Source organism: Vigna unguiculata, chromosome 8 (genome assembly GCF_004118075.2).
Source record: "Vigna unguiculata cultivar IT97K-499-35 chromosome 8, ASM411807v1, whole genome shotgun sequence".
Classification (NCBI taxonomy): domain Eukaryota; kingdom Viridiplantae; phylum Streptophyta; class Magnoliopsida; order Fabales; family Fabaceae; genus Vigna; species Vigna unguiculata.
This window is the reverse complement of record NC_040286.1, coordinates 26,871,613-27,015,791: the sequence shown is the minus strand read 5'-3', so window position 1 is coordinate 27,015,791 and position 144,179 is coordinate 26,871,613. Positions and strand designations below refer to the sequence as shown.

At 31.4% G+C, this 144,179-nt stretch overlaps 6 protein-coding genes, 1 long non-coding RNA gene and 6 other non-coding genes across 14 annotated transcripts; 6 read left to right on the top strand and 7 right to left on the bottom strand.

The window, feature by feature from the left end:
- The first annotated feature begins 12,252 nt into the window (after positions 1-12,252).
- Positions 12,253-13,128, top strand: LOC114195049 (RING-H2 finger protein ATL17-like). Its single transcript, XM_028085445.1, has one exon. It carries the CDS (start codon positions 12,253-12,255, stop codon positions 13,126-13,128), a length of 876 nt encoding a protein of 291 aa, XP_027941246.1.
- A 13,433-nt stretch (positions 13,129-26,561) lies between these two features.
- Positions 26,562-27,187, bottom strand: LOC114195048. Its single transcript, XM_028085444.1, has 3 exons — positions 27,143-27,187; positions 26,975-27,073; positions 26,562-26,879 (listed from the first exon to the last, which is right to left on the bottom strand). The coding sequence occupies exons 1-3, from the start codon at positions 27,185-27,187 to the stop codon at positions 26,562-26,564; spliced, it is 462 nt and encodes a 153-aa protein (XP_027941245.1).
- A 6,098-nt stretch (positions 27,188-33,285) lies between these two features.
- On the bottom strand, positions 33,286-35,841 carry LOC114195443. The gene is made up of 3 exons (XR_003606497.1): positions 35,047-35,841; positions 34,317-34,630; positions 33,286-33,647 (listed from the first exon to the last, which is right to left on the bottom strand). It is a non-coding gene; the product is annotated as an uncharacterized LOC114195443 (long non-coding RNA).
- A 684-nt stretch (positions 35,842-36,525) lies between these two features.
- On the bottom strand, positions 36,526-36,597 carry TRNAK-UUU. The gene has a single exon. It is a non-coding gene; the product is annotated as a tRNA-Lys (tRNA).
- Positions 36,598-57,127: 20,530 nt separating this feature from the next.
- Positions 57,128-57,201, top strand: TRNAT-AGU. Its single transcript has one exon. It is a non-coding gene; the product is annotated as a tRNA-Thr (tRNA).
- A 12,195-nt stretch (positions 57,202-69,396) lies between these two features.
- On the bottom strand, positions 69,397-69,468 carry TRNAK-UUU. The gene has a single exon. It is a non-coding gene; the product is annotated as a tRNA-Lys (tRNA).
- Positions 69,469-79,179: 9,711 nt separating this feature from the next.
- LOC114195643 (J protein JJJ2) lies at positions 79,180-80,702 on the top strand. Its single transcript, XM_028086180.1, has one exon. The coding sequence runs from the start codon at positions 79,283-79,285 to the stop codon at positions 80,294-80,296; it is 1,014 nt and encodes a 337-aa protein (XP_027941981.1). The 5' UTR covers positions 79,180-79,282; the 3' UTR covers positions 80,297-80,702.
- A 9,415-nt stretch (positions 80,703-90,117) lies between these two features.
- On the bottom strand, positions 90,118-90,189 carry TRNAK-UUU. Its single transcript has one exon. It is a non-coding gene; the product is annotated as a tRNA-Lys (tRNA).
- Positions 90,190-95,251: 5,062 nt separating this feature from the next.
- Positions 95,252-95,323, bottom strand: TRNAK-UUU. The gene has a single exon. It is a non-coding gene; the product is annotated as a tRNA-Lys (tRNA).
- Positions 95,324-97,088: 1,765 nt separating this feature from the next.
- On the bottom strand, positions 97,089-97,160 carry TRNAK-UUU. Its single transcript has one exon. It is a non-coding gene; the product is annotated as a tRNA-Lys (tRNA).
- A 5,718-nt stretch (positions 97,161-102,878) lies between these two features.
- On the top strand, positions 102,879-104,160 carry LOC114195607 (transcription factor bHLH30-like). Its single transcript, XM_028086134.1, has 2 exons — positions 102,879-103,294; positions 103,598-104,160. The coding sequence occupies exons 1-2, from the start codon at positions 103,064-103,066 to the stop codon at positions 104,066-104,068; spliced, it is 702 nt and encodes a 233-aa protein (XP_027941935.1). The 5' UTR covers positions 102,879-103,063; the 3' UTR covers positions 104,069-104,160.
- A 6,509-nt stretch (positions 104,161-110,669) lies between these two features.
- LOC114193553 (beta carbonic anhydrase 5, chloroplastic-like) lies at positions 110,670-113,211 on the top strand. Of its 2 annotated transcripts, none has more exons than XM_028083395.1 (10): positions 110,670-110,870; positions 110,971-111,098; positions 111,236-111,291; positions 111,457-111,609; positions 111,700-111,748; positions 111,828-111,941; positions 112,060-112,113; positions 112,302-112,384; positions 112,478-112,583; positions 112,740-113,211. In XM_028083395.1, the coding sequence occupies exons 1-10, from the start codon at positions 110,855-110,857 to the stop codon at positions 112,941-112,943; spliced, it is 963 nt and encodes a 320-aa protein (XP_027939196.1). In that variant the 5' UTR covers positions 110,670-110,854; the 3' UTR covers positions 112,944-113,211. The 2 variants fall into 2 exon arrangements, with proteins under 2 accessions (XP_027939196.1, XP_027939197.1); XM_028083396.1 differs by having other exon boundaries at positions 110,684-110,870; positions 110,949-111,098.
- Positions 113,212-119,092: 5,881 nt separating this feature from the next.
- LOC114193240 (AP-4 complex subunit mu-like) lies at positions 119,093-125,790 on the top strand. The gene is made up of 13 exons (XM_028082961.1): positions 119,093-119,233; positions 120,117-120,211; positions 120,787-120,990; positions 121,433-121,549; positions 121,657-121,785; positions 122,543-122,669; positions 122,759-122,862; positions 122,968-123,072; positions 123,202-123,296; positions 124,513-124,600; positions 124,741-124,801; positions 124,897-124,970; positions 125,486-125,790. The coding sequence occupies exons 1-13, from the start codon at positions 119,176-119,178 to the stop codon at positions 125,582-125,584; spliced, it is 1,356 nt and encodes a 451-aa protein (XP_027938762.1). The 5' UTR covers positions 119,093-119,175; the 3' UTR covers positions 125,585-125,790.
- The last annotated feature ends 18,389 nt before the right edge of the window (positions 125,791-144,179 follow it).

Below are 144,179 nucleotides of genomic sequence, written 5' to 3'. Positions count from 1 at the left end.
GACATAAGAAAGGACTGCTTGTGAGGTTTTATTATATGTCTGGATTAGAGTATTTTTATATGAATTTTATTGAGAAATTGAAATATTTTACAAGAAATGAAATATTAGAAATTAGTATTAGTAATTTAATAGTTTAAGGGAAGAGAATTCAAAATTCACATTAAAAAGAGTATAAAAAGAGTAGAAGTTTGAAAATTCTTATATTATTTTCTCTTATATACATATGCTTTCGGTTAAATCATTCCAGAGGTCTCTATTTTTGTAGTGAAATCTTAAGTAAATTTCCTCATTTTTATTGACTCAATTGAATTTCTATTTTGGAAAATTCGTTGCAATCAGGTCCCCATTTATATATCTTTTGGTATTCTAATTTATTTTATCTACCTTACAGAAGGAATCCAAATTCATAAACAATCGTAATATTTCCTGGATAGGATTGAATAAGGTGGCCAGCAAAATTATGTTATAAGTGGAAAAATTATGTTGGCAAAACACCTTGCCCACTTTATACAACATATATGTACTTTGACAAATTTGATGAATCAAGTGGAAAGCAAATAACCTATTAAGTGCTCCTCAATACAAATTGGATTATCACTTTTAATTATATTAGTAATAATATTTTCTAAGAGCTCTTCAACATGTTTAGTTGTTCAACATGCTTAGTTGCCACACTTACAAACTCTAACAAGATGTCAAGATCATACCTGCGAGTATAAGTTCAAATAATATCATCAAGTACAAGCCAAAGATAACTTGTCGAAATCAATCTCTGAACATTTCATTGATGTCAAAACGAACTAAAAGGTACAAACAAGATCGTAACCAATAAAATACAAATTAATGGCAAGCTCAAACCTGTCATCTTACACATAGTTCACTAAAGCATGATAGAAGTATTTTCTCCTCAAGTTCTTCTTATATGAATATTTCTTTAGCTCAAACATATCATCTTACACATAATTATTTTGTATGTTCTATGATTTATCATGTCATCTAGTTGGTATTTCAACTTTAAAGTTGTATCTACTCATACATTCTAACAACAAAATTAAGTAGTAATACTAAATAACTAAACATTATTAGTTAGATAATAATATAGTTCCATCTTTAACATCAAATATAATACCCTCACTACAGTGTGTAATAGGTGAAATTTTCGAAAACATTCATTATATTGCTCAAAGAATTGCACTACTACAAAAAATAAGGTGTTGAAAATTTGGATGATGCTTTTAATAAACACCAAGCTTCATTATATGTTTTCCATTGATTGCCTCCAAAGCAACAAGAGCCTGATCTTTGGTTTCATACTTCAAAAATGCATAACCCACCACAAAAATACAACTATAAATAACACTTTATAGCTAAGAAACGTCAAATCCCTAAATAAAATGATTAATTAAGGTACAGAAATCAGTACCTTTACTTGTTTGTTGTGAACCTCTTAAAAACCTATAATTAATCTTGTATGGTTCTGTACTGAAAAGGCAGTGAGTATGTTAAAATGATGTCACAACTACCATATTCAAATTAGTTCAGCTTTTAAAAACATATTAGAAGGAGAGGGTGATGAAGAAAAATAATAATAAATAAAAAAAACTCAAAAAAATCATCATGTTCAGTATAATAAAAACCTAAAAAATAGCTCTCATTCTTGTTTCTCCAGCTAGAGAGTGATTAACCTCACTTTGTGCGCCTTCCATCACCTCCTTTTTTTCTTATCCCCCATTTCAGTTCAAAATGCACAACATAACATGTAAGTTTTAAAATGGTTGAAATGCCAAGAAGGGGGGCGAGGTTGAATTGGCTAGTTAAAAAATATGATGTCTTTTGAAGGTTTAAAACTGTTTTAATTTGAATCAATTCGATCACCAAGTTTGGATGCAAACACCTCTGGACAATACACTTTTAACTGATCAAAAATATAGTTAGTCAATTGATTTTACTAGACAGATGTTGTACTAGTATAATCAATCGATTGAATTCGAAAATAGTCGACTGAAATACTGGGAAAAATACAGAAATGCAGATTTGTGATTTAAAGCAAGAACAATGTAAAAGATTAATCAAAACAGGTTCCAATGAGTTATACAAACATGCTCAATGTTGCAGATGCCACCAAAATAGTCAAGAATATCAAAAATATGGTTTAAATCCAAATTCTTTAAACTTTGAATGATAATGCAAGAGAGAAGGGTTAGAGAAAATATTGATGCAAAATATTTTTATACTGGTTCACTCAAACCTGAGCTGCATCCTATTTGTCAAGGCAACTTGAGCTTGACTTTGCACTATTTCAAAAGACTTATAAAGTTTACACTCTTACACTTTTAAAATAAGTGTTACGAAATTCAACAGGTTGATTTTCAAATCAATCGGTTGATTTCACTTAACTTAAGTGAAATCAGTCGATTAAAAAATAAATCAAATGATTGAATAAGTCACAGTTTAAGACTACTACAACTAACCTTTTAACCTATTGAAAATTTATTCAACAAATTAAAAAACACATTTTAACCTATTGAAAAATATTTCAATAGATTAAAAGACACAATATAGATCAATTACATCAAATTAATGCTTCAAGGTCTATAATGTGAATTACAAACATCAAGCATTCTTTTCTAATGATTGATCCATGTGGAGGGCACACGTTCAAGGTTTATTCAACATGAATACCATCAAATCTCCATAACTTCATCAATGTAGGCATGATTCCAAAGCAATTGCTTCAAGTTAGTTCAACAAAGCTTCATCAAATCTTCATGAAACGCACCATCTAGGCTTCACATGTCAACACAACATGCACTAAAGTAAATCATCACCTTGGGATCAGGGAAAAGCTAAGCCTCTTAGAGAAAGGTTCCAACTAGATCATCGCCATCTTAATGTACTCCTCGCCACGAGTGTCAAGATTCGTAGCCCTATCAACGGTAAATGCGAGCTCTAACAAAAAATGAAAACCTAAGTTGTAGCTAGATGGTGAGAACTCATAAAAGGGTTAACTAACGAAAATAATGATATACTTACCTAACCTCAACCATGATGAGAAGGTGATGAAGAGTTGTCTAGGCAATGAAGAGTTGCCTAGACGAAATGATGTGATTCCACCAAGCATACATGATCCTTCAAGCCCAACATCCAGTGGAAGCCCATTGAGAGGCCCAACAATAAGGTCTATGATGAGAAAGATTCAAATGAGTATTCCTCTAAATTACCATCAAGACCAAAGCTTCCACACATTATTCACATGAACTAAGGAAATCACCAAGATATGAAGGATTACATGTAATTGTAGTAGAATAGAATTTATTTTGGGCCAATGTTTAGGCCTTGCTTTTCAATAATACATAAGACATGAAAGGAACATAGGATGGGGTTTCAAATTGGGCTCGGTCCATTTCTCTTCATGCATGGCCGAGACTACCAAAAATAAGGCAAGGCAAGAATGCTCCTTTGCTTCATGGTTTGACTAAGGTTGGTCATCACATCCAAAGGCCAATAACACTTCTTGTTCTTCAAGCCAAGATCCAAGGGGCGTGACATTGCCTTCTTCTCCAAGCTTTCACCAACGGCCAAGATCAAAGCCCACTCCATCCAATGGCTTTTCTTTCTCATGTGTAAATGGCTTCATATAAAAGCCAAAAAAAATTTACTCATTTGTAACACTCTTGAATTTTTGTGCAATAGAAGCCAATGAGTTGAGAACACTCCTCACTATTGCCACTTGAGAGTCATCTTTTAAAGAGCTTACTCTCTTTGCCTCTAGCCTCTTTCCTAAGCTATTCTAAATCACTCACTCTTTCACCTTGAGAACACTCCTCACTATTGCCACTTGAGAGTCATCTTTTAGAGAGCTTACTCTCTTTGCCTCTAGCCTCCTTCCTAAGCTATTCTAAATCACTCACTCTTTCACCTATCCATTGCAAGCAAGAGCCTACAAACTTGCCTCTCACTCTTCCATGCTTCCTCCATCATTTTTGCTGCACTTGGAGCTCACATGTCTCGGCCAAGCTCCATCATGAAGGGAGCCAACGATAGAGAGACGGGGATGATCAAAATAGTACGTAGGTTCGAAGGCAACCACAATGAAGAGGGCGACAAAGAGAAGTAGATGATGTCGAGCTTTTGCGTTTTCGACACTTGCGTTTTCAGCAATGGTACTAGGGAGGAATTTTTTTCGCATTTTCAGCATTATTTTCGGTGTTTTCACTAGAGGGAGAAGTTTAGTTTTCAAGTTTTCATAAACACAAAGGTGTGAAATTTTTGGTCTAAAATTAATTCCTTTTCATTTATATTAGGCACACAATGGCGGTTCAAAATATGTTAGTTAAAATTGTCATATTTTACATGCAAAATATGGCAGTTCAAAAAATGATAGTTGAAACCATCATATTTTGCATGTAAAATGTGGTGGTTCAAAAATGGTCGCATTATCATGTAAAAAGTGACGATTTTAAATAATTGTCACATTAAAATTGTCACAACTTACATGATTTTTTATAGTACTGAAGTTCAAACTCAATACATTTATATATATATATATATATATATATATATATATATATATGTGTGTGTGTGTGTGTGTGTGTGTTGGTTGTTTCAATCTCGTTCTATTTTTGCTAAACTATTTCAATAATTCTCATCAAACATATTTTTTAGGAAAGCTTTATTGCAAGGAAATGACATATTAGAGTTACTTAAGACTTTGCACAAGTCCACGATAATACAAAACCTATTTATATATTACAACTAACTCAATATACTTGCTGAAGAAAAGCACCTAACAATGTCCCATTGACAACTATCCATATTGCCACAAGGCCATTATGACTCAAGAGATATAATGACAGCATTTAGGATGACTCAAAATCACTTAAAGTATAATTATACTATGATTATGAGCTCAAAAGATACAAATATGAAGTACAACAGCTTGATCATTGTACATGTCAGAGTTCATCAAACAATTATGATGATAGTAAAATGTATGTTACTTTAATGTAAATGATGTTTGTCATCAACTTGATTTATTTTGGAATGTTTGGTTATGATTCATAAGTATTGTGTAATATAAAATTTCATGTTGTTTCATCCAATTATAAATTTATTTATTTATATAATTAAATAAATAATTATATTGCAAATTTTCAGATGTTATAATAAAGTTTTAGAGGTAAGAGAAATATTCACCCTTGCTTTTTGATACAATTATTGCATATAACTTCCTTTTTGAACTACTTTAATCTAGATCTCAATCTTCTTCCTTTCGACGCTTTTTAATGTTTTGATTCGAGCTTATATGTCTCATGCTTCAATCGAATTCCTTCCAACGATTTCACCAACGTTCTTTATTGGAGCTCTCCTTTTAATTCTACGAGTCTTGACGACCTCTCTTCTCCATTTTTTTTACATATGAGCCTACCTATTTACTAATGTTTCTCTATGCCTGCAACAATATCATAATTAGAATACGTACTTGATGAAAATTAGAATGCTCAATTGAGAAATTTTATATTTATAGAAATTTGAAAGTCCAATATTAAAAAAATTCTCAATAAAATTTTGGAAGATAAATTTTAAACATAGTTATAATCATCTTTTTTTCTAAAAACACTACTAAAATTTTGAATTTTAGCGTCAGTTTAATACATTATTTAGTGGCAGTTTTAACCGCCATTATTCTCTTTCTTGTTAGTTAATTAACTGACAGAAAATTTGGCGCCACAAAAGCATTTTAGCGTCAATTTATTATAACCGCTGGAATAACCGCACTAAAATTATGAGAGTCGGTATAATCGCCTCTAAATTAAATTTAATTTGTTTTTTACATGTACTACTTAGTGGCAGTTATAACTGCCAGGAAATTCAAGAATATAAATAATGGTTAAATTATACATTTGGTCTCCATTTTCATAGCAAAATATCAATTTGGTACCTTAATTTTTTTTATCTCAATTTGATCCCTATTTTGGGAAATTTGATGCAATCAAGTCCTTTTTGTTGTTAGTGATGTAATAACGACGTTAAATGGGTGCCATGTATTAGTTCCTGGATTTTTTAAATTTTTTTTGAATTCTTTTTTTTAGGTTTTCTTATTTTTTATTTATTTTTTAAAAATTTTAAAAAAATAAAAATTTGCCACGTGTCAAGTTGATATCGTACCACGTGGCAGTGATAGTATCACGTGTCACTATTATGTTAGGTGTCATTTCGCTATTCTCAATTTGGTCCCTGTATTTTAATTTTTGTCTCAATTTAGTCCAATTTTTTGTAAAAATTGTGCAATTTTGTCCCTATCCAAATTTAAACTAAGTTTAATTTCTATATAAATGTCCATAAATATTTCTATCAAAATTGATATATCAAGTAAATATTTTTAGCAAGATTAAGTTTATTTTAATTTATATTTTACATTAAACTTTATTTAAAATTGTTTAAAAGTAGTTAATAGAAAATAATGCTAATAACAAAAACAAATTGATAAATTATATTGATATTTTATTACATCAAACTTTAATATTGGTTTTTATTTGAATTTATATTTTAAATAATTGCATATTTTTAAAATGCGTAAAATTTAATAATTTCTATACAAATGTTTTAGTTGGTGTAAAAATAACAATTATATAAATTTAAGAAAAATTAACTAGTTTATGTAACAATAAAAAACAAATAAATTTAAAATTTGAAAACAATTGTAAGTAAAATTGAATGTGAAACAAATTTAAATAAAATTAGTTTTGTTGAAAATATATAATAAAAATATCAATTTGAATAAAAAAATCAAATTTAATAAAAATATTTGTATAACATTTATATAAAAGTTAATTTTTGTTTCAATTTGGAGGGGACAAAATTGCAAAATTTTTACAAAAATAGAAACTAAATTGAGACAAGAGTTAAAATACAGGAACCAATTTGAGAATGAGAAAATGACACTTGACATAATAGTGACACGTGCCATTGTCACTGTCACGTGACAAGATGTCAGCTTGTTGCAAATTTTTTTTATTTTTTTTAAAAAATAAATAAAAATTCAAAAAAATTCAAAAATCTAGAAACTGACCCGTGGCAACCCATTTAACATCGTTACTACTCCACCAACGAAAAAGATTTGATTGCATCAAATTTCCCAAAATATGAACCAAATTTAGATAAAAAAAATAGAGAAACCAAATTGATATTTTACTACGAAAATGGAGACCAAAAGTATAATTTAACTTATAAATAATTTAGTGACGATTATTACCACCTCTAAATTAATTTTAATTTTTTTTTATTTAATACTTAGTGGCAGTTGTAACCATCCATAAATTCAAGAATTTAAAAAATTTAGTGACAGTTATAACTGCATGTAAAATTATGATTTTTTTAAATAAAAAATTGAAAATTCTGAAATTTATTTACCAAAATCTGTTATTGTCTTCCATAAATTCAGCACAAAATGTTATCCACCTTAATTTTAGGCTTTATCCATTGTTATTGGAAAAAAACTTTCAAGTGATTTCATAGGTACAAGCTAATTCTAAATAATTAAATTCAGACGGTGAATAATTTCTTAAGTGGGTTTTTCTTCGTAAATGAAAAAAATTAAATATCAAACGATTTCTTACATTTCTTTTATGGAAAAAAGTGAACATTGCTAATCTTAATTCATTTAATCATAATAACAAATTGTTCAAGCATCTATGCTGGTGTATGGATCTTTAAGCAGATCTAAAGAAGAAATTTTAACTAAAGAAAAAAACTTAAAACTGCATCAATATGGAATGGAGTTTAGGAACACACGAAACAATGGTTCCATGTCGAAATGATGGATCACCAAACTGCCACCCATGAGCATAGTACATCTCATTCCATGCCTATACTATCTCATCTATATTTATCTGAACACTTCCCCAATTTAACAGTGCCAAGGCAGCCATCTCTTGAAATTTATAAGCAGTAATTCGAAAAAGTTCTTGGGCATCACTACTTGCTACCGTATCCTCCATCGCTTCCCCATTGATTGTTGTTCCATCATAAGAAGGTTCTTGATTGGAATGACCTCAGTAATATAAAGCCTAAACGATGCCTTTTCATCTGTAGTAGTGATAGTAACCAAATCACCTTCTTTATCCTTTCGCTTCACAAGAACACCCTTCAAACCTGGAAAACGCTTCCTAGCTATATCCCTCACCAACTTATATCTTCTCCTTCTGATCGTGACAGGTTCTTCTTTTTCCATAGGTACTCAACCTCCTCCCACATCAAGATGCCTTTCTTCGTGCTATCCTCTGCCTTATTATAAACATGTCATTGTGGATATTGTTTGAACTCGTCTAGAATCTTCGCATTGACTGAGTATGGGTATAGGTATGGAGAATCCCGAATTTTTCAATTGGGTATGGGGATGAGTATGTGGATGTACACATCCCGCCATAATACATGTTCGTGTCATATCTCCCTCCTTGTTTAAATTATTAAAATATTCACAATTAATTAAGTAACCATATATATATATATATATATATATATATATATATATATATATATATATATATATATATATATATATACTTTTTATTTCTTCTAATTATTTGGTTTGTCATGAAACATATTCACATCTTCAATATATTTTTTCATCTTATCATAACTTTTATATAATTATGTTAAAATGATGTATGTCAATTAAAAATTTTTATGTCTTATATTTGAATATTTCTATTATTTTTTTAATATTTTTATTTATTATATATTTTCCTTTCACATGAGTATGTTTGATACTCTGAATTTAAGTGTTAAATAGCATAAACCTTTCATTTACTAGGTAATATTAAAAAAAATCATTACTTATTATTATTAATTTTTGTATCATTTAAATAACTCTTTTGTTTCGCTAAAATAATTTTCGTTATTTCTCAACCATTGAGTATATATATTGATATTTAAAAAGTTTTCTTAGATCTCTAAGGTATTTTTCATCTTATCATACCCTTAATTATACATTTGTTTTTCTTTCTACGATTTCTTTCAATAGTCTTTCAAATTGTTTCTCAGACATGCATTTATTAATTTTTTAATATTTTTACTTGTTGTTTATGTTCATCATGTAGAATACTATTTCGATATATTTGGTTAAATTACTTTTTTTGTCTCTCTATTTGTTAAGTAATATCAGTTTGGTCCTCAAATTTTTCGTTGTCTCAATTTGGTCCTCATTTTCGTAAGAATGATTCAATTTAGTCCTTATTGTTAGTTTGACCAGACGGTGTTAAAGTCAATGCCACATGTCAATTTATGTTTTTTTTTAATTTTTTGAACTTTTTTTTGAATTTTTTTTTGAATTTTTTGAATCTTTTTTAAAATTTTTTACATGTGTTACTTCACAATTGTGCCACGTGTCAAAATGACTCAATTTGGTCCCTATATTTATTTTTAGTTTCAATTTAGTCCCAATTTTTGTAAAAAAGAAGTAATATTGTCTCTCCTTAAATTGACATTCAATTTACTTTCTTATAAATCTTATGGTGATATTCTTACTAAAATTAACGTTTTTGTTAAATATTTCTATAAATATTTTAAATTAACTTTAAATTCTATACAAATCATTGAATTTTGGTTTTGTTTTGAACTTGAAATTTAGTTCCTAAACTTATGTGTGATAAATTATTTGATTTTTAATCTTCACTAAGTTTGTGTAATATGATACACTTGATGCCTTTATATATGATGGCAAAATTGTTAATTTTTGAAATTAAGTTTGGGGTTTAACTTTGTTTAATAATAAAACTAAAAAAAGCCTTTTTTAAAAATATTTCTACAAATATTTAATAAAAATGTCAATTTTATTAAGAATATCATCTAAGATTTATAATAAAATTAAATTGAGTGTCAATTTAAGGAGGGAAAATATTGCTTCATTTTTACAAAATTTGGGACTAAATTGAAATTAAAAACAAATACAAGAACCAAATTGAGTCATTTTGATACGTGGCACAATTATGAAGTGACATGTATAAAAAATTAGGCGTTGACTTTAACACCATCTGGTCAAAATTAACGGCAATGACCAAATTGAATCATTTTTAAGAAAAATGAGGACTAAATTGAAACAACGAAAAAACTTAATGATCAAACTGATATTACTTAAATAGAGGGATCAAAAGAGTAATTTAATTGATATATTTTATCTAATTTATTTTCTAACTCATTATCAATCATACTATATTTTTTTCACTATAATTGTATAAATAACTTTTATTTAGTATAATATAAAAATTTAATGTAATTGTCATGAATATTTTTTATCACCATCCAACATATATTAGAGTTCAAAAAATACAAGATCTATATCAAAATTTTATTGTTATGTTTATTATTTGTTCTTTGCGTCATTTTGATTAAGTGATGTATTATCATTTTTATTAGTGCATAAAAAAGAGATTCATTAGAATTTAAAAAATTAAAGTAAATATATTTTAATTTGAATATTTGTTTTCCTTTTATATTTTTTTAAAAAATATTTTTAAATTTTATCAACTAAGTTTCATTAATGTTTGTAGTTTGCAAATTTAATAAATGTTTTGGTTCTCATAAAATTTTATTTGGTATTGTAATATAAAATGTAAATAATTATAATTTATTTCAAAGTATTTGATATCGAAGAAACAACCATCCTCCTAATATTGAATATTTGATAATACTATATTTCCTTTACAGTAATTTTTTATTATTTATAAAATATAATTAAAATTAATTTTTAAGTAGTAAAAAAAAATGTACGGGTATGAGTACGAGATTATACTCGTTACCTGGTGAAGATGATGATGGGACAAAAATTTGATACCTTAAGTTTAGATATGAAAATGAAAATGATTTTTTTCTATAAAAATGAAATGGAATAACGAAACTCGTTTCTGTCTCCCCCATTTCGCATCCCTACTTAAAATGTGAGAAGATGAGAAATGAGCTCCTCTGATGTCAAAAGAGGAAGAAACTCGCGGAAAGAAAATAATATCAAATGAAATAGAAAAAGGTATAAATTAAAGATTCATTTTCCGGTCAGTTTTGAACTGCATTTTAAGTATAATATAAATTTACAATTTTATTAAGACAGGTTCGTTTTAAACAACCGTCAGAAAATATTTGTCATTATAAAATAATATTTTTGTAGTGAAAAGACTCTTGCATAGTCATTGTCTCCTTCTTATCCTTTTGGAAACTTATTCAAATAAAATCTGTATGTAGTCTTAATATTTATGTTAAAAAAACTCTTTTTTTACACTTTTCTGCATTAAATATCTTAAATAATTTTGAGTTAACCTTCAACTTTATGCATTTTATCTTCTTGTAAACATGTACCATAGTGTCATCTTGTGCGACTTCAAAGGAGTTTTCAACTCTCTGATGTAAATGCCAATATCTTGAACAATTTTGAGAGAATTTTCAATTTTATTCATTTTATCTTCTTATAAACTTGTGAGAATGTCATCGTATGTATTATCAAAAGGGTCTCAATTTTTTTTTTATAGAGGAAAATGCTAACTTAGTTTTTTTTTTTTTTTTTACTTTTACAAAGTTTTTATTTTTGATTTGTTTTGTTTTAATTTTACTTTAGCATATTTCTTTTTAATTAGATTCAATGTTATAAGTCTTAGCTTATGGGAGTAAAATAAATTTTATTAATTAATGGAAATTAGGTGAAAAAGGTGGAAACTAATAAATTATTTGTAACACAATTTACCTGAAATAAAGTGCATTCCAACAAAAGAGTATTTTAGTTCTATTTGAATTTTTCAAAAGTAAGTGCACAGTTAACTAGTAAAAATAGAATTAGTATAATCATAAACTTTACCAAGGAAAAATAAATAAATAAATAAAATCTGAATAAATAACCTATAATTAAACAGATATGAGGACATAATAGAAAAAAAATATAAACATTAAAAATAATCTTATTTAAATAATTACTCTCCAAAACCTAAGTACAAAAAATAATATTAAAAATAGCTTTTAATAATTATTAAATAGCACACTATATATTTTAAAAAAATTTAAATATAATATTTATAGCTTGTAAATAAATAAAACTAGAAAACATAAAGAAAAAAAAATTACATAATCTTAAAGTGGAAGTATATTTCTATTTATGGAACTATATTTATTACATAATATAAGTGGTGGTGTGTTGTTGTCTCTTGCATACATGCATGTATAAATACACTTTGCTGAGAATTCCACCATCACATCAGACACACATCACACATGGGTGCTGCAACTTCCTCCTCCCCATTCCACACTCTCACCAGATTCTTCTGCATCTTCACCACCACCCTTACTCTTCTCACTCCTTTCATCCACGGCGACGACACCGTCGCCACATCATCACGGCCCAACGTCTCCACAACCGAGCCCTTCAAGTATAGCACGGGAGTCATCATCGGCGCGTTGGTCACCACCTCCTCCATCACCTTGCTCTTCTTCCTCTACATTAAGCATTGCGCCGATGCCAGAACCTTCGCCGCGACCGCCGCCAACTCTCAGCCCTCGCATGTGAGAAAAAACTCCGGCGTCGACCATGCCCTTCTGGATTCGTTACCGGTTTTTCAGTTTGGGTCGCTGAAGGGGCAGGGCGTTATCGACTGCGCCGTTTGTCTCGCCGTGTTCGAGGACTCCGAGGCTCTGAGGTTGTTGCCCAAGTGCAGGCATGCGTTCCACGTGGAGTGCGTGGACGCGTGGCTCCACGCGCATTCCACGTGCCCGCTCTGTCGCTATAAGGTTGAACCCGACGAGGTCGTTGTTCTCGTGGAGGAAGACGCGAAGAAGGCGAAATCTGCGGAGGGAGAATCGAGCCAAAACGACGCCGCGTTGCGAGGGGAGAACGAGAACGCTGGAACGGCGTCGTTGGACACAGCGGAACGCGGCTTGGGGCGCCGTTTTGTTGGGGTCCAGCAGCGGTTGAGCGATTTTGAGGCGCGTGATGCGTTGCGTTTGACTTCGGAAACGGCCACGTGGGAGGCACGTGGAGAGAGAGGAAGAAGGAGTCATAGTTGTGGTAATTCTGTTGGTGAGGTCATGGAAAATGATATGATGAATTTGAGAGGAAGGAGGAGTTTTCATGGTTTGCTACAATTTTGTTAGATAAATTTTAGTCATTGAATGGTTTAATATTAATTAGTTGTTTCATTACACAATTATTAGTGATATTTAATATTAATTAGTTGTTTCATTACACAGTTATTAGTGATAAAAGAGAGTATATATATTATATACGCATGGTGGAGATCCTATTTATTAATTGCAGAGAAATTAATCATGCAAAATATAGATATATGATCTTTTATTTTACCCTTCCTTTTCATTTATATTTCATAATAGATAGGTGGGAATTGACTAACAATGAGAAACAAAGTAAGTATAGTTTAAAAAAGAAGGACAGATAAAATAAGGAGTATTAATTATTTATTTCTTAACAAAAAATTTGCTCAAACTCTAAAACATAAACTTATACACAATCGAAATGCATGATGTATGTTAAATACTTTTAAATATATTTTGATTATTATAACCTCATGTAAATAATACCACTTTTAATTATATTTCAAAACTAAATAAATAAATATAAATTATTCATATATGGTAAAAGTAGTTACACATATATCAATACCCGAACAAATCACGTATCTTTTTCATCTACACAAACACAATATAAACCAAACACCTTATTTTATACAAGAAAAATGATATTTTGACAATTTTTTTTTAACAAATTTGACGATCTTTCATTCTTTCCGGAAAAGGGTGAACTATTTTAAGAGAAATAAAAAAAAATTAAAACAACAATATCTTACTATAAACAACGAATTTTGTCCAACTTTGTTAGTTTTTTTTATTAAAGTATAATTTGTTTATATAATCACCATGCCTTTCTCATGTGATGTGACACTTTTTTTATTGATAATAATAATATTAATTATAGAATATTCATTACAAGAAAATTATCTTTTATCTAAAAAAAATTATCTATTATCTAGAAAAAATTATCTACGAAATGTTTTTCATAGATAACTTTGTTTTATTTATGAAAAAAATTTCATAAATAACATTAATGTTCGTAGATAAAAAAGAAGTTATATACGAAAATTTCATCAGTAAACATAACAATTTTTTGGTAGAAATATTCATACAAAATTACCTAACAAAATTTAATGTAGAAAATAAATATCACATATAAAAAATCATTGTTCTGTAGCTCCGGTTACTGTGACAAAACCTCCTTCTTTCAAAAGTTCATGTTCGAAGACGCTAACCACTACGACGTCACGGAATTTCTCTTTGTCACCGCCAGAGTCTTTGTTCCTGAGGCCTTTCTCCTCCATTAGCCGTCGTGTATAGCAAGTCCATTCATTCCATTCTTGAGAAATTCTAAACTATTTTCGCTCTTCTCTTTTCTCCTAACCCTATATTATTCTCTATTTTATATTGAAGGAGAGAAATAGGGTTTTTGATTCATAATGAAAGGGCATGAAAGAGCCGGAGAAGGAAGGAGTTGGAGCAAAAGAAGGAGGGCAAGGTGTTCTTTTAGGGTGTCGCTCTCTTGAAGAACTAGAGGATTGTCGTCGTTCTTTTAAAATTATTGAGAGCATGGATGCTCTTGTGATGGTTCAAAGCAATCTCTAATAGAGGAAGGAGTTCGACATTGACGCACTTTCGGAGGAAGATCTTGGGGAGGAGTTGGTAGGCGATTTCTTTTTTATCAAACTCCTTCACACCTTTATCAAACTATAAAGACTACACTAATGAAAACAACTGCTTATAATTATGTATACCTGTGTTATAGTATTAAGAGTTTCGTTTACTCCCATCTGATCGCTCTTTTATGCCTCTTTTCTTTCTCGCGTAACCTATCAACAAGGTTTCACTTATTGATTAGACATTACACTTGAAAACGTTGTAAGTCGTGAACTATTTTGGATTTTTTGGAGCTTTCCTAACTCGTACATAAGTTATTGAACTGATCCAAACTTCCAATATAAAAAATGTACCGTCTAAAGTGTTAAGAGGATTCTTCTATTTTTCGGGGAATTCGCTATTGCCGTGTTCAGTTGTCATTTCAAGGAGTTGAGCTCGAAGGAATCGTACAGGGTGCTGCCACAATCCCAAACGTTTCCCTTCGAAACTTGGTTAAGCTTTTCTTCTCTTGATTTCTTCTCCATGTGCTATAAAACAATATTAGATTTTTCTTAATTTTGGCGAGTGTTGGAACTATATGTATATAGAAGAATGGAGATATGGATGAGTAAATGGAGAAGCGGATCGGAGAAACTGACGTTTGACCACTTTTATGTGATGTTTGGTGAAGGATGAAACGCGTTAGTATAAAAATAGGCATGCAGTACCTATGCCTATTTTGTCTTTGTTCCATATATATATATATATATATATATATATATGTTGTGCTTTAAGTGTTGTAATTAGAAGGGATTATTATTTGTTTGCTTACTTGGTCCAGTAAAATGATGTGCCATTTCACCTTTTGGTTTGCTTGCATCCAAAGCTACTGTGCTTAGCCTACATGTTTTATCAGTATAATTCTCTGTCTATAGCTGTACACATTCAATTGTTATTCATTTAACCATTCATTTTAGTCTCAGTTAGTTCTTGTGATTTGGTTCTATTTCCTACACATCCTCCTTTGAAAATCCATTAAATTATCTTCCATTCTCCTTTTCACCTTATGTGTTTTATGCACATAAATAAACATATATATATATATATATATATATATATATATATATATATATATATATATATATATATATATATATATATATATACACCAATAAAAGCTTAGTTTGCTAGGTGGTGGTGTAATTTATTAGCACTATTTTCTGTTGTGTTAGTTTTTATTTTTCAGATGCATAGTGAAACTTGTATACTTTTCAAAGGTGAGATCTGGAAGTAGTAGAACCTAGAGCATGGAACTCAAGGACTTGGCATCATCTTATTTCTTTTGCAAGTAATGACTATAGTATACTGAATTACTGATGGTTAGTATAAATTTCAATTTTTATTACAATCATGATCTCTTTTCTATATATCCTTGGTCTTGTGGCAGATATACACTCCCTCTTCTGGCACTGCAGTCATCAACAACTACACCAAATTAGACAACTTAAGGCCTACAGTTCTAGCAACATAGTAGTAGTAAAGGTACAGTCCATCCTCATTTCTTTGACCATGTCCTTAAAGGGTTGTTTCAAAGAAGCAATTTAATGTCATTAGTAGGGATGGCAACGGGGCGGCGCAGGACGGGTTTCCCTATCTCATACCCATCTCCGTAAAAAAAATTCATCCCTATCCCTATACCCAAATCCAACGGGTATCAAACTTTTGTTCCATCCCCATCCCCACCGGGTAACGGGTATAATCTTGTACCCATACCCGTACCTATTTTCTTACTACTTTATATTAATTTTAATTAATTTTTATAAAATAATAAAAAATCACGGTAAAGGAAACATAAAATTATCAAATATTCAATATTATGAGGATGATTATTTCTTCGATGTCAAATACTTTGAAATAAGTTATAATTGTTTACATTTTAGATTAGAATACCAAATAAAATTTCATGAGAAACAAAACATTTATTAAATTTGCAAACATAGTGAAACCTAATTGATAAAATTTAAAAATATTTTTAAAAAAATATAAAAGGAAAAAAAATATTCAAATTAAAATATATTTTAAATGTTTGTTTACTTCAATTTTTTAAATTATAATGAATCTCTTTTTTATACACTAATAAAAGTTATAATACATCACTTGATCAAAATGACGCAAAGAACAAATAATAACTATAATAATAAAATTTTAACATAGATCTTGTATCTTTTGAACTCCAATATATGTTGAATGATGATAAAAAAAATATTCATGACAATTACATTAAATTTTTATATTGTAGTAAATAAAAATTATTTATACAAACAGTGAAAAAATTAAAATATGATTGTAATGAGTTAGAAAATAAAAAATAAATAGATAAAATTTATAGAAGTAGTATTCTACATGATGAAAATAAACAAAAAATAAACGTAACACACACCAGAAGCTCGTCAACGACATTCTATAAACATCACCACCACCGTCAACGCTCTGGTCCCTCCCCCTCCTTTAAACGCCTTCACGACCTATGAACTAGCTGTTGTCACTGCCGCTTATGAACTTAGTTGTTGTTGTCGCGACCTCTTCCTCTTCCTCTTTCTTTCCTCTCTCCCATTCGAAGACAAGCAACAAGTTGTGAACGACGTCACACCTGACTTCGAAAGCAACACAGCGGGAACTACAAATGGAAGATGAACAACAAAGGAGAAGTCTCGACACAACCACCGTGAGTACACAAATCTGCATCACGAACACAAGCCAGTCCACCTCGCCAGAAAAAGAGTGACTACGCAGATCTGCATCGCGAACGCAAACCAGTCCACCTTGCCGGAAAAAGACAGTACTTTTATGAAAGGAAAGCTCAGTACCTTCCAATGAGCATGAAGGGTGAGTGAATTCAAAGAAAAAAGGAAAGTTGCAGAAGAAAAGGAAATAGATTGCAGGAAGGAGGAGAGGAAAGGGGCGATAACTACTAGCTGATAGCTACTAGTAACTAGCTACTAGTTACAAGCTGATAACTACAAGTTGATTGCTACTACCTACTATTTTATTGTTACTAGCTCATAACTACTATCTACTATCTACTAAATACTACCTGATAGCTACTAGCACTATTTACTAGCTACTAGTTATTAGCTATTTGTTGATAACTGCTAGCTACTAACTACTAGCTGATAACTATGAGCTATTATATGCTAGCTACCAGCTACTAGCTTCTAATTGGTAGCTACTAGGTGATAGTTACTAGCTGATAGCTGCTAGCTACTAGCTACTACATACTAGTTAGTAGCTACTAACTGATAGCTACTAGTTACTAGCTGATAGCTACTAGCTACTAGCTGCTAGCTACTAGCTGATAGCTACTAGCTATTAGATGATAGCTACTATGAGCTATTAAATGATAGCTATTACTAGTACTAGCTGATAGCTACTAACTACTAAATGATAACATTAGCTACTTGCTGATAGCTACTAGCTACTAGTTGATAGCTATTAGCTACTACATGATAGCTACTAGCTACTAACATATAGCTACTAACTGATAGCTACTAGCTACTAGATGATAGCTACTAGCTACTAGCTGATAGCTTCTAGCTACTAGCTAGTAGCTACTAGCTGACAACTACTAGCTACTAGCTGATAGCTACTAGCTGACAACTATTAGCTACTAGTTACTACTTGATAGCTACTAGCTACTAGCTGATAGCTATTAGCTACTAGCTACTAGCCGATAATTACTAGCCGATAGCTACTATATACTAGGTACTAGCTACTCGCTACTAGCTAGTAACTACTAGTTGAAATTTACTAGCTACTAGCTAATACTAGCTGATAACTACTAGCTGCTAGCTACTAGCTATTAGATTATAGCTACTACGAGCTATTAAATGATAGCTACTACTAACTACTAGCTGATAGCTACTACTAACTACTAGCTGATAGCTACTAATTACTAAATGATAACTATTAGCTACTTGCTGATAGCTATGAGCTACTAGCTGATAGCTACTAGCTACTACATGATAGCTACTAGGATAGCTATTAGCTTCTAGATGATAGCTACTAGTTGATAGCTTCTAGTTACTAGGTATAGTTGATAACAGTTAGCTACTAGTTACTAGATACTAGCTGATAGCTACTAGCTACTAGACACTAGATACTAGCTACTAGCTGACAACCACTAGCTGCTAGCTGATAGCTACTAGCTACTAGTTACTACCTAATAGCTACTAGCTGATAGCTACTAGCTACTAGCTCTTAGCTAGTAGCTACTAACCAATAGCTACTAGCCGATAACTACTAGCTGATAGCTACTAACTGATAGCTACTCGCTACTAGGTACTAGCTACTCGTTACTAGCTAGTAGATACTAGTTAATAGCTACTAGCTATTAGTTAATACTAGTTGATAGCTACTAGCTATTAGTTAATACTAGTTGATAGCTACTAGCTATTAGTTAATACTAGTTGATAGCTACTAGCTGTTTGCTATAAGCTGATAGCTACTAGCTGTTAGTTGATAGTTATTAGCATATAGGTATTAGCTAATAGCTATTAGTTTCTAGTAATTCGCTACTAGCTATTAGTTGATAGCTATTAGCATATAGGTATTAGCTGATAGGTACTAGTTGATATTCACTAGGTTCTTGCTACTAGCTGTTAGTTACTAGCTACTAGCGGTTAGTTACTAGCTTATAGCTATTAGCTACTAGCTGATAGTTACTAGTTACTAGCTACTAGCTGATAGTTACTAGCTAAAAGCTACTGGTTACTAGCTACTAGTTGATAGGTACTAGCTACGATTTGATAGCTACGATATGATAACTACTAACTACGATATGATAGCTACTAGCTACTAGTTGATAGCTACTAGCTGATGGTTATTAACTTATAGCTACTAGCTGATAGCTACTAGCTACTAGCTACTTGCTACTAGCTACAAGCTACTAACTACTAGCTGATAGGTACCAGCTACTAGCTATTAACTACTACCTGATAGCTACTAGTTACTAGCTATTACCTGATAGCTACTAGCTAATAGTTACTAGTTGATAGCTACTAACTACTAATTACTAGCTACTAACTGATTGCTACTAGCTACTTGCTACTATCTACTAGTTATTAGGTGATACCTACTAGCTACTAGCTGATTGCTACAATCTACTAGCTACTTGCTACTAGCTATTTGCTACTAGCTACTAGCTCATGCTACTAACTAGCTTTAGCTACTGGCTACTAACTACTAGCTACTAGTTACAAGCTACTATTTTTATTTCTAGTTATTAGCGCTAGCTACTAGCACTAACTACTAGCTATTAGTTCCTCCTTCTAACCACTAGCTCTAGCTACTACTAACTACTAGCTACTAACTCTATCTACTTGCTACTTGCTATTTGTTAGCAGCTACTATCTACTAGCTCTAGTTGCTAGCTATTAGCTATAGCTACTAGCTCTAGCCACTACTTCTAACTATTAGCCACTAGCTACTAGCTTTAGCTACAACCTACTAGCTACTAGCTACAAGCTTCTAGCTCTAACTACTGGCCGCTGACTCTTGCTACTAGCTACAAACTTCTAGATCTAGCTACTAGCCACTAGCCACTAACCACTTGCTACCAACTACTAGCTACTAGCAACTACCTACTAACTACTAACTACTAATTACTAGCTACTAGCTATTAGCTACTAGCTTTAGGTACTAGCTTTGGCTTCTAGCTACAAGCTCTAATTACTTGCTACTAGCTACTACCTCTAGCATTTAGCTACTAGATACTAGCTACAAGCTCTTGGTACTAGCTACCAGTTTCTAGCTCTGGTTACTGCCTACTAGCTACATATGAACATCAAGTATTACAAATAAATATCCTAACCGGATATTACTAATTTAAATAAAATAAAATACAAATAAATACAAACTCACATTTATTATTATTGTCTTTCCCAAAACCGCAAGAAATTTTAAACATTTATTAAACTCATTCAATTAAACCACAATGTTCCAATAATCCATACTAGTTCATATTCCAGTAAAAATACGGTTTGCAAAAATCTGAAAATAAAATGATGGTAAACTTCCATAAAAGGCTTTCCCACGCTAGCCCCTCTCTGGCTCTATGCCTCACCAGCATCACTTGGAACATCATCTGCTTTCGTGTGACAAGTCACACGATCATCACCAAACACACAGAGAAAGGGTGAGCTCATAACAATACAAATATACAATTAATAAAAATATAGATTCACCCCAAACTACTTTATTTAATCTAAATTGCTTAATCTTAACAATTGATACCCAAGGATTTTAGATCATCGTCTCATTATACAAATGAAACTACTAATCCATTTACCAATACAATTACTTGACCATGGACCCAGGATATATCATGCTTCCACGAACCTGCCCGCTCGTGGTCCAACCTCTACGAACCTCCCCACTCGTTGTCCAACTCTACGGAACTCTCCTCTCGTAGTCCAACACACGTGATCCAACAACTACGAACCTCCCTGCTCGAAGCAACCCTCAAGTGTGAGCACATAACATATGAACATCCCCGCTCGTATCCTCACATGAAAGCTTCATAATATGAACCTCTCTGCTTATATTATCACGTGTTCATCACCAGCCATGAACCTACTCGCTCATGACACTGTCCAGCCATATATATATATATATATATATATATATATATATATATATATATATATTTCTTGAATTCAAGTTGCTATTTTTGGGAGTTTATGTATGGATGCATCATTATGTATAATGCAATATATATATATATATATATATATATATATATATATATATATATATATATATATATATATATATATATATATATATATATTTGGATTCCAATAATAATATTTTCCTTAACCATTAACGCAAACAATATTCATATACTAAATTATTCGTATAGATATAATATAATAATATTAAAACTCAATTACTTATATACATATAAACTCAAAATCATAATGTATTAATGCCTTAAACTCAATTTCTTATAATATAGCTATTCAAGACCAAGACGTGAGAAAATAGCACCAACCTAGCAACGTTAAAACAATTTTTGTTCTTTCTAAAACTCCCTTAACAGATAATTATGATGCACCTTATGTAAGCTATATAGTAAAACACTACCCCCCACTAAGTATTCTATTAACCTCTCATATAACCTTGATACATAACATAGCAGTAAAAATAATACATTAAAGCTGCAATGCCAAAAACACAAACTATTGTAATTGGTTAAAATCATTTGGTTCTTTTTCATGATTAATAATCTTACTATTTGAAACCCAAAGTTAAAAAGTATACAACCCTCGTAGTCCAAATATATACCACATGTAATCCTTCAACCCTTGAAAATATTCATACATCCAGATCATCGAAGACACGTTCCAACCTCTACAATACTTTCCTACCATTTAACTGAATAATTGAATTGATAAATTCAAGCCGACCATCGGTTATTATTATTTCAGTCTATGTATCAACAACTCTTTTAACGAGTTTCTCAATATAACCTAATCACTATATAAGAATATGACTGCGCGATTAAAGAAATTTGATTTCCAAAACTTCACCATAAAACTATGAAAACAGTATAAACTGTACTAAGGATAAACATAAAGATAGGATAGCTCCTCCTTACCTGGTTTCCTTGCTTCCAATTGCCAAAACTTGTAATCCTTGTTGGTAGCAACGTCCCCCTTCTTGACTCTTTCTAATGCTCCAACATCAATAGTCTTCCAAATTCTCTCTTAGCTGGCAATTCTAAAGTGATTTTCCAGCCCCTCTCAGTCCTACGGCTAGGGTTTCTACTTCTTCACATTCATGCCAATAAGAGATTTGGCAAAAAGATACTTATTTTGCTTAAGTCAAAGGTTGAACATATAACCTTACAGTTACCAAGCTAATGCACAACCAATCAACCAATTCATATTTCATGATAAATCCTATACTTATAGTATTATATTATCACTCCTCATGGCCCCGCATATTATTAAAATAATAAAATAATTAAATTCACACATTATTGGCATCCATAGGACTCAAATCCAAGTCTCCTCATAATAACCAAGTACTCTCAGCCACTTAAGCTAGTATTATTCCTTGTTTTCTCTTTCCACATTAATTAACTTAGGGATTCCCACCCTCGCATTTATTAAATAAATATTTATTTATTTAATTTTCCCGGGTCTTACAATCTCCACTGGATAACAAGTATAATCTCGTACCCATACATGTATATGTTTTCTTACTACTTCAATATTAATTTTAATTAATTTTTATAAAATAATAAAAATTATTGTAAAGGAAATATAATATTATTACATATTTAATATTAGGAGGATAATTGTTTCTTCGATATCAAATACTTTGAAATAAATTATAATTGTTTACAATTTAGATTAGAATAACTAATAAAATTTCATGAGAACCAAAACATTTATTAAATTTGCAAACTACAAACATTAATGAAACCTAGTTGATAAAATTTTTAAAAAATATTAAAAATATAAAAGGAAAACAAATATTCAAATTAAAATATATTTTAAATGATTTTTTACTCCAATTTTTAAAAATTCTAATGAATCTCTCTTTTATACACTAATAAAAATTATAACACATCACTTGATCAAAATGATGCAAAGAACAAATAATAAACATAATAATAAAATTTTGGCATAGATCTTGTATATTTTGAACTCCAATATATGTTGGATGGTGATAAAATAATATTCATGGCAATTACATTAGATTTTTATATTATAGTAAATAAAAGTTATTTATACAATTATAGTGAAAAAATTACAGTATGATTGATAATGAGTTAGAAAACAAAAAATAATTAGATAAAATATATCGAAATAGTATTCTACATGATGAAAATAAACAACAAATAAAAATATTAAAAAATTAACAAATGTGTGTCTTAGAAATAATTTGAGAGACTATTGAAAGAAATTGCATAAAGAAAAACAAATGCATAATGTATAATTAAGGGTATGATAAGATGAAAAATACCTTAGATATCTAAGAAAACTTTTCAAATATCAACATATATACTCAATGGTTGAGAAATAACAAAAATTGTTTTAGCTAAACAAAAGAGTTCTACAAATGAAACAAAAATTAATAATAATACGTAAAAAAAATTATATTACCTTGTAAATGAAAGGTTTATGCTATTAAACAATTAAATTGAGAGTATTAAACATTCTCATGTGAAACAAAAATATACAATAAATAAAATTATTAAAAAATAATAGAAAAATTCAAATGTGAGACATAAAATTTTTTTAATTGACATACATCATTTTAACATAATTACATAAAGATTATGACAAGATGAAAAATATATTGGAGATGCAAATGAGTTTCATGACAAACCAAATAATTAGAAGAAATAAAGAATAAAAAGTATATATATATATATATATATATATATATATATATATATATATATATATATATATATATATATATATATAGTCTCCACCATAGTTTATTCTGGAAAACTATGGAAAACCATAAAAATTAAATAAAGTCTACGAAAACCAAATTTATGGTCTGGGAGTCGATTACAACGCCTGCCCAAAGACGATATCTTTAATTAAATTTGCAAACGAGATGTGTTTATTTTATAATTTTTTTCCCAAAAATAAGAAAATATTGAACAAAATTTTTTTTTGAGTAAAAAGGACTCGACAAGGATTAACCTTGGGTCTATGTATTCTCATTAAAAAATGAGAAATCAGGACTACATAGTTCTTAATAAAAAAATTGATTAAATTATTTAATTTTTGAAAGTTATCTTTTGAAATTTTTGAAAATAAGTGTCATGCAATGCATGTGGCCGGGTTGACACCAAAAATATTTTTATATTTTGTATTTTTAAAAAAGAAGTGTAGTGCGACGCAAACGGTTAATTAGACACCAAAACCATTTTTATAATCTTTGCATTTTCATAAAAAGATGTGTCATGCAACGCGAGCAGTCGATTAGACACTAAAAACATTTTTATTATTTTTTGTATTTTTAGAAAAAAAATGTGACATGCGATGCGAGTAGTCGATTAGACACTAAAAATATTTTTATAATTTTTGTATTTTTAGAAGAAAGATGTGTCATGCGACGCGAGTGATCGATTAAACACTAAAACATTTCTATGATTTTATATTTTGAAAAGAAGTGTCATGCAACGCGAGCGGTCGATTATACACCAAAACTATTTTTATAATTCTTATATTTTAAAAATGAGTGTCGTGCAACGTGAATGGTCGGTGAGACACTAAAAAAATAAAGAAAATAATTTTAAATTTTTATTTCTTCTTATTTTTATCATTTCTGAAAACAATTTCAATTTTTATTTCAATTTAAAATATTTTTATTTTTTTAGGAAATGATGTGATTGAAATCTGAGATTTAATTAAAAAATGGTAAAATTAGAAATAGAAATGGGAGTGCATAAGTGAGTATGTGGGTGCAATGAGAAAAATTATACACATGAAAATGAGGTGCATAAAGAGAACCACGTGGTGCATAAAGTACATGCATCCTAGCCTAAAAAAGGAAATTAAATAAGTGGGGTGTGTGCTTAGTGAAAACGCAAGTACATGAGGTAAAATAAAACTAAATACAAAAGGATTATGGTTATTACATTGGGGAGTGCATGAAATAAATAAATAGAACCCAAATTAAAAGTAGAGGTGCACAAATTAAATTGAGGGGTGCATCATGAAACAATAGAATTAGTAACCCAATGGAAGTATAAAAATCAATTATGGGGTGCAAACAAATAATAATGGCTAATTGGTAGCAAAACTTTGGCCCTCCTACACCATTCTATCACATGTGCTAATAAGAAATAAAAATATGAGTAGAAAGTAATTAAACTTTAAAACACTAAAAAGCTCAGGTACGCATGGTTCCAAATTATCCATACAATGCTTAAAAGAAACACGGGTCCCACCTCCACCATTTTTGTATGAATTGGAATATATTACCTTATACTTTTTACGAACATGTATATGATTTTTAAGAAATCAACATCCTAACAAACAAAACCAACCCATAATTCCAGACTCGGTTTGCATGCGAGTCTCACACTCTATGTTTAACACAAACATAATTCTATGTACATATTCCATTCCAAATCAAACCCATGGACTAAGCCAAAATATATACCCCTACTAATAAAATTTCTAGAAGATAGGTTCAAATATTTTCCAAGTTTAAATGTATACCCCTACCGATAACATGCCTTCTCCTTGGAAAATCTCAACTAAAACAACCACTCTCAAGTTTAGCCCTAATGCAAAACACCACATGCATTTGAAGCTAATGTAAAGATAATTTTTCTTCTAAGATAACCATGATCCACACACACTACAGAAAGCAACGCCTCTAGTATTCCCAAACCACATTTGTAACTTACTACCAGATATGAAACATCAACATACAAAGCCCAAAACTAAAATCTAAATTCAAAAACCTAATAAAATGTCCTAGTGATTTCACCATTCAACACCGAGACAAAAAAGAAGAAGAAAAGAGCAAGCTAACATAAAGAAGAATCAAAGCATAAAAAATATAAAGAAGTGAGGAACCTTGTTAGTGTAGGCAACAAAATGAGCCAAGATAGAGACAATGCAGAGGTTAATGTCATAGGAAGGTCGGAAACTGATAGGAAAAGAAAAAAGAATCTTGAATTGGAGGTCAGGATCAATCCTCCTTAAGAGAGAGAAAAAATATTTTGAAAATTATCTTCTGTCTTATTCATATAGGCATTACAATGCTTATATAAGGTGAACCATAATAGAATTGTAACAGAAAGCAAATAACAACTTTCACTCAATGAATGACAGTTGTCTACTAATAGATTTGGTGAATATTTAGTGTTCGTAGTCCTCCCAATTAGAGGGTCGTTTGGTGATGCGTTTAGGCCTAACTCCTTCATCATTCCGAGGCCCATTCTTTGTCAGATTGGGTTCCTCCTCAGCATTAATAACAACTTTAGTTATTAGGCCGTGGTTCCTATCATTCGCCACCGCTTGGAAAGACACCTTGTCCTCAAGGTGATAGTGAGCTGATAACAAATCCCATGACTCCCAAGTGGTATCTTCTGGTGGGAGACCATGCCATTGAACAAGAACTAGATGCCGAGGGGGTACAACAGAATCATCCCATTTGGAATCCAAAATGGAAAGTGGCTGAATGAGCAACCGATCATCCGAGAAATGGGAGGAAGCTCCTGTGGAGGAGGAAGTGGGCCTCGATGTGGTTTGAGCAGAGAGCAATGAAATACTGGGTGAATCTTGGCAGAATCTGGTAAGGCCAAACGATAAGCAACAGGACCAATGGCTTCAACAATTTCAAAAGGACCGTAGTAGCGTTTCCCAAGCTTCTGATATTGAGAATCGGAAACGGACAATTGTCAATATGGACGAAGTTTGACGTACACTCATTCACCAACTTTGTAAGAGACAACACGACGATGAATGTCAGCAAAATGTTTCATAGATCATTGTGCTTTGGTAAGTTGACGGTTCAAATAAGCGATCAGATCTTCGCGAGATGATAATAAGGAGTCAACAGCTTCAACGGAAGAGGAGCCCGAGAGGTAATGAACGATGGTTGGAGGAGGTTTTCCATATGTGGCCTGATAGGGAGAAATACCAATAGCGGAATGGGTGGCAGTGTTATAGCACCACTCGGCAAGGCTAAGAAACTTGGTCCATTGAGATGGATTATTATGAACAAAAGCACGAAGATATTGCTCAAGAATACGGTTCAAGACCTCAGTTTGATCGTCACTTTGAGGATGGTACGTGGTACTCATTTGAAGTTTGGTGCCATTAAGTCGGAATAGTTGTTGCCAAAAATGACTGATAAAAATGGGGTCTCGATCAGAGATCAAACTTTTAGGAAAGCCATGAAGTTTGCAAACCGTGTTTAGAAAAAGTTGGACAACTTTGCTTGCTGTAAAGTGTGCTGGAAGAGTGCCAAAATGAGCCCCTTTTATGAATCGATCAACCACTACGAGAATCACAGAAAAACCCGAAGAAGAGGGAAGACCGGTGATAAAATCAAGGGCAAGATCCTCCCATGGAGCAGAGGGTGGTGATATAGGTTGAAGTAAACTAGGGGTTTTCTGAGCAATATATTTGGTTTGTAAGCATGTAGAACATTCAGAAATGAAACGTTGAACATCCTTTCGCATTCCCAGCCAAATAAAATTTGCGGACAGGCGGCTAAGAGTTTTTGCGACACCCATATGACCGCCGAGAGGAGATGCATGGAACTCAGCCAAGAGGAGGGGAATGAAAGAGCAACTTTTTGGTACCCAAATACGTCCCTTGTGAAGTATTAAACTATTAACAGTCTTGTAGTCCTGATAAGAATCCGGGGACATAGAGATTTGTTGGCACAAGGTGTTAAATTCCTCCAAAGTAGCCAATTTCTTCTTCAGATCATCAAGGAATTGAAATTGTGGAATAGAGAGGATCCAATGGGCGGAAGCCATATCAGGATTGTGAATACGTGAAAGAGCATCAGCGACAAAGTTGTGTTTTCCGACCTTGTATTTAATTGTGTATTCATATCCGAGAAGTTTAGCCAAATAGACGTGTTGCTCCGGGGTTTGGATAGCTTGGTTCATCAAATCCTTTAAACTGCGATGATCAGTGAGGATGAAAAAAGGGTGACTCAAAAGGTATTGGCGCCAACGCTTGACTGTAGTGGTGATAGCGTGAAGTTCCCGAATATAAGTGGAGGAGTGCAGAAGCTTAGGACAAAATTGTTTCCTGAAATAAGCGATGGGGTGGTCATGTTAAGACAAAACAACACCCATGCCAGAACCAGAGGCATCTGTTTCAACAAAAAATGGAAATGTGAAATCTGGGAGGGCGAGGACAAGAGCTCTGGTCATAGCACGTTTAAGAGCCTCAAAGGCCACCTGCGCATCAGTCCCTGCGAAGTAAAGAGGTCAAAGGAAAAACAAGTTTAGCATAATCCTTAATGAAACGACGATAAAACCCCGTTAGGCCGAGAAATCCACGTAGGGACTTCTGAGAAGATGGTGTGGGCCATGCAAGCATGGCATCGATTTTGGAAGGAACCGGCTCCCCGCACCGGAGATAATATGACCCAGGTATTCGATTTTGGATTCTCCAAAAACACATTTCGAATATTTGAGAAAAAATTGGCCCTGTTGGAGTAAACAAAAGACCATCTCAAGATGACGAATGTGTTCCTCAAAAGTCTTGCTGAAAATAAGGATATCATCGAAGAAAACGATGACGAAGCAATTTAAGTAAGGGCTGAGTAACTCATTCATCGTTGCTTGAAAAGTGGAGGGGGCGTTGCAAAGCCCACTCCACGCATGAAATTGGATGTTCCCCATTTTGATGGGACAAATGCTGTGTCTTGGATTTTTCAATGAAAGCACCAAATTGATAGGAACAGAAAAAAGAATCCTGAATTGGAGGTCAGGATCAATCCTCCTTAAGAAAGAGAAAAAATATTCTGAAAATTATCTTCTGTCTTATTCATATGAGCATTACAATGCTTATATAAGGTAAACCATAACAGAATTGTAACAGAAAGCAAATAACAACTTTCACTCAATGAATGACAGCTGTCTACTAATAGATTTGGTGAATATTTAGTGTTCGTAGTCCTCCCAATTAGAGGGTCGTTTGGTGATGCGTTTAGGCCTAACTCCTTCATCATTTCGAGGCCCATTCTTTGTCAGATTGGGTTCCTCCTCAGCATTAATAACAACTTTAGTTATTGGGTCGTGGTTCCTATCAGAAACAAAGACCCCAACGCTTCAACAAATGTCGCCCGCAATTGCACTGATACGTGATGAAGAGACCATTGACACACTGATGACCTTAGATTCGTTCTAGTGGCTTTCCGATAAGTTTGATAGTGGAGAAGATAGGCCCTTTGTATGAGTAGTTGGAACCAGAAAAAGAGAGTCCGTGTTTTTTTTCAGTGTAGTGATCCACCCCTCCTTTTCTATCACTCCACCAAAACCTCAATTTTTTTTAAAAAAGTAACCAACTGGAAGATCACTGTTCCCACCTCTCCACTAACTTTATCCATCAACGGTTCCAAAAGAAAAAAGGTTGTATAAAAAAGTTCCGGGATGTAGGAGGACTAAAATGTGATGCGAAAAACTTTTGGCCTTTTTGTCTAATGTGGAACTAAGGTGTGTAGAAACTAAAACTTGGGGTAGAAAAAGAACTAGGCTATCAATTCATTCTAAAGAAAAATAAAATAAAATAAAATAAACACAAAAAAGAAACACACACATAAATTATATTTTTTCCCAAACTTTTATACATTTTATTTTCCCCATATTTTTTATTTATTTATGCACCTCAAATTTTCTAACAATTTACTTACCCGGACATAATATATGTGACTATACGGAAACCAACCCGACTCACCACAGGTTCAACCCGGGTGAGCCGGGTTCTTGGTATGGCCCACGGGTTCTGACCCACTTTGACGGTTCTACCTATACCCATACCCAGTCAATGCGAGGATTCCTCGTCAAAACGGGGATAGGTTCAAGCAATATCCACGGGGGCAGATTTATTTGCCATCTTTAGTAGGGATGGCAATGGGGCCGGGCGGGACAAGTTTCGTTATCCGATACCCATCCCCATCGAAAAAATTCATCCTCATTCTCATATCCAAACCTAACGGGTACCAAACTTTTGCCCCATCCCCAGAGGCGGAACAAGGTTGTGACATAGGGGAGCCAGGGCTCCCCCAACCATTTCTATTTTTTGCTTTTTTTGTTATTTAAAAAATAATATTTATATATTATTATTTTATTTATATTAATTGATTTTTATTTTACTTTATTTTATATATTTTAAAAAAATATACTTATATATTGTTATTTTATTTATATATTATTAATATTATTATCTTATTTATATTAATTTAGTTTGGATTTTTTTTAAATTTAAAAATCATATTTTTTTTTTCTATTATAATTTTTTATTTGGTTTTTCTTTTCCATGTTTCCATCTCTTTCTCTCATTTTATTTTCATCTCAATTTTCACCATTATTTCTTTATTATTTTCAAAATCAAATTGCACTACGACAAGATTGAAAAGTTAATGAATATTTTGAATAAAAAATGATGTAAGAAATTACTTTTTTTTAATTAAAAAAAATAATTTATATATAACAAATATAATTTGGCCCCCCTAAAATTTTTGGTCAAGTTTCGCCACTACCCATCCCCATTCCCATCCCCATCCCCATAGGTAACGAGTATATACTCGTTTTAATTAAAAAAATAATTTATATATAACAAATATAATTTGGCCCCCCTAAAAATTTTGGTCAAGTTCCGCCACTGCCCATCCCCATCCCCATCCCCATAGGTAACGAGTATATACTCGGTACCCATACTTATATCTGTTTTCTTACTGTTTTAATATTAATTAATTAATTTTTATAAAATAAAATAAAAATTACAGCAAAGTAAACATATTATATATATAATATTTAAATAATAAATTAGATATATAAATAAATATAAAATAATAAATTTTTATACTTTTTTAATAACATATTAATTAAAAACAATTATCAATAATACTGTGATCACTCATTATCAATACAATTATTTTAATATTAATTTTTTTATAAAGTAATTATATATATATATATATATATATATATATATATATATAATATACTGTTAATAATATCAAACTATAATTATCAATAATATATTGTTAATATTCCTAATAATAATACTATTAATATTACTAATAATAATACTATTAAATTTAATAATAATAATAATAATAATAATATTATTATTATTAAAATTTTATAATTTAAATTTGTTTTCTATATTCATAAAAAACTTATAAAAATTTGAAAGATAATATTTTCTGTTGATTTTTACCATTTGATTTGATTTTCGATTTCTATGCTATACTCATTTTATTTTATATATATATATATATATATATATATATATATATATATATATATATGTTGTTTAAGACTTAATAAAAAATAAAACGTATATAATTATTTTCTTAGAATACTTTTAGAAATTAATCATAAAATAATTAAATTTTATTTGAATATTTTATAACTAAGTTAGATATTTTAATTATATAACAAAAATATTTTGACTTTTCTACTGAAAAATTATCCGGTAAAATACTGATTGTAAAACAAATTTAAATTTTCTCATATTATTATATTGAAAAAATTTTAATATTTGTATTTTGTATAATATATATATATATATATATATATATATATATATATATATATATATATATATATATATATATATATATAATTTGGTAAATTAAAACAATTTCATAAAATTTATTTATTCATTCTAAAACATCATTGAAAAAATTAGATAAATTAATTCATAGGAATTAAAAATAATATAATAAAAATATAAAATATATGTCAATATCATTTTAAATCATTTCTTCATTGCCTTAATTAAATAGAAAATACTTTATATATAAGATTTATGTGTATTTCATTCTTATATTATTTTATTAAAACCTATTAATTTTAATTATGTAATAAAATTCATATTTGTACATTATATTACAATAAACCTATAATTTTGTAATTTTTAGTTTTTAATTTCTATTAAAAGGATTTTAGTTTTATATATTCAAAGTATTAATAAACATTGTCAATGGGATTTGATGTTAAAGTTTATAATTAAAATTTAACTTGAATGATGAGTAAAATATATTTATTTTTGTTTATATTAAATTTAAAAATATTATTTTATAATTAATGTTTTCAAATTTTTTTCTAAATTTTAATTTTATAATTAACGAACTATTTCTTAAAATTTATAATTAAACTTATAGGAGATGAAAACTATTTTTTTTTTACTGAATATGAAATGAACTTTTTGGTACAAATATTAAAAGTAACATTGACATTAATGTCAAGGTTTATCAGTGAAAGAGGTTGAAAATACATAGATCTTCAAACTCATATTGCACTCAGAACTGATCAGAACTAATAAATATAACGTGAATATATATTTTTTAAATAATTTAATAATATTATTTTTAATTTTCTTAATTAATTATTTTTTAGTTTCAGTTCATATGTATTTTTTATTAAAATTAAATTAAAAATAATCTTACAATTCATTATCTTAAGTAATTAATATGATTTTTTTTTCTATAACAACAATGAACTTTACGAGAAAAATCAATTAAATTCCTCTATTTTCTATTCTTATTCCTTAAAATAAAAACTCCCATGAGAGATAGAAAATAATAATTTCAACTTTTGTAAAAGATGAATTAAGTTTAGCTCATTTAAAGCTAAAAATAAAACTTATACTTTTACGTGAAGTGAATTTTGAAATGAATATATTTCATTAAACTACTTTATATAAACTACTTTGAGTACTAAACTAAAATCTAAAATAATTTCTATTATTCAAAAAATTGTTCTGAAACGTAAAAATATTCATCCCCACCAAAATTTTACAAAATATCAACAAATTTTCGTCTTATAAAATTATTAGTTGCTTTATCCCAATACTGTACAGTACAAATTATAGAAAGAGTCAATTAGACGTTGGTAAATAATCAAATCAATCTTATTGCTATAATAGAATGAAGTTAAAGTAGACACATATCCTAGCAACATTTATTTTTTGGTCAAACTCAATTAAAGAAAGACTACTTTAAGTATGCTCTCCACTTTGTATCAATGATTTGAATCAATAAATGTTTTTCTCATACTAAGATGATATTGTTCATCTATAGCATGGGCACTGTAACTTATAAATAACACTTATCTACTCAACATAGCAAGCTTCGATTGCAGTACTCAAAATGACAGTAGCCACAATATCATTGTCCACTAATAGAGATCAGGGAGTGGCTTTGCACTTGTGATATCATAGGTAGATAAATGTATACTGTTCCAGAGCCTGCAAAACCATTTGTCTACTTGATTAGTGTGTGAGTAGACACTGCCACTAAAACAGGTAGAGTTAGGTATAAATTTGAAAAAAATAAAGAACCAAAAGTCTCAATCATAAAGTTGCAAAATAGAAATTCCATAATTAAAAAATTGCACCTTAAGAGAACTTCAAAATAAAAAATTGCATTTTCATTTTCTGCAACAATAAAAAATATGAATAAAGAGCAAGCCAAAAAGTATATTAGATTTATATGCTAAATTATCGATTACTTAATAAAAAGATAACAAATACAGATCATCTAATAGAGCAAACATTTTGAGGACTGTCAAACTTTCAATTCAAACATTTCATATATGAAGAGTAACGAGTTAATGTCATGGATTTTCTTCTTTTGTTCAAAAGGAAAAAAATAATGCCAGCTTATAAAGTTGATCGATGACACATGCCATCACTTTGAGGTTTATGAATAGGTTCCTATTTCCCCAATTGAAGTTCAACAACACAGATCCTTTTCTCCCTATTGGAGTTCAACAATGATAACCTTGCATTCAAATACAACATTAACCTATAATTAAAATCCACATGTGCATTACATTTATCCTACCCAAAAAGAATAAGCAGGCATAGCGAAACATAATAGAAGTAGAACAAAAATATCCCTTCCAGAAAGCATACCAAACAAAAGTAGGATGTTCCAAGATCAATTATTGTGTCACCCATCCTTCATATGCAATCCCTCTTTCGGCCCTTTCTATCAACCCTTCTGGTAAAGCTCTTCCATGGACTCAAATCCATTAGGAGGCTTATCACTAAAAGAAATGGAAAACTTGGTAGTTCAAGACCAAGCATCAATTCTTTCAACTAATTATGCAGTAACGAGCTTTCATTTTCGTATGCACAGAAAGCAACAAAACCATGGTTGATACCCCCAAGCCATGCAACCCATTTTCCCTCCAATGTAGAGTTTGGTGACTCAGTCAAAAGAGACCCTGAAAGACAAACACACTATTCATACATAGTTTCAAGATATTTTGAGTATTCCCTTCAATGTCTCTACACCATTAATCTAAATTCAATCAGTCAAAAACTTGTACAAAAAATACATGAATTAATACATGAAGTAGTCCAAATAGAACATGAACCATTAAATGTGGGAGGGAACATAAAGAGAGAAATTTTGCAGTTTGTTTTGTTGTTGTAGTGATGCATTAATTAGTTTCTGCAATATGGCCAAAATAACAAATTCAAGGGTCATCAATCGAAAATTAACATTTTAATCACCCGATCAATATTGTGTAAACAATCTATAACATGGAAAACATCATCAGGTTGAACATGGTAGATTATCAACATCTACCATTATGTGTACGGTAACGAAATGGTGAGCATATGGTAACGAAATTACCTTTGTTTTCTCTGGCGATTTGGATTCTCCATTGATTAAGCTAGGAGACCGAGACAGCTAATGTGTGAACGACCTTGTGAATACCACGAGTAGAGTCATCGCCAAAGGAGAAGCAGGCATGCCATGAGTATTGACCACCTTTGATTCCATCATTGCATAAGAGAAATCCCACAAGCCTGAACAAATCAAAGGTAATTAGGTTTCCCATGAAATTAAATAAAATGCGAGAATAAATTTGCCATCGGTTCCTGCAAATACAACATACCGATTTAAGTGAATACAAAAATTTTAGATTAGTGAAAAGATGTATAAATAGGAAACAGTAATCGCGCGCGTGAAACATTCATTTCAAATTTCAAATTCAAATTTTGAATTCAAAATATTTGGAAAAGGTCATTGATGTGTGGGAGACAAAAGCACAATGCTCAATAACTAAGTTGAAAAACTTCTCAAATACAGAGCTGTAAAACACGACAAAGGATCACAAATTTGGACCATATATGAAATTGAAAACTGTAAAATAAAGAAATCAATCACTGATATAGAAAATAATTCAAATGGAAAGCTGAAAAGAAAAAAACAAATGAAGAAACTTGTAAGACCCAAATTAGTGAAAAAAAGAGAAATGCATTAGAAGTGAAAGCAGAAAATGGATGGAAAAATGAAGAGGAGAGAGTTGATTCCACAAATTTGAGATACAAATATGGAAAGATTGAAAACTAAAACATAATCTCTTCTGAGCAGCAAAACTGGAACAAAGAGGAGATGAAATGGGCGTCGTAAAAAGTGAGCTCAGTTTCGCACGATTTAGGGTTTTTATTTTTTAAATTACAATGCAGTGTTTTTGGTGCCAGGTGTTTTAAAGGTGAGATATCCATGTTTACCTCTTTATTTGCTGCCACATCATATATTTTCCTGTTGTAGTAAATTTTATTTTTAGATTTTTAAATTATATTTTTTGTAAGTTTCCTTTTGTGCTCCCTTCAATTGTATTATATATAGATATATCACTTGATTAAAATAACGCAAAAAACAAATATTCAACTAATAATAATAAATAAAATTTTAACATAGATATTGTATCTTTTGAACTTCAATATATATTGGATGGTGATAAAAAGAAATTCATGGCAATTACATTAAAATTTAATATTATAGTAAATAAAATTTATTTATAAAATTATAGTAACAAAATTACAATATGATAATGAGTTAAAAAATAAAAATTAATTATATAAAATATATCAAAATAGTATTTTACATTATAAAAATAAACAACAAATAAAAATATTAAAAAATTATCAAATGTGTGTCTTAGAAACAATTTGAGAGACCATCGAATGAAATCACACAAAGGAGAAAAAAATATTATGGATATGATAAAATGAAAAATACTTTAGAGATCTAAGAAAACTTTTGAAATATCAATATAGTCAATGGTTGAGAAATAACAAAAAAAGTTAGACATTAAATAGCCAACGCTGTCTGTGGGGATCGAACCCACGACCACGTGGTTAAAAGCCACGCGCTCTACCACTGAGCTAAGACGGCATTTTTCATTCAATAAAATTGAAATCACTACATTTTCAGTTAAAATTAAAACATCATATTCGCTCACCTTAGTTACAACTACCCATCACTCTCATATGATTGCAATATAAAAATTTGTAATTTTAAAATTAAAGTTTACTTCCATAATAATTGTTTTAGAAAGTTGGAATAAATGTTTAAAATGTTAAAATCTTTAAAATATATGGTGATTAGTTCAAAATTTATGTATTTTTAATTGATTTTTTTAATAAATTTATTTAGATTTAATATTGTATTAATGTACACACTTGTATTGAATGAATATTACTTCTTTTCAACATTTAATACAAATAATTAAATACTAAATATTTTTTCTAAATTTTGAATTGCAGTTTTAAATACTTATTCTTTCAAAGCATTTTGTAGTATTTGTGCATTATAGTCATATTTTAGATTTACTCTTCCTTCCTCTACCTCATTCACCATTCCTCGGCCCAACTCACCATGACTAACCTGTTGACAAAAGAATAAGATAGACATCTTGCTTCAATAAGGAGTTTTGATGATGATGATGACTTAAGGAGAAATGTGGAAGACTTAATGATGATTCATTGAGAAATGTTAAAGACTTCAAGAATGCATAGAGCTTAGATTCAAGAGACACATTGAAGACTTAAGAGTTTAGTTGTTTAAGTCTTGTAATATGTGTATGTTATTTAAAATAGTTATTAGTAGCTCAAGAGTCAAAAGGCAGAACCCAAGTGGCAGACAATTGAGAGAAAGTGATAATCAATTATCATAAGTATTTTATTAATTTTGATAATTGACTCTGGAATAATCAATTATCTCATAGTATAATATATTATAAGCGTGAAACAATATTTTTCAGAAACTACTATGGAATAATCGATTATCATAAGTGATAATGGATTATCTCTAGAATTTATGACTTAACTTTTCATATTTTTAACCCAATTTTGAAATAGGCTTCTATAAATAAAGTGGTAAGTTTTCATTTGCAAAAATACAGAAGTTAAAGAACTTTGAGTACTTGAGAATTCTCTGTGGAATGCTTTGGAAACCTAGTGTGGGTAGAGCGATAATTTTCATCAAGTGAGATTTTGAGTGATTGAGTGTTGTTGTTGTTGCTAGGAGAAGCCATTCATTCTTTGTGGGATTCAAAGTAGGTGTTCATTCCTTGTGTGATTTAAGGAAGGTGTTTATTCATCTCTTTTGTGATTCAAGAGAGGTGTCCTCATCTCTTGTGTGATTCAAAGGAGGTGTTCGTCCCTTGTGGATTTCAAGGGAGGTGTCTTCATCTCTTGTGGCTTCAAGAGAGGTGTTTTCTAAACCCTAAACTTTCATATCTGTGATTGTATTTGTGATTTATTTTAGTGATTGAGTTAATTTCGTTTTTTAAAGATTAACAACTGGATGTAAGATATTTTTATTTGAACCAGTATAAATACCTTGTGCAATTTTCTCTTCCTTACTCTCTTTATTTTATTGTGGTTATTAAAATAAAGAAAAGATTGTTAATTGAACTTTGATATTAAAAGGGAAAAAATTTTAAAGCACATTTTTTTATTAAGAACTCAATTCACCTTCCTCTTGGTTTTTGTCTACACGCGAATCATTCCGTTGCACGATTCTAACATAGCCAAATTATCCAAAATGAAATAAATCTTTTTCGTCAAGATTCTCTTCTATGATGGCCATTGATGATGATAATGGAGCAGGTGGAGCAGAAACTTGAGAAAGACATCACGGAGGTTAGGAGGACCCTAATGCAACCTGGAAAGCCTGACCTTCTAGGCCATGAAGATTGGTGTTTTATGTTTTTCATTGTTTTAGTTTTTGTTAGTTGTTTTAGTTTTTTTTTTCAGTTCTTTATTTTATGGTGGAACTATTGCTTTGATATTAGAACAATTTTTCTTTTGCTCCACATTTTGTTGGCTAGCCTTGTTTTGGATGCCTTTCTTTTTGTCTTTTGCATTTGGAGCTTTGATTTCTTTCCATGGTAGCCTTGCATGATCTTAAGGAATTTACATGCAAATCTAAGTGTGAGACATGTGGATGTGGTTGCATTTTGATTAATTCCTTGACTTGTGTTTGAGTATGACCAATGGATTGAATATTTGAGAGTTGTGAGAATGTGTTTGGGGTGAATGTGAGAAAGTTGTTGTTGCTATGAATTTGATTTTTGTATGATTCTTGTGAATGCATACACACACTTGATCAGAAATAAGAAAGGCACTTATTTGTTCTGATGAAATGAAGCTACTTGGCCAAATAGCCACCCTTGATGCATGAACTTGGCCAAATAATTGTTAAATGTAATGTTTTGGTGTTATATCATGTTGGTAGGTTATATGACATAGGTTAGATGTCTTGTTAGTCTTGGTGTGTCTCTTTTAATATGTTAAAATGAGTTTTAACAGGTTAAAAGGCTTGTAGTATATAGTTTCTGGTATGAATGCATTCAGTCAGTTGAATTATTTTTCAATCGACTGATTTAACTTAAGTCAAGTGAAATTAGCTTACTGTACAGACAATTCATCGATTGATTTCACTTAAACCAGACTATATATGCTGTGTTTTTTAGAGCAGAGCTAAGTTTCTAAGTTTTTTAGCACGAAATCTTGTCATTCTTCTCTGAAAAACTCTTTCTCTCTTTGCAATACACAACTTCAACGTCAAGTTTGAATATCTTGGTTGATCTTGGAGGCATTTTAGCTTGTGAGTAGCTTGAAGAACACATGTTTGGTTGGCTAGGAAGAGCCACCATTAGGTTTGGATGTTCTTGTGCCTCTGGTTTTTTGCATGATATGATTTTAGGTCTGTAAGTGTGTAAGTGTGATTTTTGCAGGGTAGTTGTCTAGATTTTTGTGAATAAAAAATCTTGTGTGGTTCTTTGTTCAAAAGTCTAATCTTGGTATTTGATTTGTAAAACTTTTTAATATAGTGGAAATCAGGCTCAGGTTGTCCTGATAAACTAGATGTAGCTTAGTGATTGAGTGAACTAGTATAAAAACAATTATGCAATTCTCTTTCCCTCATCTCACTCACTTTGAACCATTTTAAAATCTCAAGAAAATCAAGTTATCCACTCTTTGCTGTGTTTTAATGAGTTCTTGTGTAATCTAAGGTTGTATACTTGTTAGAAATATTGATTGAAATAAGTCTTGTATGTAAAAGATTGTTGTTTAAGTTAAATATGCGAATTTTGTATTCTGCATAAATTTCCAGTATTATATCCGACTTATTTGTCTTTTTAATCGATTGTTTCATAGCTCAAGAATAAATTAGTCTACTGTTTTTCTTCTTTAAACGATTGAAAGTGTATTAGTCTGCTGCTTTTACATCCTAACTTTCCAGTCTAGTTGATTCAATTGAAAAAAGTTTAAGCTTTCGAAAAAAATTTAAATAGCCAATTAAACACCCCCTCTTTTGGCTTAAATCACCATTTTAAAACTAACAACTACTAGCTCTATTTACTAGCTCTAGCTTTAGCTACAAGCTCTAATCTAGCTACTAGCTCTAACTCTAGTTACTTACTCTAACTACTATCTTTATATTTTTTATACTTATAATAATATAATAGGAATAATTTTATTATTTTTTATTATGATAAAGAAAAAAGTGGACACATATGCGTATGCGCATGTTGAGTCAAGTACTTAACAAAGTTTATTTATATATACAATTTCTTATAATAATAAAAAAATAAAAAGATAAAAGATCGTTATTAAAATTTATATTAAAAGATAATTCACTTTTACAATTACAAACTAATTAAGCATAATTCATATTTATTAAATTAATTTTCTATAAATCATAAAATTGATAAAAGTTATGTTACAATAATAAAATGTGTAATCGAATGGGCAATCCAATAACTTTTTGGTAATAATTAGATATAACTAATAATAAATCATATTTATGACATAAAGATATAAAAAAATTTAGTAGGTAGAGTAGTTGTTCAAGCAAAAACAGAGAAGTTACTCTTGATCCTATTTTTACTTGAGTGAAATCACTAAAATGAATCTAGAGAAGTTATTCTCACCTTATTTTTGTTTAAGTGAAAAGAAAGAAAAAATTATTTTTTTAATTGATTCAATATGTATGTGAAACATAAATTTTAAATAGAATATTGAATTTAGTATTTAATTGAGATGTATGGTTGTTTAAATGAAATATGTGCTATGAGGAAGGTTGTTGATAAGAATAAGAAATGCATGTATTTTGTAGTTATATATTTGGAATGATTTCTTCACCTCCCACCACCTTCCTCTACATTCCTCCACTCCCTTTCATCTCCTTCTTTCTACCTTTTTTCCTCTTCTTTCTTTTCCACCATCCACATTTCTTTTAATATCTTCATTTACACTTCTATAACAATTATTATGTAAGATCTATATGATAATAAATGTTCATCATACACTCCGTTTACATATACATTCTATAATACAAAAGAAAAATTTATAATACAAAAGAAAAATTGATTTATATACCCATACATAATGCAAACATTAGACATGCATATTTTAAATCAATATAGTAAAAACACCATAGAAAATTTATAGTAAAAATAAATTAAAAACTTCATCACATAGAGACTTCTTCTGTAATCTTATGAAAATAACAAAAAAATTAACACTCTCATCATCAATGAGGTGATAAATGTTTCGATTAAGTTTAGCAAAGAAAACAATAATAATATCAAATGACTTGTATATGATCATAATCAAAATCACTATCTTCGTAAGTGAAATGTATTTCTATGTTTTTTGGTAGCTTAGTTGGTTAGAGTGTTTGTTCTCATACTGGTATAAATATTATCATGTTATAATAATGATTGTACCTTACTAAAATTATTTTTTTATATGTAAATAAAACCATTTATATTTTTTTATATAATTATTTTTTTTATATGTAAAGAAAACCATTTATATTTTTTTATATTATCTTAGGGTAGGTGATTTAGATATGAAGGTGATTTGATAACACTATCTTAATTTCTATAAAGAGTTTATGTTTTGGTTGAACATATTTAAATGTTTTGAAATTGAATAATATGTTATTTTAGTTTTTGGTTAACGTATGATTATTTTAAAATACTTTGAATTAAATACCAAATGTTAAGATATTTATATGATGAATAAATTATTCATATTAAGGTATTAAGGTACGAAGTTTCTTAAATTGAGGTTTAAATATGATTTGGATAAGTGTAATGAGTTTTTTATAGTTATTAATCATTAATTTGTGAGTTCAATGTAATTGAAGTTTACATTTAAGCATATTATAGTCAATTTGACCATTTTAAGTTTGTTTAAAAGTTACAATTATTAGATTGATTTTGGTAAAGTTTTTAATATAAGTTTGGTCCTCTTGCATGAAATTGATTTTATGGTATCTTTGCACTAAGGGATGGACTATCATAGTGATAGAGGATGGCCTAAGCCCCACAATTTTTTTATATTTATATAAATTAATATATAATTTTTTTAATATATTTTTAATACACTTTGTATACTTTGTATCCTAAATAGAGTGTAACACCCCATTTAATTAATTACTTTCATTAAAAGAAATGTCACACAAAATAACATAAGAAGTGAAGTCATGGAGTATAAATATCACTCCTTACAAAGATCCCAGATACATAGAGAAAAGTCTAAGGCACACCACGATGCCATTGACTAAACAAAATAAAAGTTGAACAATACTCAAAATAAATGGCCAAAGAACTTGGTAGTACATGGACTACAACCCTAAAGGAAACTCAGACAAGCAAGATCTGATCCAAGATGAATTAGACAGCGGAATCTCCATTACCCTGTTGACCCCGAGGAGTTCTCGCATCTGCTCACATCAATAAATTGATGATCATCGCAAAAAGAGAAAACCACACACACAGAACATACATCAAACAGAAAGGGTAAGCTAGTGTAGAAAATGATTTATCATACCATTACATGCAATTTGATATCCAAAGATTCATACCTCAACCAAACATGTGATGACTCGCAACCAATACACTAAGACTCAAGACATGACTTATCCGGATACATATAATTAGTTGGATTCAGTGAATGCTTGCACTTGTGGTGGCCTTTATTACTCTACAGAGCTAATTGTTACCGTGTTTCATTTCCCCACGCACAAGGTTAGCCTTAAAGTGTTCTAGACCTCCTGCTACTCTCACTACTTGAGTTAGTACGCTCTACGTGAGACTAATTGACTCTTTAGAGTGTTAGGATGCAATCCTTACCTTGAATCCTTACTAAATTATATAAATGAGGCACCACCATGAACTCCCACTAACAGGGGTCATGGAATTACGTCCTGACCAAATGAGGCACCACCATGAGATCTCACCTAGAGATTCATGGAATTACGCCCTGACCAATGAGGCACCACCACGAAACTATCGTGGAATTACATCCTGACCACACCAACATCATGTTCCATCAATCAATATAACATTATTGCTTATACCAATTCCATGTCACTTTTATAATCAACCATCTCATATTCATTACACGCTAAGATCATGCCAAACTCATCATTCACAACCCATAAACCATTCTACTCATGCATATTCACTCATCTCATGCTTTAACATAGCAATCCAACTTAACAACACATTATGCAAATGATTTTGCAATTTTAGAAATAAAACTGAAGCTTGTGTAAAGCTCCAAAAATTTTGTATTTATATTCAAATTAAATATGATTGAATCAAGAACCAAATGAAACAAGAACCAACTTAATTGAATAACTATAAAGAAAGTTATGCACCAAACAAGCAACAAAGGTCAATGTTGTCAACAACCAAACTACAATGATCTTGCGATAAAAACTGCTCTCACTATAGAGCTCTGATTCAAGATCGAACTGGTGAAAGTCAATAACTATGTGTTAAGGATCAACTGTTAAAATATTAGCTCGATCCAATGGTTAACGAAGTAGGAACCTTCATTTTACGAAAAGTATGAAGTGTTGTAAACAACCAAACTACAGTGACCTTGCGATAAAAACCGCTCTCACTACAGAGCTCCGATTCAAAATCCGACCAGTCAAAGTTAAAAATTATGTGTTAAGGATTAGCTATTAAAATTTCAGCTCGATCCAACGGTTAACGAAGAAGGAACCTTCATTTTACGAAAAGTGTGTAGTGTAGAAAAAGAATAGCGCCACATCAATCAAACATACTCATTCCAGAACGAAAATAAGTACATTGCATTTCAAAGAAAAAGGAGTTCTAGCTTCCCTTACCTGGAAAAAAGCTAGCCCAAGACATCGACACCTAAGCCAACGAGCACAACAGCTCGTGAGCATATTTGAGATTTGGGAACAGTGGCACAGATTGAAAACGAGGTTATCAAAGTGCACCTCTGTTGGAATCACGAAACAGAGCTTAGGAAAAGAGAGGGTACGGGTTGAGAAGCAACTTACGTGAAATAAAATGGGTTTCTTCTAGCTCAAAGAAGAGTGTGAGTCAAACCCTAGCAGAGCTCACGTAACAGCAAAGGGAGAGGGGATGGGAAACTATTTTGCTGAAAAGTGCAGAATGAGAGGGGTTAGGACTGGTTTTGGGGTTTTGGGCACCCTATGGGCCAGCCTTAGGCCCAACTGATTAGGGCAGACTCTTAAATATAAGAAGCAGAAAAAGTGGGTCTTACATAGAGCATAAATTTATTCTTCGTAGTCAACCATATTTTCCCCATACCAAATGTAATAGTTGATATCGACCTTATATTTGCTCAAATAACGTGTATTTTTCTTAAATTAAAATAAAGTAGTTACTATTAATCCTATTTTTGCTATAGTCGTAGATGTTTTGTTCAAACGAAACTAAATAGTTGTTCCCATCTTATTTTTGTTTAAGTGAAAAAAATGATGTTTCTTTAACTAATTCAATATAAATGTGGAACATAGAATATTGAATTGAGATATGTCGTTGTTTAAACAAGGAAAATGATATTTTGACCCATATTTTTCTTATCCAAATTTAACCCACTAAGTTGACATCTCAACTGGCTTTTTCTTTTTGCATTTGTTGATACATGTGGTGGCTTTTCTTTTTTTATTTTTGTTTAGACATGTGGGAAATGATTTGGATGGAAGGCGTTCTTTGTAAAGGATAGGGTTAAATATGTTTTTGATCATTTAACTTTTAGTAAAAGTTGCAATTAGTCCATCTTTGAAATTTTGATCCAATTTAGTCCTTCAACTTTACAAATGTGTGGATTTAGTCATTTTAACCAAATTTCGTTAAGTTTATTTGATGTTTCAAACGCGTTTCTCAACTAACATTGAAGTGAAAATATGTCAAATGGTGTAAACAACTTAAATGCTACCAAGAAACACGTTTGAAACATCAAATAAACTTAACGAAATTTGATTAAAATGACTAAATTTACGTATTTCTAAAGTTGGGGAAATAAATTAGACCAAAGTTTCAAAAAGAAACTAATTCTAATTTTCACTTAAAGTTAATGGACCAAAATCATTTTTAACCCTAAAAAAATAGCTTCACTTCTCTCACTCTCACATCAAAATCTAGTTTCTCCTTTGTTGCTGAAATAGAAACTCCCTCGTCATCAGTGAGAACGACAAGGTATCTAAATCTAAAACAGATACAATACTTGAGAAGTTGAGTGAAGAAATTTCTGATGAGGTTGCGTTCATGCTTCCTGGAATTGGTTTGAAACTTAGAGATATTTCTCTTTTTTTTTTTTTTTGTTGGTATTTGAGAGAATATATGATCTTTACATCTGCTCTCATTAATCAAAACTATTGTCAGCCTGTGAATGGATACTAGTTAGAGAAAAATCTAAATTGCTTACTAACTCATTAAATTTGCATTCAGTTTAGTATTCTAAACTCTGAATTCTAAATATTTAGCATTCGAAACTGTAAAAATTATGGATGTGACTTATAATTACATCTGATAAACAACTCTAAGGATTTTTTTTTTCTAGGTCTTAATTTGACATGTCGTCACGCATCTCTTTTGTTTTGAAAACGAAATAGATAGTCAATACTATCATAGTAGGATTTTATAAGTATCTTTCGGTCACCAACAGGATTTGTTTGCAATGCTTTTATATATATATATATATATATATATATATATATATATATATATTCTTGTTTTCATTCAGACACAAAGTCCAATATAACCACCAAGTCCAATAAATTCATTTACAATTTTTATTATATTTAGAAATGTATTAGTAAAAGTGATTGTTTAAACAAAAATTAAAATGATATAACCTTTCAAGAGAGTGGTTTTTATTAGTTCTAATTTTTTTATTTTAGTTCAAAGTTGATTTTCTTTGTAATTATTTAGGTAGATAACATTTAATGTACACAAAAGGTGAATTTTACAATGTCCTAGACATTTGGGTTTTCAAATCACGAACAATATTCATACGTTCCAGTCATGTTTAAGAATTAGACATTAAGGATTAAGTTTTGACATATGTTCGGAACTGGTGTTGATTTTTGCCGTGACTTACGAAGTATTCCATGAATAATGTAAGAAATGTGCAATCCTGTGTGGTAAAAGGTCAATGAGAAAACTTATACACTAAAACAAAATTTATTAGAGATAACCACTTTAAGCAATGAAAAAAAAAATCTTTTAAAGCATGTTGATGTTCAATTATCTAAAACTTTTTCAAAATTGAAAGAAATTATATGGAAATACAATGTTTGTATACTAGAAAGCTAGAGTCACCAACTCAAGATATATATAAGATGTAAACAAGATAAAAACATCTTTAAGACTTAAAAACATGGAGAATCCAATTTAAAATACTAATCCCTTTGTGGGATTGTCTCATACAAAGTTAATTATTATATCAAGTAATTCATTGTAGTAAATGTAAAACTTACATTGTCACACTCTTTAAGAACAAACATCAATAGTTATTTTCATTACCCAAAAAACTTAAAAGGTGTTGAAAAAGCAAGCAACATTGCTTGGAGTAATATATGTAATTTTGGTCTAAAAGCTTAATTAGTTAGGTCCCATGTACTGATGCAAATCAAAAGATTGTTGACACAATCAATTAGAATCTTTAATAGTCACCAATCACTAGTGACTCCTGCAATGTCAAGTACTCGACTAAAGTCTATACCCAAAAGGATAGTGTTCCTCTAAATCCCCAAAATTTGGCCCAGAAAATCACATTCTAACATATCAACAAAAGAATTTAATGTACACAACTAAAAGTAATAGAAATCCAAAATGCATGAAACCTTAAACCTAAAATTTCAAAAATTTCTCCTCACCTACTACGAAGCAATACCTGCAAACAACACAAAGGAACAAGAGAAAAAAGAACACCATTAACAAGAAGAAGAACAACACCAACGCGAACAATAGTAGGCATGTTGCCGAAAAAGAACAGAAAGCGAGAGGACGAAGCATGAGAGAAGGCGAGAGCAGAAAACAAGGAAAAAAAGGCAAGAGTAGTAAATAGTAGAAAATGGGATAGTAATGAACAAGAACGTTAAAACAGAGTATTATGTTTTTTTCCAAATAATGCATTGAGTGCACCTTATGCATTTTTATATTATCATAATAAAAAAATAAGTAACGATAGAAATAATAATTTTAAGAGATACAAGACCATAAAGTTATGATGACAAATTCCATGAAGATGGTCGCAGTTCAAAAAGTGAAACTGATTCAATCATTCCAAAGGAATGAGTCTTATCCAAAAAGAATAATAAAAATCAATGACGATTCCATAAAGATTGACCTGATGCAACGAAATTTCTTAGATTTTTGAAATGTTGTGAAAGAAAATTAGTGACAGTTGCCACAAAGATTCATGATGTAAGAAAATTTTTTGAGATTTTCCGGAGAGAATCCTGATGTAACGATAATTTTTTAGATTTTAATTTTTTTTATATTTTAAGCTTTTCTCATTTGAAAAATATTTTGAAAATTTTGATTCAACCATTCCGAAAGAGATGGTTTTATTTGAAAAGAGAAAAAGTCGTTCTTGAAAAAAAAATTCTTTGTTTCATTTTAGTTTTCAATTTGATTTTTTTTTTTATTTTGAGATTTTCGAATTCAATCATTCCTAAGAAGAGAGTTTTAATATATTCAACCATTCCCAAATAATATTTGGTAATCACTCAAAGAATAGAATTATTATATGCAATCACCATGAGAAATCAAATTGAACTTTGTGAGAAAATAAAAATGCAAGGATGCATGAATGAGTGAGACTCATATTTGGCCTCAAAAGGGATTGTGTTCCTCTCAACCTCCGAAATTTGGCCCCAAAAACCACATTATAACATACTAACAAAATAATTTAATGTGCAAAACCAAAAGTAACAGAAATCTAAAATGCATGAAACCTTAAACCCAAATTTTCAAAATTTTCTCCTCACCTACTACGAAGCAATACCAGTAACCAAGACAAAGGAACAAGAAAAATATAATCTCCATGAACAAGAAGAAGAATAACATCAACGTGAACAATAATAGGTGTGCTACCAAAAGAGAAAGGAGAAAGCATGAGAAGTAGGCGAAAGGACGAAGAACGAGAAAAAGCGAGAGTAGGAAATACGAAATAAGGTGAGAGGAATAAATACTATAAAAGGGGATAATAGCGAGTAGGAGAAAATGTCATAACAGATCATTAGGTTTTTTTTCAAAACCATTCACATAACACGCCTTATGCGTTTTCCTTCCAACAAAGCTCAAAAATTTTCTTTGTTCTAAGTATAAATTGTATAATTTTGAATGAGGTCGTACTCGAACAAATAAATAGTATAAATATAGTACTTAGGAAATTTTTCCAAAGTGGTTTTTTAGTGACCAATGATCTTAATCAAAGGTTCCAATTACAACATAGGGGGTTGCAATTTCACGAGAGCAACTTCTGATTTAATAAAATAATAGAGAAAAACGTATTAATAATACATACAATTAGTTCTCCATGGATTTTGAGTTACAAAACAAAGGAAAACAAATATGCATCATAAGGAAGAGATAAACTAGATCATAAACGTGAATAATCAAACTAGAATGTGAAACCCTAAGCTGGGTAATGTTCAAAATGAAGAAAAAATGAGAATACATAGTGGCTGCCTCCAATGGTGTTTGAAAAAACGTAAAAAGAGAAGACATATGTGGTCACCACTCTCAACTCCATAATTACAAAACTACCACTCTCAACTCCAAAATTACAAAATTGCCACTCTAGGCCTAAATGCTAGCCCAATACTAATGCTGACGTGGAAAAATAGCTAATGTGGCACACATGATGTGACACTTCTCTCTTCAGCTTAAGATTAATGTACAAGTCCCAAAAATGCTTATCAACAAAACCTAAAAATAATAAATGAAAACTAGACCAAGTAAATCTAAATTAATTAAAATCTGAATTATTGATCCAATGAAACCCTATAAAAGAAAATTCATTAAAGATAGATAACTAAGCACTAATAAACAATTAAGATAGATACAAAAAGATAAGAAAACAGGAGAAAATAATGGCTCATCAAAATTCATGTCATGTGTGATTTATACGGTTTTGTATATTTGTGTTTAATGAAATGATTATGAATTAAATTCGTATATGAATTACTAATTAAAACATTTCAATTTTATACACATTTATCTTATTAAAATTTTATTTTAATAAGTGAATCGTGTACATATTATTTGTATAGTATGATGATCTACTATTATTTTACTATATAGAAGTAAGTATAAGAATAATACATAACTCTATTTTATATATATATATATATATATATATATATATATATATATATATATATATATATATTTCTCTGAAATATTATATGGTTTGCATTTTTTTTATTACATTAAATTTCTTTTACTTTTATAAGTGGGTTAGTGTAAACGTTCCATTTAATCAATCAACTTAATTAAATGAAACATCACACAAAATATAATATAATGATAAATGTCATAGAGTATAAATGTCACTCCTTACTGTTATCGAAACTACTCGGAGAGAAAAATTAAGGCATACCACGATGCCATTAACAAAACAGAATAGAAGTTTAACAGTATCCAAAATACATGCTTAGAGAGCAAAGTAGTACATAGGCCATAGTTGCCTTAAAGGGGTACTCGGAGTAAGGGGGATCCAATCTCAAGATTAGCTACGCAGTGGAGTTTCCATCACCTTGATGACCACGAGGGGCTCCCACATTTGTTCACATCAATAAATTGATGATCATCGCAAAAGGGAAAAACCACACACAAACACACAAGCAAACAGAATGGGTAAGCTAGAGTAAAAAGGTTTTATCATACAATTGAGCATGCAAGTTAAAAGTCAAGAATACGTATCAGTCATCCAAACATGTAATAGTAGACAATGCAAGACTCTAAGACTCAATTATCCGGATACGTATAATCAGTCGGATTTACTGAATGCTTGCACTTGTGGTGGCCTTCACTACTCTGCAGAGCCATTGTCAATGCGTTTCACCCTACCACGCATAAGGTTAGCCTTCAAACATCTAAGGCCATTATCCTGCCAAAGACTAAGGTCTCCTGCTACTCTTACCACTTGAGTCAGTACGCTCTACGTGAGACTAACTGACTCTTTAGAGCTTCAGGATGCAATCCTTACCTGAATTCTTACTTAATTATATATTGAGGCACCACCACGAAACATTACTAAGAGGTTCATGGAATTACGTCCATTACCTGAGGCACCATGAGCTCTCACCAAGAGGGTCATGAAATTACGTCCATTACATGAGGCACCACCATAAGCTCTCACCAAGAGGGTCATGGAATTACGTCCATTACACAAGGCACCCCTATGAACCTTACCAAAAGATTCATGGAATTACGTCCAACCTATACCATAGCCATGATTTACCAACCAACCATAGAGTTATCATGCATATCAATCTCATGCCAACATATATCCAACCATCCAATCATGTTTCATAAATTCATCCATACCAAGCTTCATCAATTCAAACCCCAATATATCATATAAAACATACAATTCATCCACACCATCAAAAGCACATCAAAGTCATCTAGAGCAGCAAACATAAACAAACCAAGCATTTTATTTATAAAAGGATGAAAAACCTAGGTCCCCTTACCTGGAAAATGCTAGCAAAAGACACAGGCGCCCAATGGAGGTTTACTACAACTCTAGGAACAGAGTTGCGAACTGGAATACTAACACCAGAACCCAAAAACGAGATTACTACAAGAACTCTAATTGGAACCATGAAGGATAAGCTGGAGAATAGAAAGTATAGAACTAACTTACATGGATTAGGAATGAAGTTTGCTAGCTTGACGCGAAATGGGACCAAACCCTAGATAAGCTTGTTGTTGTTGTTGTTCTATGAGGGAGGAGGGGAACTATTTTTTGAAAAGTGGGCAGAATGAGAGAGTTAAGGCCAGTACAGGGATTTTGGACACCCTATGGGCCAACCTTAAACCTAATAGATTAGGACAAGCCCTTAAACATTGAGGCAGAAAAACAAGTGGGCCTTATAGTTAGCTTATTGGGTGTTAAATCTATAACCTATATTTTGAATATAAATAGTGTTTAAGGAAGAGTATAAATTATGAAGTTGCAAGAAAAAAATGTATTCTTACCTTTGGTAAATAGATTGTTTAAATATATTTATTTTTAGTCTTAAAATACAATTTAGAATAAAACAGAATATAAAATGTGTAAATATTTACGCTATTATATAAAGAAAACTCTCCTTTTATGTGTACGCATATTTTCTACTTTTACCTTTTAAATAATTATTTTTTAATTTAAAATAGTTATTTTATCAAGAGATAGTTTTTTTAAATTTATCCATTTCTTTAAATTTAATCAATTTTTTAAATTAAAATAATTATCTATAATAAGAAAAATTTATATCTATAACTATATATAAAAGGAATTCCCTCTTTTGTGTCCACATTTCATAATTCCAACTTTACCCTTTACAATTTAATTATTTATTAAATTTTAAAAAAATAATGGTTACTTTTACAAGTTTTTATAAAACTATTTACTTATCTCCTTTTTCTTTTTCTCCTACTATTCATCAACAGTTATTTTTTTCATATTTTCTCCATACATTTTACTTTAATTTTTGTAAATATACTTTTATTTTGTTCATTAACTTAATAACATTACAATATTGTCAATTATTAATATAATTCAAAAAATGTGTACACACAAGCGCGATAGCGCCTGTGTTTACCTTAGTATAGATAAGGTGCATTCCGTAAGTTTGCTCAAAGTAACTTTCAATATCATTAAGCATAACTTTTGTTTTTTTTTTTTTTTTTAAATACCAGATAACTAAAATGGGTTACAATTAATGTTTAACATACACAAGATTTCAAACATAATAAGAAAACCCTTTGAATAATATTAAATGAAATAAATTAAAAGAAAATTAAAATATTTCTTTGGTGTGACACCAATAACATTTAAAAGCATTATCTCTTTCAACATATTAAACGAAAGAACAGTGTGTTTTGAAAGTGTTGTTCACTGAAATATTGATGTGAATTAAGAGAGCATACGAAAGTTCATTGAAACGGGCTTATGCAGAAGAAACTCATTACGTTCAGGCCCATACACCAAAGCAGCACTATATTCCGAAAGGAATAGTTAACTAAAACAAAATAATGGAATAAAACGGGATATGAAAAACATAGGTAGAAAATAATTTTCACTCTAACCAAGTTTTAATTATTTCAAGACTTGGATACATTTAATTAAATTACAAGTTTTTTTTTTATTAAATATTTAAAATTCTTTCTTTTTTGTCAAAGTACTTTATATCATTAACGAAATAACATAGTTGTTTCTTCAATCTTTTTGTGTTCAAAACTCGTGGATTAACTTTTTTTTTTCTTTAATTTCTTCCAACTCATCAGTTTCTTATCTTTTTGGTGAACAGATTAGGCCTTCTCTTTCATTTCCCAAAGAAGAAAAGGCTTCAAGTATTTGTGAGCATATATGGTGTCCAAGTTTTGTTTTCTTTGGCCCACTTTTTTCTCTTCTGTCTCAACTGTTGTTGTGGATTTAACAGCGGAGACAAATACATGAATGCCAAATAAATGAAGGCTCTGAATCTGTAATGACACCAAAACAAAAAAGAAGAGTGTGGTTTTTCTCAATAGGCATTGAACATGAGGCAACAAGCCAATTCATATGCAAAATCTGTCCAAATTCACTCTATCTCCTCAAGTTGCTTCACAGATAAATATTCACCCAAATCTCGTACAAAATAAATAAAAATCATTTATAATAAAATTAAGAAAATTATTTGTATTTATTTTTAAACTTATAATAATAATAGGAATAATTTCATTATTTTTTATTATAATAAAGAAAAAAGTGGGTACACATGCACATGTTGAGTCAAGTATTTCACAAAGTTCGTTTATATATATATATATATATATATATATATATATATATATACATATATATATATATATATATATATATATATTAATGAAAAAGTAAAAAGATAAAAGATCGTTATTAAATTTAATATTGTAACTATAGAATTAATTAATATTTTTATTCACTTTCATAATTCCAAAGTACATAAGGATAATTAATATTTAGGTATAATTATTGATTTGGTACTAATTTTTTGGTTAAGTTCAATTTGGTCCTTATACTTTTGGTTTGTTCAATTTAGTACCCAATTGGTTAAAATACCTTTTTGGTCTCAATTTTCATCAAGGTTTTTCTTCGTTTTGTGTTTAAATAGGTCTCAATTTTCGTCAATTTTGTTCAATTGGGTCCTTTTTTGCTAACACTTTTTAAATCATTAACGACCATGAACAATGACTGCCACGTGTCACTTCGTGATTTTTTTGAATTGTTTTTATTTATTTTTTAGTTTTTTCTTAACATTTTTTCTTTGAATTTTTTTGAATTTTTAAAAAATGTACATGTGTCAACCCAGTAGCCGCCACGTGTCACTTCGTAATTTTTTTGATTTTTTTTTGTTTTTAAATGTCCACGTGTCAATCCAGTAGCGTGCCACGTGTCAAAGTTAATGTTCTATATTAAATTTGGTCCCTATATTTGTTATTTTTGTTTAATTTAGTCCCAATTTTTGTTAACATTAACTGATTTGGTCCCTCTCCAAATTGAAACCAAATTTAATTTTTATATTAAAATTCACATTTTTTATTAAATATTTTTATATAATATATTAAAATTCACATCATTATAACTTTGATATAAAAATTAAATTTGGTCACATCTTCGATAGGGACCAAATTGATTAATGTTAACAAAAATTATGACCAAATTGAACAAAAATAACAAATATAGGGACAAAATTGAATATACAACATTGACTTTGACACGTGGCACGCTACTAGGTTGACAGGTGGACATTTAAAAAAAATTCAAAAAAATTCAAAAAATTCAAAAAAAACCACAAAGTGACGTGTGGCACGCTATTGGGTTGACACGCGTACATTTTACAAAATTTAAAAAATTCAAAAAAAAATTCAAAAACAATAAAAAAAAGAACGAAGTGACACGTGACAGTCACTGTTCATGGCCGTTAATGATTTAAATGGTGTTAGCAAAAAAGGACCCAATTGAACAAAATTGACGAAAATTAGGACCTATTTGAACACAAAACCAAAATTAGGACTTATTTGAATAACCTTGACGAAAATTGGGACAAAAAAGGTATTTTAACCTATATAAAAAGAGTCAATTTAGTCCTCTCCATTAAGTTGGAGTTAACACCGTCTTCGTACAGGACACGTGTCAAGCCGTGGAATTTTTAATTTTTAATTTTTTTTAATTTTTTTAATTTTTTAATTTTTTTTTCACAAAGTTTAAAAACTACCATATGTCAGTTTACCATCGTGCCACGTGGCAGCTTACAATCATGGCACGTAGCAGTGGTAATAATTGTTTTCAATGTAATCCTTTATTTAAATTTTTGGTTCAATTTAGTACCCAATTTTGTAAAGTGATCCAATTTCGTCCTCTCAAATTTGAGACCAAATTAGTAAATAAGTTTAACTACAACTTATATATATATATATATTACAATATTTTTTTTTCTAATATATACATCAAATCATTTCACCTAAATACTTAAATTATTTTATTTTTTACATTTTTTACCTTTGTAATTTTTTACACTTGTAAAAAATAAAATAACTTGAATATTTAGGTGTAATGATTTGATGTATAAATTCAAAACATTTATTTTAACATATAAGTTATAATTAAACTTAGTTACTAATTTGGTCTCAAATATGAAAGGACGAAATTGGATCATTTTAAAAAATAGGGTACTAAATTGAACTAAAAATTTAAATAGAGGACTAAATTGAAAACAACTATTACCATTGTCACGTGTCATAATTGTAAGTTGTCACATGGCACGATGGTAAACTAACACGTGGCAGTTTTTAAATTTTTTGAATAAAAATTTAAATTTAAAAAAAATTAAAAATTTCATGGCTTGACACGTGTCCTGTACGGACACGGTGTTAACTCCAACTTAACGGAGAAGATCAAATATAATCTTTTTAGATAATTGGTGTACTAAATTGAACAAACCAAAAATATGAGGACCAAATTGAACTTAACCAAAAAATTGGGGTACCAAATTAGTAATTATAACTAATATTTATTAAAGTAATTTTCTATAATTATAAAATTTATAAAAGTTTTGTTCATAATAATAGAATGTGTACTAGAATGACCAATCTAATAATTTTTTGGTAATAATTACATATAACTAATAATAAATTATATTTATGACATAAAGATATAAAAAAAATTAGTGGGTAAAGTAGTTGCTCAAGTCAAAACAGAGAAGTTACTCTTAATCTTATTTTTCTTTGAGTGAAATCATTCAAGCGAAAGTGAACAGTTGTTCTCACTTTAATTTTGTTTGAGTGAAAAGAAAAAAAAATTTAATTGATTCAATGTGAAAGATAAATTTTAAATATGATATTGAATTTAGTATTTAATTGAGATGTATGATTGTTTAAATGAAATATGTATTATGAGAAAGGTTGTTGATAAGAGTAAGAAATACATATATTTTGTAGTCATAAATTTGAATGATTTCTTCACCTTTAACCACCTTCTTCTACATTCCTCCACCTCCTTTCACATCCATCTACCTTTTTCCCTCTTCTTTCTTCTCCATGATCCACATTTCACCATCCTTTTTCTCCTTTTTCCTCTCTTTCCATCATCATTTTCTCCTTTCTTCCTCTCTTCTTCGCCATCCACCTTCCACCACCATTTTCCCCTTTCTTTATTTCTTCTTCACCATTCTTTTTTTTTCTTTTCTCCCACCTAGAGTCAAATTGAATTAATAAAATAGAATAATATATGTGATTTAACAAATCAAAACCACAAATTCATATCAAAATCCTTATTTTACATGGTTACACATAATATGTATATTTTAATATATCATTGACATAAAACATATTCATCTCTAATATATGTATAATGTATAATATTGGTATTTGAATATCTTCATTCACACTTATATAACAATTACTATGTTATATGATAATAAATGTTCATCATACACTCATATCACATATACATTCTATAATACAAAAAAGAATGATTTTTATAATCATGAATAATATAAACATTAGAAATGCATATTTTAAATCAATATAGTAAAAATACTATAGAAAATTTACCTTAAATTAAATTATAATAAAATAAATTAAAAACTTCAACACATAGAGATATCTTCTGCCATTTTATAAAAAGAAAGAAAAATTAACACTCTCATCACCAGTTAGGTGATCAATGTTTCCCTATGATGCATGGATACGATACGTGTATCAGATACAACACATATCTGATACCACAATACGTTTATTTTAAAAATAATAGGATATGATACGTGATAGATACGTGATATATAAATATTGAAAATTGTACAATAACTCTTAAAAACATAATAAATATATCATTGTTAGTAGCTAATGTTAGTGGACAATTTAGAAACCAATTATTTTGGTAGTCAAAACATTGGTAGATAATGTTAGTAACTAATTTAGAAACCAATTCATAATAAAAACTATTTTAATTATCAATGTAGAGATCAATTATAATTGTTTGAAACTATTTTAGTTGTCAATGATTTTTAGTTTTTAAATAGGTACCTAAATTGGTCACTGTATAATGACTAAATATTTGTTGTCACTAAAATTTGTCATTATTCAAAAATTTTCTTGTAGTATACTACGACTTTATAAATTAGATACTTCATTATTAAGTATCGATAAAGTATCCTAAAGTATCGGACACGGATACGTGACTTAAGTGGAAGTATCTGTGCATCATAGATGCTTCCATTCAGTTTAGCAAAGAAAACAACAATAACATCAAACAACATGTATATAGCCATAATCAAAATCACCATCTTCGTAAGCAAGATGTGTTTCAATGTTTTTTCGTAGCTTAGTTGGTTAGAGTTTTTATTTTGAATACAAATGAAAATGTTATAGTTGGCTTTCATAGCTCAATTGGTTAGAGCACCCGTTTAGTAAGCGGGAGGTCTTCAGTTCAACTTTCAATGAAAGCATTATGTATATTTTTAAATTTATATATATAATCTATTGTTTGAAGAATTTAACTTTGTATTTTGTATTTTTTATTCAGAAGGTAAAAATAAAAATGATAAAAACACTGAAACAAATCATCTTTGTCTTTTTTATAGAGTTGATTATTTTACAGTTGTCAAAATGGGTTATCTGATTTGGTCTTGCCCAACCCATCACAGATTAGTCAATTAGTGAGTCAATTCAACTTGATTCACTTATTGGTGACTTCAAGAAATTTGAGTCTGGCCTAACTTACCACTAGTTGGTAGATTTAACGGGTTGACTCATTTAATTAAAAAGAAAAAAATTTCTTCAATCTAACATTTTTTTAATATGTAACCAAAATCCAAAAAGTCAAAAACTATTTTAAAAATTTGTTTTTTCTCATTTTAGAGAATAAATAAATCATTCATGCCAAAGCAAGAATGTCATACTAATAATTATACCTCACTACCTTAGGAAAAAAATGACCAATGAGAGACAGAGGTAGAAAATTAATGAAGTGTCATGGGTGTGGGCCTTTCCCCACAGTTCAAAAAAAAATAGTTTACTTGTGTTTTGGCTTGGACTGTTGATAAGTATCTATTAACAGTTACTTCTCACGTGCCTCTATAGCATCTCATATCTGCTTCAGTTTCAGCTGTGCGTGATGGCGCATCCAGCCTCTTCTCCGGTTGTGATCACTATCGACGACCTCACCTTGATCTCGTCTACCAGGATCTGTACTTGATTCCTTCATTGGTCGCTTCTACCTTCAATATGTTTGGCTCATCTGTAAGACCCGTGAAATTTAATTAATTAAATAATTAATTAATTAATAAATGCAGGTAGTGGGAGCCTTTATGACATTAATTATTAATTAATATGACGTGAAAAAATACTAGCTCAAATGGCCAAGAGTACTTGGTTGTGTGAGGGGACTTGGGTTCAAGTTCTATGTATGCCATTTATATGTTAATTAAATTATTATTATTTTAATAATGTGCTAGATCATGAGGAGTGATAATATAATTATAGAATTATATGAATTATCATAAAACATGAATTGGTTAAATGGTTGTTCATTGAATTAGGCATGGGCATGGTTATAGGTTCAAACCTTGGTAGATCAAAATTAAGCTTTATTTTTGCTAAACTTATTTTTGGCAAGGATGAGAAGGGTTGGGAACCCTAGCAGCCAAAGGGGCTGGAAAAACAACCAATGATGGACCTTGAATGGAAATTACACCTTTTTTAATGTCATTTTCGTTTTGGAGTCATTAATCTTAATTAACACACAATTAAGTGACCATTTGAGAAAGAAAGGGAGAGTTGTGAGTCTGACATTGTTCTGCACGTTAGAGAAAGTGAATTCAGAGTGAAATTGGTGTTATGAGTGAAGCATAGAGGCTAAATTGGAGAGAACTAAGGCAAGCTATTGGGAGCAAGGAAGAATCAAAGATTTATCAAGTTTAAGCAAGGATTTCTAGGTTAGGGGAGCTAGACTCCATCATTTCATTTCGTGCCTTTATTTTTATTAATGATTGAGCAAATAAAAGCATGAACTGTAGTAATTCTGCAAAATTGCATGTTTTTGGAAATTTCCAGAAATCGCCTGGCAGGCCTTCAAAGCCGCCAAGCGACGCATCCCATTTCCTCTGCATTTTTGGATTCCCGAGAGGAACCACGTGGCGACACAGACTAGGTTTTGGCTCGATTCTTGGGTTTTCTATGTTCTGGGTGATTTTTAATTGGTGGAAAGGGTGTTAGATCAGTAATTGACTGAATGTACGTGATTAATTTTGAAATCATGAAGTAATAAGGGAAAAATTGAATGGTCATGGCATATTCCCATTCTAGGGTTGAACATTTGGGGATTTTGAGTTTTGGATTAAATTTTATGAGTAAAGGTAATATAATTTAGGGTATTGGAAGTATAAGGTAATAATAGGACCTATAAGTGTATGATAAAAGTGTATTGGATGTAAGACTGGAGAGACGGTGCGAAATAGGGAAGTGGAATTGTCGTAGGTTCAGGGTAGAATTCTAGGTTTCCTAGAATTGATGCACCGCCTAGCGGCAGGCTAGGTGCCGCCAGGCGCCAGCGTAGAGATAAGGCATAATGCGTGGCTCTTGGTGTAGTAGTGAAATTGGAGTTTTGTGGTAGAAAAATGTAATTTGAACACCAACTTGGGGTCATTGGACAGGGGCAAGAGATAGGTCCTTAATGATTTAGTAGTATGAATCAATTTGGGGGTTAATTGGGAATACAAGAAACATGGAAATATCAACCTTGCAGTAAGGTATCATTAAATTAAGTTCCTGCTGAATTGTATAACATAATACAATTTCGAATTTGAGTGTCAATGAAGATGCACGAGTTGAATTGCGAGGTGGGATTGCATAAGTGAACGAATTGTTATAATACTAATGTAAGGTATAATTGGTAGGTTGCCTTTAAGAGAGCAGGTCGTGTTGTTATTGGACAATGTGACAACTCAGTTAGGTTGTCACTGTGGCCTAAAGTGAATAATATGGGTTGCACTTTATGGGTTATACATTTAATGGGTTCTAAGTAATTGGTATGCTCAAAGAAATAAATTTACCAAGAGTATGTTTATGATAGTAAGACATAAGAAATGAGAATTCATGACCAAAGAATGGAAATTATGTGACTGGTAATTATGCGATGCATCGTGGAAGGGTTGAGAATGGACTAGAATCACATATGAGAGGCCAAACCAATACAATTTGATGTACTGATGTAGCGCCTGGCGGTGAAAAATGGATCGCGAGGCGATAGCTACACTTACAGTAGCTCTGGGCACGCATGGCGCTTGGCGGTAGAGATCGTTCTGTCAGGCGATAGTTGTAGGGGCAGTGAGTGCAAAGGCACTTGGCGTCTGGCGGTACGTGTCCCCCACCAGGTGGTCTGGCAACAAGTTTCGCTTAGCGGCTCTGGAGCAGCGCCAGGCGAAAACACAATGGCAGCAACTTTGTTGCTTTGGATGTGCGTGATCTACAATGCCTTGGTGATATCTCGAAGTTCGACTTGTTGGTGTTCCTTGAGGTTTGGCTCAGAACGTATCCCTCGAGTTGTGGCTCGGGATAGGGGTTAAGCATGTAAGATCCGCGGAATTTAATTAATTAAATAAATAAATAATTAATAAATGTGGGTAGTAGAAGCCTTTATGACATTAAATTCTGATTGTATGATGTGGAAAAGTACTAGCTCAAGTGGTTGAGAGTACTTAATTGTATGAGAGGACTTGGGTTCAAGTCCTATGTATGCCAATTGTGTGCTATTTAATTATTATTGTTTTAATAATATGTTTGATCATGTTTTGTATGACATAATGCTTGAAGTGTATTAGTTAGCAAGAAACATAAATTGGCTTGATGGTTTAGCATTGACTTGGCATTGGAATGGTGATGGGTTCAAACCTTGGTGAACCCAAACTAAAATTTTATTTTTTGGTATTTTGGGTTTTGGCTTGGATTTGAAAGGTTGAGGAAACCCTAGATGCATGGGCAGAGAAACTGACCATAAAGAATCAATGAATGATAATAAACATCGCCATTAAACCAGAAATTCGTTTTTTTTATCATCTAGATTTAAGGCATCTTTAAAAGGCCAATGTGAGGTAAGAAGAAGGGTTTTGGCAAGCTGTAAGTGTACTTAGAAATCAGAACACAAAAATTGGAGAGTGGTGAGGTTTTGAGTGCAGAATAGTGGCTGATTGGAGGAAGAACTAAGAGGACTTGGGTGAGCAAAGAAGAACCTTAGGGGAATTCTCAAACTTTTAGCAAGGAAACCATGTTAGGGGAGTTTCCCACGTTAATTTTATGTCCTTGCATGAAATGTATGATAAATGTATGATAAAAATGCATGAACCCTCACTGTATTATGATTTTTCTGAGTTCTGGAAATTTTTCAGAAACCGCCCGACGGCTATACATAGCCGCCAGGCAGCTTATACCATTTTGTGCTTGTTTCTGGTTTCGTGGGGGAACCGCCTGGCGGTGAGGCCTGTACCGCCAGGCGACGTAGGCTGATAACCCGTTTCTGGGTTTCTCTGATGAACTGCCTGGCGGTGATGAATTTCCGCCAGGCGACGCGAGTCTTGGATCGATTTTGTGATTTTGTGCATTCTGGAAGAATTCTAATCGGGAAAGAATCAAGGGTTAGTGGTTACAAGATGATTGATGTGGGATTTTGTTGATTTCCAGTATTAAAGATGATTATAATTGATGGAACAGTGTTAAGGTTGGAAAGAATGGGGACTTTTGCTATTAGACCAATTGGTGCTGGAATCTTATGAAGGAATGGTAAGGGTTGAGTGGGGGATTGAACATGTGGTTGTATACGAGTGTGTTGGAGTATGAACTAAAGGGAAATTGGACAGGAAACGCAGAAAAGGGAATGAGGGAAGTTGTTAAAGGGTGTGACGGAACCTGGAATTTTCTAGGACTGGTGCATCGCCTGGGGGGCCATAGGGTACCGCCAGGCGACAACAAGACAATCAGAGGCATTCGGGGACGCGCTGGGTTCGGGTTGGGAGCTGTGATGACTGAACATGAAATGATGTGGAACAATTAAGTGAGAATGTCTCTCTTGGACCTATCTGGAGTTGGTTAATAAATTAAGGAGGATAGGGAATGGAAGTTCATGAGTGGGTGGCGAATCTGGGAATAGGTTGTATTAAGACTGAAGTATAAGGCATAATTGAGGTTAGTAGGTATTGATCATAAACCTAGCCAGAGGCTAGGATGGTTGACTTGGAGGAACTAATAACATGTGCATAAGGAACACAAGTATATTACAAGACATAATTTCTGACTATTGTGTAGGTATGATTGGATTAAGTGTGAATACCAACAAGTAATAGAGACACTAGTCATAAGCTAGTATGAGATGCAGGTATTGTGAGGTTAATGAGGAGAAACTGATATTAAGTAAAACAATCATTGGTATCATGGGATACGGGAAGAGACTAGTAGGGGAAATTGTAATTTGTAGGTATGCGACTGTATAATAGAGTTATACAAAATAGTGAAGTGCAGAAAAAAAAAATCAGTATCACCCGCTGTACTGGTATGGTGTTTGGCGGTGTGGTTCAGGCGCCAGGCGGTATCGATGATCCAGAGAGCAACGTTCACACATGGCGCCTGGCGGCAGAGGGCTTCCCGCCAGGCGATAACAACAACATCAGTGGGGTCTGGTATGAATTATGTCTGGCGGTGAAGAGGGATCTGCTAGGCGGTTACGGCGGAATCAATGAGGTTTTAGCTTGGATACGCCTGACTGTGTGAACTGTCCCGCCAGGCGGTATCTTCAATTATTGGTGGTTTTGAGGCGCTTGGCGCTTGACGGTACGTGTCCCCCGCCAAGCGGTTTGAAAGCCACTAGAGCCTAGCGGTACGTGTCCCCCACTGGGCGATTTGGCTGCTGTAAGTCCTAGTTGTTGGATTTTGCAGGCGTGATCTACAAGGCTTTTGGTGATGCTTCAAAGGTGGGATTGTTAGGTTCGTTGAGTTGAGCTCGGAACGTATCCCTTGAGTTGAGCTCGGGATAGGGGTTAAGCACGTAGCATTCCTCGAGTTGAGCTCAGAATGGCATCCCTCGAGTTGAGCTCGCGATGGCGGATGAACACGAGGAACCCTTGAGTTGAGCTCGGGTTGGCGAGTGTTGCCAGTGTGAGTGTGCTGATTGTGGCTAGTACGAATGGGTCCAGATGGATTGCCCTCCTCAGTAGATAACTGACGAGTTTGGTATTCTTGGGACGATGTGGACTATGTTCGTATTTGGGAGCTTCACCTGGCGTTACGGTGTATGATCCGTAACAATGGTTCCCGTACGTGCTCTATCGGTTGTGGCCGATAGGTATGGCAGCAAGTCACCTTGGGGTAATCACTAAAAGAGGTAGAACACGAATAACTTGGTTGTGGCCAGGTGATGAAAATTAAAAGAATGGAAACTCTCTGGGATGATTGTGTTGTTTATGTATATATGTTGTATATGCGTATACAAATATTATATGCTTTAATTGTTAAGCTCACCCTATCTGCTTGTATTTGGCGATGATCGTGTACGCGGTACACATGAGCAGATGTTGTTGATGCAGGTGGTGCTGGTGAGGCTTAACCGCGAAGCGGGGATATCATGGGATTTTTATATTTATGTTTTGTACCTTTGATTTGAAATAAATTGTAAAGGCCCATGGCCTAGGTTGACTAGCCTTTCAGTTTTTTAATTGAGGATTATGGATGCTTTATTAAAATAATAAAGTTTTAAATTTCCTGTGTTTTGGGAAATGAGGTTTTATTCATAAATGCAATGTCTTTATAATTTTATATTTTCTTTATTTTATTAAAATCCGTAATATCCTGACGGGATGTTACAAAGCACGTGACATTCCTTGAGTGTTGGCTCGGAATGACATCTCTTGAGTTGTGGCTTGGGATGGCGGATGAACACGAGGAACTCTTGAGTTGTGGCTCGGGTTGGTGAGTGTTGCCGGTATGAGTGTGCGCGTTGTGGCGTGTACAGATAGGTCCAATTAGATTACCCTTTCAGTATTAAGTGACGAGTTTGGTAGTCTTGGGACGTTACGAATGTTATTCGTATTAGGAACACCACCTGGTGTTACGAGGTGTGGTCCGTAGCATGATTTCTCATACGTGCTCTACTAGTTGTGGATGGTAGGTGTGGCAGCAAGACATCTTGAGATACTCATCATAAGATGTAGAACACGGTTGACATGGTGGTGGCTATGTGGTATGGAACCAAAGGATGAAATTCTTTGGGTGATTGTGATACTTATATATGTATGCATGTGCGATTATTTTAATTGTTAGCTCACCCTATTTGCTTGTGTTTGGCGATGATTATGTATAATAAGACAAATTTATCTACAAAATAAATAAAAATTATTTATAATAAAATTATAAAATTTATTTATGTTTATTTTTATACTTATAATAGTAATAGTAAATTTTATTATTTTTTTATTGTGATAAAGAAAAAGGTGGACACATATGAACATCAAGTATTTCATAAATTTCATTTATACAATTTTTTTATAATAATAAAAAAATAAAAAGATAAAAGATCATCATTAAAATTTATATTGAAACAATAATTAAATATTTTTATTATAATTACGAAGTACTTAAAGGATAATTAATATTTACTAAAGTAAATTTTATAAATTAAAAATTGATAAAAGTTTTGTTTATAATTATAAAATTGGTAATAGAATGCACAATCTAATAAATTTTCGATAACAGTTAAAGATAAGTAATCATAAATTATATTTATGCATAAAAATATATAAAAAATTAGTAGGTAACGTAGTTGTTTAAGGAAAAACAAATAAGCTATTCTTGATCCTATTTTTCTTAATTGAAAGATTTTTCACACAAGCGAAACTAGTAGGGATTAGGGATGACAACAGGGCGGGGACGAGTTTCGCTATCTCATTCCCGTAGAAAAAAATCATCCACATTCTCATACTCAAATCTAATGTGTATCAAACTTTTTTCTCATCCCATCTTTATAACATCTCAACCGGATATTACTAATTTAAATAAAATAAAATAAAATAAAAATACAAACTCGCATTTATTATTATTGTCTTTCCCAAAACCGCAAGAAAATTTTAAACATTTATTAAACTCATCCAATTAAACCACAATGTTCCAATAATCCATACTAATTCATATTCTAGTAAAAATACGGTTTGCAAAAATCTAAAAATAAAATGATAGTAAACTTCCATAAAAAGCTTTCCCACGCTAGCTCTTCTCCGGCTCTATGTCTCACCAGCATTAGCTGGAACATCATCTGCTCTTGTGTGACAAGTCACACGATCATCACCAAACACACACAGAAAAGGTGAGCTCATAACAATACAAATATACAACTAATAAAAATAAAGATTCACCCCAAACTACTTTATTTCATCTAAATTGCTTAATCTTAACAATCGATACCCAATGATTTCAGATCATCGTCTCATTCTACAAATGAAACTACTAATCCATTTACCAATACAATTACTTGCCATGGACCCAGGATATATCATGCTTCCACGAACCTACCCGCTCGTGGTCCAACCTCTACGAACCTCCCTGCTTGTTGTACAACTCTACGGAACTCCCCGCTCGTAGTCCAACACACGTGATCCAACAACTGCGAACCTCCCCGCTCAAAGCAACCCTCAAGTGTGAGCATGGAACATACGAACCTCCCCGCTCGTATCCTCACACAAAAGCATCATAATATGAACCTCCCTATTATATTATCATGTGTTCATCACCAGCCATGAACCTACTCGTTCATGACACTGTCCAACATCTCCTGATCCAAGTCCACCTCTCAACACATCAAAATGAAATTAAGAAAAACACATTGCACTATACAAGGTACATACTCAAGCTAGTCTTAGGGATTCCAATGCTTCCACAAACTTGCCCGCTCATGGTCCAATTCTACGAACCTCCCTGCTCGTAGTCCAACTCTACGGACCTCCTCGCCCTAGTCCAACACGCATGATTCATCCAACTACGAACCTCTCCGCTCGTAGGAACTCGCAAGTGTGAGCACGAAACATACGAACCTCCCCACTCGTATCCTCACACAAGAGTATCACTAATATGAACTTCCCTGCTCATATTAACCACGCGTTCCATCACCAATCATGAACCTACCCGCTCGTGATACGATCAAGCATATCCCAAACTAAGACTAACACAACAAGCCATGCAAGACATATCACAAACACACCATGCCACTGCACCATCGCTTAGCGTAGCCTAAGCACCGCCAAGCAAAATGGTAGTGTAGATCACTTGATGGTTCCACATCACTGTCGGGCACCACAACACACAGGACTTCCTTGTTTCCTACTATTGCCTGATGGTTCACTATGCACCGCCAGGTGCTACACCAGTAATGTGACACTACTGGTTTTTAGGTACTCTAAGACAATTCCTAGAATCCAATTCTCAACCATCCAAAAATCAAAATACACATTCGTATACTTCACATACTTCAAATTACATCATCACAGCTCATACGCATCATTCAAGTATCAGCACACACGCATTCATAATTTGAAATCATGTCTACACTTAAGCTTAGCCAAGAATACACTATGCATATAGGAATTTATAATACAGCCACCAATCATGCACATACTCAAACAAGGTCCCAAACAGTACCTACAAAAGTCCCTTTAAATCCAATGATTCACACCAAAAACCAATATTTTGCATTATACATGATCATGTATCCATACATAGGCTCCCAAAAATAATATCCTCAACCACTAACGCAAACAATATTCATATACTAAAAAAATTTGTATAGATATAGTATAATAATACTAAAACTCAATTACTTATATACATATAAACTCAAAATCATAATGTATTAATGCCTTAAACTCAATTTCTTATAATATTGTTATTCGAGACCAAGACGTGAGAAAATAGCACCAACCTAGCAACGTTAAAACATTTTTTTTTCTAAAACTCCCTTGAGACATAATTATGATGCACCTTATGTAAGCTATATAGTAAAACATTACCCCCACTAAGCATTCTATTAACCTCTCAAATAACTTTGATACATAACATAGCAATAAAAATAATACATTAAAGCAGTAATGCCAAAAACACAAATTGTTGTAATTGGTTAAAATCATTTGGTTTTTTTTTCATGATTAATAATTTTACTATTTTGAAACCCAAAGTTAAAAAGTATACAACCCTCGTAGTCCAGATATATACCACATGTAATCCTTCAACCCTTGAAAATATTCATACATCCAAATCATCGAAGACACGTTCCAACCTCTACAATATTTTCCTACCATTTAACTGAATAATTGAATTGATAAATTCAAGCCGACCATCGGTTATTATTATTTCAGTCTATGTATTAACAACTCCTTTAACGAGTTTCTCAATATAACCTAATCACAATATTGGAATATGGCTGCGCGATTAAAGAAATTTGATTTCCAAAATTTCACCATAAAACTATGCAAACAGTATAAATTGTACTAAGGATAAACATAAAGATATGATAGCTCCCCCTTACCTGGTTTCCTTGCTTCCAATTGCCAAAACTTGTAATCCTTGTTGGTAACAACGTACCCCTTATTGACTCTTTCTACTGGTCTTCCTGACTCCTTCTACTGCTTCAGTGTCAATAGTCAAGGGTTGAACACATAACCTTACATTTACCAAGCTAATGCACAACCAATTCATATTTCAAGATAAATCATGTACTTCTAGTATTATATTATCACTCCTTATGGTCCTGCATATTATTAAAATAATAAAACAATTAAATTCACACACTATTGGCATGCACAAGATTCAAATCCAAGTCTCCTCGTAATAACTAAGTATTCTAAGCCATTTAAGCTAGAATTATTCTTTGTTTTCTCTCTCCACATTAATTAACTTACGGATTCCCGCCCTCACATTTATTAAATAAATATTTATTTATTGATTTATTTTTCCCATGTCTTACACTCCCCACCGAATAACAGGTATAATCTCGTACCCACACCTGTACCTGTTTTCTTACTACTTCAATATTAATTTTAATTAATTTTTATAAAATAATAAAAGAAATTACTATAAAGAAAATATAATATTATCACATATTTAATATTAGGAGGATGGTTGTTTCTTTTATATCAAATACTTTAAAATAAATTATAATTGTTTACATTTTAGATTAGAATAAAAAATAAAATTTCATGAGAACCAAAACTTTTATATTGCAAACTGCAAACATTAATGAAACCTAGTTGATAAAATTTAAAAAAAAATATTAAATATATAAAAGGAAAACAAATATTCAAATTAAAATATATTTTAAATGTTTGTTTACTTCAGCTTTTTAAATTCTAATGAATCTCTCTTTTATACACTAATAAAAAATTATAATACATCTCTTGATCAAAATGATGCAAAGAACAAATAATAAAATAATAATAAAATTTTGACATAGATCTTGTATATTTTGAACTCCAATATATGTTGGATGGTGATAAAATAATATTCATGACAATTACATTAAATTTTTATATTGTAGTAAATAAAAGTTATTTATACAATTATAGTGAAAAAATTACAGTATGATTGATAATGAGTTAGAAAATAAAAAATAATTAGATAAAATATATCGAAATAGTATTCTACATGATGAAAATAAACAACAAATAAAAATATTAAAAAATTAACTAATGTGTGTCATAGAAACAATTTGAGATACTATTGAAAAAAACCGCACAAAGAAAAACAAATGCATAATGTATAATTAAGGGTATGATAAGATGAAAAATACCTTAGAGATCTAAGAAAAATTTTCAAATATCAACATATATACTCAATGGTTGAGAAATAACAAAAATTGTTTTAGCTAAACAAAAGAGTTCTTCAAATGAAACAATAATAAAGTAAGGAAGATAATTTTTTTATGTTACCAAGTAAATTAAAGGTTTATGATGTTTAACACTTAAATATAGAGTGTTAAACGTTCTCATGTGAATGTAAAATATACAATAAATAAAAGTATTAAAAAAATTAGAAACATTCAAATGTGAGACATAAAAAAATATTAAATTGACATACATCATTTGAATATAATTGCATAAAGGTTATGATAAGATGAAAAATATATTAGAGATGCAAATGAATTTTATGTCAAACCAAACAATTAGAAGAAATAAAAAATAGAAAGTGCGTGTATATATATATATATATATATATATATATATATATATATATATATATATATATATATATATATATATATAAGTTTACTTAATTGACTAATAATTTAAACTAGGACGGGTATTTTGGCGAGTATGAGGACAAGGCAGATACGTACATTCCCATACCCAGTTGAAAAAGTTGGGAATTCTCCATACCCATACCCAGTCAAGGTGGAGATTTCCCAACAAAACGGGAACAGGTTTGGGCAATACCCACGAGGACGGGTTTATTTGTCATCCCTAGAAACTATAGCAATTACTCTCATCTTATTTTTGTTTAAGTGAAAAGAAAAAAAAAACTTATTTGTTTAATTGATTCAATATAAATGTGAAAAAAAATTAAGTAAATTATTAAATATGTGCTATGTGAAAAAATAATTATAAAGCATTAATAAATGACATCATCTGTGGGGATCAAATCCACGACCACGTGGTTAAAAGCCACGCGCTCTACCACTAAGCTAAGACAACATTTTTCATTTAATAAAATTGAAATCACTACATTTTTAGTTAAAATTAAAACATCATATTCGCTCACCTTAGTTACAACTACCCATCACTCAGATATGATTGCAATATAAAAAATTGTAATTTTAAAATTAAAGTTTACTTCCAGAATAATTGTTTTAGAAAGTTGGAATAAATGTTTAAAATGTTAAAATCTTTAAAATATATGGTGATTGGTTCAAAATTTATGTATTTTTAATTGACTCTTTTTTATTTTATTTTAATAAATTTATTTAGATTTAATATTGTATTAATGTACACACTTGTATTGAATGAATATTACTTCTGTTCAACATTTAATACAAATAATTAAATACTAATTATTTTTTCTAAATTTTGAATTGCAGTTTTAAATACTTATTCTTTCAAAGCATTTTGTAGTATTTGTGCATTATAGTCATATTTTAGGGTTAGTCTTCCTTCCTCTACCTCATTCACCATTCCTTGGCTCAACTCACCATGGCTAACCTATTGACAAAAGAAGAATATAGACATCTTGCATCAATAAGGAGTTTTGATGATGATGATGATGATGATGATGATGATGATGACGACTTATGGAGAAATGTGGAAAACTTAATGATGATTCATTGAGAAATGTTAAAGACCTAAAGAATGCATGGAGCTTAGATTCAAGAGACACATTGAAGACTTAAGAGTTTAGTTGTTTAAGTCTTATAATATGTGTATGTTATTTAAAATAGTTAAATTAGTAGCTCAAGATTCAAAAGGCAGAATGCAAGTGGCAGATAATTGAGAGAAGGTTTTATTTTTACAAAACGCACTGTGATAATCAATTATCACTTATGATAATCAATTATCATAAGTATTTTATTAATTTTCATAATTGACTCTGGAATAATCAATTATCTCATAGGACAATATATTATAAGCGTGAAACAATATTTTTCAGAAACTACTCTGGAATAATCGATTATCATAAGTGATAATCGATTATCTCTAGCTATTATGACTTAACTTTTCATATTTTTAACCCAATTTTGAAATATGCTTCTATAAATAAAGTGGTAAGTTTTCATTTGCAAAAATACAGAAGTGGGAGAACTCTGAGTACTTGAGAATTCTCTGTGGAATGCTTTGGAAACCTAGTATGGGTAGAGCGATAAGTTTCATCAAGTGAGATCTTAAGTGATTGAGTGTTGTTGTTATTGCCAGGAGAAGTCATTCATACTTTGTGGGATTCAAAGGAGGTGTTCATTCCTTGTGTGATTTAAGGAAGGTGTTTATTCATCTCTTTTAAGATAGGTGTCTTCATCTCTTGTGTTATTCAAAGGAGGTGTTCGTCCCTTGTGGATTTCAAGGGAGGTGTCTTCATCTCTTGTGGCTTCAAGAGAGGTGTTTTCTAAACCCTAAACTTTCGTATTTGTGGTTTATTTTAGTGATTGAGTTAATTTCGTTTTTTAAAGATTAACAACTAGATGTAGGGTATTTTGATCTGAACCAGTATAAATACTTTGTGCAATTTTCTCTTCCTTACTCTCTTTATTTTATTGTGGTTATTAAAATAAAGAAAAGATTGTTAATTAAACTTTGATATTAAAAGGGAAAATTTTTTTAAAGCACATTTTTTTATTAAGAACTCAATTCACCCTCCCTCTTGGTTTTTGTTGACATGCGAATCATTTCGTTGCACGATTCTAACATAGCCAAATTATCCAAAATGAAATAAATCTTTTTCGTCAAGATTCTCTTCTACGATGGCCATTGATGATGATAATGGAGCAGGTGGAGCAGGAACTTGAGAAATAGATCACAGAAGTCAAGAGGACCCTAATGCAACCTGGAGAGCTTAGCCTTCTAGGCCATGATGATTGGTGTTTTTAATGTTTTTCATTGTTTTAGTTTTTGTTAGTTGTTTTAGTTTTTACTTTCAGTTCTTTATTTTATGGTGGAACTATTGCTTTGATATTAGAACAATTTTTCTTTTGCTCCAAATTTTGTTGGCTAGCCTTGTTTTGGATGCCTTTCATTTTGTCTTTGGCATTTGGAGCTTTAATTTCTTTCCATGGTAGCCTTGCATGATCTTGAGGAATTTACATGCAAATTTAAGTGTGAGACATGTGGATGTGGTTGCATTTCGATTAATTCCTTGACTTGTGTTTGAGTATGACCAATAGATTGAATATTTGAGAGTTGTGAGAATGTGTTTGGGGTGAATGTGAGAAAGTTGTTGTTGCTATGAATTTGATTTTTGTATGATTCTTGCGAATGCATACACACACTTGATCATAAATGAGAAAGGCACTTATTTGTTCTGATGAAATGAAGCTACTTGGCCAAATAGCTACCCTTGATGCATGAATTTGAATCTTATGTGAACTTTTTTAGCCTTCATGAATTGTTTTGTGATCCTTGAGCCTGTAAAAGAAAAATACATTATTCAGGAAGAATTGGTTGAGAATTTTCATTGGTAATGATTGAATATCTCTCAAAAATTCTAAAAATAAAAAAAATTAAAAAAGAAGAGAGATAAAGTCAATGCAAAAAGTGGTGTCTTTGAATCCATGAAAAGCCATGTTTCTTCTAGCCAAGCCAAGCTACAACCTTTAAAGACTTTTTGATCTAAATCAAGTTGTGTGAAATGTGTTTGAGATGATGTGCAAAATTTGATGAAGTAGTTTTATGACATGCTAAGTTTGAGTTGTGTTTGATAAACACTTTTGAGCTTAGTGAAACACTGACATGGTGTGAGCTTTAATGATTCTCTTTTCTGGTTATCATATCTCATTATAGGCTTAAGGATTTATGTTGACAGAAGCACCATGCCATGCCATTTTAATTCTTTGAAATGCATGCGACTTTTCTCTATTTTGTGACAAGGATATTTTGATTTGATATCTTATGCCTTTCCATTTATTTTGATTATGCTGGCCTTATTTTCCCTTTTTGTTTTGTTAGCTTTGCTTTTCATGAGGACATGAAAGAGTTCAAGTTTGGGGAGTTGATAAGTGTAATAATTACCTATTATTCACACTTATTAGAACCTCTTATTTGTCTCTTTACCATGTGTTTTATGTTATTTCCATGAAAGGATGTATGACATTGTAATTATTCTTCAAAGTCAGATTTAGTTTCTTGTTTGTGAATTTTTGTAGGAGAAAGGGAAGATTGGAGAAGAATTGTTAGTAGTTACCTAGAGTCGCTCGTCCAGCCGTTGAAAGCTCTAGCCTAGCAAGGAAGACGTGCCTACCCAACGAGACTACCTAGCCAACGTGTCAAGAAAGCTAGAGCTCACATAGCGAGAGGATCTTATGGCCCAATAAGAAATCACTTTTTGGAAAGAACAATAGAAGTGTCGAGACTTGAAGAAAATAATACTTTTTTGTGGGGGGAACGTTGTTAAGACTCAAGACACGGGTTGAGGCACTTTAGGGCAAAAAGGATCCATCTTTCATCATCCATTCCACCATTTCAAGCTCCCTTTATGTTCTATATGTATAGGAGTAGTTAAACTTCATTTCATTAGGGTTGGATGTAATGTACATAAACTCATAGTAGTTTATTCTTTGTAATAGAATATCTTTCATTACTTTTGTGTTCTATCTTCATTATTTATGTGCATGATGGAATATTTACACATTTTTTGTGGTATATATTCATTGGAAAGTGTTTTGAAACCTTGACATGGATAAAACAACAAAGAGGTTTGGCTCTAGACATAGACTTAAGATCTTGGTCATTCTAGACATATTTTCTTAATGTGTATCTTGTGTTTAAATATCTAAGGGATTAGTATTTTTCACATAAAGGTTTAGAACTTGCCTCTAATGGGTAGGTCTTGAATACCTTTGATGTTAATGCTTAAGTATGTTAGAGATATATTGTTTAGATGATTGCATAGAGTTTTGGTCATGAAATTCATCCCCAATGAGTCTTTCCCTGACTATTTTATAACATTCACGCTTAGTAATGTTATATGCTTTCACTTATTTTGAATCAATTAGTGTTTATATTCATTGCTCAAACTAGTAAAATAATCATAGTTAGCTAAACAAAGGCAAATCCCTTGGGAAAATGATACTTGGACTTACCATTTTTACTACTTGTAGGATTTGGTATACTTGCCAAAGAGTTAATAATGAGCTAAGGGAAGTTTTAATAAAATCCATAGAGAAAACATTATTGCCTGCTATAGCAACCTAAATCGCGATGAGATGGCTAACTCAAAAAAAATAAAAGTATTTTAAAATAAAATACCTTTTTTGGAGTCGCCACCATAGTTTATTATGAAAAAACTATGGAAACCTATAAAATAAAACGCAGGGTTTTCGAAAAACGAATTTCAAGTCTGGTAATCAGTTGTGCTGTAGAGAAGGTATTAGCACCCTACAATGTCCGCCCAAAGGCGATACCTTTACCTAGACATACAAAGATAATGTGATTTTCAAGATGTTTAATTTTCCTCAAAAATAATAAGAAAATAATATAGAAAAGAAACAATTTTTTTGTGTGGATCCAATAAGGATAATTCCTTGCTCTTACGTATCTTTAAAAGTAATAGAGAATTAAGGTTACGTAACTCGTTGGCATTTTATATTTTTGAAAACTATATATTTTTTAGAAATTTTTTAAGAGAAGAAAAGGTGTTGAGCACCAGGACGATGCAAAAGGTCACACAAGTACTCAGACATTTATTATGGATGTCAGACAATGCGGAGGACCATACAAACACCCAAAAACTTATCTTTAAAAAATTTGGATAAAAGAATTGGATACTAGACGATGCAGACGACCATACAAGTATCCAAAACATTTATTGGGGATGTCAGACGACGACCATGCAAACATCAAAAACTTATTTTTGAATATTTTGATAAAAGAGTTTGATACCAGACGATGCGAGTGATCATACGAGTATCCAAAATATTTATTGAGAGATGTCAGACGACGTGGACAACCATACAAACATCCAAAACCTTATTTTTAAAATATATTTGGATAACAAGGTTAGATACGAGACGATGCGGATGACCATACATATATCTAACAATGAGTGAAAAAGGTAACAAAATAGAACCTAATAAGTGTTTGCAACTAAAGCTCGTTCTTTTAATGTATCAAATTAAATAAAGAATAAACACCAAGGCCCACTTCGAATTCAATTATTGCTTGATACTTCACACAAGTAATAATTATAATGTGGACCCCATACAAGTTCTCCATAAGTATTAATATATAAAAAATTGTGGACAACACCAATAATTAAGGATGACAAATAAACTTGTCCCCGTGGATATTGCCTGAATTCATTCCCGTTTTGACGGGGAATTCCCGCATTGACTGGGTATGGGGAATACCCCACTTTTTCAATTGGGTATAGGGATGAGGATGTACATATCAACCCTTGTCCCCGTTTAACTTATTAAAATACTCATTGTCTATTAAGTAACCTTATATCCATTTATGTATATATATATATATATATATATATATATATATATATATATATATATATATATATATATATATATATATATTTGTCATGAAATTCATTCTTATCTCCAATATATTTCTCGTTTTATCCCAACCTTTATGCAATTATGTTCAAATGATATATGTCAATTAAATATTTTTTATGTCTCACATTTGAATATTTTTACTTTTTTTAATATTTTTGTTTATTGTATATTTTCTTTTCACATGAAAATGTTTAACACAATCAATTTAAGTGTTTCATAGTATAAACCTTTCATTTATTAGGTAACATAAAAAATTATCATCTTTATTCTATTATTATTAATTTTTGTTTCATTTGAAGAACTATTTTATTTCGATAAAACCATTTTCGTTATATATCAATAATAACCTAAGTTGATATTTGAAAACTTTTCTTAGATCTCTAAGGTATTTCTCATCTTATCATACTCTTAATTATACATTTGTTTTCCTTTGTGCATCTACCATAGGGACTAGACTGGCCGCTAATCGAAAAGGTCGTTAACCCAACTAGCCGCCAACCCGAGAAGTCGATAACTCAAATGGCTGCTAAAATCAAAATACCATGGGTAACATAGCCAAATACATAGCGGTATAACGAATAACAAGGCACCTGACCTTTAATTGTACCACGTACGCATAAGATCGCATATATAGTGGCAAAACTAGTCAACTATCCGGCTCCATCAGCTAAAGAAGAGATATGTATACTAACTAAGACATATTCGTGAATGACAAGTATGCAGGTAGGAAAATATGTTATGCTAGTATGTTAGCGAACCTACTATACATTAGGAAAAAACTAACTAAACATTGTCAAAGAATATTAGGCTTGCAGTGCATGCCCAATTGAGCTTAATTAGGCCCAATAAAGTTGGGTCAAAGGCACTTTGTAACGTCTCTACTGGAAATTACTTAATAAAATAAATAAATAAATAAAAATTGAAATTCAAACGTCGTGATTTTATTATTCCCAAACGTGGGAAAATTTAAAACATTATTTAATATGCCAAAATTCAATTAAAGCTAATTAATAATCTTATTACAATTTCCAAAATCCGACAAAATAATGAAAGCATAACAAAATCCCTAACTCAAGTCCCCCAACTAGCCTTCTTTCCGTCGCTTATACATCAACGGCATCACCTATAATATCATCTGCTCCCGTATGATAAATCACACGACCATCGCCAAACACAAACATATAGGGTGAGCTTATAAACAAAAAAACATATATGTTAATAGAATCAAATACATACACCCATCTGATTCATCCTAGCTAGTTCTTGGCCAAGACCTTAATACCCCAAGGCTTTTCAACCTTCAATTCACACAAATAGTTAACCTTGGATTCAAGATTTATGATGTTCACAAGAACCTGCCCGCTCGTGGTCCTACCTCTACGAACCTCCCCGCTCGTAGTCCTGCTCTACGAACCTCCCCGCTCGTAGTCCTGCTCTACGGACCTACCCGCCTGTAGTCCAACACTCGTGATCCACCAGCTATGTACCTCCTGTACGCAGCATCTCTCAAGTGTGAGCACAGAACATACAAACCTACCCGCTCGTTGTAAGACCCGAGAAATTTAATTCATTAAATAAATAATTAATTAATAAATGCGGGTAGCGGGAACCTTGAGGATATTAAATGTTAATTGGTATGACGTGGAAAAGTACTAGCTCAAGTGGTTGAGAGTACTTAGTTGTGTTGAGAGGACTTGGGTTTGAGTCCTATGTATGCCAATTATGTGTTTTTATTTATATTATTTTGATAATGTGATGGATCATGATGAGTGATCACTTAATCTTAGGATTGTATGAATTAGTAGAAATACAAAGGCACGGATGAAGGCTCAACTGTTAGGGGTGTAGCTAGCAAGGGGAAACGTTCAGGATGGTGAGGAGTTCTTTCTCGAAGGTGTTAAAGGGGAGTCTTAACCCTAATTTTTCAAACAAAGTTATGTACATATAGGTGAACTTCTGTGGGGGTAATGGAAACAGGGTACCATCTCTACAAATGGGTTCATCATTATCGCAAGTAGTAATGGCAACATCAGTTTTGTTGCTTTTACATAAAGTTTGATGGCGTCTAAACGCCCTAATCCTTGTTAGGGTAGTCATGGAGGATGTTTCTCTCCGTAAAGCGAAAGGAGCCCAAGAATATAGGGAGTCATAATAAGTACTCATGGTATACAATATTACAGATGGCACCAGAATAAGTTAAACACAAACAGGGGAAGAAAATGGCAATCACAGTGATAGGCAATTAGTAGAGGCAAAACAACCAACATAAGGCAATCAATAATGGTGAAACAGAAGAAGTAAAAGGATCAAAATAAAATAAGGGAAGGAAGAGAAAAATACCCGGGGAAGGAAATGTCGTGGTGGAAATGGAAGCAGTGAAGGAAGTAGAAGAATCGTGGAAAGAGTGGGAATGTGAATGGTTGTTAGGGTTGTACGTTTGAAGAGATAAAGAGGGAAGGGAGTTGCGCTGATTGTGATTTGAAAAGGAAGTGTATGATGACTTACACATGGCAGGGAGTGGTTGAGAAGCAATGATGATATTGTGGGGAGTGTTGAAAGGCAGTTATTGACAAGACAACTTATGGGCTCCTCATTTCTAAGAAGAGGAAGCTCAGAAGTTGGAGAGCTGTGTACCTGTCTAGCAGGAGAATTTCATTATTTTGTTGAATTGTAGGAGATCGGTGTGATGGCGAGATGATATATGCAGAAGGTGATCGGTGTGATATACGCAGGAGGAGATCGGTGTGATAACGAGGTGATATACGTAGAGGGAGATCAGTGTGATGGCGAGGTGATATACGTAGATGGAGATCAGTGTGATGGCGAGGTGATATATGTAGAAGGGGATCAATATAAATTTGAGTTTCTTGCAAAGGTTGAAAATAGGGTTTTGAGGCAGTTACTATCCAATATTCAAGGAGCTTGATTTTCGGGGGATTCGGGAAATATCTCTAAGTGCATATGCAAGTAGTTATTTTGAGGGAGTTTTTTGTTATTATTTTGGGGATATTTGGGATTATCTTTGAGAAAGATAATTTTTCTTGTTATTTTGTATTATCTACAAAATTCAATATTTGTAATTGATTACTCTATAAATAAGAATGTTACTCCCATGGTCAAGGGACAAATTTATTTTGGCCTAAGTGAGTTATTAACTAAGGTTAAAATACTTCTTTCTTTTTGTTTCGATTAAAAGTTATTTTGCACCTTTTTCTGGACCGGAACAAAAATAAATTACAAAAAATAATTCGTAAGTGAGTCAACCCATTAATCCACCAACTGTGATAGGTCGAACTAGGTTGTAATATTTCTAGCTCACAGAAAAGTGAGTCAGGTTGAGCTGATCCTTTTTAGATTTAACCTGTGATGAGCCAACTCGTATGAGTCAGATTGATTACTTTATCTTACATAGCTCCTTGAAATTGAATTATTGAATTAAGAAGTAAAAAAACTACAAAGATTACATGTATGATTTATGAAGGTTACACATATGATTTATAACTACTAGTAAAATTATATTAGTGTTCTTACCGGAAGGGTTGTCTGCAAATGGAAGGATCCAAGTAATGGTCCGAGTGTCTGAACGGGAGGAGGCTTCATTTGCAAAAGACTCTCTAATGTCTAAGTAAGAGGACTTAATAGGTTTGCTAGAAAATAATGTATATCTTTAACTGAGTGGAGCAAGTTATATATATAGTGTTATTAAACTTGGAAGTGGTTGATTGATATTAAACCAAAATATTTCACTCAATATATAGAATTGTTGAGATCGTGCTGTCGAGATTAGTAAATACATAGCGGGTGCGCTGAATGTATCGGGTCTTATTGGACCGTGCCCTCAACTAGACCAAGTAAGTATAATTAAACAAAATAAATGTAAAATAAATACTTTTATTAACTTTTGCTATTTAAAAATACTCAAGAATAATCAATATTTATTTCCAATAATTTTCTATAAACTATAAAATTAATAAAATAAGTCGTGTTTGTAAGAATAAAATTGGTAATATAATGGATGATCAAATCGACTTTGGATAATAATTATAAATAGCTAATAACAAATCATGTCATGACACAAAAATCTAAAAGAAAATAGTAAATATCAGTTTGAAAAATATATTTTTCTAGAAAATATTTTATTTTCTTCTTTTACATTAATTAAACAAATTCATCAAGTTAAATATAAGAAAAACCTAAAATATACTCTCCATTCTTCATCTTCCAGCTACAGAGTGAACAACTTCACTGTGTGCGCCTTTCAACACCTCCCTTGTCCTCATCGTCCGCTCCGCTTCAGAATGAACAACGCGACACGCAACGAAGCGGAGCGTCTCCTTGGGATCGCGGAGAAGCTTCTCCAGAACCGTGATTTGATGGGTTCGCGCGAGTTCGCCATTCTCGCGCAGGAAACTGAGCCTCTTCTCGAAGGTTCCGACCAGATCCTCGCCATCGTCGACGTGCTCCTCGCCGCCGACAAGCGCGTCAACAACCACCCAGACTGGTACGCCATCCTTCAGGTCGATCGGCGGTCCGACGACCTTGACCTCATAAAGAAACAGTACCGCCGCCTTGCGCTCCTCCTCCACCCCGACAAGTCCCGCTTCGCCTACGCTGACCACGCCTTCAAGCTCGTCGCCGACGCGTGGGCTCTATTTGCCGATCCCGTGAAGAAGGCAGTGTACGACAAAGAGCTCTCGTTCTACTCCCGCGTCGATTTGTCTGTCCCCGGATGGGTCCAGCAGGAAAAGCTCTCAGTCCGCAGGCCTGGGCCTGGGCCTGGGCCCGAACCCGGACCAAGCACCCGCAACAGTGCCTCGGCCCGCGACCAGATTCACGCTGATGAAAGTTCTCGCAGGAGAAACTCAACATTCTGGACCGCGTGTCCCTACTGTTACCGTTTGTATGAATACCCTAGGGTTTACGAGGGTAATTGTCTACGGTGCCAGAATTGCGATAGATCCTTCCATGGCGTGGCGGTTCCGACGCTGCCGCCGCTGGTCCCCGGCCAGGACGCGTATTATTGCTGCTGGGGCTTCTTCCCCATGGGATTTGTAATGGGTAACTTTGGTTCTCCGGAGAAAGAGGCGGAGGTGACAGTGCCTGCACCGCAACCCCCTCCTCCGCCTCCGCCCGCGTCTCAACCGGCTTCTTCTCTGCCGAATTGGATGCCCGTACCGGCGAATAACGGTGCGCAGGCGACGCCGGTGCCAGCGAGGGTGACTAGGTCGGCGGCGACGGTGGCCGCGAGAGCGCCGAACGGGACTGGGCCGAAGAAGAGGGGGAGACCAAGGAAGTATCCGTTGCAGTCGTGAGAAGTGTTTTGGAAGTGAATGTGAATGAAGATTTGTAGGTACTGTGTTATTTAGCTGTTTTTTTTTTTTTTTTGTAGATATGGTTAACTGGTTTTCATCTCTTGAATTGGAGTATTTTCTTTGGCTCTGTAGTTTTTGCTATAGGGTTTATTGTTGAATGCCTTGTTGGGGAGATTGTTGGGGAGTAGAACGATGTGGCCAGTTATCTTTAGTTGAAAGTAGATTCAGAAGGCCTTAAGGCCCTTAACTTGATTCAGTTGTTTTGAAGAGAACTGAAAATATTTGGGTTCTCCTAACTGTGGGAAAGCTTACACCTTCAATGCCATGAACATGGTTTTGAATTGTGGTTGGTTGTTGTTGTTGCGGTTATATTGCGAGTTCTTATGAATGATCTGATGTGATCGTAGTTGAGGTTTTGTAGCAGAGCTTTATACTACTGTTGTTTTTTGCTAGAGGGTTGTTCAATGTATTATAGAGTAAGGAATGCTCTTGGTAACTGGTAATCAGAACATGCACATTCTTGATGACTTGTCTATGTTAGAATTCTTAACTTGAGATGGGTTGTTTACTGGGGGAGGGTGATCCCTGAAACAGTGGTAAAGTTGTGACTTGGTGACTGGTTAATCATGTTGGATTCAAATCATGGATTCAAATGTTAGGAACCTTCTCATTCTGGGGTACCCTGTTTTTCTTAACCTGAGATGGGTGGAAAACTCTAATATCTATCACACACTGATGCTTAAATACCATTTTTATAGAGTTGATTTTGGATGGTTGATTTGAATTGATGAATGTGGCATGCATGCGTGTTTGAAGTAATCTCTGTGATTTTGACTTTACACTGAATGTGTGTGGAGGCATGTGAATTGATCCTGTGAGTTAACCACCAAATAAACAGTGCTGAGAATGCTCTAAAATGTTCAAAAGGGTATGAATATCCCTTAATAACAAGGTCACTACCCTAGAATAAGTCTTTAGTTGAGTTGCCTTCTGCCAATTGCAAGGCCTTCTCCTTGTTTGGCTGTGTGATTTTGCTCCTAAAGACTTCCTTTTACCATTGTAAAATCATATAACTGCACATCAATGGCTAATTGGATCTGGATTCGCCACTGTCATCATTTTTTCTATTCATGAATCATGATGACTCTTTTTTACGATAATGAACTGCTTTGTAAACTTGTCAATGTCTTTGAAATTACTGAGTTGGAATATAGCTTAAGAGTGTGTTAAGGTAGAGAATTTTCCATAATTTTTTTTATTGTAAATTTGAAATGTGTTACGATATATATTTTGATTGAATAAGAAATTAAAAAAAAAAACATTGGAATTATAAATTTTGGTTGCAGAATTGTAATATTGAGATATTATTGGGGTAATTAATACTTGGCTATCAAAGATTTTTCTATTGATTTTAATTAGAGTTGTTTTTTTATTTGAATCGTTAGGATTATTTTTGTTGGTTATTTTAGACTATTATTTTGCATTGACATCCTTTCGATTGAAGTCTTTCTTTGTTTATGTTAATAGAGATTGGTTTTTCATAAGAGGTATTTTTTTATTTAAATTGTTAGGATTATTTTTGTTGGATTTTTTTAGACTATTATCATTTTGCACTTACATCTTTTCAATTGAAGTCTTTCTCTGTTTATGTTGATAGACATTAGTTTTTCTCGTTCAATGGAAAAGCATCTTGTGTTTGGATGAAGTATTTCAACAATTTTAGGAAATTGAAATACATTGTATTTGAAATTCTTGTAATTGAATTTTCTTCAATTGAAGTCTCTCTCTGTTTATGTTAATAGACATTAATAAACATTAGTTTTTCTCGTTCAATGGAAAAGCATAAGCATCTTGTGTTTGGATGAAGTATTTCAACAATTCTAAGAAATTAAAATACATTGTATTTGAAATTCTTGCAATTGAATTTTCTTCATTTGCTAAATAATCTGTTTGGATAAAGTAATTGAAATATTTTACATTTCAATATCTTATTTGGATAAAATAATTGAATTTTTGTTGAGATAAAATTTTATTTTAGTAATATTTATTTAAGAAATTTTAAAATTAAATTTAATAAATATTACTGTCAACTTAAAATATTTAAATTCAGTCAAATTTTGATCGAGTTGACTCTACCAAATTCGATTGTATTTTGGTCAATGTAAAGTCGGTTCAATTTGGCCAAATTTGGTTGGAGCTAACTCGGTATATTCAACGAAATTTCAGTCGATGCAGACTCAACTAAATTTTTCCAAATTTTGGTGTAGGTCAACTTGGCCAAATTTGGATGGCCTGACCCGTTTGGGTTGTCGGGGTCGTTTGGTTCTTCAGCCCCCAGTCCATTGGACCTGTCCAAATTGTCTTGATTGTCGAGCCCGCTTGACTTCTTTGGGTTGTTGGGCTTGTCTGGCTCGTGTAGTCATCAAGTTCGTCCAACCTGTTTGTGTCGTCGCGCTTGTTTGGATCGTTTGACCTACCTGATCTGTTTTGGTAGTCGAGTCTTTTCGGCCTACCTTGATCGCCGGTTGACCTAATCTGTCTATGTCATCGGACCTACCTGGTCCGTCTTGATCGTTTAGCTTACTTGGCCCGACCTATCTAGGTCATTTAGGTTGTTTAGGTCCAATTGACACTTCTAATCTTGAAGAGTGAAGAATTTTACAAATTGGAAAATTTTAATTTCATTTCTTTTTTAATGAATTTCAAATTCTACTATTTTTGTGATTTGAAATACCTTCTTAAAATTTCTCAATTTCAATTTTTTTTTAATTTTCTCATTCAAACATGTCTTTTTACTTCAAAGAAATTCAAATTTTATAAATAATGAATTACTCTCATGCTTCATTCAAACATACTAACATACTATCTATATAACTATGATTGTCTATTTTTTTTTTCGAACTTGAGAAATTTGTTATTCGTAAGTAAACACAAAAAAAAACTTCCAATCAACAACATTTATAATATTGATCTATAGAGTAAAAAATTGTGATCAATATTAATAAAATCTTATCTTGATCGACATATATAAAGAAACTTTTTTATAAATATTAATGGAAATATTAATGAACATTGATCGAAGAACAGATTAAGTAAGATTGACTAAACAATATTATTAGTACTGATGTTTTAAAATTGTTAATTATTTTATATTTAATTTTTTTTTCATTGGTGGTAATTAATATATTTTATGAAAAAAGCATTTATTAAATTTAATTGTCTTATCTGCATAAAATACTTGAAAAATAAAATAATCTAAAATACAATCGGTTTAAACTTAATATATTTAAATGAGTTATAGATTGAGAACTTTTTTTTATCAAACTCTTAAGTTACACTGATAATAATAAGCTAACACGCTTTCCCTTGTACTATTAATTGTTAATTATTTCCATTTCTGAACATTTCAGTTTATTATGATGTACTTTGCGCCCTTTTCGAAAACATTTGCTTCATTGTAATTGTACTGAAGATGATTCTTCAAACTAATATTTAGATGCAGAATTGGAATGATAGTATAGCTAGGTTGCACTATATGCTCATCTGTTTATGTCTCATTTAATAAACAAACATGTTTAATTAAATGAAACATATAAGATAATATAAAGAGTAAAGTTGTAGAGTATCATGTCACTCCTTACATATATTCAAGGTACTTAGAATGAAATACTAAGACACAACACGAAAGGAGAAAACCACACATAGAACATACAAACAAACGGAAAGAGTAAGCCAGAGAAAAGATGTTTTTATCATGCAATTGAACATACAATTTAAGAAGTCAAACGTACATAAATCCACTAAGCATATAATGACCGACAAACAACGACTCAAGACACGATTATCCGGATACATATAATCAGTCGGATTCACTGGATGTTTGCACTTGTGGTGGCCTCTACTGTTTTGCAGAGCCAATTGCCAATGGGTTTCACCCTACCGCTCACAAGGTTAGCCTTCAAACATCTAAGGCCATTATCCTGCCAAAGACTAGGGCCTCCTGCTACTCTCACCACTCGAGTCAGTACGCTCTACGTGAGACTAACTAACTCTTTAGAATGTCAGGATGTAATCCTTACCAAATTATATAATGAGGCACCACCACGAACCTTCGTGGAATTATGTCCTAATCATGAGGCACCACCATGAGCTCCTACTAACAGGGGTCATGGAACTACATCCTGACCATGAGGCATCACCACGAAACCATCATGAAATTACGTCCTGACCAATGAGGTACCACCATGAGATCTCACCTAGAGATTCATGGAATTATGTCCTAAACCACACTAAAATCATGTCGCACCAACCAACATAAAATTATCATGCATACCAATTACATACCAACTTTTATAACCAACCATCAATTCATGTTCCATACCAAGATCATACCAAACTCATCATCTTCAGCCCATAAACTATTCAATACATGCAAAATCACTCAATTCATGCTTTAACATAGTAATCCAACCAAACATGTGACAATAATCTAAGAACAGAGGGGAAAGCAGCACCTGAGCACATTCTCGCCTAGTTCTCGCTCAGGATAAAAGGCATCACTCATGCGAGATGTTTCTTTTCGCTCAGGCGAGCTCCTTCCGCCTAGGCGAGAGCTCAAAAAGTGGGAACAATGGCTTTCTGCGATTTCTCGCTTAGGCGAGACCTCCTCGCCTGAGCGAGACTACACCTCGCTTGAGCAACAGCTCGAGCAGAAAACCTGAGCGAGCCTTTGTTAGTCTCGCCTAGGCGAGACACGCTCCCTTGGGCGAGAAAACCAGTGCTCACCATTGTTCACTCGTGCAACAACCAAGCATTCAAGACCCAATCGACATTTATCAATATTCCAAGCAATCACAACAGCATCCAAGCATTTTAAACACGAAAACGAAGCTACAACAGGCATATATGACTTAAAAACGTGGAACCCTAACTTCTCTTACCTGGAAAATGTTAGCAGAATATCCCGACACCTACGCAAATGAGTACGACAGCTCCCAGAGCAGATTCGCGAGCTGGGAACACTAGCATAGATGGAATACGGTTTAGTATGGTGAACCCTAACTATGACCACGAAAAACCAAACCATAGAGGAAAAGTATGAGTTGGGAACCAACTTACGTGGAAGAGAACGAGGTTGGACTTGCTTGACACGGAGTAGCGACAAACCCTAGCAAAGCTTCTGTTGAGGGAACAAGGAGAGAGTAAGGACACTGAGAGGCTTAGGCTGATTTAGGAGTTTTGGACACCCTATGGGCCAGCCTTAGACCCAAGTTACTAAGATAGGCGCTTAAACTCTATGACAGAATTAAAGTGGGCCTTACAGTGTTTGTATCCTTCATGATGATTGTGAAAACATCTTTAAGCAAAGCAAATAGAAATGATTTTTTTTCTGAATTAGATAGAAAAAGAAGTAAGAACTTAAGAAGTAGAATCATAAAAAAACGTTAAACCCTATACGCTTAACCCTTAAAATGAAAAAAAAAACGCTTAGTTTTTACTTTTTGAAACCCTAGTAGACTCACTTTATGACTCACCTCATGTAGATATCTGCTATCTGATTTTAAAAATTGCTTATACTTCACTAATAACAAAATGTGTCAACTGAAATGAAAATCAAAATTTTGGGTTGAATTGAAATTGGTATTTGTTTAAACCAGATATGATGTTTTCCCGTTAGTTTCAGAAATAAATTATGATGCATTTTATTTATTTTGAATTTTCGTTGAGTAAATTTTATTTTATTTTATAAGGAATTGTACCTCATTATCAGAAATGGTTAAAAATATGTAGAAGTCTGATTTTATTTTATTTTATTTTACATTTAAATTTTTGTGAGTAAGTTTGATGAGTGATATTGCAATCCAACCCAAAATGGAGCGCAAAAATCCAAATGGGCTTCCATGAGGTACAGTTGTTAATAGAAATGACAAATAAATCCGTTCTCGTGGATATTGTATGAACCCGTCTCCGTTTTGACGGGAAATCCTTGCATTAGCTGGGTATGAGGAATTCTCGACTTTTTCAACTGGGTATAGGGATGAGTATGAGGATGTACATATTCTCCACCAAAATTTACTACAATATAAAAATATAATGTAATTGTCATGAATATTTTTTTATCATCATCCAACATATATTGGAGTTCAAAAGATACAAGATCTATGTCAAAATTTTATTATTATGTTTATTATTTGTTCTTTGCGTCATTTTGATCAAATGATATATTATAATTTTTATTACTATATAAAAGAGAAATTCATTAGAATTTAAAAAATTGAAGTAAACAAACATTTAAAATATATTTTAATTTGAATATTTGTTTTCCTTTTATATTTTTTTACAAATATTTTTAAATTTTATCAACTAAGTTTCATTAATATTTGCAAATTTGATAATATTTAATATTTGATAATATTATGTTTCTTTTACTGTAATTTTTTATTATTTTATAAAAATTAATTAAAATTAATATTGAAGTAGTAAGAGAACGGGTATGAGTATGAGTACGAGATTATACCCGTTACCCGTTAGATTTGGGTATGAGAATGAAGATGAATTTTTTCTATGGAGATGGATATGGGATAGCAAAACCCGTCTTGTTATCATCCCTAATTGTAAATTGAGCTTATTCACCGGTAAAACTAATAAAATAATTATTAACTTATTTGTTTAATTTATAAATTAATTTCATAAGTATGTGAATAAATAATTTAAAATTTTTTCTTTCAAAATTTAGAAACAACTAAAATACATTAATTTTATAAGTATTTGAAAAAATAATTTAAAATTATTTCTTTCAAAATTTAGAAACTACTCTTAACTTATATATTGTAATTTTTTCAACTTTTTTCAATTATAAGCTCTTATATTTTAATATGTTTTTTATTAATTTAATTTTCTTGTATCCTTTTATCGCTTATAGTGAATACAATGGAAACTATAAAAATGAAATTCAATGTAAAATTCAATGTCATTAAAAAATAGAAAATAAATTAATTTTGAAATTAAATTTGATTATTATTTATTAGAATAACCAATTTAAACAAAACAACTAAACCAAATTAAAAAATGATATAAAGCTTCAAAAAATGAAAAGATAACAAGAAGTTTAATTTATAATTGACTTATAATATTTTTTTACCTATAAAACACAAAATTATATTTATATGATAAAATTCAGGTAGTTTTATTTATTTATGCACTCTACATATATAAACTAACTTACAAATTACTTAAAGATAATTAATATGTTTTAAAGTATTGTTTTATAAATTATAAATTGATAAAAGTTTTGTTTATAATAATAAAATTGGTAATAGAATGAACAATCTGACAAACTTTCGATAATAATTATAGATAACTAGTAATAAATTATATTTATGTAATTTTTTTTAAATTAGTAGGTTGAGTAGTTGTTCAAGCAAAAACAGATAAATTACTTATGATCCTACTTTTATTTAAGTGAAAGATTTTTTAGTCAAACAAAAATAAAGCAGTTGCTCTCGTCTTTTTTTTTTTTTGTTTAACTGAAAAGAATAAAAGTTATTATTTTAATTGATTAAATATACATGTGAAACATAAATTTTAAGTAGGATATTGAATTTAATATTACATTGAGATATATGGTTGTTTAAATGAAATATGTGCTAAGAGGAAGGTGGTTGATATAAATAAGAAATGCATGTATTTTGTAGTTATAAATTTGGAATGATTTTTTCACCTCTCACCACCTTGCTCTACATTCCTCCACACACCTCCTTCTACATTTTTTTCCTCTTCTTTCTTCTCCATCATCCACCTTTAACCATTTCTTTCTCTTTCTTTCCCTCTTTTCCACCATCATTTCTTCCTTTCTTCTTCTTCTTTCTTTTTTTTTTCACCATCCACCTTCCACCACATTTGTTTCCTTTCTTAATTTCTTCTTCACCATCTTTTTCTTACCTAGAGTGACGACTGATGTGTGTGTGAAATAGAAAATAGGTAGAGATAGATGTTTATTTTGTAAATTCTATTGAACCACAATATGTGTGGCAAGCTAAACAAAAAAGAAAATAATAATTTGAATGTTGATAAAAGGGATGATAGCTAAAAAAAACTATTATTTTCTTTCTTTCCTCTCGTCCTAGAGTCAATTATGTGACTCAATATATGTGTGGCAAACTAAACAAAAAAGAAAAAAAAATTAGAACTTGAATATCCATAAAGAAGATCATAATTAAACAAAGAAGGTGCACCTAAACCCATACGTGGTTAAAAGCCACGCGCTCTAGCACCTAGTTAAAACAACATGTTATGTTTATCAAAATTGAAATCAATACATTTTTAAATAAAATTGGTTTTAAACAAATTAAGCTTCAATAAGACAATAAAATAAACACGATCTATGAGAATCAAATTCATTATACGTGTTAAAACATCACATCCGCTCATCTTAATTACCTTACCCATTACTCACATCAAATATGACGATTGCGATATGAAAAAGTGATAATTTTAAAAATAAAGTTTACTTTTATAATAATTGTTTTATATAGTTGTAATAAGGGTTTAAAATGTTAAAATCTTTAAAATATAATGTGACTAAAATATTTTATAATCACATAATTAAACTTAATGCAAGAGTTGATTAATTCAAAATGTACGAATGTTTAATTGATTTTTTTAAATACTAAATACTAAATATTTAATATTTTATAATCCACTTTAATATTTAATATTTAAGGAAAATAATTAAATACTAAATATTTTTTTCTAGGTATTGAATTGCGGTTTTATAATTGACTTATAGTATTTTTTTACCCAAAAACACAAAAATGTATTTATATGATAAAATTCAGGTAGTTTTATTTATTTATGCACTCTACATATATATAAACTAGCTTATTAACTAGATATACTAAATACTTCTAATTAATCAATAAGTTATTTTATCACTTCATAACTTATAAGCTAAGAACTCACCCGTTAGTAGTTAACTTATAATCTATTAGCTAACTTATTAATTACTTATGGCAAGCATACTAATTTGCAATTTACTACTTATAATTGATTGATACATCATATAGAAAATTCATGTAACACTTAAAATAATTATAACTTCAATTACTAAATATTTATCTTTTTTTTTTTCACGCTTCACTCCTAAACTTGCATTAATATCTACTTATGTAGTATACCACATCATACAGAACATTGTTGATTCGAGGTGGTTCACCGGTCATTAGCGCGTGGTGGTTATGTCCATGCGAAGAAAAAAGTAGTACAAGGTTAGTTTTTTTTTTCTATTAAATTTATATACTTTTTATTTTCATTAGATTATTTTATAAAAGTTTTGTATAAAAATATAAATTAAATATTTAAAATTAATATTTAAATTTATATCAATATAAAATTTAAATTGGCATGAAATTACTATAACTAAGATTAGCGTTGAAGTAAATAAGTTATAGTTAAATTGTTTATATCATATTAAGCTTAGATTGAAATTAGTATTATAAATGAGACTAAAACTTTATGTAATACGAAAATTAAATTAAATGTTTGAGTTATAGTTATTTATATGTAATTAAATTAATATACATCAAATAGAATTGAAATTTTAAGAATGATAAATTAAAGTTAATTCTATTTAAATTAAGCCTAGGTCAATTGTATGTAAAATAACTCCTATATTTTTCATTGAACATAAAAGTAAAACAATACATCATGAATCAAAAGTATTGCTTAAACAATACATCTATACTTTAGGAACTATCTATAAATTATATTTATGACATAAGATAAAGTTGTTGTACTTAAGTTTTGAAAAAGAATAAGAATGACACCATCTGTGGGGATTGAACCCATAACCACATGGTTAAAAGCCATGCACTTTACCACTGAGCTAAGATGGCAAGTTACATTTAATAAAATTGAAGACATTACATGTTTAGTTAAAATTGGCTTTAAACTAATTAATAATAAAAAAAAATAGACCCTTGTAGAGATCAAAACCATGACCACATTAAAACATCACATTCGCCCACCTTAGTTACAGTTACCCATCACTCTCGTATGATTGTAAAATAAAGTTAGATTTAATTTTGTATTAAAGTACATAATTGTATTGAATGAATATTAGTTCTTGTTCTTACAACGAAGATCGATCCTATGTGTAAGACCTAGGAAAAATAAATAAATAAATAAATATTTATTTAATAAATGTGATGACGAAAATCTCTAAGTTAATTGTTAATTAATGTGGAGAGAGAAGATAAGGAATAGTACTAACTCAAGTAGTTGAACGTTTATTTAAGTGATGCAAGTTAGTGTTTTATTTATTTTAAATTTTAATACTATATTTAATGTTGCAGATATGTGTATATAATTAAGTGGTGAGTATTGTAATATGAGAAAGTAATTGGCCTGGTGGTTGGAGAGTGTGTTTGAGGTGTGAAGGTGCGTGGATTCAAACCTGGTAGGGATAATATTGTTTGTGTTACGTAGGAGATAGTGAGGGCCATGTTAAGTATTTACATTAAAAGGGGTTAGGGTTTTGAAAAAACGACACACACATGAGAGTTAGAGAACGAGAGTTGGAGGCTACAAAAGAGAGAAATGTTGAGTCAAAGAAGCAATCTAGGTAGGGGGAAGCCAACCTTTTGTGTGTTTATTTTCTTGTATGTATGGCCACTTAATTGTCTTAATGAAGCTTCACCTTATTTCTTTTCTCTCTTTATACTTGTGTTGTTTTATGATTCTTGAACATGAACGTGGAGTTGGTACTATAGTCTGCAATGCATGAATTCTTTGGGCCTTTTGTTTGAACGTGGGTTTAGTTTTCTTTCGCGTTGGCTATGCGATACCTACGAGTCTACATGAAAGATTTGTGGGTGTTGGCTTTACTTTAATTGCTGAAACCTGAACCTCAACGTGAGGCTTATAAGATTTTCTGGAGTTTGCTTGTTGGGTATATTTCCATGCGTGCAGGGGTTGTTTGGTTGCAACTTTGTGTTTCCATTGGTAGGGCAAATTTGTTTGTTTTCGTGGTCTTGAGGGAGAATTATGGGCGGCATGGTTTGTTTTTAGTCATTATGTTACGGTGCAGTGGCATACCATAGACAACAACTTTTCCCTTTATTTGATCTTCTTATGTGATGAGTGGGTTTTTCGAACCCTAAATCCCCAATACCATGGGCTATCTTTTAAGCCACGACGAATATGCTTCAGCACGATAATAAATCCAGTCCAAGCGGAGCTCTTGGCGTCGATCCGGTTCACGCCTATAGTGGTGGTGGTTCGTGACGGCGACTTATTCTAGCCTAGTTTTCCGCATGAGGGTGGGTTCCTCTGCTGGTTTTGTGGACTCGCGAGGGTGCTCTATGGTGTTGTGTTTGCAATTCAAACAGGTGTAGGTGGTGTTGTGTTCGATGTTCGTGGTGGGTTATTGCAGTAGTGACAGATTTGGTGTGCACTGTTCCTCACGGTTCAGATGCTAGACTCGAGATGATAGGGCACAAGGAGGAACAATGGTGGTCTGCGAGCACTATCGATGGAGGCTCCCCCTTCGTCTTTCAAGGCAGAATCACAATGGGTTTTCTCACCATGATGGTTCTCGACGACGGTGGGTTGAAGTCGATCTCTTACTGGCTCTTGTCGCATTTATATTGTGTTGCAGTGGATATGTGTTCATGGTGGTGGCACGCACAGGAGGTGGTTTTGCAGCTGGTTCGCTTCAGGGCAGTGGTGATTTGAAATCACGAGACTCGTGGTGATGGTTCTGATCCGAAGTCAGATTCTACACCTATGGGGTTGCCTGCGACAATGATTGCATCAGAGACGCAACAATGGTTTTATTAAAGCACAAGTTGCTTCTGGGTTTATTTTCCACGAGCCTTTGTGTACCCATTGTGTACCCATTTGATAGTTGTTCATTGTTTAATTGTTTATCTTTAGTGTGTTTTCATCTGTTGGGCTTTATTGGGCCACTGTTCCAAATTTGGGTTAATTTCACATTATTTGGCCTAATTTTTGTTTATAATTATTTTTAGGAATTTGGGTGAAGCAATTTTGGAGCTTGGACATTAATATTCAGTTGAAGAGAGTTGCCACATCATTTCCACATCATTTCCACGTCATTTCCACGTCATCTAAGTGAATGGGCCAACATTTGAGACCCAGTAGTGGCATTTTTGTAATTATGAGTGGCAGAATGACATTTTTGTAAATAGTAGTGGCAAAATTGATTTGACCATGAGATTTTAGGTCATTTAGCATGGCAGCCACATCTCTTCTTCTTCAGCCTCCATTTTCATGTTTTCAAGCTTTGATGGGTGTCCATGGAGGTTCTCTTTTCGTTTTTCACGTTTTTGCACTAGTTTTATCCTTTTTATGAGCATTTGACAGCACCCAATGTGGGTTTTACGTTTTGAATTCAATTGCTAGCTTGGGCATCTCATTTTATGGATTGTATTGACTTGGAACAACACCCATTAATGGAGTTTTTGGTTTTTAAGCCACAACAACGTTTTTTGTTCAATTAAAGCTTTAAAATTTCTCTTTTGCTCTTGAATTTGCGTTTGAATTTGCATTTGAACAATTCGTAGGTTAGGGTTTGATGTTCTGTTTTGGTGAATTTCGTTTTGAAGTGTTTTATTGCCCAATTTTCATGTCTAGCTAAATTCGTGTATTGACTCCTTGATGAAAAATGCAATGAAGCCTTGAGGTTGTGCTTGTTTTATGAAATATGCCATGTCTCTTTGTTCTGAATTCGGGGAATGCATGTGGTTCATCTGTTTATACTTAATTTACAGATTAATTGCATATATTTGGGTTAGGTTATGTTCATGCTTAATGTATGTAGCTTGACTGTCACGAATTTAAGGATGTATGCATTGCTTAGTTGTATAATGAAGTTGGATTGTAACTTTTGCTTAGTGGGTTATTATCTAGTGGATTGAGAGAAGGTAAAGGTGTTAATTTGGTGGCCTATGATAAGTGAAATTGTGTTTGAATCAAGGATGTCAATAAGTTTTAATCATTGTCGCATTTAATTGAATATGTTGATTAGCATTGTGAATCTGCCAAACCCCCCCCCCCTTGTGTTATAGTGTTGTGTTTGTCTGGAAATTGAAGCTTTGAACAAGGACATTGGTCGTTGGGAGACGATTTGGTTCAACTTTCACATACTATATTTTATCTGTTTTAATTTGGTGGGGTACGACCTCTATCAATGGTTGCTGAAATTGTTTGGTACAAGGTTGATTCTCAGGTTCTTCACGTGTTTGGAAAAAAAGAATGTTTTTTCAAGCTAGTACCAAATTGGTTCACGCCCAAACACAATTGATTGACTGTCAGGGTATTAAAAATTGAAGGGTTTTTCTTCAATTTTTATTCACACGTAAAGAAGTGCATGGGTGGGGACTACATGTAAATACAAATTCTCTTTCCTTGCTTGCATTATTTTTTCATGTAAATGCATGAGGTCTAAGTTTCTGGTTTTCCTTTCTTTTAGATTTTTAGTGGTGCATGATAGTGGGGTCGTTTTGCATTGACACTTTCTATTGGTTGATGGGTACAAGGTTTCTATACTTTTCTTATCCATGAGTCCCACTTTTGCTTTAAAGGTGAAAGATTACGTGAGAAGGATGGGAGCATGAAAGGGTGCATGTGTGTTGGAGGTTTTCCTAGTTTAGGATAGTTTTAGTCTCTTTATGGTTTCTTTTCACAAGTTAGTAAATTGGTAGGAAGCCTATATATGGCCCACATGGAAATGAAGTTTCTCTTTCCTTATTTATGTTTGGTACAAATCACATTAAATTAACGTTTTCTTTTGGTTTGCAATAAGCCTAGTCCTTTTTCTTTCTTGCTTGCATGGTTTCTTTGTCAAATATATATGTATATATTTTAATGTTGGTGGTGTGGGTAGCTCTTTAGTTTATTAAAACAACAATGACTATTTAAACTTTTATCTTGTATTTAAGAGAAATTGGATAGTGGATAGATGTGACTTATTTGAAAAGTATTATTTTACCAAGAATCTTTTGTATATCATTGTTTACGTTAGCTTACCCCTATTTGTTTGTTTGTGTGTTTGTTGTGTGTGCGATGATCGTATGACGTGTGTGTTATACAGGAGTATTTTATAATGCAAAAGATTCAGACAAGAAGTAGATCGTTGAGAGGATGAGATGAACTCGAAAGTTTATTATAATTTGTTTAGTTGTTTTAAATAAAATACTGAAGACTATGTAATTTTCTTTTCGCAATTAATGTTTGAATTATAATTTTTTTATTTTAAATCATTTTTTTTTGTTTTTTTAAGTACATTTTCAATGATAGTGTTTTTCCACCAAATGCGTTCAATTTTCTAACGTTCCGTGACATCCCAAAGTTAGGGTGTTCCATTTTGGTATCAGAGTCTGGTTTTCGAAAAAAATTTGGGATTGTGGGGTGTGAGCTCGTCTAGTTGATGTTTTGTGACTCTAAATTGTATTGTGATTGTACTTAATTGAACGAGTTAATTAATAATATGAAAGAGAGATGGCACGTGCACCATGAAATCCGGCAAGTTCTGCTGACGAGATCGCTCATGTAATAACAACCGTAGGCAGTACAAGCACCAACGCAACATAATAGTATGAATGATTTTATGTGACACAACCCGTCAAAGTTCAATGGGAAAGCCACTCCAGATGAGGCTCAAAAGCTGGAGTATTTTATGTTTTTGCTGATTGCCACTCACCAACGTCGTCGTCTACTGTAGAGATTGTAGTCGAGAACGATGATTCAAAAATGCATTTTTGCCATTTTATGTTTTTGCTGATTGCCACTCACCAACGTCGTCGTCTGCTGTAGAGATTGTAGTCGAGGACGATGATTCAAAAATGCATTTTTGCCTTTTCAGTTTAAGGTATTAGATTTGTTGTTCTAGAACCAATCTAATATAACCTCTTTCTACTTAAAAATAAAAATTAACACCATCTGTGGGGATCGAACCCACGACCACGTGGTTAAAAGCCACGCGCTCTACCACTGAGCTAAGATGGCAAGTTATATTTAATAAAATTGAAATTACTACATTTTTAGGTATAATTGTCTTTCAACTATTTATTTTAATTCTTTATTATTGAAAAAATAATCATGACCCACGGATTAAATAATGAAAGTTAGTTTCTGTTGGATAATTTATCAAACATATACTTGTAAGAAAAAAAAATATACATTAAATTTGTATTAATAGATTGGTTGGTTGTGTTGATACACTAGTGAATAAATTTTTGAGGAATTAAAAGAAAATAAATATTGTAATGGTAATATATAGTTGTGATGGATTTTTTTTAGAAGATTAATTATAGAGAGATTTATTCCAAATCTGAAATTACCTAAGAAATTACCTAAGTGAAATTACCTAAGAAATTGACCACTATAAGAAATTGCTAAAAAGAATTTGAAAATGAAACAAAATTTATTGATGAATTTTAAAATTTTAATTACCAACTAAAGTATTTGTCATAATGGATCTGTTGCTAACATTTATCAATAAAAAATAGACTTTTATTACAAATAGAAAATTTTGCCTATAATGGATTTGTCGATAAAATGAACGTCAAAGTTCTTAACTTTGGACTTTGACTATTTCATGGTAAAATTCAATAGTAAATTCGTCGATAATTGAGTTATTTAAAATTTGTCAGTTATTCTATTAGTAAAATGGAGATATGTGAGATATTTGTTATAATTAATTGGAGATATGTGAGAAGAAGTAAAGAAAAAGAGAAGATAAAGAAAGATGAGCAAGAAGAGTTAGAGGCAGTGACGATGGAGGCCACAAATGGTGGAACCAAATGAGGAGGAAGATCAATAAGATGAGGAGGATGAGAAGAAAAAGAAGAAAGAAGAATAGGATGAAAAATAAGAAAAAGAGATGGAAGAGAAGAAGAGGAAGAACAAAAAACCAAATCGTGATATCTACTACCAAATAATTATTAACGACCAAAATTCATTAGTAATTACCTGCCGGTAATTATTAATAAATTTTAGTGAGTGGAGGATTGATGACATGGCAAGTTTCAATTGGTTATTTTAGTGAGTGGAGGATTGAGGACGTGGCAAGCTATAATTGGTTATTTTAGTGAGTGGAGGATGGTCACGTGGCATAATCTGGTTGAGTGGAGTTTAAGTGGGAGGATGGGTGCAAATTAGTAAAAAGTAGGGGTGCAGAACAGATTTAGATGACCCACTTGCAGGAGGGGTGTGTAAAATAATAAACTTGAGGTGCATTTAGCTCCTGAAATATTCCTTTCCAGAATTAGATGCCCAATTGCAAAAGGAGTGTGTAAAAATGAAAACTGGAGGTGTATTTAGCTCCTGAATTATTCCTCTCCACAATTATGATTTTGGACTTATTTTGTAACTTGAAATATTCCAAATTCACACAATTAAGGACCTAAATTAAATTACAGTTGCATTATTAAATGTTAAGAATATCCAATAAGATTTTATACAACTAAAAATCAATTCTTAAGTGCAAATATGATATTAAATCCTCAAAATTTAAACATTTAATGATTGCAGAAGTTTGAACTCATCACACCCGTCAGACGGTCTAGAAATGAGTTTCGCATGGTGCCTCGTGAGCAGTGTCAGGCGATATTGCTGCAGTCTAGGATATCTTAAAGGTCGGCTTGCTGGTTTTCCTTTGAGTTGTGGCTCGGGTTAAAAATGCATTTTTGCCTTTTCAGTTTAAGGTATTAGATTTGTTGTTCTAGAACCAATCTAATATAACCTCTTTCTACTTAATAATAAAAATTAACGCCATCTGTGGGGATCGAACCCACGACCACGTGGTTAAAAGCCACGCGCTCTACCACTGAGCTAAGATGGCAAGTTATATTTAATAAAATTGAAATTACTACATTTTTAGGTATAATTGTCTTTCAACTATTTATTTTAATTCTTTATTATTGAAAAAAATAATCATGACCCACAATGAATTAAATAATGAAAGTTAGTTTCTGTTGGATAATTTATCAAACATATACTTGCAAGAAAAAAAATATACATTAAATTTATATTAATAGATTGGTTGGTCGTGTTGATACACTAGTGAATAATATTTTACAGAATTAAAAGAAAATAAATATTGTAATGGTAATAAAGAGTTGTGATCGATTTTTTTGTAGAAGATTAATTATAGAGAGATTTATTCACAGTGTGACCTAAGTGAAATTACCTAAGAAATTGACCACTACAAGAAATTGCTAAAAAGAATTTGAAAATGAAACAAAATTTATCGATGAATTTTAAAATTTTAATTACCAACTAAAGTATTTGTCATAATGGATTTGTTGATAACATTTGTCAATAAAAATTAGACTTTTATTACAAATAAAAAAATTTGCCTATAATGAATTTGTCGATAAAATGAACATCAAAGTTCTTAACTTTGGACTTTGACTATTTTATGGTAAAATTCATTGGTAAATCTGTCGTTAATTACTTTTGTTTTAAATGTTAGTAATTGAAATTTTTTTGATAAATTCGTCGATAATTGAGTTATTTAAAATTTGTCAGTAATTCTATCAGTAAAATGGAGATATGTGAAATATTTGTTATAATTAATTTGATATATGTGAGAAGAAGAAAAGAAAAAGAGAAAATGAAGAAAGAGGAGCAAGAAGAGCCGGAGACAGTGACTATAGAGGCCACAAATGGCATAACCAAATAAGGAGGAAGAAGAACAATAAGATGAGGAGGATGAGGAGAAAAAGAAGAAAGAAGAATAGGACAAAAAATAAGAAAAAGAGGTGGAAGAGAAGAAGAGGAAGAACAAAAAACCAAATCGTAATATCTATTGCCAAATAATTATTAATGACCAAAATTCATTAGTAATTACATGTGGATAATTATTGATAGATTTCAGTCATCAGTAATTATTGATGAATTTTTCTATATTTATCAAAAAAATTTAAAAACGAGCCAATCAAATTTTTTTTATAGTGTGATACCATATCTTACACAAAACTTTAAAATATTTATATTTTGTTTAATGTTCCAATTTATAATTTATGTGCAATTTAAAGTGACTTAAATATCTTAAAAAAAAAATTGGCATGGGAAGAATGGGTGGGGAAGCATGCAGCCTTTTTGGGACAAAGAATGAGACCATCCGTAGGGTTTGATACTGTGAGAAATTCTTTGCCCTAACAGTCAAACCCAATTTGCTGTATCACTCACTTTTTGTCTCACCTTTTCCCCCTTCTAATTCATCCTTATTTTCCCTTCTTTTACTTTATCAATTTTTGAAACCTTATTGGGATTTGGAAGCAAAACCTTTTGATCCAGTTCACTCTTTCTTTCGGTGGTCCACTTCCATTGCATCATTAATTGCGTGGCCATGGCAGAATCTTGCAAAGAATAAAACAAACTCTACTTTCCTCGATAAATTATTTTGTCTTCTCATTCATTCTTTTTTATCATTAAACTATAATCTCTTAAGTATACAGTTCTTACCTTCACTTTCTAAATATTTTAGATAATAAACTTTAATACATTAAGTGAATAATGTATTTTTAGCAAAATATATGAGAAAATGTGTATCATGTTTTATTTACTCGTATATTGAAAAAATATCAATGAGATGAGAGCACTATTAATGTAAATAGTTTTGAGAATGAAGAGAAGAGCTCAATAACAATGGAATGAAGGAGAGAAACACGTAATTTTTGGAAGAAAGAAACGAGGGTGAAACAACTCCAAAAACATTTATATTTTCGTGTAGTTTGTGAATAACATATTCTGCCGTAATGTGTTCCGACAATGTTTATTGAAAATCTCTTTTCTTCCCTCTCTACTCCTTTTGTCTCTTTTGCTATTTATTTATTTCTTAGTATTATGTACAAATCAAAAAGATTAAAACTTTTCAAATGCATTATTTAAAGTAACTAGGATGCTTATATTCTTAATTAGTTAAGTGATCATACTCTTAATTAGTGATCAATTGGTGTCCAATATATTTGAAGGTAACTAAATAGAGATTAAAATTTTGGTGATTTTGTAGCGACCGATTTAGAAATTGGTGACTAACTATTTTGTAGCTAGGATTTTCGTTATCGTTTATTGCTAATGGTTATAAATGGTTATAAGTGTTTGCAATCAATTTTATTCATTTGACAATCGATTTCGTAAATGGTTGAAATACTTATTTGTAATAGTAGTTTCATCTTCTAATATGGAGTAAAAACAAGCCTATGCAATAGATAAATCTTACCATGAAACCTAGGAAACATATGTACTCATCTTGCTATATTCTACCAGAAGAAAAAACATAAGCATGAATGTGTTGTGTAAAATCGACCAATCATACTTGTATACTTTTGTTTCTTTAAATTAAATGCATATTTTTAAGCGTCATATATGATTAGTTAATGATAGACAGAAACAAGAAGAAGTGAATAAGAAAAGGGAAAAATAGATTAGGGACCAAGAGGAAAACCTGTCATATGAAAATTTAATACTAAAAACAAAAGTTATAGAAAATTTGTTGAAGGTATATGACCTAAAACCCTTAATAGCATTGGCTTGACCCTTTTGTTTTACTATTGAAAAGGGGATGTGGAATAGGTGGGGGCCAAGCATATAAAAGGTTAAATAAATGAGCAGTGCATGGAAGAAGAGGTGGGGTCGAATTAATAAGCTTTAGCCATTGGAGACACAGATCGAATGGAACAGTGAGCCTGGGAGACATGCTCATTGCATCATGGACATGTCAAAATCATACTATATATCAATCCAAACTATACCACTGTTACCACAACAAATAGAAAATATATATGCACTTCATATTTTGCCATCAATAATATATATATTTCACTGGTTTTCAAAGGAGTAATGATATTCTCAAATGACATTTGAAAAATAAAAAATAGGAAAGATAGTAATAGTTCAATTCCTCGAGTCTTTTTCGTAATAAGAATGATGAGATTTTTTTCTGTTGGAAATTTTATACGGATAAGAGATTATATAAAATTATAATATGTAAGTGCAAATTTTGATTTATAAATTAAGTTTAAGGTTAAATATGTTTTTAGTATCTAAATTTTGACGTAAAATTAAAATTCATATTTGTTTTAAATTTTGGTATATTTTGATTTTCAAACTTTTAAAAATGAATTAATATAGTTCTTTTAATCAAATCACATTAATTTTGTTGGGCTTGCTAAATGACGTTCCTAACTAACATTGAAGTGAAAACATGTAAAATGGTGTAAGCAATTCAAATGTTAATCTAAAATAGGTTTGACATGTTAAAGAAATTTAATATAGTTGGATTAAAAGGATTATATACACTCATTTTTTAAATTTGAGAACCAATTTTAAAATTTGGAACAAAAACGAATTCAAATTTTGTGTGAAAGTTTAACAACTGAAATATATTTAACCTTTACTTTTATAAAATTGAAATAAGCTTAGAGTTCACCTCTTGATACTTTTCAACAATATTCATGAAACAAAATTTCGGTCTTTAAATAATTTAAAAATAAATGTGAAAGTAAATTAAATATAACATAATCAAATTACTAATAACGTTTTCTTTTATTGTCTAATTAACGAAGGAAAATATATATTTTTTTAACCTTGTTTTTAGTTCTTATGACTTTCAAATGGATAAATTCAGCCTTCAAGCCTTCTACTTTCTAAAATTGAATATAACAAGTGATATTATAAATTATCCCTTTTTGTACATTTAATATAAACACTTGGTGGTGACATTTTATTGTTATAAAAGCAATAAAAAGGATTAAATGTATATAATCATTTAAAAATTAAACAGAAATGAATCATTTTTCAAATAGAGTGATGAAAAACATGTTTTAGGAAATAAAACATATTATATAAGTGATTAATAAATTAGGTGAGGATATATAGCTTAGGTGTGTATGATGTGGCTTCTGCAGGCTGCTGGTTGGGGGATGCCATCTAAAGTCTCATCTGCTCCTTGCAGCCGGAGCACTGACATCGGATGTTGATCTTTCCTTCTTCATTGTTACCCTTGCTGGGGCCCACCCGACATATTCACATGCATTATGTTACTGATACATACATACATAATTCATATTCATATTCTTTTTATACATTTACTGTCACAAAAAAGTAACCTAAACTGCTACACTAGCTACAAGGAAGGAATGTAGTAAGTAAGGTAAACCAATAGGTGGAGAAAGAAAGAATATATATATATATATGCATGTCAGTGAATAATGGACTCTCTCAATAATTAATCTGTCCATCCAACTTTATCTATTCTCTACTCTCACCTAATTAGAGCATCAGGGAAGGTATACATTAATGGCAAAACTCACAACATTTTTGGAACCATAGTTTTTTTTTTCTGTTATTTTCTATTAGTTTAATATAACAAGAATGATGTTGGAGTTATGTCAAGTGAGGTTTAATTCAGAATGTTTATATTAATTTTCTGTAACTTATATTTGAAGAGTGTTAAGTAAACACATTAAGATGGAAAAAAGAGAAATACTTGGGTGCATGACTGTGATATTCAAATATAAACCCTGATGTGTATACTAGGTTTTTTAAAGTGATTATTGTAAAGATTATGTTAACCAGGATTTATGAATTAATGTTAGGAGAGAGAAAAAGAAAAAGGGGGTGTGTGTGAAAGGGAAACGTTGAGTATATGAACGATAGTGCACAAACAGTATAGAGAATACAGAGAATACAGAAGAAGTGATCGAATCCAAGAAGTAAAAGAGGTTGTTGTCGGGTAAGCACATCGCTGTCTGGTTTTGATTCCGTTCAGAAGTTGGTGTCGGCGCCGGCTGCAGTAGTATACGTATGAGAGTATTAAAACAGTTGTTTTCCCCTTTGAAAATGATTGCATACTCTTCTTTTCCTTTTTCCACCAAACACCACCATTATTTCCACCCTTCAACCCTCACCAACATATTACCACATTTTTCTCCTCTCACTATCTCTTTCTCCACTTTTTTTCCAACATTAGTAGTAATCAACTCTTCTACTTCTTCTTATTATTCCCTAACCCTTTGCTATTTTCCACATGCATCATTAACTTATATCGTCCCACATTATATACATAAACTTTTAAGACACATATTTCATTTCAACAGAGAAAAAATTTGATCTTTTTTTACCGTATAAACATATTAGGATGCAGAAGGCGTGAAAGCACAGGCTAGGACGAAAACTACAGTGAAATTGATTTGAAAGGGATAATAAGGCATAGAAAAAGCCAGGAGTTTTGAAAATTCATTGTCTGCAAACAGGAAAATATAAAAAAATAAAAGAAAATAGAAAGGGTATAAGTGATTTAATTTCTGAAGAAAGTGTCTCCCGTTGTAGACAAATGTACAGGCACTAATTTATTCTCTGGTCTCTCAAAGGTCACAATCTTTCTCACTTCTCATTCCCATTCCTTCTTCTACCTCGGGCAACACAACACACCCTATTTTATTTTATTTATTTATTATTTATTTGTTTGTTTTTTAGCAACACAATAAAAATGTACCATTGTGTTCCACAACAGTTCAAACTTTACTCCCTCGATCCTCACCCAACTGTCTCTCATGTACACAATACGTACACACTAATTTCTACCTAAAAAGCTGCCCAACAATACACCGTATACCTAAGCCACCACAACGACAACGGACACTTCACACATCATCGTTACATCACCCTCTCCCCACTCCTTAAACCTCTTCATTCTCCACACACACCAACAACATTCATTGTAACACACGAAAAAACATGCTTCCCTTTCGGAGATTCTACGGGTTCCAGAGTTGGCTAGACCACGACTCTACGCACGTTCCCAACTCGATGATTAAAAGGGCAGTGGAGTTCGACGGCGCCAGATCAAAAGCGGAACGTAAATCAACGGAAGCGTGCAAGAGTCACAGGGAAGCCGAGAGGAGACGCAGACAGAGAATCAACTCTCACCTCTCCACCTTACGTTCGCTCCTTCCTAACGCCGCCAAGGTTATCCACAAAATGAAAAACATGTTCATTAATTATTATACAACTCACTTACTCACATGTTTCTCCATCACAATTTCCAAAAGAAATTTTTTAGAAAATTACATTAATTAATTTGTATAAGTTTTTTTTATATATCTTATTATCATTCTTTGTGTAGAACTCTTATTTTAACTTATGGGAAAATTTATGTATATATATTTTTTATCATAAATAAATGCACTTCTGGAAAAAATGTTCAGTTGGTGTGAATTTAGTTTCTGCATGGTAGGAGGGTAATAATGTAGTAAATTCTAACTTTTTTAGTCGGATAAAGCGTCATTGCTGGCGGAAGTTGTTGAGCACGTGAAACGGTTAAGGAAGCAGGCCGATGAAGTGGCGTGCGGGGACGGCGGCGAACCGGGTTTGGTTCCGTCTGAGGCGTGGCCGCTTCCCGGGGATTGCGACGAGGCGACGGTGAGTTGGTGCGAGGGGGAGGCGAATAGGGTGAAGGCGACGGTGTGCTGTGAGGACCGGGCCGGTCTGAACCGAGACGTGACACGGGCAATCCGGTCGGTTCGGGCAAAGCCGGTTCGCGCGGAAATGATGACGGTTGGGGGAAGGACGAAGAGTGTGGTGGTGGTGGAGTGGGGTGAAGAGGAGGTGGAGGTTGGGGCGCTGGAACGGGCTTTGAAGGCCGTGGTGGAGAATCGGGCTTTGGTGGGCTTAGGAATGGGCCCTGTTGTTTTGGGCCAGAAACGGGGTAGAGATTGTTGCGGTTCGCCTAGTTCTTGTTGAGACGAATGGGACACTCAGCTAGCGCTTAATTAGTTTTGTTTTACTTTTTTTATTTGGTATAAAAAATATTTAGATTTTAGTTATTTTTCTGATTGGAGATGCCGTTTTTATTTTATATAGGTAGATGATGCTTTGGTCTGTATTAGAATCTATAATTTATACTAATAATAATATAAATTATAATACTAATAGAATGAATAACATGGTAGTGTAAAGAAAGTACTATTAACATCAATGATTAATCTGAATTTATGTGGGCTTCCTATACAATGTAAGTTAACTACACTTACCACTCTCTCTCTCTCTCTCGGCTTTTTTTACCAGAAAATTTACCAATAAATGAAGATTTTTTAATTATGACTTTTAATAAATGATTGTTTAACTTTGGAGTTTAATTTAGTTGGAGTCTCATAATTCATAATAATGATTTTAAATGGATAGTCTTTAGAGAGAAAGTAAGAAATCTCCTTATTAGGGTTTGGTAAATGTTTTTGAAATTTAAAAGGATGTGTGTGTAATGTAAAAAAATGGCAATGTAGTGCTTTTACTTCTAGAACAAAACATATGATTCTGTAGAACTTGTTGCCTCCCTTTGCTAAGGAGGAAATGTTTGTCTTCCTATGACAGAGACAATGCATGTGTCCATGTTAGATGGTTTGATTAAACATTAAGTCATTAAATACTTCCTAAACATCATGCAAACTTAAATCACTTGTCTTTGGTTATATATATAATTTTCTTACGTCAACTTAGCAAAATTCTCACAAAAAGGTTCATTAGAACTGAAAATAATATAATTTTCAAAAATCAAAACTAAATGAAAGTTAGACTTGAAATATTTGTAAAACTATGTAATATCTATATTTTCTCTTGTAAAATTGTTTTATAATAAAAATTAATTGAGTTTTCACACCAAGTTGTAGAACTTGTTTTAAACTATAGAAAATATTGTTATATGATTAAACACATTTAAAAAATGTAACGTTCTCGAATCTAGAGTGTTGTTTTACATAAACTTCTTCCTTAATGAAATTATTGAAAAGAATGTTACTTATATCCATATAATATAGGTTCATATTAATATGATTAACAAATGAGAGAAAAATACATATAGCCTAGAATTTTGTGAATGGTGCATCAGGATCTATGTAGCCCATTCCTTTTTGCTATGAATACCTTGACCACTAGTCTAACATTTTTTCTTATACATGTTTCATCTAACTTTGCTCTAACAATAGTCTTATCTTTAGGCAGACATGCAAGTTTCTAGATGTAGTTAAAGGGGAACTATTTAAGTTCTTCTTGCATGGTTTGTACAAATTTTGTCATCTAGTGTTTTGTTGGCTTCATTTGAGATATGCAAACATAACTTCCTTAAAAGTTTAATTGTATCCTTATTCTTAGATTGCTAAGGATAACTTCAAATAAGTGATCTTTTAGGAGTTGTGCATTGTTTAATAGGTATGACACTAGTATGGTTACAAAATGTTTTAACAGAACTTGTTGGATGATACAATAATGCAATAAAGAAATAATAGAAAGATAATAAAGATTTTTTCTTTTAAATATGATTTTTGTCCTTAAACTTTTACACAAAGTTAGAATTTGTCATTTTCTTAAACTTTAATATATTTTGATTTCCAAATTTTGAAAAGAAATAAATATAATCTTTTTAACTCAATTGCGTTACATTTGTTTTTACATGTGACATTTGAGTTGTTCAAACCATTTGACACATTTTAATTCAAATCTCAACTTAGAATATTGTTTAGATGACTATATTCATTCATTTTTAAATTTGAAAAATTAAAATGTATCAAAGTTTAAGACATGAACAAATTCTAATTTGTTTACATATTTAACCATTTTTATTATACTAATTCATTTAAACAAAATTTCTATAATTATACAAATTACATAACTATTTTTACGGTGACTTCCAACTTACATAAATATATACTGTTCAGTGTTATTCTTATCTCCTACTGATATAAATAACTCAATTTTCTTTATTACAATAGACTTTTACACATAAAATTCCTAACTTTTACACATAAAATTAAAATTTAAAAAAAATCCTATTCAATTATAAAAAATAAAAATAACATTTTAGCACAATAATACAATAGACTCTCGTTCAATTTTATTTTGCCTTTGAACAACAATTCAATTTAGTTACATAATAAGGTCAAACCTAAATTAAAAAGTAATTAAAAATTTATTATCTTAAGAACAATTACTTAAATCTTAAAAAAAAATTAAGAAATTAAACATTATATTATTAAAGATATAAATATTAAAAAATCTTTTGTCTTTTGTTTTTCAATTTAGTCTTCTTAGGTTTGAATTTGATTTTTTTTAAATAGCTTTTTAAGCTTTCTTTTTATTTAAATTGGCGATAACAATATTGAGAAGCAATATATATATATATATATATATATATATATTTATTGTACCGTCCTGGTCGTTCAAGATTCAACCCGATTCACGAAAGTCTGAGTCTAGGAATTTAGGCCTAATTGATATTTTACTAAGATATTTTTTATATGAGATATTTTGGGTTAGTCGGTTATGATATTTGTAACTGTTTTGCCTATAAATAAGAGATTAACCCTTAGGGTCAGGGGGACAATTTTCTGGCTTCAGTATGCTCTTTACTGTACGTTAAGTCAGGAAGATTCTTATAACTTCTATCTTCGGTAAAATTATTAAACTTTTTGCCGGAACAATACATAAAATATTGCTCTTGCTAGACACCTAATCGATTTGAAATCGGACGGACGTCGGCAAGAACATTTGGCGTCCACCGTGGGGCCTCGGGAAAACAGATTCCCAGGCCCTATCAACAGAGAAAATGACCACACGATGATGAGAAACCCTCCGAGGCGGGAAATCACGCTCGAGAGGACGTTTCACCCGAACCCATCACCAGGAAATGCTGCAACGCCGTCAATAATGAAAGCGGATTTGCATCACCTCCCCACACTGTCGTTCAACGGCCGCTATCGTTGATAGTGTTTTGTCCACCACAAAACGCGCCAGTGAACCCGAAATCGCGACTCCAAAATGCAAACCGATCACAAGCATGCAGACCATAAACTTTCCCCAACACCGTCCAATCTGTGCTGGCCATCCTTATTCAACTGCTTTTGAGACCTATCATCGTCAACACGAACCAATAGATTGTGTTCGGATGGATGAAAAGCTGAATCAGGAATTCGTGCAATCCACCAAATCCCTAAAACATTGTAGGGTTCGTGTCCATGGTTGCGGAAATTAGGGGAAGCTACAATGAATACAACCACAAAAATCTCTGTCTGTGGCAGCTCAGCGACTACAACAGAATAATCTTCATCGATTTTGAGATCATCCTCCTTCGGAACAGCGAGGACCTTCAAACAGCACTTTCGGCGTATCGTGTATTTCGCACAATGAGACTAGAGGTTTCTGATAGAGGTGTTAGTGGAGTCGAAAGTGTCATTAGACGTGTGGAGTGAGAAACCGAAAATTCTGGAAACTGCGACCACGATCTGAACAGTACCGCGCATTAAGGAAGGTTCATTTTCTTATGCTTTAATATTAAAGGCTTAAATAGTCATGTGGTCCTAGTTTTGGTCGACTTTTTTCACTTTGGTCCTACTTTTGAAATTGTTTTCAGTTTGGTCCTACTTTTTGTTATATTTTTTCAATCAAGTCCTTTTTGCTAACACCATTAAAATAGTTAACGGATGTGAACAGTAACCGCCACGTGTCATTTTGTGATTTTTTTGATTTTTTTTAATATTTTTTTAATATTTTTTAATTTTTTTTAAAATTTTTTTAAATTTTTTTTTTAATTTAAAAAAAATGTACACGTGTCAAGCCCATATCATGCCACGTGTCATTTTTGTGATTTTTTATTTTTTTAATTTTAAAAAAATCCACGTGTCAAGCTAATATCATGCCACGTGTCAGAGTTAGTTTTTTATATTCAATTTGGTCCCAATATTCGTTAATTATTTTCAATTTGGTCCTAATTTTTTTTAAAATTTAACATTTTTGTTCCTCTTCAAATTGAGACAAAATTTAATTTGTATATATTAAAATGCATATTTTTGTTAAATATTTTTAATTTAGAATTAGCGTTAGTTTAAAATTAAAACGAAGAAAAGTAATAACACCATTAATTTAAAATTTTAAGAGGTTAAAAATATTTAATTTTAAACCAACTCTAATTTTAAATTAAAAATATTTAATAAAAATATGTAGTTTAATAAGAATATTCATATAACTGCAATTAAGCCACATTTATATACAAATTATATTTTGTCTTTGGAGAGGAAAAAAATACTAAACTAAAAAAAAAACTAGGACCAAATTGAAAACAAATAACGAATATTATGACCAAATTGAATATAAAAATATGATTCTGACACGTGACATGATATTAGCTTGACATGTGGATTTTTTTTTAATTAAAAAAATTAAATTAAAAAAAAATCAATAATGACACATGGCATAATATGAGCTTGACACGTGTACATTTTAAAAAAAAATAAAAAAATTTAAAAAAAATTTAAAAAATTAAAAAAAAAAATTTAAAAAAATCAAAAAAATCACAAAATGACACGTGGCAGTTACTGTTCACATCCGTTAACGATTTAGACGGAGTTAACGGAAAGGAGTTGATTGAAAAAATATAACGAAAAGTAGGACCAAATTGAAAACAATTTCAAAAGTAGGATCAAAGTGAAAAAAGTCGACCAAAACTAGGACCAAATGACTATTTAAGCCAATATTAAAATATAAACACTATTATTTTTCGTAGCTATAATTAAATTTCAAACTAAACTTTTGTATAAAAAACGGTACACAGATTCCACTGTATCTTCGCTTGATTGATAAAAGTAAGTTACTTTTAAGTAAAATAATATTTGGAAAAATTAATTTTATTAAATGATACATAAAAATATGTCATTTTAAAAATACTTATAAAACTTCTTATATGTAAGAATGATTTATTTCAAAATGTCATACAATTCGGAGGTAACTTTTTATATGGCAGTTTAGAAAAAATGATTTTAGAAAAATTGATTTCACAAAACAATACAAAAAACAGTATTTAAAAAAAAGAAAAAAAAATTACATAAAAAAATCATTTATAAAACTTTTTATGCATAACAATTATTTATCTTAATTTATAAATTTATTTCAATAAATATTATCATTAATATATATAATTTGAGTTGTATTATATGAATGACTAACCTTGATTTGATAGTTACGTTCAAAATTCATTCATGATATCAATTCGACAAAACTCGAGCATGGTTTGGGGGCGGTGAAGAGCCGTCTAAAGCGACGATCTAAGCACGGCTTGGGGGCGGTGAAGAGCCGTCTAAAGCGACGACCCAAGCACGACTTGGGGGCAGTGAAGAGCCGTCTAAAACGACGACCCAAGCACGACTTGAGGGCGGTGAAGAGCCGTCTAAAGCGACGACCCAAACTTGGCTTGGAGACGGTGAAGAGGCATTAATGACCCCCGAAAGACCATGACTTCTTTTCTCAGCCTTTACGCCTCAGATATTGATGCTCAAGGCTAGGGAGCTGTGTACCGTCCTAGTCGTTCAAGGCCCGACCCGATTCACGAAAGTCTATGAGTCTAGGAATTTGGGCCTAATTGATATTTTACTAAGATATTTTTTATATGAGATATTTTAGGTCAGTCGGTTATGATATTTGTAACTGTTTTGCTTATAAATAAGAGATTAACCCTTAGGGTCAGTGGGGACAATTTTCTGGCTTCAGTATGCTCTTTACTGTACGTTAAGTCAGGAAGATTCTTATAACTTCTATCTTTGGTAAAATTATTAAACTTTTTGCCGGAACAAAACATAAAATATTACTCTTGCTAGACACCTAATCGATTTGAAATCGAACGGACGTCGACAAGAACATATATATATATATATATATATATATATAATCCAAGCTACTCATTAATATTTAATCTCGAGTTTAATATTTCTACGTGAGAGGCTCTCTTAGAGATTCCATACTGATTATAGATAAGATGAGTTTATAGTATACACGTGAATAAAACCTCACCTTATAAGGGTTGAGTTAACCTTAAAGATTCACTAATAGTATTAAAGTAATGAGTTAGAGTCTCCTATCAAAAATTTGTTATTTATTGAGTACAAATTTTACTTTACAAAATTGGCTTTGAGGTTTATATAAATAGAAATTGGTCACATAAGTGGATTGAACTTAAGTCACACACATATATATATATATATATATATATATATATATATATATATATATATATATATATATATATATATATATATATATATAATCCCTTCCATAACATAGAAAACACCTATATTAATTACAATTTTATAACTAGAATATATATGTATAATAGAAAAAATAAACTGAAGTTGGTCACGTAACAACTTGACTTTTCCGTCTCTATTATATAATTTTCTGAACAACATTTTCTTAATCGAAAGAAAGATTGACACGAGGATAAGGAAGATAGCGTTGCCAACTATGAAAGAGAGCGAAGAGACAATAATGGACATAGCATAACGTAGATAATGTCTGGCTGATGGGAAGTCCAACAAAATGGGATAACTTCATGGCACGTGTAACCACAGAGGACAAGTCTCTTTAATTCAGTGTTTTCCATGTCATCCTATCACTATATCCTCATCGTTTTTCCCATTAACAACCACTGTGCATCAAAGGAGTTTGCATTTTGTGATCACCACCATTTGTTGCAGAGAAGAGAATCAAGAGATGGTTTGGCCAATTAGTGAGTACCAATTTTCCATTGCCTTCTCCACAAATTTTCTTGTTATAATTCTTTCGTGTGATTAAGTTCAGAATGCAGTTTAATTGCTGATGCATTGCAGGGTCCAGAATAAGTTCACTTCTCTCTGCAAATTCACCTTTAGTGGCTTCACACGTCTATGAATCATGGTGGTTCTCACGCTTTTCGGGTCCACCCACCTCCTCCTTAACAAGGCCTTGGCCAAAATTTGTGAGTTTTTCCATCATCAACAAGTTACCTTTTTAGCTGTTTGATGCTGTTGATCAAAAGTTACTTCATCGTAGTTTTTTCTCAGATGTTTGTTTGTTTGTTTCTGATTTTGCTGTTTTTCCCTGTTGGGTTTTTAGATGGATTGGATTCAGATGGATCGTTGCCGTACAGCAGCATCATTGCCTTCGATCGAGTAAGTTGGCGTGGTGTTTGTGATATTGCCTTCATGAATTTTGCTGAACCTTTTTATATAAACTTTTCTTTGACCAATCTGTGGCAAATTGTGGGTTTGGCTCAATTATTTGTGTGGGAAGTAACATGTGACTTCAACTGTATCATTTTTCTTCATTAACTTTAGGGAGAAACAAACAGAGGATCCTGGTTATTGTGTCAGACTCGATGGAGAAAACAAAGGTCTTGATAAAGGGAATATGTCTGAAACTGATGACTATCAGAATTTGTTTGGTTTAATGAAACAGAGGTTTATGAGTTTCAAGAACCAGAAATACATGTAAGTGTCGGAATTTAGATTTATTTCATGTTCACAAAAAATTGTCTCTTGTTGGTATAGTTTCTTATAAGCTATATTTCTTCTAGACAGTAAAGAGTTGGAGCATTTTCAAGCTCTTGCTGAAGCTCAATCTCCAAAGGTGATAACAAATGTCTGAGTTGTTCATTTTAGCTTAATTTATTGGGTATGCTGGTCTTAACTGATAAATCCAAATACAGTTTATGGTAATTGCTTGTGCAGACTCTAGGGTATGCCCCTCTAACATATTAGGATTCCAACCTGGAGATGCCTTTATGATACGTAACATTGCCAATCTTGTACCTCCCATGAAGGTATTACCATAATTGCTACCTTTTTTTTCTTGCCTAATTAAGTAATGGGAGCTTCAAACCAATGTTAATTTCTATTTTCCTCTCATCATTTTCTATGTTTTCTTATGTTGGAGGACAGAGTGGACCATCAGAATGTAATGCTGCACTTCAGTTTGCAGTAACTACTCTTCAGGTTTGCATTTATTTATAATGCTGTTGTCTTTGTAATAATCAATCATACATGCTGTGCCAGAATTCCTAAGACAAGAATTTCAGAACATGCTGTCTAAAATTGAGAGTTTGATTAAGGAATGTCCCTTTGTGGTGGAAGTTCATAGCCTAAATAACTGAGTAATTCATAATGGTTGCTGAAATTTTTAGGTTGAGAATATATTAGTCATTGGTCATAGTAGCTGTGCTGGAATTGAAACTTTGATGAATATGCAGGATGATACAAAATCAAGGTATCTATCTCTAACAACTACTAAATTTTTACTTGACCATTAAACTAGTTCTTTTTATATCTCTAATTCTCATTCGTGTTCATCCATTCCAAGAAACTTCGTACACAAGTGGGTTGCCAATGGAGAACTTGCCAAACTGAAGACAACAGCAGCCACAGCACATCTTAGCTTTGATCAGCAATGCAGATTCTGTGAGAAGGTATCCATCATATACTGCATTATGCTTAGCCAAATTCTGTGAAGTTACAGAAACTTCAATTAGCTGAAACACAATTGCTTATACTTGAAATAGCTGTGTCACCAAATAAGTTATTCCAAAGTCTATTTAAAGTGAAGTGCCCTCAACTTTTTGCAGGAATCTATTAACCAATCATTACTGAACTTGCTGAGTTATCCTTGGATAGAAGATAGAGTGAGAAGAGAGTTGCTTTCTCTTCATGGAGGATACTATAATTTCAACAATTGCTCTTTTGAGAAATGGACCCTTGATTTTGAAAGATGCAATGTTAAAGAAGAAGGGAGCAGTTATGTTGTTAAAGAACAAGATTTCTGGTGCTGACTTTGCTATACCAAGAAGCTTGAAACATATCATTCATGAGGGTGAAGTCAAATTCAATTGCACTTTACATTATACAACTCAATAAATCATATGTTGCTAGAAAATGAATAAAAAACATTAGATGATTGATGCTTAATGCAGTGCCAGCTTTCTCATGTACAAATCAGAAGAAAAAGTCACTCTATCTATACCAGTGTTTCTCTTCTTCTAAATCTTGTTTTTCAGTTTCATTACCATTAATAAAGCAATTTTATAGTTGAATGTCAAATGGGTTCTGATATCAGTTTTCTTTTTAAAACATTATTTAGAGGTTAAAAACAGTTTAGCTAGAATAAAATAGTTATAATTTTATAAAAAAGACTTGATGATATTTTATTTTTGTTTAATTCTTATAGTTCTAATTTTAATTTAATCTTGATGCATAACATTATTTTCTGCAAAGAGTTAAATTAAATACGATTGAAAATATACTTCATCTATTGTCATGCATAGAACGTTAAAACGTAAAACATCTCCCACATTAAAAAGATATTTCTATTAGTGTGGAGATTTCTCATAAAAAGTATTGATCATAACAAATCTATGTTAAAATTTTATATTTTAGAATTAGTCAAAATATATAACAAAAATATATATATATATATATATATATATATATATATATATATATATATATATATATGTATATTATATATGTAATATAGTCAATAAATAAGAGCTCAATATTGCAATATAGGAATATTATCTAAGAATATTACAAGTCATCCAATAATCAATATCTAAGCGAAAATATTTGAAGCAATTTTTATTGAATATGTTCATCTTTTTCTACATGTATCTTAAACAATTATAAAAAGAAAACATAAAAAGGATTGATGTTTTGTAAATCTTATCCATCTTAATAAACTTAATTTATAATTAAAAAAATAATTGTTTTTTATAATTTTAACTATAACTGAATCTCACATTATCAACCATGAGTCTATATCCAACTTCTCTAGATCAATTATGAACATCAAAGTTACTTAAAAAGTAATATAGGTGTTTCTCAATTTTGAAGAGAATAATATGAAAAGAAAACAAAGAAAGAGAATAATATGAAAAGAAAACAAAGAAAGGATAGATGTCTTTGTTAGTTTTATCAATCTTAATAAACTTAGTCTATAATTAAAAAATAATTGGATTTTATGACTTGAATTATAATTGAATTTCACACTATCAAACATATGGATCTATGTCCAACTCCTATAGATCAATTATGAATGTCAATGTTACTTAAGAAGTGATATAGGTGTTTCTCAAATTTTGAAGAGAGTTATTTCTCTCTTACTTTTCTGATTGTGTACATTGAATACATAATCCTTCTGCACAATCACTGGAATCCAACTAAACAATTTTAGAAATAAAAATAAAATATATAGAATTTGAACCCAATAAATACATAGTTATAATTAATAAAAATAATTCAAAAAATTTCTTAAAATATCTCAACAATAATCAAATCTGAAACTTCCTAAAATATATTGAGAGTCCCCCTTAAGCTAATGAGTATGTGTTTTCCATTTCGAACTTGGATATTGCTGCTTTTGCTTACTTGAGGAACATACATGTGTCACTAATTTTTGTAACCATTGGATTCCATAACCATGCCATGATCATGGAGTCTTCTTCATCCTATGACTTGAATTTAGGATCATCTTCCACAAGGGCATCATCAATTAAATGACTAATACTTCCTTTTCCTTTCAAAATGGTCTTAATGAGTTGTGACCACTTGAGATATTTTTTCCTAGGTTGAATGAGCATTATGCAATTCTCTTGCTTTAGAGGGATTTTCTCCATTTTCCATTTCAACCATTACAAATATGTGCAATTAAGGCACAAAGAGGGAATAACGAATCTAGACACATAATGAACCTCAATGTAAAATGAATTTGAACACAAAATGAATTTGAATGCAAAATGAATTTGGACACAAAATATAGTGTAGTAATAGAGGTTGCCATATAGCAATGAAGACTGAAATAAAGGCTAAAGAAGCACAACAAGGAATGTTATGTTTTTGGGTTTGCACAACAATGAAGGTTGCGCTTTACGGTTTGCTCAACAATGAAGGTAGTATGGAACCATTGGATTTTGTAACCATGTCATGATCACAAAGTCCTCTTCATCCCATGACTTAAGTTTAGGATCATCTTCCACAAGGACATCATCAATTAAATGACTAAAATTTCCTTTCACTTTCAAAATGGTCTTAATGAGTTGTGATCACTTGAGATAATTTTCTCATTCAACCAATAGGTCTTAATGAGCAATTCTCTTGCATTGTATAGCTTATTTCCATTTTCCATTTCAGCCATTACAAATATGTTCAATTAAGGCACAAAGAGGGAAGAATGAATCTGGACACATAATGAACCTGGATGCAAAATGAATCTAGATACAAAATATAGTGCAATAATAGAAGTTGTAAAATGGCAATGCAATAGAGACTAAAGAAGCACAACAAATAATGTTGTGTTTTAAGGTTTGCACAATAATGAAGAATATGTTTTAGGATTTGCTGAGTAATGAAGGTTGTAATGAAAGTTTCATTTTAGGGTTTACACAAAATGAAGGTTGCGTCTGAAGTTTATGCAACAATGAAGGTTGCATTTCAAGGTTTATGCAGCATTGAAGGCTACAATTAAACCACACAATTAGATAGGCTCCCAAGGATCAAGAGCTTTGATATCATCTTAAGTTTTGAAGAGAGATTTTTTCTCTTACTTTTCTCAATATACACATCGAATATATCTACATAAATCCTTTCGAACATTTTTAGAATCCTATCAGACAATTTTAGAAATAAAAAAATATAATTTAAACCAAATAAATGCATAACTATAATTAATAAGAATAATATTATGAATTTCCTAAAATATCTCAATAGGAATCAAATATGAAACTACCTAAAGTAGCTTGACAATGTTTAAGTATTGTTTCTGCATAAACAATAATAGAATATCAGGGAACAAAAATCATATTTTACCCCAATCACTGACTTTTCGGACTAGTTACTCCTCGATTTGGATGCGTCTTCTTCTAATATTGGCAGATTGGACCCTTAGGGGGTTACTTGTGGAAAGGACTTTGACGATCAAGTCAACAAAGGCTCTAAAAGGTCAAATAACAAATTATTGAATTAATGAAAGTGTACCTTTAATTTGTTGAGTGTCCACATGTACTTATAGAGATATTAACTATGTTTTACCTCCTTTATAGGTTGGGCCCCTCTTTATTGTGTTAGGCCAATGTTCAGGCTTCGATTGAGCTTGGGCCAAGCCCAAGTCCCATGCTTGTGATATGACACTAAAAGCCCTGCTGTAATTTCCTAAATTTAGGGTTGGCGGCTTTTACTTATACGTCATTATTTGGAGTAGACAACCTTAGCCGTTATGTGTGTTGTTATCTTGTTCAGTTAACTAATCATCTATTCTTTTTATGATAGGACTAGTCGTAGGCGGTTCGGACCGGGTAGTTAGCCATATCGATCATGACCGCCTAGGTATAGTACATCAATCCCCCAACCTTTGGCGGGATAGGTCATGTCGAAGGTTATATGTTCCCAGCTTGAACTGGATAGTTAACCATATCGATATTGGCGACCTAGGTACAATACAAGTATTTTTCATTAAAAAATTGGTACAATTATAATTATTTTTCTTGAGGATATGAATATTTTTTCAATCCACATAATATAAATATACTCACTATTTAATATTGATTCTTCACAACATTATTATGAACTATTTAGATATTAAATACTTAATAAGTATTTTATTAGACTCTATCATAGTTTTTATCTTTGATCCCACATTATACTAGTTCGTGTATGGAGCTGAATTGTCCTAGAAGATCATGATCACTCATGCTAATATGCTCACTACTTGTAGATATGAAGTGTCTGCAACACCAGTGGCGGATCTTAACCAAAAGTTTTAGAGAGACCAAAATTTTATAATTCTTTGATCATTAGATGGTTGGATCATTAGTATAAGGTTTCAAAAAATAGTTTAACTGAACAATTTGATCATTAGTATAATATTGTGAAGAAGTATAATCTATCTTGTTTCTATCTTCCTAAATAGCTCCACTTTTATCACTTTTAAATAATGAATCTATTCTTTTATTCTTCATCAACATACCTTTTTTTTAAATAATATTAAAAATAATTTATAATAATTTAATAAAAATTGAGAGACATAATTATTAAAGGAAAAATATATTATACTTAATTCAAAATTAAAGATCGGTTATGAAAAAACATGTGATACATTATTTTTTCTTCTATATTCATAAAAAAATGATAAGATAAAAAAATATTAACTATTAAATTAATATTTCATTATCAAGTAAGATAAATGAGAGTTACTTTTTTTTCTTCAAAAAGAAATAGGACAAATGATAAATGAGAGAAAAAATAATGAGTTTATATATCTAACTACCTTTTTTCTTCAAAAACAAAAAAAAAAAAATATATATATATATATATATATATATATATATATGAGAGTAAGAGATGGATACAATCTATGTAAAACGAACAAGACAACGAGAAAGGAAATAAAAATATCTTAATAAATATTTGATTTAATTACTCTTTTGTTTATTGTTTTCGTTAAAAAATGATAAGTTGGTCCTTCCATTGTTTTAGTGTCAATTTGGTTCTGAATTCTGAAAAACCTGAGGCAATTTTGTTATTTTCATTAAATTTTTTGAAATGGATAATGCTTCTTCATTAAAATTGAAGTCGTAAATAAAGATGGTTTGTTTTGTTGGTGTAATTAACATAATCCTACTGTCAATCTTGATGAAAATCTTTGATCTGCTACAATAAATCTAAAGAAAATGATTAAATTGAAACTAAAAAATAGTTGAGGACCAACTTGACATTTTTTTATGAAAATAGTGACCAAAAGATTAATTAAACTTAAATATTTTTATCCTTTATATATATATATATATAATTTTATGTTTTATTATCTATTAACATTAATTGTTGTGTTTTATAGAAGAAATAGAAAGACAAACAATTTAATTTTCATCTATTTATAAAATATACTATTTATAATTTATTTAAAAATTCAAAAATATATATAATTTGAAAAAAAAATCACAAATCATTGGTGCGGGGATGGCCCCTCCCAACCCCTACAATGATCAGCCATTGTTCAACACGCCCCTTACAAGAGTAGGGAAATGGGGTACTTGTTTGTACTCTAACGCTCAAGTCAAGGTCATGAACAAAAGGTATATGGTAATTTTAGTGATAATGTGAAAGTTAAGATACTCTTTACTTGTGTTCTAGACACCTTTATATACGTGATTCTCATTTATGGCTTTCAAGAGCGTTTAAATTCCTTGTTAAATATTTATGAATGCTTTGTTGTAATTGTCGTAACGTCTTAAATGCTACCTATTGTGATCTTAGGCCAAGACGATGTTCTCCATCTTAGACTAGGATGCTCTCGTCTACCAACTCTTTGTTCATATACATTAATTATCATGAGATGAGCCGGGTTAAAGTACTCTTTGCCTAATATTTCTTGAGATATTTTTAGTCCAATATATTGAGATCTAATTGGTCCAATTCTTGTACAATACCAAATTATAACTATCTAAAAGTACATTGTGTAAGACATGTTGTTAACTTATCACAAGGAAACTTACAAATCATTTTATATTAATTAACTTAATATGAAACATATTATTTCAAAAGATCATAAAATTTGATGATTATTAAGATATATAATACATTATCTTTACCAATAATTTATTTACATAATTCAAATAAATATAAAAGTATAATTAAAAATATAAAAATAATAATAGATATGAAATAATTTCTTTTTATTCAAGCTTTTTAAATCAAAATTACTTAGCTTTTAATCATCTTTCTTTATATAAATTTGCTTGAAATATAAAATAATAATATTTAAATTTAAGATATCTCACATGATACAAATTAAAAGAAATAAAATAAGAATGAATAATAATAATAATAATAATAATAATAATAATAATAATAATAATAAAATAAATTATTTTCAAAATTATTTGATTGATTTGTATTTAAAATTAGAAGAAAAAACATATGCAGCCGCTAATTGCAACTAGGAGGTGCTTAGAAACCAATACCAGCCATTTCCAAAAGGTGCAGCAGTAAGAGGTGCGTGCATCCAGCGGAACCATGATCTCGCAGTTCTTCGTTCTGTCACAACGTGGTGATAACATCGTTTTCCGCGACTGTTAGTTCCCTCTCTGAATCACCTTTTTGCTTTGCAATTTTTGTTTTCCTTGTTTTTGGATCTGGTGCTGTGTGTGTCATCCAATGCTTTGATGGATTTTTGTTCAGTTAGAGCGTTTTAGTTTAGCTTACTGATCTGTAGCATGATTATTTCTTACTCTATAATGGCTAATTCAAATTAACGCTCCCAGATCTTACTTATCCGATACACTCTTGATCGCGAGCTAATTACTTATTACTCTCCTGGCCAATTCTAGAAGCACGAATTTTGTGTGGCTAATTGCTTTTTAAAATATGTGAGACTGATATTTCGATGAGATATTTGCTCCAATCAATTTTGTTGCACGAGCTAAAACATGTTGGAATGTATCTTCATTCGTTAGGATATGGAAATTGTTAGTGGAAATGCATTTCAAGAGAAAGCTAACATTTGAACGGAGAATTGGTGAGATCTGTATTGGAAACTGATGTTTTTCTGTTAAAAATATGCTCCTTGCATTCACTTTAAGTTTATAAAATTGGGACTAATTCTGCTATTGCTAGAAATGGAGTTTCTCAAACCATAGTTCAGAATCTAGTCGGTGCTCATGTTCTTTAACATGTCCCTGTTTCAGTAGTTTCCTCGTTGTATTTTCCCTGTTTTAAGTAGCTGCGTTAAAATTTTAGATTTCCTAGGTCAAGCAAATAGACGAATGGAGTGCGAACATTCGGCTGCCTGTAATCTGCAAGTTTTCATAATAAGGATGGATGGATGGAATGAAAGTGAAGTGAACATCATTATCTCTGGAAACTTATTATATTGAATAAGATTTTATCCTATCCCAATGGTTGAAAAGTTTACCGTCAGACTCTCATTGACCATTGCTTTGTTTTCTTGATTTCAGATCGTGGGGAAGTCCAGAAGGGAAGTGCAGAGATATTTTTCCGCAAAGTAAAGTTTTGGGAAGATGGGGACCTGCAGGAGGCACCACCTGTCTTTGTAGGTATTATCTTTCTGAATCAGGCAGAGCATATTATAACGTGCTTTAAGCTTGAGAGAGAGTATGTAACGTTATTAATATTTAATAAGGGCATTATCTCCTTTTTTTTCTCTCCTAAACCAGTTTTCTCTGTATCTTATAATGTTGTTGTTACTTTTACGGGACATCAACCACCTTAGAATACCCACAGTCTAAAATTTTGCTTTACATTATAATATTGAAAAGGTTAGAATGTTTAGATTGGGGAGGGGATGAAGACAGATCCTGTCTGTTGGTTTGTGGTGGATGAATAACCATTTATGCTAATAGTAACTATTGTTGTGTCCTGCCTTCATTTTATATATCATATGCAGAAATGCTATATCCATATGCCAATGTTGATATCTGTTGTTGTCAATGTCATCCACTTCTGGTTTTGATAGTAATATAATGTTTAATTTACTCAAATTAACACATTGTTTAGATCTCATGACATTGTTTGTATTGAAGCTGTAAGTTTGTGTTCACTTTGTGTAATTTTCTACTCTTTGGTTGTATATGCTGATTTCCTTTGTGTTATTTTGTTCTTTGACAGAATGTTGACGGTGTAAATTACTTTCATGTGAAAGTTGTTGGGTTATTGTTTGTTGCAACTACAAGGGTTAATGTATCACCCTCTTTAGTCTTGGAGCTTTTGCAAAGAATTGCTCGTGTTATTAAAGATTACCTTGGGATTCTCAATGAAGACTCGCTACGAAAAAACTTTGTGCTTGTGTACGAGTTACTTGATGAAGTTATTGTAAGCTTCCCCCCTAGCTGTATTTGGTTCATTATGCCTTTGAAAGACCTTTGTTTTCTTAACTTTAATGCTTCGTTGAATTATATTATCACTTTTTCCATGCTGGCTTCCTTTTTTAAATCTAATATTCATACTTGAGGCTCATTTTATTCATAGTTGATTCTTGATACAAATATAAGTATTTTTTAACAGTTAATGAAAGTAGCCTCTGATAGATCTGACAGATATGTTTACAATATTTTTCTGGTAATGTATGACAGAAATTACAAACCTCTAAAATTTTGGGTGGATGTTATACTGTTTATCTTTAAAAAAAAATTACTGAAAGAGCCTATTTGCAATTTTCTTGTAAGTTTTAATCCTGCTTAGGCCTGATAATCATAGTTAATTAGGCATGTTTCCAAAAGTCGTACTTATGAGTGACCCATTGATGTTTTTGAAGGATTTTGGTTATGTTCAAACAACATCTACTGAGATGTTGAAAGCCTATGTTTTCAATGAGCCACTTGTAGTTGATGCTGCACGTCTATCACCTCTTGGACCTGGTTCGATTTTTACGGTATGATGTTTACTATGTTCTATATCTGGGCAGTTACTTTGTTTTTCTGTTATTATTGCTAGCACTTATTTATGATATCATTATTTCTTAATTTTGGTTGCATGCAGCAAGGGACAAAAAGAATGCCAGGGATAGCTGTCACAAAATCTGTTGTTGCTACAGAGCCTGGGGGTAGAAGGAGGGAAGAGATTTTTGTAGATATAATTGAGAAAATCAGCATCACTTTTAGCTCCAGTGTTAGTAAATACGTCTTAAAATATTAAATGATGAATTTCATTACATTGTTCCATTGTTACATCGTCCATCATGTATCATGGGTATAGTCGCTTTGCTTATGGTTTCAGGATGCTATTTACAAAACGTAATTATGATTTCTTTCGAGCATGGATTTACTCTTGACTCTCCAGTGTCTAAAACTAATTTAATCTAAGTAATGAGCCATCCATTCCAATTAGAAATTCTACTTATCAAATGAACAGGGGAAAAACTTACCTTGTCTGATGAAACATAAATAGTCAATTTTGGTTGAAATGTTTGCATTATTGTGAACCAGTGCTTTTATGATACCAGTAAAGTTCCTACAAGAGATTAATTGAAGTGTTGCAAAATGAAAACATTGTGGTGGATTAATGTACATACAAGAAAAAAGATTAGGGATGGAGATTTTATAAAGAAAGTAGAAGGATCACATTTTGAGGAGAAGACCAATACAAGCCCTGTGAAAAATAGCGAATTAGATGGTGGATAATTAATTACATTCAACCAAGAAAAATGAAGTCTGAGTTTTCCAAGAGAAAGGACTGAGAAACAAGAAATAACTGAAAAAGAAAAGACAGGACTGTATGAATTATCCTTCCAAAGATTTTCCATTCCAAAAATTAGCTAAAACTTGGTTCTCCCGACACTTACAATTTTAAATGAAATTTTCTATTCAAATGATTCCCTTGTGGCATGTGTTCATCATTCTCAGTATTTTTAATGTAATTTGGCCAGGGATACATTCTGACTTCTGAGATTGATGGCACCATACAAATGAAGAGCTATCTTTCTGGCAATCCTGAAATTCGATTAGCACTTAATGATGATCTCTCCATTGGAAGAAGTCTGGGAGCAGCTTACGGTAACTTTCAGTCATTCAATTATTGTTTCCAGTAGTTTTTCCAAGATTTATAATTATATTATACTTATGTCGAAATGTTTCTAGAGCAGGTTATAGGAGCTCATCTGGCTCAGGAACAGTTGTATTAGATGATTGTAATTTCCATGAATCTGTTCGTCTAGATAGTTTTGATATTGATAGAACTCTATCCCTGGTGAGTACCAAAGTAGTCTTGAACTTTTTCATTCAGAATATAGAGGTATTTTATTGACTTGTTTACTTTTGAAAATTTATTTTAATGGTACACTGCCAATTTTAGATCCCACCAGATGGTGAGTTTCCAGTCATGAACTACCGTATGACACAGGAATTTAGGCCTCCTTTTCGTATTAATGCTCTGATTGAAGAGGCAGGATCGCTTAAGGTGATTCCTACTTTTCAATAGTTATTCTGTAGTTTTCTCTGTGTTATGTATGTTTCTGCATGTGTGTGTGTATTCCTCTTTCGCTTGAAGTCACTAGCAGAAATAACACTTTTGAAATTGCTATTGCAGGCAGAAGTAATTCTTAAAATAAGTGCCGAGTTTGCTTCAAGTGTAACAGCAAATACTATCAAATTGCAGATGCCACTACCGAAATATACCTCCAGGTATTATTCTAAATTTCTCAATTTCGTTTAATAAATGGGATATTATCCTTGAAAGTGACTTTTAGTTAACTGGAAACTGACATTTGATGCATTTAGTATTTTTACTGAATTATCCCCCTAATAGGTTTTGGACAGCCTCAGTTTACTGAACTCTGGAGAGGATTGTCAACTGGTTTTATGAAAAATATAGAGAGGGAACAAATTATAATGTTTAATTAATTACAAACAATTTTTTTTATCCCCTTGGGGGCAATAGGGATGTTTGAGCACAGGTTATACTGAAGGGAAATTTGAAAAGTAAGTTGTTTAAAAAATAGTGTTTGGGATAGATGCTGAAGTTTACAGATTTTTCTTTGAAAAAAAAGCTGTTTTCTCATGCCTCTATATATTTTAAGCTTATATATTTTCCAACAGCTTTCGTTCTCCTAAAACTGTTTGCCCCAAATTATCAAATAAGCTTTTTCTGTTTTAGCTTTTTTGCATACCATATTTATCACAAATTTACCTCATAGAACTAATTTTTGTTGTTGTATCCAAATGGAATTAATTACCTTAAAATCGTTTTTCAGTAAATTTACCCAATCAAAAATTGTTTGATTATAATTTGTTATAATAAATATATGATCTATTATTGAAATAATCTAATTGCCAATTTTGGTGTGTGACTAGAGTCTAGAGTTATAACAGATCATTTGTGACTAGAGTCTAGAGTTATAACAGATAATTTGTGACTAGTTGTTTATGATCATTGGCATGCTCACTAGGTTACATATATTCTTTCCCCCATTTTCTAAGCCAAGTTAAATTTCAGCACAAGGTAGGGTGGGTGTGTGCCTTGTCCACATTTTAGAACCGTAGGGTCTTAGTGTATCGGACCATGTTACATATCGAACCATTCATGTGTTTTCAGTCTCCAACAATTCAGGGCTTATATGTGTGAAATCTGAACACAAGTTGTTGGAAAAAGGAATTCAAGGGACCATTATGTCAATATTGGATTTGAATCGAAGGCTTTGATTATGTCAAGGACCATTTCTCTGCTAATAGGTGAAGACTTTGCATTACATACGGCAGAATTTAACAAAGCAGTTAATAAAGGTCAATTAATGTCATCGAGTATTATGGGGTGCTATTATTTATCTTGCCAATTTTTCTGTGTGGATAAACGATGGCCGACACTGTAGTTGTTGATGTAAGTTAAATGAAATTGTCGCAGAGTTAGTTTTGAGCTGGAACCTGGAGCTGTTGGACAAACAACTGATTTTAAGGAAGGAAACAAGAGGCTCGAATGGAGTTTAAAAAAGGTCATACTTCTTGTCATTTCTCTAACCTAATTTTTTTCGTGTTTCATTGACTGTAATTCTTCAAAGAAAGCTTTTTATTGGATGGTTTGGATTATTACGTTTTTCTGGAGAATTGATCACTTATAAATGCTACGTAACAGATTGTCGGGGGATCTGAGCATACTCTGCGGGCAAAACTAACCTTTGCTCAGGAATCTCACGGTATTTACCCTTGTAATGCATGCTCAAAATGGATAGTTTGCTTTTTTGTTTGGGTGATTAATATGTCATAATTATTCAAATATATTTCATGACAGTTAATCTAACGAAAGAATCTGGACCTGTTAGCGTGACCTTTACTATACCAATGTATAATGCATCACGGCTTCAGGTAAAGTTACCATGTGAACTTGCTTATTCTTTCTAGTTTTGATTTGAGCAAAAGCTTCCTATTTATCAGACATTATGTAGATTGATTTGATGGTGTTCATTCTGAGATCTCTCTCAAACTGTTTGAATTGAACATACTTAGATACATTATTATGATTCGCGTTTTGTATTTTGTCATGTTCCCCTGTTTGTACAGCCATGTCTATCTCTATTACTCAGCTATCCTGAACATGGTACTAAGTTCTGTTTTTGATAATAATAAAATACTCAGCATCAAGCCAATGTTGGAAAAACACAATGTTTTGGGCCAGTTAAATTAAGAATTCTGCTAATATTAATTTTTATTTTATTTATATTGAATATACTACCAAAAATCGTTTTCTAAGAAGTAGAACATAGAAATACTCTGCCCTCTACGTGCGTTGAGAATTGCATAACCGAAGTTGGTTATTCCTGTAGAATAAAAATGAGTTTTATTTGAATGTGCTAAGTACTTCATAATTTTTCTAAATGCAGGTAAAGTATTTGCAGATAGCAAAGAAATCTGCTACGCATGAGCCATACCGGTGGGTTAGGTATGTTACACAGGCAAATTCCTACGTCGCTCGTATATGATGCCTTCAAGAACATTGTTCGCCACCCACTTTAGTTTTTTCATTTTCCTCTCCCTCTTGGTCATTATACATATGCTTTGTTTTGTTACTTTATTCTTTATTTGTAAATTACATCTAAGTCGAATATAGATGACGTTAGTTGTTTGCCTTGTCATTCATTACACAAATTCAACCTGATCACACAAGCCGGCTGAATTGCTTTCAAAACTTCCTTCTCTTATTTTTCCATCACATTAACCATCACTTTATGTATTTTAAACCGGATTAAATATATTTTTATTCCTTAAATTTATATGTGAAATTGGAATTCATCGCTTTTTCACTGTTTGATACATTTTGATTCTTAAACTTAAAAAATGAATAAATATAGTTTTTATAATTTAATAATGTTTATTTTTTTATTTTTACATATTAGACAGTGTTTCAGGTTACATTTGAGTTGAAATATGTTAAATGTTGTAAATAATTTAAACACTAGTTTGAGTTGAAATATGTTAAATGTTGTAAATAATTTAAACACTAGTTTGAAATGTTAGTCTGAAATGTTGTTTAAAACATTGTTTTTTTTTACATAATTTGATTAAAAAATTATATTTATTATTTTTAAAGTTTAAAAATTAAATTGTATCAAAATTTGGAATATGGATGAATTCAAATTCCAGACCTAGAACCCTTTTAAATACATAACAATGACACCTCATTCCTATGGATAGGTTATTTCGGCTAGTTCTATACCTATGACTCAACTGTGCAAAAGTCATACTTTCATTAAAATGGTTTTTTTAAACGGAAAGCTATAAAATAGAGGGGAACGTTTTAGTTGTTAGAGATGGTAAAGGGGTTTAAATAAAATTCTTTACAAGTACTTAAAAGAGGGAAAATGAATTTTTCTTTAAAAGCAAAACAATCCACTTAAAAAGGAATAGAAGAAAGAAAAAAAAAACGATTTTAGTATGAGTTATGTTAAAATCAGTTAACAAAATTATAAGTGGAACTAACAGAACTAATCAAAAAGGTATTTCGATTACAGATTTTGGATCTTCCGTGAGAAATAGAATTGAATATACTACGTGAGCTGTTTCTTTATGTACCTCCCAATTGCTTCTTGCAGTCCTAAAAAAGTCAAATAACCTCAGATTATAATAAAAAGATTTAAAATTACTTCTACACCTTTTTTTATTGAATTCTAGATTGTTTAAAAAGTACATTTTAAAATAATATTTTGGAATATACTTTTGAATTTGGAAATACATCTGAACACTTCAAATTACTTTTAAAATAAATTATATAAAAGATATTGAAAAATATTTTGAGATTCAAAAATATATTTTGAAATCATTAGTCTAAAATATATTAAAAAATATATTCCGGATTTCACCACAAAAAAAGTGACACTGAACTTCTCAGTTTCATCCAAAGCATTCTTCTCCAACAGAAATGTGAAAGGTGAAGACTTACTGTAACTGAGGATAAGATGGTTATTTTGGTTTATTGGCAAGTCTCTGCCGATGTCCTAGTCTTGTCACGACACAACACGGTTGGCTACAACAAGGGCACAAATTTGTGGGAGAAACTGTGAAGGGGTACAATTTTTTTCTTCAAAGGCTTGGAGGTGCAACTAGAATTGAATTTGTGATTTCAAATGAAGGAGGGAATATCGACCATGATTAAAATGGAATTTGAATCTATTATACTGAAATAATCAATACATTTCAAGGGTTCACTTTGACATGTTCAATTTAAAGGGAAGTGTAAGAAGATTGAATTTTTCGTTTAATGTTATGTTCTTGGGTCTTTTTTTAGGTAAATCACAATGCATATTTTCCATTTGGAGATCGTGATGTTATATATCATCATTCTTTTTTTCAACTAAACAATGAATATTTTCACCCAGTTTATTTATATATATATATATATATATATATATATATATATATATTTTGTAACATAGAGAATAAATCCTATAAATGAAACATCACATATAATATAATATAGAAGAGCAACACTATGAAGTATATATGTATCAACCATTACAGTTATCCATAAATATATTTGAAGAGAAAGACTAAGGCACACCACGATGTCGTGAACAAAATTTAAAAAGTTCAATAATTGTTCAAAAAGCTTGCTCATAGAGCAAGAGATTAAAAATCAACAAAAGTTCTTCAAACATGAGCTCAATAGTGAGTCAAACTTCAACTCATGACTAACTAAGCTGCAGCGTTCCTATATCTGCTCACACCAAGGAATTGGTGATCATTGCAAAAAGGGAAAATCACACAAGAAGGTAGACACAAACAAAGAGAAGCTAGAGTAAAAGATTTTTATCATACAGTTAAGCACACAATTTAAAATCAAGAACACATTAATCATCCAAGCATGTGATAACAATCAAGAAGACTCTAAGACTCAATTTATCCAGATACATATAATAGGTCAGATTCACCGGATGCCTGCGCTTGTGGTGGCCTCTACTGCTCTGCAGAGCCATTGCCAATGGGTTTCACCCTACCACGCACAAGGTTAGCCCTCAAACATCTAAGGTCATTATCCTGCCAAAGACTAGGGCCTCCTGCTATTCTCACCATTTGAGTCTGTCCGCTCTACATGAGACTAATTGACTCTTTAGAGTTTCAAGATGCAATCCTTACTTGAATCCTTATCTAATTATATACACTACAACACCACCATGAAATCTCACAAAGAGACTCATGGAATTACGTTTATCTCATACCATAGCCATGTCTCTCTAACCAACGACAAGTTTATCAAGCATAACAATCTCATGCCAATATCCAACCAACCAACCATGATTCATGACTTTATTCAAACCAAGTTAATCAATTACAGTCCCATCATATCATATAGAACATACCCGACATCATTCTTAAGCTTTTTAAAGTAATAAACCAACCAATTATTGGAGCATACAAGTATTCAACTAACTTTGTCAATCTCGCTCAGGCTAAAGAGCTCTCGCTCAGGCGAGAGGAACCCCTCGCTCAAGCTACCAGCTCTCGCTTGGGCGAGATTGCAAACAAAGAGCACATTGAGGTCTCACTCAAGTTAGACCATCTCGCTTAGGCGAGATTACTCTCGCTCAAGCGAGAGGCCTTCGCTTAGGTGAGCCCTCAAAATAAAGAGGGAATGAGTTGCTACTGTTTCTCAGGCGAGAGCTCCTTGCTTAAGTGAGAGCTTTTTGTTTGAGCAATCACCCAGCTCGCCTGGGTGAGTTCAGCAGAACCCACCTGCTGTCACTTATGCAAAACCAAATTCAAACAACTCTAGCAGCACAAGCAACATATTATCACACGACCAACATGTATCAAGCACCCATAACGTAAAACAGACCAAACATGCAAAATAACTTAAAAACAATGAAACTCAAGCTTCCCTTACCTTGATAAAAGCTATCCAAATGCAACAAGGCCCCAAGGAAGAACACCACAACTCTAGGAACAAATTAAAGAGTTGAATGCATACAAGAACGAAGATAGGGTTATAAGGATAAACCCTATACAGAACTGACACATTCACGATGAAAAAGGAGGAAAATCTTAAGGTTGGGTGTTCAACTTACTTGGAGAAGACTTCTGACTAACCTATAGGGGAAACTGGCTCAAACCCTAGCAGAGCTCTTTGCTTCAGCAGTGGAAGGGAGAAATGTTTCTGTTTCTAAGAATGGGGTAGAGTGAGAGGGTTAGGACTGGAAAAGGGGTTTTGGGACACCCTATGGACTGGCCTTACTCCCAAAAAATAAAGCTAGGCCCTTATTTATATATATATATATATATATATATATATATATATATATATATATATATATATATATTATTCCTTCACATTTTTTGTTTTACTCAATTTTACATTTTTTACTTATAAAATCAAAGACGGTGAAAGTGATTTCTCTAAATTGAATAATCATGTTCTTTTTATCTTTTTATGAATATGTAATTAATGATGTAAAATTAGTTATCTATTTTTAAACACTAAACACTAGGGATGACAAAAATATTCGTGCCCGCGGATATCCGCGGATAAAATTCGCGACGGATAATTACTATCCACGGATATTTATTACCCGCGGGTAGCGGGTAGCGGATATTTTAATACCCGCTTATAAACGGGTCGGATACGGGTATCATACTATCTGTACCTGCGGGTACCCGTTACCCGCAAAAAATTAAAATTAAAATTTAATTTATATTTTATTAAGTTAAATTTAATTAAAATTTAATTTATATTTTATTAAGTTAAATTTAATTAAAATTAAAAGTAATAGTATATTTTATTATGTCAAATTTAATTATAATTATAATTATAATTTAATTTAATTTATATTTTAGTTTTATAATTTTATATTAAAATATTTATAAAATACATATTTTTTTTAAATATTTACGAGTATCGGGTATCCACCCGGTACCCACGGGTTTTAAAAATATCCACAGGTATTTTTTAAGCGGATACCCAATAGATAAACGGGCGGGTAACGGACAGATTTTTTTTTTGGCGGGTCGGGTTGCGGATAAGCACTATCCATGCCCGACCCGACCCGTTGCCATCCCTACTAAACACCATTATGGCAAGAGTGTACCAACCTTATAATAAATGTTATAAGTCTCATTAATATAAATATATAATCCAATTATATAAGATTATTACAAAACAAAAGTTTTAAAGTTTTTCAAAAGACCAAGACTTGTCTAGGTACATTCAATTCCTAAAATTACATGGAAACTCTCTTAGATAACTAGTGCAACTTAGTCTTCAAGGCCTCGACCCTACTCCAAAGCTATTAGTCTCCTCTGCATCACTCCTCATGTTAATTCCTACAATCATTGCAGGGAAAAACCCAAAATAACATGCCAACAAAACACCAGGGTAAAGGTGTTAAAGTGAGTCAACCCAACTCACTACAAATTGAGTTAAAAAGAAGTTATCTCAACCCGACTCACTTTTTGATGAGCCAGAAATTTTACAATTCGACTTGAACCACCACAGGTTGGTAAGTTAGTGGGTTGGCTCATTTACATTTTCTTTTGCAATTTATTTTATATATTTATTACATTACAATGAGAGTAAATTGACTTAATTTAGTTTTTATAATAGTGGAATCAAAATGTTCACCTAATTTTTGAAATATAATTATAAAGATAATAGTTAAAGATTAAAGTATCAACGTATATAATTTGACAAACAAATTAATTAAACATTCAAACTATTCAAATATTATTGAGCAACATTCTAGCGTTTAAAAATAGTGGAATCAAAGTGCTCACGTGATTCTTGAAACATTATTATAAAGATAATAGTTAAAGATTAAAGTATTAACGTATATAACTTGACAAACAAATTAATTAAACATTCAAACTATTCAAACATTATTGAGCAACATTCTAGCATTTAAAAATATGAAATTTTGAAACTATATAATTAGAGGTAATAAATAATTATAACAAAAAAATAAGAAAATTGTAAAAAAATGTTGGTGGGTTAAGTGGGTCAACCCACCTTCAACTCTGCTCGAACCTGTTTAATCGTGGATTAAGTGAGTCGGGTTCAATTCAACTTACTTTTGAAAAAACTGAATTCTAAATCCAACCCGACTCGAACTCGTGGTAAGTCAGGTTGGCTCACAGGTTGAAGCCCATTTTGACATCTCTAAACAAGAATGAGCCAATTCCAACAACATACAACTCAAAGTGGCTCAAATAACATTGAACCTAGACTTTGCTTCTAGAAGACTAGTGTATTGAATTGACTTGTGAAACTTTGCATCTGTCATGCTTGCGACAAACCCTCCTTTGATGTTCTAACACTCAGGACCAATGTCCCCAAACTAAGTCATGACAAAGTTAACCCCCTAAGTTCCATAAGTATAATCTTCTTTCATACTGTACCATCTGTCATGTGGAGCCTCCTTTAACACAAACCACCTAAATGTCCTACTTTGTGTAAGTTAGACACTAGTTGAGTCAGGATAGTGTCCTTCAATATACTTTGACACCTAAAGGTCATAAGATTACTCATGTTCAAAAAAATCAAAGTTATGATTGTTAGCATGAATGGTTTGATGATTTGTTGCTTGTTTATTTGATGAAGATATATGAAGTCATTGCATTGGGATGTGAAGCTATGATGAATTGATAAAAATGTGAAGACTTGATGATTCATGTATTGATCAAGCTTGGAGTGTGTGCTAAATTTGAGTTTCACATGAAGAACACAAAGCTTAAAGATTGGTGCTCATAGTGTAGACTATTTCGTATTGTATAAATGTCTAGGGTGTAGTTGGTGTCTTTTAACCTTTGAATTGGTTTTTAACAGGTTAAATGGTTTAATGTAGTAGTTTTATTTGTTACATATTTCATCAGTTGAATTATTTTTTAATCAGTTGATTTCCCTTAAGTTAAGTGAAATCAACAACATATTGACTATAATTTTTTATTTTTTGAGAAAGAGAAAAGAGACTTACCATTTTTTAGCATGAAATCATTTTAAATTATGGGAAAATCTCTCTCTCTCTGGATCATATAGAAGTGCAGCCATTAGTGATTGATACTTTGATCTTTCTTGGAACAATTTTACTTGTTTTAGGAACTTGGAGAAGGAGGTTTGGTTGGCTAGGGAGACCCTTCATTAAAGTCTGATCTTCCTCAAGTTTGATCTTTCTCAAGTTTTTGGGTGTTACCTAGTGGTTTTCTATGTCTACAAGTGTGATCTTGTTGTGCCATTTGATATTCATGTGGGACTCAAGAATCTTCAGTTGTATTTTTGCTTATTTTGAAAGTGTAATCTTGTGAATTGTGTAAATCTTTTGAAATAGTGCAAGTCAGGCTTAGGTTGCCTTGACAAACTAGATGTAACTCAGATTTGAGTGAACCAGCATAAAAACTTTGTGTCTTTGTGCTTGACTATATCTCTTGATTTGTGTTTTAAAATTTCAAGAAATTTGAATTGAACAATCTTTTAAGTGTTCTTGTGTGTTCTAGCACGACTTGAAGCTTGGTTCACATATGTATTGATTATTTGAATCAATCTTGATAAGTCTTTTATGTTGTTTTTGGTTTAAACTATAAATTCAAAATTTTGCAGAATTCCCAGTATTTCAATCAACTGTGTTAATATTTTGATTTGTTGATTTACATTGTACTGTTAATTGTTTAATGAAATTAGTCTGTTGTCCCTGTTTTTATTCGATTGAAAGTGTGCAGTCCAATAGCAATTGCATTCTCATTTCGTGATTGATCTAATTCAATTTAAAAGTATTTTAAATTTTCAAAATTAACCAAAGTTTTTAATGACCCAATTCAACTCTCCCTTATTGGAATATTATCCATTTCAATAGTCATAATGGTTGTCGCCCAGGGACATACACATTAGCAAGGAAAACACCAGATCTAAAAATTTCAGCATCCATGATAATCACTCACTCAAAATTCTCGATCCTCATACATTTTTTATTGCACTAATTCTCAATAATTCACTCCTTCCATCAAACATATACCACTTCTAATGAAAATACATTAAAAAATAACACATAAATATCTATAACAACAGAACCTAAATCAAGTATTTTCTTTCATCACCCAAAAATTCTTGAATCAATTAAGTTATCACGTGCTCAAATTTTAACTATATAATTCTATTCATTTTTTCCTACAATTTCTTCAAACTTAACTTTAAGCATTAAAAGTCTCAACAACCCACATTTTCACAATAACACGTTAGTTTTCATCCCGCCATCTCTTTCACAATTTTGCATAATAACATCTCTTTATCCCAAATTTTGCATCATAAGGCCATTACAACTAACAAAAATACATTATAATTACTAACATTCCATATTTCCTACCTTATTTCTCACACCATTGACACCCACATCAAAACCCACCCTATAACACAGAAAGAAAAATCCTTAAATTTAATTCCAACAACACCAATACTCAACAGTTTCATACCTTATTAAAAAACATTCAAATTAAACGAAAAGAAAAACTTTTAAATGATTAGCTTCCCTTATCTAAATGAAGGGGCCGAGTAACATTCTCCTTGAGTACAACCACCATATTGTTTTAACTTGGACCTATACACAAAAAACCCTAAAGAGAATCATATTGAAATTCCATGACCACCATGGAATGAGAGTTCGTCTAGAATACTAAAAAATCGCATGCAACCAATAAAAATTACATGAATTAGAAATTGAAAGGGTTCCTAGAAAAGTGAAGATTACATTCACCTAAATATGTACCGATAGCAACAAGTAGTAGAGCTTGACGTAGAGATTACCTTTCTTGCTTCAATCTTCAAGAAAATGATGAGAAAAAAATATCAACCTCTAGAAAAAACAAACAGAAAAGAAGACTTTCGGGTAGAAAAGCTTTTGCTTACCTTGTGAAGAATTTGGAGAAAACCCTCCTTTCCCCTCTTCACAACTTATATTTATTAAATTTAATTAATATACTATAAATAATCAACTTTTATATATATATATATATATATATATATATATATATATATATATATATATATATATATATATATATATATATCGGGTTCTCAGAGTTTATATAATTGATTATGACTTCTATACATTATAATTACATAATGTATAATTCATTATGTCATTAATTTGATGAAGTATAAATTATATTAAGTTCGGCACAATTAATTATAGTCAATCATAATTCCTTATGCACTCCTTTATCCAAATTTAATTACAAGGAAGGCGATTAAAGTATTACTAGATGAAAGATATATGGTGATTGATTCCATAAAAAATCAATTATCATATTTTCTCTTATTTCAAATCAATTAGGTAGATTTAGCACCTTTCCACCCATTTCTATGATCTTTTTATTCTTTTTCATTTATCTCCAATAACCTAACTTTTTTCATCTCAATTACTTTACTTTCTTTTCTCGTTTACTTCCCTACTTTCTATCACTTCATTCTTTCTCACTTTCTATCATTTCGACTTAGTAGTTTTAGGTAAACTCTGGTTTAACAATAATTCTTGTGGAGCATATAACTTTAGTTATGATGATTTGGATTGAAGAATAACTATGAAGATAGAAAATATACAAAAAAGGAAAAGAAAAGAGAATTAACTTTAATTATATTATATGTTTAAAACTTAAGGTAAACATTAACTAACACGAGCAATGAATAAATAATAGAAAATTATTTTTTTATCGAAAATACTTTAATTGTGATTTTTTTTATGCATTATCAATAAATATGATTAAAATTAATTTTTAAAAAAGACCCATTAAGAAAATTATAAAAATAATTTAATACTTTTTCTGATTTTAAATAATAAAGTTCATATTTAATGGAAACAAAAGTTGCGGCGTACATAGGATTTTTTTCCTTCTTCTTCTAGAAGTTACAATACTTACTTTGAAAATGTTAAAGAAAACCGCAAATTAATGATGTCAAACATTAACACTTTCTTTTTATTATTTTATTGACCTAGTATCTCGTGTGAATTCTACTTCTAATCTAATTATGAGGGCTTAGAGAATATTAGTAATCCATATTTATTTATAATTGAAATAATATTATTGAATTTACCGAGATAAAGTTCAAAAAATAATGTGAAGTTTAGGGGTAGCTGAGTAATAATTTCTTTTTGACAAATCTTAGTAGTTGATCTCAAAATATTTTTACCCTCTCTTTTTTAACCATCTCTTTCAAACTCATCTTATATCTTTTAAATGTTATGGACAGAATTGAGCTTATAACCTCTTTTATTATTTTTCTTTTTACTTTATCATCAAGTCACATTATCACTCATAATTCAGTAATAAAATGTAATATTTTATCCATTATATTCCCAAAATGATTATGGATCCACATATAAAGATTTCTTATATTGAAGCCTTTCTTAATAATGTGAAGGGAAGACAAGAGGAGCTATCAACAATCTAAACGAGCTTAATGAATACTATTGATGAACTCTAATGTAGTGCAAAAACTTTCATCTAAATCAAAACAAATCATGACCACCTTATCTAAGAGATCTTATGAGTGATACAAATATTTGTAGAAAAAAAAAATCATAAAACATTTTTCACCTTTTATACTACGTGTTCCTAACTTATTAATTTACTATATATTTTTTTTATTATAATTGTTTAATATAATATTTTCAAATATTATTCAACAAATATAAATATATTAAGTAAAATTTTAATTTACTAATATTTATATTTTATGAAATAAATAAATGAATAAATAAGTATATATATATATATATATATATATATATATATATATATATATATTAAATTTGATGAATAAAGTGAGGAAATTAATTTTTTATTTAATTTATAAATAAAGAAAGAAAAATCAATAATGTGTTTTAAATTAATTTATAATTGTAGGTTTGACTTGGATATTTACATGAAAAAAAATAGATAAAATGAAATAATATTTTATACGTTTAAGTAATTTGGAGAGTTTCATTTATCTCAATTAGTTACTAAAAAATAGTTTATATTTGTTGTTTTAAAATAAAATTAAAACAAATATTATATATATATATATATTATATATACATGAGTAAAAAGTATATATAATTATGTTAATTTGTTATCATATATGTAACGTTCTAATTTAATTTAGTAGGATCATCTTACCAATTAAAGCATTATATAATTGATAAAAAAAAGCATAAGTATAAAAGATGTATTAATAATTCTCTATGAGAAAATTCAAGTTAAACTTTTTAATCATTCATCAACTAGGAGATCTATACAATACAAAAGTTATATCTAAGAAACAATCTCTAGTGTAAAAGTAGCTTCCTATGATAATGTTTCACATTGGTTTAAATAAAAACGTTGTAAAAGAAGGCGATGACAACTCTTTAAAAGAAGAGACATATTACATCAACAGCTAAGGTGAGTTGGGAGAGCACCTGAAACCTAACCTAAGGAGTGCAAGAGGGCTAGAGAGGGAGTCTTATTGCTAAAGAGAGAAAGGGTAGAGGTCTGTGCAAGAAGGGTTATAGGAGCACATTTGGAGCAGGAAATCCAGGTAAGGAGACTGCTCCTAATTGTTTTAAATTGTATGTCGTGTTTTGAGTATGCCATAGCCAATATACATGAAACTTTCTCTCTATGATGCTATTTTTCATAGTTTCATGGTTGTTGTCTAAAAGTCATCTGGTGGCAGCGAAGGCCCACCAGGCAACACATCTTTTTGACCCAAATTTCTAGGTTCTACTATGAACCACCTGGTGGCAATGAATTTTCTCTAGGTGACACAAAGCAGATTGGGTCCGTTTTCGAGTGTTGGTTGGTGTAGTGGTCATTGCAATTTCTTGAATATGTTTCTGTGCATTATGTTGAGTGGTTAATGTTGTAAAATTGATTCCATTGTATTATGTGTGAATGTATTGGGTGAATCGTGGCATAATGAACCATGAATATATGTTAGGGTTTTGGGAAAGTAATTGGGAATATGATTTCCAAGGTTCAATTGTTATAGGAATCGTAATACTATTTTGAGCATTAGAGTTTCAATGGTTTGTATGTGAACTTGGTGAAATCGTATGATTGGATTAGGTTGGGGAAGGTTAGGGATTCTCACAAGAGCAGGAAAAGTTGGGATTTTTCCCAGGCCCTGATGTACCGCCTGACGACACATAGTCTACTGTCAGGCAATGACCAATAATTTGCAGTTTTGGGGAATTGTTGCAGGGGACGCCGGTTGGGGGTTTCCGATGGGATTTTCTTGATTGAGGTTTGTGATGGTAGAGTAATTAAATAGAGGTTCTTCGTGAATGAAGTAATGCATGGAATAGAATGGTATGCTCATACTAAACTTGATGTGGTGATTAATATTAATTTTTTTTCTTTATGGTCTAGAAATCTTGAGATAATGGGATAAAAATGTAGTATAATTAAGTTTGTATTTGTCTGGAAATAATGGTTCCTTTGGGTATTGAATTTTGTGGCTTTGGACGTGAGAATTGCATGATTAAGAGAGATGCTAAAATTGGTTAAGAATGTGATATTGTAATGAACTGAATGTGACAACTATAGCTGGAGGTAAAATTTGTTCCTATTATGAATTGTATGTGGCCTATGGCTGTGTGTAGTTTCATTCCAATTTTGGCCTGAGTTTAAATGGATGAAGATATGTGTGTATGTGTATATAATTGAAGCATATGTTGTGTGGTAGAGTATCTTGAGTCATGCATTGATAATTGGATATGGTTTATTGTTCTGGATGTGTGTTTGGACTAATTATGACCTATTTTTGGGTGCTAAACTAGTAAAGCCACGCTACTGGTATAGTGCCTGGCGGCACAAGGGAGGCCGTCAAGCGATAGGAGTACCAGGGAAGTCCATAGAGTGCGTAGTGCTTGGTGGTGAGGAGTGAACCGTCAAGTGAAAATCGCTCAAATAATGGATTTGGAATGGCTTGGTGCCTAGCGGCGAGGGGTGCCCGCCAGGCAGTTTGCGTTGGAATTTTGCCAAGCGACGTTTAGGCAGCATAAGGCGATAACGCAGAGTACAATGTTTTATTTTGGTTGTGTTTATGTGTTTTGAGAGGTCGGATCTGGATAAGGAGATGCTTGACTTTGTCACGAGCGGTTAGGATCATGACTGGTGATGGAACACATGATTAATATGAGCGAGGAGGTTCATATTAATGATACTCTCGTGTGAGGATACAATCGGGGAGGTTTATATGTTCCGTACTAACACTTTAGAGTTGTTGCAAGCGGGGAGATTCGTAGTTGGATGGATTATGCATGTTGGACTACGTGCGGGGAGGTCCGTAGAGTTGGACTACGAGTGAGGAAGTTTGTAGAGGTTAGACCACGAGCAAGCAAGTTCGTGGAAGCATGATATATCCTGGGTCCATGGTCAAGTAATTGTATGATATGCTTGGATTAGTAGTTTCATTCAAATAATGAGGCGATGCTTCAGATACCTTGGGCAACAAGGGTTTAAGAATAAACATTGGCTTGAGTTAAGGTATGTTGGGTGGGAATCTATATTATTAAATTGTGTGTTTATGATGATTTGAGCTCACCCTTTGTGTTTGTGTTTTGTGATGATCGTATGACTTGTCACATGGGAGCAGATGATATTCCAAGTGATGCTCGAGATACGTAGATACGGAGAGAGGACTACCTTGGGAGATTTTATGAACTATTTCTTATTGTGTTATTTAATTTCCAGTTGGTTTTGAAACTTGTAGTAATCATTATGGATTTATGAATTTCAAATTACGCGCATTGGACGAATTTTAAATTTCCCACATTTTGGAATTATTAATTTATGACGATTTGAATTTTATTTATAAATTATTTATTTTATTAAGTAATATTTAGCTAGAAAGTTACATGTTATATGTCCAGAAATAATGAAAATAGAGGAAAGGAAGATTTTTCCTTTTTTCACTTTAATGACACATATTACATCATTTGTTCTGCAACCATTCTAAAAAGTGTTAAATTTATGACATTAGTAGTATCTATATCGGTTCCAAAACTGATGTAATTGGTTCTAAATAACTTATGTAAAAAGTAAGTTTGGCACTAGTGAACTACTCTCTCTAAGAAGACTATAAACATTGCTTCAATACTCTTTTACCTAGTCTATCCTCTACTCATGTATAACATGCAATCATAATAAGTGGACAAACCACAACACTACAGACAACATGGTAAGCTAATGCAATTATAATAAACCATATATATAAAATTTCAATATCAACAAAGATATTTCTTATAAATTACACATTCAACTTCTCATATATCATACCATCATCATATATCATTTACCACATGACTAATCAACCCAACAATACATAAATTGTTAAGAACCCAACTGCTCAACCCAATTAGCTCAAACAATCTATCATATTTTCAATAAGAATCAAATGTCTACACAAAACTCGTCCTTGTTGACGTACATATGAAATCACAACCCATTGGCTCTCAAGACTAAGACATTTGACTATACTTCGAAAAGACACGTGTATTAAGAAAACTCAGAGATTAGGCACCTATCATGTGAACACTCAATAGATTTTGGAGACTACCACTCAAGTTCTACTCCACCCTCAATATATTAGGACACATGTCCTCAATGTAGTACATCCCGTTAGTTTTTCGCAAACACTGTTAACGGCGTGCCACGTGTCAGCCTCTGATTTTTTTTTTTTAAATTTGCCACCTGTCAAAATCTTGATGTGACACATGGCATTATCAGTGACACGTGGCAAGGTACCGCCACGTGGCAAGGTACCTGCCAAGTGTCATTGTCTTGATTTCAATTTAGTCCTCACATGTGTCTATTTGTTTCAATTTAGTACCCATATATGTTTATTTGTTTTAATTTAGTACCCGCTCTATTTGTTTGAATTTTGTTCAATTTTTTTTTCAAAATAGAGAAATATTGTCTCTTTTAAGACAAAATTTATTATTTATATAAATGTTATATTGATATTTGTTACTAAAAATGACTTATAAAATTAAGTATTGAAATTTATATTAAAGTTAATGGTAAAAGTCATGAATAACATATTTATGTTTTGTTATATTGATATTTGTTATACTCATAAATAACAACGTTTTGGTAAATTTGATATTCATGACTTTTATCACTAAACTTTAATATAAATTGCAATACTTAATTTTATATGTCATTTTTAATAACAAATATAAATATAACATTTATATAAATAATAAATTTGGTTTTATAAGGGAGACACTATTTATCTATTTTGTAAAAAAATATTCGGACAAAATTGAAACAAATAGAGCGGGGACAAAATTGAAACAAATAAACATATATGGGTACTAAATTGAAACAAATAGACATATGTGAGAACTAAGTTGAAATCAAGACAATCACAGGTACCTTGTCACGTGGCGGTACCTTGCCATGTGTCACTAACAATGCCACGTGTCACACTAAGGATTTGACACGTGGCAATTTTTTTTTAAATTAAAAAAAATAATAAAAAATTAAAAAATTAAAAAAAAAACTAAAAAATTTAAAAAATTTAAAAAAACCAGAGGCTGACACGTGACACGCCGTTAACGACGTTTGTGAAAAATTAACAAGGTGTACTACATTGATGTAGAATTTCAAATTTGGATACTAAATTGAAACAAACTTAAAAGTGGGTACCATTTTGAAATTTTGGAATCAAACTTGGTATATTCCGAGTAATTAAGCCTAGATTATATTTGGATTGTATTGGAATTTATTTAAATTTTAATTAAAATTATAATTTAGTTTTTTTGGGACTGAAAAAAAAAATTATAGATTTTTTTTAATTAAGTGAGCCAGTAAGCCAACCCATTTAACCCACCAACCCGTGGTGGGCCGGGTCAAGTTCAAATTTTTTTGACTCGCTAATAAGTGAGCTGGTTGGGTTGACTCACTAAGTGGCCAACCTGTGGTGGGTTGGGTAGGGCCAGACTAGGTTGCCCATTTTGACAACTCTAGCAAAAACAGGCTAGCGTCCAACGCTCCCACCTAGCACCCAACGATAACTACTTAGCGCCCAACAATAGCTACTTGGCACCTAATGCTCTAAGCCCTTAGAGTTCCCAAGAATTTCATTTCAGACAGTGCCCAAGTAATGCTTTTGGTACCCAACAACACCTATGGGCGATCTAACACCATAGACTCCTGGAGCTATATGTGATTCTTTGTCACAATGGCGTCTAAAGGTCCTAACTGGTGCTTAGTGTGATGGTTTTGAGATACTGCTTATAACACTCAAACATTGCTAACGATGGCAGACTACCTAATTGGCTTATCTAGTTAACTCTATCTTGTCCTTAGTTCAAAAATACCATTTTAGATAGATCAAATTGAATAATACTACTATAACTAATCAATTTTATAAATAGCCAATTTCACTTTAATTAAAACAATCACTATCATCACTCTAATGCAAAATACTAACAATTTCAATTTCTGATTATAATCCATTCATCAAATAGAATTTGAAATATATAATTAAATTAGTTTATCAAAGAAAAGAAAATATTTATCAAAGATTAGAACATATACTCATGATCACAAACAAAACAAGAATTCACCTTGAATCATTTTGAGTCACATGCATAGACCAGATAGCCACATGCAACTCAAAATAGTATGCTAACTCAAAAAAGAGCAAAAAGTGAGCTTGCTCTATTTTGAATTTTGATCGTTTGGATGTGTAGAGCTCTTTCCAAGAATCTCTCCTAAAGTCTCTAATCTCCAAACATATGAAGGATGAAAGGTCAAAGATATAGGAAGAAGGCAAAGAAAAATTTTTAGGAAAGAGTTTTAAAAAGACGGTGGTTTTTATAAAATAAAACTTAATTAATAAAAATTCTATTTGTAGAATAACGTTTTAAATAATAAAATAAATGAGTATCACCTTTTAAAATCATTATTATCGTCTTGGTCCTTACAATATCATTTAGTCTATTTATATACTATTTATTATTATTTTTATTATGTTTCTTGTTTTCTTAATGAAAAATAACAACAAAAATGTGACACTTGTTTAGTTCAGTTCCATATAGTTGGAGAGTTATCTACTATCATACAAGTTATATTTCTCGATCTACAATATATGGATGCCCATAATAATATGATGACCTTTAAATGACAAAAGTTATTACTCTAACGCTCCCCAACAGTTTAGTTACAATATATTTTATGACCATTTCTAACTACTTCTTTAGGTCTATTGTATAATATATCACTATACTAATCTATTTTCTTATAAAAATGTTACTGCGTAAAACACACCATGCATGTTATGAATGCTACATGTACCATCTCTATATAAGTTTGTTAATGATGTATAGCAAAACAAAGTGTTTTTCATCTTTCCTAATACATATCTTCTTATGCTTTATTTCTATTATACCATTCCTTCACATCTTTCATTTATACCTCGATGTGGGAAAATGTGTTGAAAGTGTTATATTGACTAGATATAAGATCAATTTACACTATATAAAGGTTGCAAACCTCATCTTAAGCGCTAGTATGGTATCAGAACTGTGAATTAGAGTCTACCTTATCAAAATTTGTTGTTTGATGGGTATTGTTCTTCCCATTATCGGACCACATATTAATATTTAGTCCCGTGCTCGAGATGTATATACATCGACGTGAGGAGGGTGTTTTAGAAGTCCGTCCCAACCAATTTACAATAAATAAATGAGTGAAAACCTTACCTTACAAGCTAGTTTTGTGGAATTGAGTTAAGCTTAAAGTCAACTTCTTAACAAATACGTAATAGAATTAAGAAATTAGTAGTGATATATATATATATATATATATATATATATATATATATATATATATATATATAAATTGTATAAAAGTATTATGTAATAATTAAAGTAATATATTTTAAAAACTAAAATTCATAATCAATTTATTAAATTAGGAAGTTTAAATAAGCTATAATGTTTGCACTTGTTAATTTACAAAAATTTAGAAAAATTAGTAATTTAGAAGAACACATTACAGATACAATTATGAACTATTAGATAAAAATAAATATATGGTTTAATTACTCGTACCCACTTTGGTAGAGGTGTGTCAATATGGTACCCGTTTTTAAAAAAATGTCAATTGCATCCCACCTTTTGAAAAAGTGCTTCAATTAGGTCCATTTCAGACGAAGTTGACTAATGTAGTTAACGACGTGCCATGTGTCAGTATGTGGTTTTTTTTGTTTTTTTTATCTTTTTAAAAAATTTTAAATTTTTTTTAATGTTTTTGAGAAAAAAATATAAAAATGTCACATGTCAGGTCCCTATGTATGACACGTGGCATTGTTAGTGCCACATGGTATTGCAATGCCACGTGTTAGTGTCACTATCAGATGTCATTGTGTTGATTTCGATTTAGTTCTTATATATGTCTTTTTGTTTCAATTTAGTACCTACTTATGTGTATGATTTAATTTTGACCTAATTTTTTTAATAATTAAAATCCATTTTTTATAAAATTAAAGTGATTAAGTATAAAATTTTTACAAAAATTAAGTATTTGATATTTATATTTTACAAAAAAAAACACAAATTGACATGTGGCACGTTGTTAACAACGTTAATCAACTCCATCCGAGTAATTAAACCTAAATATATTAAATAATGTGAACATAATAATTTGTTTCAATATATAAAGGAGGACACACTTTTTTGTGTGTACATTTCATTTTTTCAGTTTTACCTTTAATTATTATTTTAAAACTTAATTATTTTATAAATAATTTATCTTTAACCGTTATTCTAAAAACTTTTTATATCTTTAATAGTTATTTTAAAAACATTTTTGTGTACACATTTTATTTTTCCAACTTTACTTTAAACGACTATTTTAAAAATTAATTATATATTCTTTAATAATTTTAGCTCAAATTTTTATTAAAGTGTCTATATTTCATTTTCTCAGTTTTATACTTAATTATTATTTTAAAATTTAATTATTTTATAAATAATTTATCTTTAATTGTTATTCTAAAAATTAACAGTTATTTTAAAAACTTGTTTTTGCATGTATTTTATTTTTCTAATTTTACATTAAACAAATATT

Bases quoted from the DNA above. Each gene is read 5' to 3' on its own strand.
- LOC114195607 (XM_028086134.1), top strand. From the start codon at position 103,064: ATGCTTCCCTTTCGGAGATTCTACGGGTTCCAGAGTTGGCTAGACCAC. The intron at 103,295-103,597 runs GTTATCCACAAA...TAACTTTTTTAG, and splicing joins TCCTTCCTAACGCCGCCAAG to TCGGATAAAGCGTCATTGCT.
- LOC114193553 (XM_028083395.1), top strand. The intron at 112,114-112,301 runs GTTTGCATTTAT...TGAAATTTTTAG, and splicing joins TTGCAGTAACTACTCTTCAG to GTTGAGAATATATTAGTCAT. The intron at 112,584-112,739 runs GTATCCATCATA...AACTTTTTGCAG, and splicing joins AATGCAGATTCTGTGAGAAG to GAATCTATTAACCAATCATT.
- LOC114193240 (XM_028082961.1), top strand. From the start codon at position 119,176: ATGATCTCGCAGTTCTTCGTTCTGTCACAACGTGGTGATAACATCGTT. The intron at 120,212-120,786 runs GTAGGTATTATC...GTTCTTTGACAG, and splicing joins AGGAGGCACCACCTGTCTTT to AATGTTGACGGTGTAAATTA. The intron at 121,786-122,542 runs GTTAGTAAATAC...TAATTTGGCCAG, and splicing joins GCATCACTTTTAGCTCCAGT to GGATACATTCTGACTTCTGA.
- LOC114195048 (XM_028085444.1), bottom strand. From the start codon at position 27,187: ATGAAACATTTTGCTGACATTCATCGTCGTGTTGTCTCTTACAAA. The intron at 27,074-27,142 runs GTTGGTGAATGA...TCTCAATATCAG, and splicing joins GTCGTGTTGTCTCTTACAAA to AAGCTTGGGAAACGCTACTA. The intron at 26,880-26,974 runs GTATTTCATTGC...TTGCTCATTCAG, and splicing joins ATTCTGCCAAGATTCACCCA to CCACTTTCCATTTTGGATTC.
- LOC114195643 (XM_028086180.1), top strand. From the start codon at position 79,283: ATGAACAACGCGACACGCAACGAAGCGGAGCGTCTCCTTGGGATCGCG.
- LOC114195049 (XM_028085445.1), top strand. From the start codon at position 12,253: ATGGGTGCTGCAACTTCCTCCTCCCCATTCCACACTCTCACCAGATTC.